The 144,179-nt window shown below is 37.2% G+C and overlaps 1 protein-coding gene, 1 non-coding gene and 1 pseudogene across 3 annotated transcripts; 2 read left to right on the top strand and 1 right to left on the bottom strand.

Moving 5' to 3' along the window:
• Positions 1-44,483: 44,483 nt before the first annotated feature.
• LOC100457077 (small ribosomal subunit protein eS7-like) lies at positions 44,484-45,638 on the top strand (annotated as a pseudogene).
• Positions 44,539-44,677, top strand: LOC112133943 (U4 spliceosomal RNA). The gene has a single exon (XR_002915543.1). It is a non-coding gene; the product is annotated as a U4 spliceosomal RNA (small nuclear RNA).
• A 32,623-nt stretch (positions 45,639-78,261) lies between the features above and the next one.
• FHL5 (four and a half LIM domains 5) lies at positions 78,262-137,447 on the bottom strand. Of its 2 annotated transcripts, none has more exons than XM_054557894.2 (7): positions 137,220-137,447; positions 136,594-136,816; positions 90,284-90,454; positions 89,143-89,317; positions 87,998-88,167; positions 83,329-83,515; positions 78,262-78,498 (listed from the first exon to the last, which is right to left on the bottom strand). In XM_054557894.2, exons 3-7 carry the CDS (start codon positions 90,440-90,442, stop codon positions 78,335-78,337), a joined length of 855 nt encoding a protein of 284 aa, XP_054413869.1. In that variant the 5' UTR covers positions 90,443-90,454; positions 136,594-136,816; positions 137,220-137,447; the 3' UTR covers positions 78,262-78,334. The 2 variants fall into 2 exon arrangements, with proteins under 2 accessions (XP_054413869.1, XP_054413870.1); XM_054557895.1 differs by having other exon boundaries at positions 136,594-136,819; positions 137,220-137,423.
• Between the last annotated feature and the right edge of the window lie 6,732 nt (positions 137,448-144,179).

Raw genomic sequence — 144,179 nt, 5'->3', positions numbered from 1 at the left:
CTCTGGTGCCTCCCTGAATAGCTTAATAACAAACCTCCTGATTTCTTTTTCAGGTAAATCAGGGATTTCTTCTTGATTTGGGGTCATTGCTCATGAGCTAGTGTGATTTTTTGGGGGATATTAACCTTGTTTTATCATATTACCAGAGTTGGTTTTCTGGTTCCTTCTCATTTGGGCAGTCTCTGTCAGAGGGAAGGTCTAGGGCTGAAGGCTGTTGTTCAGATTCTTTTGTCCCACAGGGTATTCCCTTGATGTAGTACTCTCCTCCCTTTTCCTATGGTTGTGGCTTCCTGAGATCTGAGCTGGAGCTGTAGTGATTATTATCTGTCTTCTTGACTAGCCACACAGCAAGTCTACCAGCCTCTGGGCTGGTACTGGGGGTTGTCTGCAGAGTCCTGTGATGTGAACCATCTGTGGGTCTCTCAGCCGTGGACACCATCACCTGTTCTGGTGGAGGTGGCAGCTGCGTGAAATGAACTTGGTGAGGGTTCCCAGCTTTGGCGGTTTAATGCACTATTTTTGTGCTGGTTGGCCTCCTGCCAGGAGGTGGCACTTTCCAGAGAGCATCAGCTGTGGTAGTATGGGGAGGAACAGATGGTGGGTGGGCCCCCAGAACTCCCAAGAGTATATGCCCTTTGTCTTCAGTTACCAGGGTGGGTAGGAAAGGACCATTGGGTGGGGGCAGGGCTGGGCTTGTCTGAGCTCAGACTCTCCTTGGGTGGGTCTTGTTGCGGTTGCTGTGAGGATGGGAGTGAGTTTCCCAGGTCAATGGAGTTATGTTCCTAGGAGGATTATGACTGTTTCTACTGTGTCATGCAGGTTGTCAGGGAAGTGAGGGAAATCCAGGAGTCACAGATCTCACCCGGCTTCCATGCAATCCAAAGGGCCGTTCTCACTCCCACTGTGCCCCCTGACCCAACAGCACTGAGTCTGTTTCCAGGCAGTGGGTAAGCAGGGCTGAGAACTTTCCCCAGGCAATCTGCCTCCCCGCTGTGAAAGCAAATATGGCTTTCCTTCTTCCCCCACCTGTGGAGACTGCACACCGGATTCACGCCCTTCCCTGAGTTCTCGCCAGGAGTCTTCTCAATCAGCTCAAATTGTTACAAAGTTCAGCTGGAGGTTTTCTTCTCCCTGTGGCTTTTCCCAGCACCTCTGGCTGCCCTCCTGAAGGACCCCTGTGAGGCCAGGAAAAAAGACTTGCTAGGAGATCCAGTGAGCTCCCAGGGCTTTTCCTGCTGCTTCTTCTACCCTGTATTTCACTCAGCTCTCTAAATTGACTCAGCTCCAGGTAAGGTCAAAATCTTCTCCTGTAATGTAGGCCTTCAGTTTGCCCAGTGGGGGTGTGTGTTCCAGGGTGGACAATCTCCTTTTCCCACTTCCACAGTATTTGTGTTGTTTCCTGGGTCCTGCAGGAACAATCTGCTTCCTTCAGGGGTGTCTGTGGGTCTTCTCAGGTTTCCTGATTTATTCCTGCAGTCGTTCTGGAGCAAAAGTTCATGATGAGCCCCCACACACTGCTCTGTCCGTCCGAGTCGGAGCTGCAATGTAGTCCTGCCTCCTGTCTGCCATAATCCCCTGGTTGAAAAAGTCAGGGTATGTTCCTTCTATCCCCAGGTTTTTGATGGTTTTTATTATGAAGGGATGTTGAACATTATCAAATGCTTTTTCAGCATCAATTGAAATGATCATATTGTTTTTGTCCTTCATTCTGTTGATATGATGTACTATATTGATCGATTTATGTATGTTGAACCATTCTTGCATCCCTGGGATAAATCCCACTTGCTCATGGTGAATGATCTCTGTAATCTGTTGTTCAATTCAGTTTGCCATTATTTTGTTGAGGATTTTTGCATCAATATTCATTGGTGATATTGGCCTATAGTTTTCTTTCTTTCTTTTTTTTTTTTTTGCTGCATCTTTGTCTGATTTTCATATCAGGGTAATAATGGCCTCATAAAATGAAATTGGAAGTATTCCGTCCTCCTCTATTTTTTAGAATAGTTTGAGTAGGATTGGCATTCTTCTTTAAATGTTTGGTAGAGTTTAGCAGCGAAGCCATTGGGTCCCTAGCTTTTGTTTGCTGTAAGAATTTTTGTTATGTCTTTGATTTCATTATTTGTTATTGGCCTATTCAGGCTTTGGATTTCTTCATGGTTCAATCTGGGTAGTTTGTATGTGTCTAGGAATTTATCCATTTCCTTTAGATTTTTCCAATTTATTGGCATGTAGTTGCTCCTAGTAACCACTAATGATCCTTTGAATATCTGCAGTATTGTTTGTAATGTCTCCCTTTTTATCTCTGATTTTATTTATTTGGGTCTTCCCTCTTTCTTTCTTAGTCTGGCTAAAGGTATGTCAGTTTTGTTTATCTTTTCCAAAAACTAACTTTTTGTTTCATTTGTATTATCTTCTTCATTTCCATTTCATTTATTTCTGCTCTGATCTTTATTATTTCTCTTCTTCTACTAATTTGGGGTTTGGTTTGCTCTTGTTTTTCTAGTTTTGTAAGATGCATAATTTCGTTGTATTTGAGGTTTTTCTACTGTTTTGATGTGGGTGCTTATAGCTATAAACTTTCCTCTTAATACAGCTTTCACAATATCCCATAGGTTTGGCATGTTATATTTTAATTATCATTTGTTTTAAGAAATGTCTAAATTTCCTTCTTAATTTCTTCATTAACTCACTGATAATTTGGGAGCATATTATTTAATTTTCATGTGTTTGTAGGGTTTCCAAAATGTCTCTTGTTATTGATTTCTAGTTTTGTTCCACTGTGATCAGAGAAGATACTTATTATTTCAATATTTTGGAATGTTTTAATACTTGTTTGGTGACCTAACGTATGGTCTATCCTTGACAATCATCCATGTGCTGAGAAGAATGTACATTCTGTAGCCAGTGGATAAAATATTCTGTAAATATCTATTAGGCCAATTTGGTCCATAGTGTGGATTCAGTTCAATGTTTCTTTGTTGATTTTCTGTCCGGAAGATCAATCAATGCTGGAAGTTGAGTGCTGAAGTCTCCGGCTATGATTACACTGGGGTCTATCTGTATCTTTAGCTCTAATAATGTTTGCTTTATATATCTGGGTGCTCCAGTGTTGGGTGCATATATATTTATGATTGTCATATTCTCTTGCGGAATTTATTCCTTTATCATTATATAATGACCTTATTTGTCTCTTCTTATAGTTCTTGTTTTGAAATCTATTTTGTCTGATATAAATATAACTACTCTTGCACTTTTTTGGTTTCCATTGACATAGAATATCGTTTTCTATTCCTTTATTTTCATTCTATCTGCATCTTTATAGGTGAAGTGCGTTTTTTGTAGGCAACAGATTGTTGAGTCTGTTTTTTTTTTTTTTTTTTTTTAAATAATCCATTCAGCCAGCCACTCTATGTCTTTTGATTGGTGAGTTTAGTCCATTTTCATTCAATGTTATTATTATTAAGGACTTCTGCCATTATATTATTTGTTTTCTGGTTATTTTGTGGTCTTCTTTTCCTTCTTTACTTCCTTCTTGTCTTTCTTTTAGTGAAGGTGATTTTCTCTGGAAGTATTATTTCATTTATTGCTTTTTATATATCCTGTGTATGTTTTCTGATGAGACTACCATAAGGCTTGCAAATATTCTTATAACTCATTAGTTAAAGCTGTTAAGAATGTAACACTACTTGCATGAACAAACTAGCAAAAAGAAAATGAATAAAAACTACACTTTAACTTTGTCCCCCTGCTTTTTAACTTTTTGTTGGTTCTATTTATATCTTATTGTATTGTTCATGTCTTGAAAAGTTGTTGTAGTTATGATTTGTGATTGGTTCATCTTGTACTTTCTATTTAGAAAAAGAGTAGTTTATATACCACGGTTACAGTGTTACAATATTCTGTGTTTTTCTATGTAGTTACTATTACCAGTGAGTTTTATACCTTCAGATGGTGTCCTATTACTCACTAACATCCTTTTCTTTCTGATTGAAGTGCTCCCTTTTAGCACTTCTTGTAGGACAGGTCTGGTGTTGGTAAAATCCCTCAGCTTTTGTTTATCTGGGAAAGTCTTTATTTGTCCTTCATGTTTGAAGGATATTTTTATCAGATACGCTATCCTAGGATAAAAGTATTTTTTCTTCAGTAATTTAAATATGTCACGCTACTCTCTTCTGGCCTGTAAGGTTTCCACTGGAACGTCTGCTGCCAGACATGTTGGAGCTCCATTTTATGTTGTTTGCTTCTTTTCTCTTGCTGCTTTTAGGATCCTTTCTTTTTTATTGACCTTTGGGAATTTGATTATTAAATGCCTTGAGGTAATCTCTTTGGGTGAAATCTATTTGGTGTTTATATTGGTCCATTCTCATACTGCTACAAAGAAATACCTGAGACTGGGTAATTTATAAAGAAAAGAGGTTTAATTCGCTCATGGTTCTGCATACTGTACAGAAAGCATAGTGGCTTCTCCTTCTGGGGAGGCCTTAGGGAGCTTTTACTCATGGGAGAAGGCAAAGTGGAAGCAAGCATCTTACATGGCAGAAACAAGACCGAGAGAGTGGGAGAGGTGCCACACACTTTTAAACAACCAGATCTCATGAGAACTCACTCACTACACAGTACCAGGGGGGATGGTGCTAGACCATTCATGAGAACTCTGCTCCCGTGATCCAGTCACCTCCCACTAGGCCCCATCTCTAACACTGGGGATTAAAATTTTACATGAGTTTTGGTGGGGACACAGATCAAAACCATATCAGTTTTTTATAACCTTCTTATTCTTACATAGAATTCTTATTCTTACGTATTATTCTTACATAGGATCAAGGTAGTGGCCGCCGTGGACACTGAGTGAGACCCAGTACTGGACTGTCTTTCTCTAGGTTTGGGAAGTTCTCTGTTATTATCTCTTTGAATAAACTTTCTACCTTTATCTATTTCTCTACCTCCTCTTCAAGGCCAATAACTCTTAAATTTGCCTTTTTGAGGCTATTTTCTAGATCTTGTAGGTGTGCTTCATTGTTTTTTATTCTTTTTACTTTTTTGTTTTCTGACCATGTATTTTCAAATAGCTGTCTTCAGGGTCACTAATTCTTTTTTCTGCTGGATCAATTCTGCTATTAAGAGAACTCTGATGTATTCTTCAGTCTGTTAATTGCATGTGCCAACTCTAGAATCTCTGCTTGATTCCTTTAAATTATTTCAGTCTCTTTGTTAAATTTATCTGATAGAATTCTGAATTTCTTCTATGTGTTATCTGGAATTTCTTTGAGTTTCCTCAAAACAGCTATTTTGAATTATCTGTGTCATCTCTGTTTCTCCAGGATTGGTTCCCAGTTCCTTATTAAGTTTCCTTGCTAAGGTTGTGTTTTCCTGGATGGTCTTGATGCTTGTTGATGTTCACCAGTGTCTGCGCCTTAAAAAGTTAGGTATTTATTATAGTCTTCACTGTCCGGGCTTGTTTGTACCTGTTCTTGGGAAGGCTTTCCGGGTATTCAAAAGGACTTGGGTACTATGATCTAAACTATGTCTGCACTGGGGGCACCACAAGTGCAGTAACGCTGTGCTTCTTGAAGACTCATAGACTTATTGCCTTGGTGGTCTTGGATAGGATCCAGAAGAGTTCTCTGGATTACTAGGAACAGACTCTTCTTCTCTTCCCTTACTTTCTCCAAAACAAAAGTCTGTCTCTCTTTCTATGCTGAGCTGCTTGGGGCTGGGGATATGGTGACATAAGCACCCCTGTGGTCACCACCACTGAGACTGTGCTGGGTCATACCTGAAGCCAGCCCAGTACTGGGTCTCACTCAGTGCCAACGGTGGCCACTACCTGGTGACTGCCTATATTTGCTCAATGCCCTCAATGCCCTAGTGGTTTACAATCAGCAACTGGCAATGCCAGCCAGGCTTATGTCCTTCCCTTCAGGGTACTGACATTCTCCAGGCCCTGGACAGGTCCAGAGATGCTGTCTGAGAGCTAGGGACTAGGGTCAGAAGCCTTATATGTCTACCTGGTATTCTAGTCTACTACGGTTGAACTTGTTCTCAAACCACAAGACCCAGTACTTCTCATTCTTCCCTCCCCTTTCCACAGGCAGAGGAGCCTCTCCTGCCCCAAGCCTATGACAAGCATTGCCTGTCCACCACCAATGTTCCCTTAAGACCTAAGTGTTCTTCAATTGTATTGTGGTAAATGTTACCAGGCCTGGGACTCACCCTTTAGGGCAGTGGGCTCACCTTTGTGGAACTACCACATTTCTGGTAGTTCCACAAATGCCATTCAAGAACCAACGCGTGGAATTGGACCCCAAGAGCCTACTTGTTGCTTTACCCCACTGTGGCCAAGCTGGTACCTAAGGTGAAGTCAAAGTCCCCTTTACTTTGCCCTGTACTGTTCTCAAGCAGAAGGAGTCTCTCACCATAGTCATCATGGCTGGGAATGTGCTGGGTCTCACCTGATACCAGCATGTCTCAGAGTCTCACCCAAGGCCCGTAGTGTACTGCCTGAGTATCGCTGCTTATTATTCAGGGCCCAAGGGCTCTTTAGTCAGCAGGTAATAGATCCTGTGTTGGGTCCTTCTCTTCAAGGTAGCTGGTTCTCTTCTGGCACATGACGTATGTAGAAATGTAATCTGGGAGGTAGGGCCTGGAATGGGAGCTTTACAACTCTGATCAGAACCCTATTCTTCTATGGCTGAGCTGGTATCCAAGTTGCAAGACAAAAGTCCTCTTTACTCTTCCCTCTCCCCTCCTCAAGCAGAAGGAAGGGCCCTCTTTTGGAGCTGTGAGTTTTACTGCCTGGGGTTGGGGGAGGGATGGTGCAAGCATTTTCTTAGCTGCCCTGGCTGGTGTCTCAGTATGTTGTGTGCCCCCAAGTCCACTGGCTCCTAGGTCAGCTTAGCACTAGGACTTGAAGTCCTTGTGGCTCAGACCACCTTCTAAGTTTATTTATGGCTCCAGAGCACTTCAGCCCATGGTGGCAAGGCTTGCTGGAAGTTAAGTTCCAACTGCTGTAATGGGCAACTCCCCTCTGTCTAGGGCTGGTCTGAATGCTTCCTCTATAGGCGGGTGTCAACTGAGCTCAACCTGGTTTTGTTTTCCCCTGTGACAAGGCTGCACTGATTTCCATGCAAAGTGTCCCAGTTGCTGCACTCTCCCTCTCCCAAGTGCAGAGATTTCTCTGTGACATGTGGCCGCTGCAGGAGCATTGGGGTGGTGGTGTTAGCAATTCAATATGGTCTTTTCTACCCTATTCAGTGCCTTTCTGAGCAATATAAAGTTAAAGGCAGGTAGTGTTAGTGCTCATCTGATTTTTGGTTCTTATGAAGTTGCTATTTTTGTCTAGCTAGTTGTTGAATTTGGTTTTCCCATAGTGGGGCACAATCTGGGGCCTTCTATTCTGCCATCTTGCTTCTTGCCTTTCTTCCATTCCAACATATTAATAGTGGTAATCTCTGGGAACTGAAATTGTAAATTACTTTCATTTTCTTTACACTATCTGTATATTTAAATTTTCATTGCAATGATATATATTTCTTATATAAAAAACTATTAAAACACTTTAATAACAATTTATGGGCTTTAAACTAAAAACATTTTGAGAATATATTCTCAGTAGACATGCATTCAACAAGATATTTGTTTCTATTATGTGATGGTATGGTGACAGATATGATAACATCACTGGAAAAGAACAAAGGCAAAAATGACCCGTATCCACACTCTGATGGGACAGACAGAGACATTTGTACATAGGCCAAGTACAATTATATAAGCCAAGTGCCATAGGAGTACAGCAGAAGGGGAAACAGCTGGGGATTTATGAAAGGGTTTTGGAAAAGATGAGTGACACAGACCTTGAGGTATTTCAACAGATGCAGAAGTAAGATGAAAATTAGTCTGAGGAGTAGAACAGCGACAGCTTGAAGTGGTATTACATGTTCACCAACTAGAGTGCCTGTCCCAAAGAACTTGTAGCAGAGCACTATAGGGATAGCAGAAAAAATAGCAGAGCATCCACAAAGACCAGATGGAGAGGCAGCATTTCCCACAGGAAAGTATGCAGCTTGCAGACAAAGAGACTGTATTATTAGTCCATTTTCACACTGCTGATAAAGACATACCTGACTGGGCAATTTACAAAAGAAAGAGGTTTATTGGACTTACAATTCCACATGGCTGGGGAGGCATCACAATCCTGTCAGAAGATGGAAGGCATGTCTCACATGGTGGCAGACAGGAGAAGAGAGCTTGTGCAGGGAAACTCCTCTTTTTTAAACCATCAGATCTTGTGAGACTTATTCACTATCACAAGAAGAGCACAGGAAAGATCTGCTCCCATGATTCAGTTATCTCCCACCAGATCCCTCCCACAACAGGTGGGAATTCAAGATGAGATTTGGGTGAGGACACAGCTAAATCATATCATTTTGCCCTGGTCCCTCCCAAATCTCATGTCCTCACATTTCAAAACCAATATGCCTTCCCAACAGTCTCCCAAAGTCTTAACTCATTTCAGCATTAACTCAAAAGTCCACAGTCCAACGTCTCATCTGAGTCAAGGCAAGTCCCTTCTCTGCCTATGAGCCTGTAAAATCAAAAGCAAGTTAGTTACTTCCTAGATACAATGGGGGTACAGACATTGGGTAAATACAGCCATTCCAAATGGGACAAATTGGCTAAAATAAATGGGGCTACAGGCCCCATGCAAGTCAGAAATCCAGAGGGGCAGTCAAATCTTAAAGCTCCAAAATAATCTTCTTTGACTCTATGTCTCATATCCAGGTCATGCTGATGTAAGAGGTGGTTTCCTATGGTCTTGGGCAGCTCCACCCCTGTGGCTTTGCAGGGTACAGTCTCTCTTCTAGCTGCCTTCATGGGCTGGCATTGAGTGTCTGTGGCTTTTCCAGGTGCATGGTGCAAACTGTCAGTGGCTCTACCATTCTGGAGTCTGGAGGACAGTGGTCTGGAGACAGTTGCTCTACTAGGCAGTTCCCCAGTAGGGACTCTGTGTGGGGGCTCTGAACCCACATTTTCCTTCTGCATTGCCCTAGCAGAGGTTCTCCATGGGAACCTTGCCCCTGAAGCAAACTTCTGCCTGGGCATCCAGGCATTTCTATACATCTTCTATACATCCAGGCATTTCTATACATCTGAAATCTAGGTGGAGGTCCCCAAACCCCAGTTCTTGACTTCTGTGCACTCACAGGCTCAAAACCATGTGAAAGCCACCAATGCCTGAGGCTTACACCCTCTGAAGCCACAGCCTGAGCTCTATGTTTTCCCCTTTCAGCCACAGCTAGAGTGGCTGGGATGCAGGGCACCAAGTCCCTAGGCTGCACACAGTATGGGTACCCTGGGCCCAGCCCATGAAACCACATTTTTCTCCTAGGCCTCTGGGCCTGTGATGTGAGGGGCCGTCATGAAGCCCTCTGACATGTCATGGAGACATTTTCTCCGTTGTCTTGGGGATTAACATTCAGCTCCTCATTACTTATGCAAATTTCTGTGGCTGGCTTGACTTTCTCCTCAGAAAGTGGGATTTTCTTTTCTATCACATTGTCAGGCTGCAAATTTTCTTAACCTTTATGCTCTGCTTTCCTTATAAAATTGAATGCCTTTAACAGTACCCAAGTCACCTTTTGAATACCTTGTTGCTTGGAAATTTCTTCCACCAGGCTGGGTGTGGTGGCTCACACCTATAATCCCAGCACTTTGGTAGGCCAAGGTGAGTGGATCACCTGAGGTCAGGAGTTCAAGACCAGCCTGGCCAACATGGTGAAACCCAATCTCTACTAAAAAATACAAAAATTAGCTGGGTGTGGTAGCAGGCACCTGTAACCCAGCTACTCTGGAGGCTGAGGCAGGAGAATCTCTTGAACCTGGGGGGTGGAGGTTGCAGTGAGCCAGGATTGCACTATTGCACTCCAGCCTGGGAGACAGAGCCAGACTCCATTTCAAAAAAAAAAAAAAAATTTCTTCCACCAGATACCCCAAATCATCTCTTTTAAGTTCAAAGTTCCACAAATCTCTAGGGCAGGGGCAAAATACCGCCAGTCTTTTTGCTAAAACATATGAAGAGTCACCTTTGCTCCAATTCCCAAGTTCCTCACCTCCATCTAAGCCTACCTCAGCCTGGACCTTATTGTTCTTATCACTTTTTTTTTTTTTTGATCAAAAATGGCATTTTTGTCAAAACCATTCAACAAATCTCTAGGAAGTTCCAAACTTTCCCACATTTTCCTGTCTTCTTCTGAGCCCTCCAAACTGTTTCAACCTCTGCCTGTTACCCAGTTCCAGTCACTTCTGCATTTTTGGGTATCTTTTCAGCAGTGCCCCACTCTACCGGTACCAATTTACTGTATTATTACGTTTTCACACTCTGATAAAGACATGCTCAAGACTGGGCAATTTACAAAAGAAAGTGGTTTATTGGACTTACAGTTCCACTTGGCTGGGGAGGCCTCACAATCATGGCAGAAGGTGAAAGGCACATCTCACATGGTGGCAGACAAGAGAAGAGAGTTTGTGCAGGGAAACTCCTCTTTTTAAAACCATCAGATCTTGTGAGACTTATTCACTATCGTGAGAAGAGCACGGGAAAGATCTGCTCCATGATTCAGTTACCTCTCCCTGAGTCCCTCCCACAACAAGTGGGAATTCAAGATGAGATTTGGGTCAGGACACAGCCAAACCATATCAGAGACCATGGTTGACGTCTTGGGGTTGAACTCTCAAAAGATTATCAAGGGAAGAAACTGCAGCCTGGTTCCATCTAAGCACACCACTGCAATCTGAATGGACACTCACAGAAGCACATTTGGGTACTAATGGCCTCAGAAGATACATTCTATGCTGTCACTGATTCACTGCATATTAGCAGTTTGAGAAAACAGAACAGAAAAACACTGACTTGACTATTTCTCTAAACAGCTTAGCAAGTAAGCTTATTTTTCTCTATGTTGTTTACTACCTAAAATCTTCTGAAACCTCATACTTCTGATGATTTATTTAAAAACTCAATAAAGTTAGAGGTCTCCTTTCTTTACCTAACCTTGCCTGACACATTTTTTTCCTTGCGTAAATCAGATGCTGCTTGCCTGACTCCTTCCTAGTGCAGGCCTGCCAACTGGGGCTGAGAGACAATTGCAAGCCATGCAGACTGAGAGGCTGCAGAGCTTGGCAAACCTATCCCCAGAGGGGTCTTTTGGCACCTAATAAATGTCTTATTGGATCCAGGCTCACATTTGGGCAGATCAGACATGTCTATTTTTATTTCTAGGCCTTTCCTCAGTGGAACTTGCAAAACCAAGCCACAATTACATGCAAACTAGGGATACAGATCCAGTAAATGAGAACCTACAAACTGAAGGAAAAAAGTTTAAATTTAGATTCAGATTGCAAATAGCTGAAGGACCTTATATTTGAGATGTCCTGAGCTATTCTATTGAGGAAGATTATTATTTTTCTCTGGGTCAGTCTTTGTCATGGAATCTATAATCTGTAAATGTAGATACCAATCAAGGAAATATTTGGAAAGAAGAGTTTAGTTATTTGAATGATTGAAGTGATCACTGGCACTTGGAATGTGCATTTGAAAAGACTGCAGCATCCCAGCATTCCCAGGCACTTGGTTGGGTATTTTCTAAGCAAGCCTGTGAAATCTCTTTTCCAGCCTTTCCCTGGATATCACATCCTCATCAAAACCAATACTTCTTCCTTCAGCCAGTTCCTGTAGTGCCTAATATCTACAAATTTCTCCTTGATGAATCTTTCCACCAATGCAGTAGATTCTGCAGGAGGTAGATGCAACTAGGGCGGTTCTAATCTCTAGTTGGCTTAAATCACTGTGACTTTATTAATAAAGCAAGAAAAAAAACCCTTTCCCTATTTCTAAAATGGGGTTTCTCAAATTGTGGTTTTCCCCAGAACTGTATGCATTAGAATTTCCTTGGGAATGCTTGTTAAATGTAGACTTCTGTGTCTTGCCAGACACACCATATCTCCAAGGTATGGAGATCTGGAACTACATATTTAGAAAGCACTCTAGGCAGTTTTATCAGGCACAGGTGTTTAAGAACAATTGCTAAGGATTGGGTATGAATCTACCCTATTTTCTCTCTAAGATTGCCTGGTAGTGAGTTCTTTGTCCATCAAAGTTGCCCTTAAAGTGTATGTGAGAGTGGAGAAATGTTTGGGGGCAATTTTAGGGAAGGAGCAAGAAAGTTGGATGAAATAGAAGAAAATTCAAAGTCCCTTTTTCATGATATCCTCAGGCCTTCAACTGACTGGATAAGGCCCATCCACATCATAGAGGACAATCTGCTTTACTCAAAGTCCACTGACTTAAATGTTAATCTCATCTAAAACACCTTTCAAGTTAAAACACAAAATTAAGCGTCACATGAAGATACCATGAAGGAATCTTGAATTTTGTCCTATTTCATCAAACTTTCTTGTTCCTTCTCTGCCAGCAACCTCTGCATGTTCTTATGCCTTCACACATCCTTGAACACACCTTTAAGGGCAACTTTGATGGAGAAAGAATTCATTACAAGGCAATCTGACAGAGAAAATGGTCTCAAACACTGGTGCCTGACAAAATTGCCAAGGATGATTTATTTGTTGTTTATAGAAGAATTATATTTGTTTCAGGTGAAAGTTAGAGTAGAGGTTATTGATTGTATGTGTTGTATATATGCTAGGGAATATCAAGATTATCTGCACACATATAGAACATTAATATTCATTTTATTCACATATGCATTACTTATAAGTTCAGTACTTATCCTGCATGAACATTAGGTGTTCAATGAATAATTTGTGAGTGAATGCATGCTGTTTGTTATGTTTGTCATTTATTTCATGTTGAGTGGTCAATCATGAATATAACTTCCACATATGTTGCTGAATAGATAGTGTGGTATAAAGAAAGGGACTCAAACTTTGTAAACAAATGATTGTGGTTAACATGAAACAAGATAGCTTTTAAAACCACAAAGCACAGTGCTGTGTGCATAATCAATAAAAAATCAAGGTTGGGACCCTTAAGCTTTAGTCTTAAGGAAAAAGAAAAATTCCCATTGCAACATATACTCTTAAAATGCATCTTGTAGAAAGCAGAGAGCTTAGACAGACTGTGATGAGCTGATCAAAATTTATGTGAATTATAGGGCTATTCTGCCAGTTGTACAGATGGCTTGAGACACTGGCCTTTGTCAGTAAGTGTAAGGAAGGAAGACAGATAACCCCAAAGAACCCAGTTTTCATCACTTTAGGGTGCACACAGATGACAAATGATGACAAATGGAACCAAATACACAAGTACTTGGAAAGAATATACACTTCAGAGACTATCTACATAGGTAATTTTTCCTTTTAACTGTTTACCCCAGGTAACAAACAAATCCTTCATTCAAAAATTCTTTTTCCACTGATTCTTGGATAAAGGTCAAAGTAGAAAAACTTTTTAGTAAAGTTATGTAGACAAATTGATAACGAGCATCTAAAAATAATGCTCAAAGAACTTAGACGATTTAATTAGCTGCCTGTTAAGCCTCAGTTCGTATCTGTAAAAATGGGAAGAATAACACTCAAAGGGATTTTGTAACTATTTAGTAAGAAAATGTATATAAAGTATTTAGCACAGAATAAATGCTTAACAAATAGGAGCCATTCATGTTAAATAGAATAATATGGACTGACTAGTGGTAATCAGAAACAAGTTATTAAAATATAGTCCTGAAAGTAAGAACTGAGGGGGAGTTGAGTCAAAATTAAATGGATTTCTTTTGAACAACACTGTAGATATTTCTACCGCAGCATGTGAGACTACCTACTGCGTTTTCCTCCTGCTGGCACATGATATTTTAAACGATGAAGTAGCTTTTCAACATGGTTCAGGGAAATTTGTGAATACTTGGTCATTTTTCTGAAGTTACTGTAACAGTACCCATAAACCCCTCAAGCCAGCACTGTTCTCTGATCTGAGGAAATTGCTTTAGTGAATCATGTAAAAATTCTCAAGAGTAAGCCACACAGAAATTTTGATCAATATATTTTACGGGAGAAATTGCACTTCTGGATAATAAATCTTTTCCACATAGATATACAGTTTGGAACAAAATTTCAGACCATGCTTAGAATTACACAATTGCTGTGAATCAATTAAACTGGCAGAGATGAAGAAATGAGTGGGGTTTTATTTCTTTATTTGTTTCAAATCTTATTGTCTTTGCAAATAAGTTATTAAAATATAAGAACTAGGAAAAACATTTTAAGGTTTTAGAAATTATATACCCTTGTTTGTAATGATTTGAATAGGTTTAATTCAATTAAATTAATCCATGTGTTTATTGGATTGGCTAATATGTAACAATAAGACATAATTCTTGCTCTCAAGGAGCCAGTAACACAGTACAGGAAAGAAATAATAACACAAGCAATATCTTCAGTAACAAATCAAATGAGATGTGCAAAGCACCATATGTGAAATACAAAACATTATGGTGCTGGAGGCAAGACGATGCTTCATTGAGGAGGTATAGTTGACCTGGGCTTTGGAGGTTCAGTAAAATTTGCATGCTAGAAGTGGACATTCCACTTGTCAGAAAAGGCATATGCAAAGACACAGAGAAGGAAACACATGGCAGATTAAGGAAACAAAAAATAGCCAATTTTGGCTAAAGCACAGGGTACAGGGAATCATACATAATAAGTTGAAATGTTAGAGTAGGGCCATATGTGAAGTATCATATCCTTTACGTTGTAGGCAAATGACTCATTGTACTGAGAGGGGATCATGAATAGTGATGAGGACAGCAAATAGGTTGAGAGTAACTGCTCTAGGTAATGGAAAAGGATAGCTTTATTCCACAGAAAGGCTGATTGCTTCTGAGCAGAGGATTGACATGATCAGGGAGTTAGGAGACTATTGTAATTCACTAGACAGAAATAAATGAAGGCCAGTATCTTGTAAAATATGCAAGTTGAACCCATGAATAGAACCTCTGTCCTCTCCTCAAAGCACACTAAAATGACAGTAAAGGGGTACTTCAGAAAGATGACCAAGTATTCACAAATTTCCCTGAGCCATGTTTAAAGTATGAACCAATCATTGTTTATTCTGAGGATTTACACAAGTCTTCAGTTTTTCAACACAGACTGCAGACTATAATTTTTAGAGGAAATAGTCCCCGTTCCCCCACTTTTTGGTTTCTTTGGTGGCAAAAATTAAATTTGGTTGCATCAAAAATTTTTTAAAAATATGAACCAACAAGGACAAGGGAAGTGGAAAGAAACTGATAATAAAGATTTGGAAGCTGTCAAAGTAGGTGGATAAACAAAAAACGATCTGGGATGAATGAAGTGTGAAAAATAATTTGAGTTATATAGCAGAATTCTTGGCACCAAGAACATGGGTGAATTTGAGGCTATAAACAGAAGAATTAATTTAAAGTTTGTTTAGAAAGAAGATGGTCCTCTCTATTCTTTCCTTTATTGCATCCCCCTCTCTTAACCATGGAAAGAACAGAGATTTATTCTCTGAGAATGGTAAAACAGAGGGTCTTTGGAATGGGGAGTGGCAGGCAGATTTGATGACAAGATTACTGGTTGAAATTGGGCCATTAAGTGAAAATTTACTCTGAATCTGAGATGTTCAGCCTTCTTTCTCCTCTCATTTATTATAATGCTGTTAGGGAGGCTTATATCATTCAGGTAAAAACTGGAGATTATTCCCTGATTGGAATGTGACCAGCAAAAAGAAAAATTTTGAAGACATAGATGTCATCAGCTGTTTTCCCCCAAATCTCTTCTGGCCCTCTGGAATTACCCTTTATTCAGACCCCTCACTGACAGTGTCACCTATTCATTCATGGTTTCCAAACTGCCCATTCGGGGGCCATTCTTAAATATCAGCTGACTCAGCACTTTGGGAGTCTGAGGCAGACAAATCACTTGAGGCCAGGAGTTCTTCAAAACCAGCTTGGCCAACATGGCTGAAACACTGTCTCTACTAAAAATACCAAAATTATACGGGTGTTGTGGTGCACACCTGTAGTCCCAGCTACTCAGGTGGCTGAGGCATGATGATCACTTGAACCAAGGAGGCAGAGGTTGGAGTGAAATGAGATTGCACCACTGTATTCCAGCCTCGGCAACAGAGTGAGACGCTGTCTCCAAAAAAAAAAAAAAAAAAAAAAAAAGGATGAGAGATATGGGGCAGCAGCAGCAAAGAAAGAATAGGTAGGACTAGATGAGAGAGATGTGGTAAAATTAAATCAAAATAGGACTGGGCAATTGGTTGGATAAAGAAAGCAGGAAAAAAATGACAGGGGTTTCAGCCAGAGTAGCTAAGAGCACAATGAAGTCACTAACAGAATTAGGAAATCTAAAGAAGACATGTGAGGCGGATGAAGAGAGACAATGGAATATAATAGAAATATAATGGCTCAGAGTGTAAAGATCCAGCTTCCAGGGCTGATTCTGCCACCTTGTCCATGTGGCCTTGAGCAGACCACCTCACCTCTGTGAGCTGCAGTGTCCTTACCTATAGAGCAGGGGAGTCAGGGGAGCACAGTGGTGAAGAACACAGGCTCTGGAACTAGATTTCCCAGGTGCAAATATCAGCCAACACCATTCTCTGGCCCTATTTACTAGCCATGTATGTGGTTTAGACCATTCATCTAACTTTTGTATGCCTCAGTTTCCTCACCTGTAAAATGGAGATAATAGTATCCTATATATCATCATATATTGTTGGGAGAATTAAATGAAAGTGAATTGTATTGTTTAACAATAGAAAACAAATAAAAATAAATAAAACACCTGATCAAGCATGTGTGGACTAAACTTGAAAAATAAGAGGCTGATATGGTTTGGCTGTGTCCCCACCCAAATCTCATCTTGAATTGTAGTTCCCATAATCCCCGCATGTGGTGGGAAGGACTCAGTGGGAGGTAATTGAATCATGGGGGTAGTTTTCACCATGCTATTCTCATGATAGTGAGTAAGTTCTCATGAGAGCTGATGACGAGATCCAGCTCTCATCCTTCTCCTTCCTGCCACCATGTGAAGACGTGTTTGCTTCCCCTTCCACCATGATTGTAAGTTTCCTGAGGCCTCCCCAGCCCTGCAGAACTGTGAGTCAAACCTCTTTCCTTTATAATTTACCCATTCTCAAGCAGTTCTTTATAGCAGTGTGAGAATGGACTAATACAGAGGCCAAGTGGAAGGATCAGTAGAATTTCTCCAGGTAAACACTAGGTGCCATAAACAGATCATGGCAAGAACTTGAGCCTTGAACCTGAACAAATCAGGGGTTGAGTCTTAATTCTCAAGCCTTGTAAACTGGGGAAATTTGTGTCTCCTACCTAGAACCATTCTTCCTTAGCTAGAAAACCCACAACAGTTCTATATAAATTAAAGTACATAATATGCACAATGTGCTCAACACAGTGCATATTATAGAATAGGCATTTGAATGTTCCATTGACTAGAGATGGTTTACACACATAATTGGGGTTGACTATGACCATGAGCCTGTGTACACCTGGAGGTACAGCCATGTCCATGCCATCTGAAAGGTGAGCTGTTTTCCAGGGGTCAATCTCTTTCCTAGGTTTCCTCTTCTATCAGTCAGGTTTTCATCCTCTTAGAGTCCCTGTGCAGCCATAACTTTCTGATAAGTGCCCTTAATCAATGTCTACTCTGTAAGTGAGGTGAACTAATGACCTAGTTCACAGAGCCATGACCAGGTCCAATGTAATATTTATAAAGTAGGCATAGTATTTTGCATCTGCATACTGGGTCAATGCCAGTGCTATCTTTACACTCTCGGGAACATGATTAGATTTGGGAGTCCTTTGGTTTGTTTGTTGGAATAATGAAGGAAACTTAAATCCTGGAGAAAAGTATAAGCTGACTTTCTATAGTTATATCCAGTAACTAAGAAAGCCCAGAAAACAGTCAGTTTTAATAGGCAAGATATGAAATCACCAGGGGTTGGTTGCAAAATTAAAAGGGTAAAAGTAGGAGCTCAACACATTTGTTTCATTGAATGCCCAATCTCTTTACAACCCAAAGCATTGGTCTGTGTGCTGGAAAAAAAGAAAAAAAAGTTTAAATGACAACAAAATAAAACATAGTCCCTGGGTTAGGTTGACAGGCATAACTAACTACAAGTTAGGATCTGACATTAATTAGTATTATGGCAGAGTTGTTGTATCATTGTAATCACTATCTTTTCTATTTGAGTATTTCATGCTTCTTCAAAAAGTGTTATAATATTTTTACATTTTGAAAAATACGTATGCAAGGAATCTAATGCAACTCACAGACTATGAATTATGCCCTCCAAAGTATCTGTGTAATCATAACTTTGGCCTTTGAAATCATGTCTTTGAAGAAATGGAAAAAAAAAAAGGAAAATCCTTCATGTTCTACAGGATGTCACATTAAACAAACCAAACTTAGAGGAAGAGAGATGCAGAAAAAGAGAGGTACTTAAAATTGCTTCACTGTCCACCAAAAGCTAAATTCTGCATTTGTCTGTTTCCGGTAAACCACAGTATAATATGAAGCTGTGGGACTTATGTTCCATTTTATGCTTTAAGTTTCATTCTACTGGTAGGAATTCAGCTGATTCTAGATAAATTGATTAGGGTTAAACCGATTCTCAGTACATACTAATGATCCTTGAGGTTTTATATGTGGAAGAGATGTGGCCCAGCCAAAGTTAGTCAACAGGATCAGAGTGGCCTCCAGTGCTAGGCAATATTTTATGTATAATGCAAAGTTTTCCACAGTAAAAAATGCATTACTTAGATTCAGTAAGACATGTGAGGCATGCGGAAAGAGCATAGAATTGGCAGTGGAGGTAGACAATTCATGATTTGTGACTTAGGCCAACACTTAAAGTATCAGTTCCCTTATGTGTAAAATGAGGATAATATTACTTTGTGGGGCTATTGTGAAGGCTCTATGATTAAACATATAAAATGTACCTGACCCACGGTCTGGCACACAGTTAGAACTCAATAAATTTTAGTTATTTTGTTTATCTCTGAGTGGAAAAGTGAAACTGGTCCTAAATAAAAGGCTGCAAAACTGATTTTGTCAGCCTGAAAGCAGAGAAGGGCTTACCCCCATATACATCAGCTCTTTTCCATTCTATTATGGCCAGAGAAGTGAGCATCCATTGGCACTGCTAGCTTTAATCTTCACAACTGTTTTAGCAGGGGAGGACTGAGAAAGGCAGCCTTGGTAAAATGCCAGACACTCTTGGATGCTCAATTGATATTAATTAATCCTCAGTAGCAGCATTTTGGCAACAGATCTTGACTCGTGTGACCTTTCATGCTGGATGGAATTACAGTCAGATGATTCTTTTTCTCAGCCAAGCCCTTTAGAACCTTCTTAGACTGTTGGCAGAATTCCATGAGCACTACAGTTTCCTGAGAATTCTGCAGTTGGCACCCTAAATGTGTTAGTGCTAAATAAATAGAAGGTGAGACATTATGTATCCAATTTTGGTGGTAGGAGATAGCCAAATAAGTGTTATAAAGATGTAAAAATTCTCTGCTGAGCTCTGGTGATGACCAGGAGGGTGGATTTATAGTAGTCTCCAGCCTCCTGCCATCAATTATTCCCAAGGCCTGTGGTTATTCAGCATGGCCACTCACCATGACAAGGAATATTGCTGGCAAAACAACCCCTTCTCTCAGAGGATAAGCAGCTTAAATTTAGTGCCTTGGGTAGCATCAGATTTACATTTAGTTTTTAGTCCCGCCTTACTTTTTCTCCTGCTGTTTATGAAAGGGCTTCTTATGTGATTTGTATTCTGTGTTTGAAATGAAGGCAGCAGGAGTTAGTCTCAAAGCCGAAACAAGAATTGAAACTTCTCACCCTACCTGGGCCTCTTTGTGCTTGAGATGATAGTGCCCATGGAATCACTGTGCCTATGGACTCCCACCAGGAATTAGTGCAAACTGCTCTAATCATCTTTTACATCCCTGTAACTGTATTTTCTTGTATATGATGTTTAATGTAATGTAAAAATCTACTGTGAAGATGATTCTCAGGAACTTGGTAATAATAGTATTAATTTTGTAATTAGAGATATTGTTACTACTGTTAATTCTATTTCTTTCCTGGAACTACAGCACTTATCATAATATGTTTAAATGGTAAATTTACTTTTCTCTCCTCTCCACCATATTTTAAGATTTTTTTTTTTCGTTGTATCCCCAGCACTTGGAATTATGACTGGTACAGAGTAAACTGTTCAACAAATATTTGTTGCATGAGTGAATGAGGTACTGGAACATGAATGATAGTAATGTAGCCAAGACTTTACAGAGTTAACCTGATTAAAATTAGTATTTTTCACATGTTCCACCCACCTCCAACCTGCTCTTGGCTAACTCCAATTTATCCTTTAGATAAATGAGTTTCTCAGGGAAGCCTTCTTTCATGTTCTTCATCTTGCTGGTAAGCATTATGAGTACAAAGACCATGATGATTTTGTTTAACATAGTATTCTCAGCACTCAATAGAGAATCTGGCACGTTTTAGACACACAAAAAATAATTGTGAAATAATACTCCATGCTCTGATTTCTCCACTTTTCTACCCATACTATCAAATTGTCTTGCATTCATCATATTTCTTTAGAGCATGTCCATTATCTTCTTGTTGGACTTTCTACAGTCACCGTCTCCCTGCTATAATTGGTATTGGACACAGTTGCCAAAATAATTTTCACCAAACTGTGCTCAGGCTAATACTTTCTGTTCCCAAATTGCTTTTAAATTACAGTGATTTATTTATTAAGGTATAAACAAGAACTTGTGCTCCTCATTTTCTTTTGAAATCTCATTCTTCTATAAAAGTTTTTTGTACTATAGCCATGGTCTGAATGTATGTGATCCTCTAAAATTTATATGTTGGAACTTAATTCCCAATGTGACAGAATTGGAAGTGATTAGGCTGTGAGGACAGAGCCCTCATGAATGTTAGGATTAGTGCCCTCACAAAATAGGCTTGAGGGAGACTGCCCTTTTCACCAGCTGAGCACAATAGAAGGTGCCATCTGTGAAGAATGGACCCTCACCAGATGCTGCATCTCCTGGCACCTTGATCATAAACTTTCTAGCCTCCAGAATTGTGAGCAATAGTTGTGTTGTTCATAAATTAACTAGTCTAGTATTTTGTTATAGTAGCCAAAATGGACTCAGACAGCCACTCTACTTTGTCTTTGAATTTATCTATACTTCTGTCTAGCTGTCCCCAGCTTCTCTTGTCTTTCCCTCAGTCATGAAGTTTCAGGTCTGCAGAACCATGTTTATATTGCACATATCATGTGCTTACATGAGTGAAAATGACCCAAGAATGTTTTAGCTCCATGAAAGATGAACTCTCAATATGAAACAGCAAATTGCATGAGAAAATAAACCTAAGAAAGAAACAGAGAGTTTTGAAATTATTGAATAATATGAATGAAACTATAAAATAAATATATGTGTTAGTCTGTTCTCACGCTGCTACAAAGACATACCTGAGACTGGGTAATTTATAAAGAAAAGAGGTTTAGTGGACTCACAGTTCCTCATGGCTGGGGAGGTGTCACAATCATGGCAGAGGGTGAAGGGGAAGCAAGACACATCTTACATGGTGTCAGGCAAGAGAGCGTGTGCAGGGGAACTGCCCTTTATAAAATCATCAGATCTCAGGAGACTTATTCACTATCATGAGAATAGCATGGGAAAGACCCATCTCTGTGATTCAATTACCTCCCACCTTGTCCCTCCCACAATATGTGTGAATCATGGGAGCTACAATTCAAGATGAGATTTTGGTGGAGACACGGTCAAACCATATCAGTATATTTAAGCAGATTATAGAAATAAAGGGCTTCCTGTGACTTCAGCAAGGAAGAGGGAGCTAAGGAGAAATCAGGGGTTGGGGCCCCTACCATGCTGTGTCACTGCTGCTTTGCCGATTCTCTGAGCTGGAATGGGGAGATACAGAGGAGTGAGTCTTGGAGATGAGTGGCAGAACCTTGGAGATGAGTGGCAGTTGGGTGATGGCAGATCAGGATAAACTCGGCAATGTCAGCAGCAGCATCCCTTGGCTACTGGAAGTGAAGGGGCCAGAGCCCGGCGAGAATTAAAACAAAAATCAGAGGCCTATGCTTGAAGTCTGAAGAAATCTGTCAGTCAAAATATTTCACTAGGGCTTGAATGCTATTCAAAATATGTGGTGATATTTGTGGTCTATCTATTATATATCTTAAATTTTTATTTATTTTTTAATTTTTGGCCTTTTTTGAGTATGATGGTTTGCCTTGAAAAACAGCTACTGTTTCTTGGAGAATAGAAGATGGAGAAATACATGGTTTATTTACTAGAGACTATCAGTGTATTGTTGGCCTAAAAAAACCAACTATTCAGACAGTTTTTTCTTCAGAAAGGAAATTATGAATATCAGGAGAACTAATGGATTTTATGATGAATATAAAAGAAGACACACTATTCAATTATGAATAATTTCCAGAGTAACTTTTTACAAGTGTAGGTATCATAGATGAGACATTCCAATATCATGAAATTTTTAATCCTCAAATCTTTACAAATCTATGGAGCAACTTCAACAAATTGTAAGACCAACTTATATACCAGAGCAAACTCTTTTTTGTGATATTTTGTGAATTGTTCCTAGAAAGATGTCTCAGTCTGGGGTGAAAATGATGAGGAATATCTTTTCTATTTAGATCAGAAGTAGCTGCAAAACATTTCCATACAAAAGATTTGAACTTACACAGAAAGCTTTTCAATCGATTAAAGATGTTTATGAATTTCCCCAAACTATTGTGGAGAATTTGATAATTCAGGTGCCATGATAAATGTGAAAGAAATGCTTGTTTCTATTCTTTCTGTATTTTTAAAGTTTCGGGAAAAATAAAGCCAAATTTCAGTAGTTTCATAATACTTGGTGTAATCAAACACCAGGTGATAAACAAAAAGGTCAATTTAACACTGCTTAGTTGGGACTTTTAATACAAAATGTCTAACTTTCATTTTAAGAACTGTGATGTATACTAGTTTTTTTGTGCTCCTTTCCATATTTTTCATTTGATAAATGGCAGTTACTGGTTATCACATGCAAATAAAAGATTTTCTCCATTCTCAAATATAACATTTCTTATCAAATCAAATTGTCTATTCCATTTGTAAACAACTTTATTTTCTGAAAGATTACAGCTGTACTCTCCAAGAGGTAAATATATAATTGGTTTTCTTTCATCTTTAAATTCAGTGCAACTCATTATTAATTCAAAACTCCTTTTTCCCTAGTTTGTGGATGCTTAATACTAATTTGTGTATGTCAAAAGATGCATACATCCTACAAAAACCATGTTGAATTTACTTTTATTCTTTAAAGTTTGTTAAGTTGTATTAGCCCAACATGTGGTCTATCTTAATGACTATTCTATGTGACTTTGAGAAGAATGTGTATTTCGCTGTTTGATGAAGCATTCTATAAATGTTAATTATATCCAGTTGATTGATTTAGTTCAAGTACATCCTCACTGATTTTTTGCCTACTGTATTTGTCAATTATTGATAGACAGATGTGGAAATCCAATTATAATAGTGATTCATCTATTTCTCCTTCGAGTTCTATTATTTTTTGCCTTATGTGTTTTGATGCAGTGTTGTTAGATGCTACACTTTAAGGATAGTTGTGTGTTCTGGAATAATTGATATTTTATCATTATGCAATCCCCCTTCTTATCCCTCATAATTTTCTTCACTCTGGAAGTTTACTTTGTCTGAAATTGATGTAACTATTCCAGCTTTCTCTTGATAAATGTGTAGTAAGGTATCTCTTTCTCCATCCCTTACTTTTTAATCCATGTCTTTGCATTTAAAGTGGTTTTCTTATAGACAACATATAGTTGGATCTTGTTTTTTAAAATCTACTTTTACATAGCCTTTGCCTTTTAATTGGTATATTTACATCATTCACATTTAAAGTGAGTATTGATATAGTTGGTTTAGTATATATCGTATTTGTAACTGTTTTCAATTAGGTGATCTACTCTTTGTTTTTTCATCTTCCAGTCTTTTCCTTTAATCTCCAGTTTTAATTTAGCATTTTATGATTCTATTTTTTTCTCCTGTCTTAGCATATAAATTATAAATTTACAACAAATCTAAGTCCACTTTGAAATAAAACTATAACATTTTATGAGTAATGCATGTACTTCCCTCCATCCCTTATAATATAGTTGTCATTAATTTCATTTATCTTTAAGCTATAATCACTGAATATATTGTTGCTATTGTTATTTTGAGAAAATTTTTATCTGTTAGATCAATTAAGAATAAAAATATTTTATTTTCATTTATTTTTATCTGATACTCTTCCTTTCTTTATGTAGATACAAATTTGACCTGTATAATTTTTCTTCTCTCTGAAGAACTTTTAAGATTTCTTGCAAGGCAGGTGTACTGTCGACAAATTTTCTCAATTTTTGCTTCTCTGAGAAAGTTATTTTTTCTTTACTTTTGAAGGGTAATTTTATAGATTAAATATTCTACGTTAATGATTTTTTCTTTCAACACATTAAATATTTCATTTGCCTCTTTTCTTGCTTGCATGATTTCTGAAGATTAATCTGAAGGTCATTCTTATGTTTATTCCTTTACAGATTAGGTAATTTTCTTCTTCGGGTTCTTTTCTAACATGTTTCTTGATCTTTGGTTGTTGAATTTGAATGTAATATGCTGAGGTGTAGATATTTTTGTATTTATCCTGCTTAGTATTCTCTGAGCTTTCTGGATCTTTAGTTTTTTGCTTGCTGCAAATTTCAGAAAATAATTAGCCATTATTAAACTAGAGAATATCAATGACAGAAAAATATCTTAAAATCAACAAGAGAGAAAAGATAGCTTATATACAAATAGTGACAACTAGAGAGCAACATTTCTTATACGAAATAGGTACTTGAATACAATGTGTTTATTAATGAGCTTGGGCTTAATGGATTACTGGAATAAGATGCAAGGAATAGGAGTGAGTTGAAAATGTTACTGTTACATACAGCTAAGAATCTTTTGGTTCATGGAATTATTGTTCCAGATTTCTCATCCTTCCCTGTATCCATATCTTGTGATATGGGATTTTGTGGTTTCTCAAAATAGAAGTGGAATATATTTCCATGGCCCATTGGATATGTGACTTTCGCCAATAGAATATGGACAAGAATAAAATATGCCCAGTTCCGATGCCAAATCTTAAGAGGCACTGTGTATTTCCACTTACCTTTTTGTGCTTCTATCATTGCCAGGAGAAGATTATGCCCTGTGCAGTCTGTTGGTCCCAGAAAAATGAGAACAACTTGGAACACACTTAAATCAATCCCACAGTCGGGAGCCAAGTATAGATGAGTTTGGAAGAGCCATTTAAGCAGCCCTACAAATGGGTGAACTACATAAAAGATTGTTGTTTGAAGACATTGAGTTAGGATCTTTTTGAAGCATTATTACTATAACAGCTAACTGAAACCAAAGGACTGGACTCTCAGATTAAGGCAAAAGAAAGCATGTTCCTTTTGGCAGATGGAGAAAAAAATTTCTAAAATTTAACAATTATGATGTAGTTCTTAGCAAACTAGGAATAGAAGGGAATTTTCTATAGTTCTGTAAGGGGTACAAAGAGTATCTACAAAATAATAAAAAATAAGACTATAGCACATAAGATACTTAAGGGAGAAAAGTTGTAAGAATCTTTTGTATGGTAATAGATAGCACAGGGACAGACACTCACTACACCACATCTAATCAACATTGAACTACAGGACTGAGTCAAGGGACCCCAAGACCCCTCTCAGGCTTGATGATTCACTAGAAAGAATCACAGAACTCAAAAAAACTGTGGTGTTTACAGTTACTTTGTACTAGGGACAAAGGATACAGGTTAAAATTAGCAAAGGGAAAAAGTAGAAGGAGTGAAGTCCATGAGAAACTCAATTTCTCCCTGGTAGTTCAGTTCAATCATTTCAGCCATTAGGGTAATTCCCCTATTTGTTTATTGCTTCAGTGGCATAAGACATGCTAAATGGCCAGGTAAAATTCTCGGCTTTGACATCAGTGGATTCATTTTTTTGTTTCCAGTGGAACCATTCCCCCCAGACCTGCAGTTCTGATGTTCTGTGTCATATTAGTGAGAAGGTTCACTCTATTTTCACTCGTTGATTCTCGGACCATATATTTTGAATATAGGGGAGAAAACACCATGTAATTGTCTCCTGTAAGACAAAGAGGGTGTGGTCTTCCAACTGAAGCTATTTTTAATAAGCCAATTCATCTTTCTCTGAGTCCAACCACTTCTGGAAGATGAAGTATGTTATATGACCAGTTAATTCCTTGGGCATAAACCCATTGCTGCAGTTCTTTACTGTAGAATAATTTGAAGCAATACTTTGCAGAATGCCATGATGGAGAATAAGGCATTCCGTGAATTCACAGGTGGTGATGTTGGCAGAAACATTGTGGACAGGGAAAGAAAATCCATCTCCAAGATTTTTGTCTATTCCCGTGAGGATGAATCTCTACCTCTTCAAAATAAAAGGGGCCTAATGTAATCAACATGCCATCAAATGGCTGGCTGTTCCTCCCAAGGAAAGATGATATATTGAGGGCTCAGTATTGATCTCTGTCGTTGGATTTAACATTCAACAGCAAATGTAGCCAGGTCACCTTTGGCAAAAATAAGTCCATGTTGTTAAGACCAGGTATAGTGTCTATTTCTTGCAGCGTGGCTACTTTTTTCTTAGGCCTATTAAGCATGCTCTGGGGTATCTGGGGAAAGGAGTGATTGACAGTCACAGAATGTGTTATTTTGTTCACTTAATTACTGATTGCTTCTTTTGCAGTGGATGCCCTTTGGTGAATATTTTTTTAAATGGGACACAGCCATTTTTTCTCTTTGAGGCCATTCTGAGTGGTCTATTCACAAAACATTTTCCCAGACTTTTTGTTATTGATATTCCAACCCTGTTCTTTCAAAGTCTCTGGTTCATCCATTTAAACAATTAGCAACAACTTACGCACCAGTGTAGCTTTTTACTTTTGGCTTTCTTTCAACTCAGTAGACAATCAAATGTCCCACTGAATTTCTATAATTTTTTTTTTATTTTGTCACTGCCCATTAGGTCCAATTCTGTAGTTATCTTTCTCATTTTCAAACCAAGATTGAGTTTTTCTTCCTCAGTCAACTGGTAATAAGAAACTACACATGAGGTTATAGGAGTAGATTGAAGGACAGAAGGCAATGAAGAAGTCAGTGTAAAAGGAGATTGATCCATCACTGCCTGAGCCTAGTCTTTTTATATCATTTTTATTTGATGTAGACTGAAGGCTACAGAAATGTTTGATAAAACATTGACTTGAAGATAAAGTACTTGTAAGAGTCTAGTTAGGAGATTAACATTATGGTAGCAATGATGACAAACAACATTGACCGCAGTGTGTGATAGATTCTATTAGAGTGCACTTGAGTACTTAGAGAAAGAAAATAATCTGGTCTCAAATCACAGTTTGAGAGCCGGAGAATCCCACAGCATTCCTAAAAGATTCCTAATTTCTTGAAGTTACAGGGCAGATACTACTGAAAAATCATCTCTTTCTCCTCAAATTGAGACTTTTCCCTCAGACACCTTCTATTGGCAGAGCCTAGTATCAAATCAGCTGGCAAAGAAATAAAGGAGTTTGCAGAATTTAGATCTAGCACCACAAAGTAAGGAAAAGGCAAGTGGGTTTGGCTCTGAGAGGCAATAAAATATGGGCTTGAGACAACCTTATAGCTGGAACAGATAACCAGTTTGAAACTGAAAGAAGTAAATCCAATTTTAACTGGAAAAATATCATAGATTGCTCTGTGATTCAAAATAAGAAATTTGACGTTTGTGTAGAAAGGGGTGAAAAGAAACTTATGATTTAACTACTTAGCTTTGTAATCATTTTTCTAAGTATAAAAATCATAACCTTAAAATAGTGATAAATGTAGATCACCATCAATTTATGCAATTTCAGAGATGAAAAATATTTTCTTGTTTGTTTGTTTTCTAGTCTATCTTAACTTTGGCATGTCTGGATTACAGAGTATTTATATTAGTCCACCAAATTCAAGCCAAAATCCTTTATTTTGAGATAATGTGCTTACATGAGAGTAGAATAAGGACTTAAGGAGAGGTTGATTAAGTAAAGTCAATTCTGAAAAAATATTTAGCCACAAGCTTGCTGTTTTTTTATTGGGCAAGTGTACTGACTCCTTGAGCTCTTGGTTGTCTTATCAACAAAAATTTTAAGGTCTAGTAACTTTATAACTTCACACCTATGAAAGTACCTCATAGGATTGTCCTCACTTTATACTGGAAATAGAAGAGGCATCTGTCAGAATAATATAATCAGAACCACATTTCCAGTTACTTATCAGTCAAGAGGTAAAGAAGAGAATAACAAAATTGTCTTTTAAGTAACCCTTATTACAAACTTTTAATTCTGAGAATATATAGATGCACCAGTGTTTGTGGGTTTTATAGTAATGTACCAGGTTATCATTTGTAGAGATTTTTCAACTGTCATTTTTAAATGTATGAGAAATGTCACTATAGAAGAATGGGAGCGTATTTAGCTCATTAAAAGGCATAGAATATTTGGACAGTATTTAGCTCATTAAAAGGCAGAAACAGTAAAATACTAAATATCTTTTTAAAAGATTTAACTGTAGCACTTGTGAATTTCTAAGTTTTCAAACTCAATTATTTTCACATCCATATTCGTGATGATGTAGTTTATCTGTAAATGCTACCCACTAGGTTTATTTTGGATGCTCTTGCTAACACCCTGACAAGCACTGAACTTGTAAAGTGGTCTTTACAACTCAGTAATGTGGAACAAAAGATTTGGCATGCGGATGGGGAGAAGGCGAGAAAAAAAATGATACTGAGGGAAAAGATCCAATATTAATGTTCAAGTATCAACAGGAAAAGATTTCAGTGGTCAGACATGAATCAGAAATTTGGGGAAATAAAAATCACAAAAGACACCAGTGATTGGGGCACAAGATATTTAATTCACTGTGTTAAATTACACAATTATTTCAAAGAAGAAAAAAATTTCCAACTGTACTAGAAATATATTTCTCAAAGATTGAGATGTTTCTCAAAAATTGAGATATGGTTCTCAAAGATTATACCTTAAAAGGGTGCATTTGCCTCTTTATTTAAAGAAATGGATATGTCTAAGATCACTGAAGGATTAATAATCACGCCTTTTGACCTAGGACTTTAGTTTTGATTAGTGTATTTTCTCTCATTTCTGTGAAAAGAGAAACATTATGATAGAATGATAAAAATATTAAACACGAAAACTACATTTGGTGACTTTTAGGGCAATCTCTTTAGACACAACTTAATTCAATCAACAGGAAGGCATGGGCAAACCTACTCCACTTATTAATTTAATTTTCTATTTCTCATGTCACCATTTTTTCAGCTTCTTCTTTTCAAAATGCTGACATTTGGGATAGATGTTTGTGTATGTGAAAGAAAGAAGAGAAAGAAAGAATCTGTTTAATGTTTAAAAGCGATCATAACCTGTAAAATAGTTTCTTTTTGCAATTCAATAACATTAGTAAAAAAAAAGTACATTCAAATATGTCTAAAAGTAACAATATCAGTTAACAATTATATATAACAATTATATCACCAATTTGTTTATTAAATTGGGGAAGTGAGAAGTTTGGATTATTCTTCCATTTCATATTACACTTAACAGAATAGATGGCATGTGTAAACTCTTTGTGTTTATTTTTTTTAAGAAGAAAAGTGAATTTTTAAAATGATTAAGAAACAGTTATCACACCAATGTTCATCGTGAAACTGGTCCAATTTTTTCCATAGAACTGAAATTTGAGAAACTTAAATTTGTCTTATCTGAGTTCCTTTCACTGCCAGGTCTCCTGGGTGGTAGTGGGGAACTGAGCCTTTCCAGATCACCACACCAGACAGTGAGATATACCTGCTGCCTGTTAATTGGCTTGTCTTTCTTACCTCTCCCTAATTTCCATTTTCCACATGTGATTACACAGAGATGCTAGATCCCCTCATTTGACCACCTGATGCCTGTTGACTGACTCCTCTTCCTTAACCCTACTGTTTTCCTTCCATGCTATATATTAATAAAGCTCCAACTTTAGTCAGGGGAGAGAGACGGATTAGAGACTGGTCTTCCATCTCTCTGGCTGACATCACACATCATAATGCCTTTGTTCTCTTACAATACTCCTTGTTTCAGTTATTGGCTTTCTGTACAGGAAGTAACAGGACCTAGGCCAAATACCTGGCATTCGGCAGCAATAGCAGCATTATTCACAATAACCAAAAGGTGGGACAGCCCAAATGACCATCAACAGATATATGAATGACAAAATGTGGTTTATACATACAATGATATATCCAGTCATCAAAAAGTATAAAGTTCTGACACATCTTTAGTTTAATTAGGTCCTTTGCAACAAAAATGAAATTGGTAAATGGGACCTAATTAAAGAACTGAAATTTGAGGAACTAACTAATTCCCCAAAAGCATTGCAAAAAAAAAAAAAAAAAAATGAAATTGGCAAATGGGACCTAATTAAATTAAAGAACTGAAATTTCTCATGAATTAGTTAGTTTCTCGCCAACTAGTTTCTCAAATTTCAGTTCTCGATTTAATTAGGTACCATTTGTCAACTGCATTTTTTTGTCATTGTTGCAATTGTTTTTGGAGAATTAGCCAAAAATCCTTTGCCAAGACCAATGTCAAGAGCAGTATTTCCTATGTTTTCACCTAAGATTTTTATAGTTCAAGGTCTTAGATTTAAGTATTTAATCCATCTTGCTTTAATTTTTATATATGGTGAAATATAAGGGTCTAGTTTCATTCTTCTTCATATGGTTAGGCAGCTATCGTAGCACCATTTATTTAATAGGGAATCCTTTCCCCATTGCTTGTTTTTGTTGACTGTGGTGAAGATCAGATGATTGTAGATGTGTGACGTTATTTCTGGGCTCTCTATTTTGTTTCATTGGTCTGTGTCTGTTTTTGTAATAGTACCTTGCTCTTTTGGTTACTGTAGCTTTGTAGTATAGTTTGAAGTTGGGTAATGTGATGCCTCCAGCTTTGCTCTTTTTGCTTAGGATTGCCTTGTCTATTTGAGCTCTTTTTTGGTTCCACATGAATTTTAAAAGTCTTTTCTAATTCTGTGAAGAATTTCATTGGTAGTTTGATAGGAAGAGCATTGAGTCTGTGAAATGCTTTGGGCAGTATGGCCATTTTAATGATATCTACTCTTCCAATCCATGAGCATTGCGTATTTTCCCATTTATTTGTGTCACATGTCAGTTTTTTCAGTAGTGTTTCATAGTTCTCCCTATATGGATCTTTCACCTCCTTAGTTAGCTGTATTCCTAGGTATTTCATTTTGTTTGTGGCTATTGCAAAAGAGACTGTGTTCTGGGCCAGGCGCAGTGGCTCACGCCTGTAATCCCAGCACTTCGGGAGCCCGAGGTGGGCGGATCACGAGGTCAGGAGATCGAAACCATGCTGGCTAACACGGTGAAACCCTATCTCCACTAAAAAATACAAAAAAATTAGCCAGGCGGTGCCTGTAGTCCCAGCTACTTGGGAGGCTGAGGCAGAAGAATGGCGTGAACCTGGGCGGCGGAGCTTGCAGTGAGCCGAGATCGGGCCACTGCACTCCAGCCTGGGAGACAGAGTGAGACTCCATCTCAGAAAGAAAAAAAAAAAGGAAAAAGAGACCATGTTCTGGATTTGACTCTCAGCCTGGATTTTCTCATTCTACAGAAATGCTACTGATTTTTGTCCATTGAGTTTGTATCCTGAAACCTTGCTGAAATAGTTTATCAGTTCTGGTAGCCTTTTGGCAGAGTCTTTGGGGTTTTCTAAGTATAGAATAATGTCATCAGCAAAGAGAGATGGTTTAACTTCTCCTTTTCCTATTTGGATACTTTTTATTTCTTTCTCTTGTCTAATTGTTTTCTCTAGGACTTCCAGTATTGTGATGAATAGGAGTGGTGAAAGTGGGTATCCTTGCCTTGTTCTATTTCTCAAGGGGAATGCTTCTAGGCTTTGCCTTTTCAGTATGATTTTGGCTGAGTTTATCATAGACAGCTCTTATTATTTTGAGGTATGTTCCTTCGATGTCTTGTTTGTTGAGAGTTTTTCTCACGAAGAGATATTGGATTTTACTGAAAGCTTTTTCTGTGTCTGTCGAGATGATCATATGGTTTTTGCTTTTAATTCTGTTTATGTGGTGAATCACATTTATTGATTTGTGTATATCAAACCAACCTTGCATCCCAGGAATAAAGCTTATTTGATCATGGTAAACTAACTTTTTGATGTTCTGCTGGATTTGCTTTTGTTTAGGCAATTTTTAATCTATGTTCCTCAGGGATATTTTCCTGAGGTTTTCTTTCTGTGTTGTGTCTCTGCTAGATTTTGGTATTTAGCTGATGCTGGCTTCAAAGAGGTAGTTAGGGAGGAGTCTCTCCTCAATTTTTTGGGAACAGATTGAGTAGGATTGATAACAGTTATTCTTTGTAAATCTGGTAGAATTAGGCTGTGAATCCATCTGGTCCAGGGTTGTTTTTTTTGTTGGTAGATTCTTTATTACTGATTCAATTTCAGAGCTTGATATTGGTCTATTCAGAGTTTCAGTCTCTTCCTCATTCAATTTTACAAGGTTGTGTGTTTCCAGGAATTTATCCATTTTCTTTAGGTTTTCTAATTTGTGTGCAAAAAGTTGAATAGTATCCTCTGAGGATCTTTTGTATTTCTGAGGGGTCAATTGTAATGTCATTTTTGTCATTTCTTTTTTACTTTTTCTTTTTTTTTTGAAATGGAGTGTCGCTCTGTTGCCCAGGCTGGAGTGCAGTGGCGCAATCTCAGGTCACTGCAAGCTCTGCCTCCCGGGTTCAGGCCATTCTCCTGCCTCGGCCTCCTGAGTAGCCAGGACTACAGGCGCTCATTTTTGTCATTTCTGATTGTACTTATTTGGATCTTCTCTCTTTTTTTTGTTTGTTTGTCTTTGTTAATCCAGCTAGCAGTCTATCAGTCCTGTTTATATTTCTGATGAACCTATTTATGGCTTTATTGATCTTTTTAATTTAAACTTATTTTTTTCTTTTCATAGTGTTGGAGTCTTGCTATGTTGCCCAGGCTGGTCTCAAACTCCTGGTTTTAAGCTATCCTCCCACCTCAGCCACCCAAAGTTCTGGGATTATAGGCATGAGCCACCATACTCGACCTCATAGATCTTTTGTATGGATTTTCCCATCTTAATATCATTATGTTTTTGTCTAATTTTAGTTATTTATTTTCTTATGCTAGCTTTGGGGTTGGTTTTCTCTCTTTTTTTTCTAGTTTGTTTAGGCTAAAAGTTAGTTTGTTAATTTGGGATCTTTCTAACTTCTTGCTGAAAGTCTTCAGGGGTATAAATTTTCCTCCTAACATTGCTTTGGGTGCATCCCAGGGATTTTGTTAAGTTGCATCCCTATTTTCATTAATTTCAAAGAAGTTTTTGATTTCTGACTTAATTTCAATGCTCACACACAAGTTATTTAAATCAAATTGTTTAATTTCTATGTATTTGTGTAGTTTTGAGAAATCTTGATATTGAATTCTATTTTTATTTTACTATGGTCCACAAGTATGCTTGCTATGATTTCAAGTTTTTTGATTTATTGAGATTTTCTTTATGATCAAGCAGGTGGTTGATCTTAGAATACATTCTGTGTGCAGATGAGAACGTATATTCTGTGGTTGTTGGGTGGAGTGTTCTGTAGATGTCTATTAGGTTTAATTAATCAAATGTTGAGTTTAAATACAGAATTTCTTTGTTAGTTTTCTGCCTTGATAATCTATCTGATGCTGTCAATGGGGTGTTGAAGTCTCCCACTATTATTGTATTTTTGGCTAAGCCTTTTTTTTTTTAGGTCAAGAAGAACTTGTTTTATGAATCTGGGTATTCAATTGTTAGGTGCATATATATTTAGGATAGTTAAGGCTTCTTGTTGGATTGTACCCTTTATAATTATGTAATGCCCTTCATTGTCCTTCTTAATTTTTATTGGTTTAAAGCTTGTTTTTTTTTCTGATATAAGAATAGTGACTGCTGCTCTCTTTTGTTTTCCATTTGCATGGTAGACCTTTTTCTATCCTTTTATTTTGAGCATGTGAGTGTCATTATATGTGAGATGAGTCTCTTGAACAACAGATGGCTGAGTCATTTCTGTTTACCAAGACTGCCACTCTGTGTCTTTTAAATGGGATGTTTAGCCAATTTACATTCAAGGTTAACTATTGATATGTATGATTTTGATCCTGTCACCGTGTTGTTAACTGGCTGTTATGTAGACTTGATTGTCTAGTTGCTTTGTAGTGCCTGTGGGCTATGTGCGTAAGTGTATTTTTGTGGTAGCAGGTGTTCTTTTGATTTTATGTTTAGCACTGCCTTCAGAACCTCTTATAAGGCTGGTCTAGTTGAAACATATTCCCTCAGCATTTGCTTATTTGGGAAGGATTTCATTTCTCTTTCACTTATGAAGCTTGGCTTGGCAGGATATGAAATTCTTGGTTGGAATTTCTTTTCTCTAAGGACACTGAAAATAGGCCCCCAATATCTTTTGGCTTGTAAGGTTTCTGCTGGGAGGTCTAGTACTAGCCTAATGGGGCTACCTGTACATAACTTGACCTTTCTCTCTAGCTACCTTTAAGATTTTTTCTTCTGTGTTGACTTCAGTGAATCAGATGACTACGTGCCTTGGGGATTGGTCCTCTTGTATAATATCTAGCTGGGGTTCTCTGTGTATCTTGGATTTGCCTGCCAATCTCTTAGTGAGATGAGGGAAATTTTCATGAACTGTATCCTCAAGTATAATTTCCAAGTTGCTTATTTTCTCTCATTCTTGCTCAGGAATGCTAGTGAGTCATAGATTTGGTCTCCTTACTTAATCTTATATTTCTCAGAGGTTTTGTTTATTCTTCTTATTTCCTTTCTCATTATTTCTCTGAGTTGACTCAAATAACCAGTCTTCAAGCTCTAGATTCTTTCTTCAGCATGTTCTATTCTGTTGTTAATACTTCCAATTGTATTATGAAATTATTATAGTGAGTTTTTCAGCTCTAGAAGTTCAGTTTGGTTCTTTCTTAAGATTATTATTTTATAGCCTGGGTAACATGGCAAAATCCTTTCTCTACAAAAAAATACAAAAAATCAGCCGGGTGCGGTCACGTGTACCTGAGCCTGGCAGGTTGAGGATGCAGTGAGCCCTGATTGTGTGACCACACTCCAGCCTGGGTGACAGAGTCTCACTCTGTCTCAAACAAACAAACAAACAAACAAACAAAAAAAAGATGGCTATTTTGTCTTTCAGCTCTTGGATCATCTTACTGGATTCTGTGGATTCTTTTGATTGGTTTCAACTTTCTCCTGAATCTTGATGACTTTCCTTGCCATCCAGCATTTGAATTTTATGCCTGTCATTTCACCCCTTTTAGAATGGCTAAGAATCATTGCTGGGGAGCTAGTGGACTCATCTGGAGGTAAGGGGACACTCTGGCTTTTTAGATTGTCTGAAATTTCTTGTGCTGATTCTTTCTTATCTGGGAGAATTGGTGTTCCTTTAACTGTGGTTTAAGTTGAGTATATTCAGTTGGCTTCATTTCTGGATGCTTCTAGATGGCCAGGGTTCTGTAAAGGAACTTTATATTTGGGTGAATTCTTGCCCTTGGTTCCACAGGTGTATATGTTAGTGGGATAAATTTTTGGTGTTGTAGGTTGGGCTGGAATCCAGTAGATGGCACTTAAGAATAATGGCCAGTAGCTAAGCTAATACCCAGTCATGTGACTCTTTTGTACTACCTTGTATTCACAGGCATGCTCTGTGGTGGCAGGGGAGAGAGACAGCCCCCTCACCAGTCCACTCTTGGGCCTTGGGGGAGCCCCTCTGATGGCTGGTGCTGTACCCACATTTTTTTGTTAGGTGCTCCATGTGGTGGGGCCCCCTTGGGCAGAGGCTGTGGTAGGGAGATATGAACATAGTCTCTGAAATGGCCTTGAGGAGGAAGGCACACTCTGTTCCCTCTCTGTCCCAGGAACCCATGCATCTCACCCTTCTCAGTGTTCTGAGGATGGGGGCTCCTTCTCCACTTGAGTGCCAGCCACAGATCTTGGCTTTGTACTCTTGAGCTGCCCGCTACAGTCCTGGGGGCACTGGGATGCTGGCTTGGGTCTGGGTTGTTGTAGTGGTGAGGGATCCAGTGTGTTCCAGGGTCCTCAGGAAAGTACTCAGGTTCAGCAACTCACTAAGTGTGTGCTGCAGGGGCTGCACTGTGCACCCACTCCTGCAGGGAAGCTAGGCATAGACCCTATGAGGGAACAGCGGGCAGAAGAGCTTGCAGAGCAGATGCCCCCAGTCCTGTGGTGAAGCTGGCCCCCCTTCTCCTGGCTTAGAGGTCAGCTGGGGCCTGCACCTCCTGGAGGGGAATGGCGAGCCCTGGGGGATGGGCCTCTGTCCTCAATCTCTGCTGGAGAGCCCAGTGTACAAAAGCTCCCAGGCTCCATGCCGTCCAATGGCCTGTCTCTGCATGCTCTCTAGGGAGATCCCCTACTAGAAGTCCATGTCCGTGGAGGATACAGAGTCCCCTGTAGCTAGGATTCCAGAGGTCTGCAGCAAAATTGAGCTGTTCCTCAGTTCCCTCACTCACCCCTTTCTCAGAAGCAACTGGAGCTGGCACTAGCCCTGGCATTCAGGTATCCTACACAGGATTCCCAGCTCCATCCCTCTTCTGCCTTGGTTCCTGCATGACTCCTCCATCCACTCTCAGCATTTTCTCTCTGAAGATCTGCCCAAATTATGGTGGTTTACTCGATAATTCGGTCTTTCTCAGTAGGAGTGGCATTTTTGGGACTGCATCTAGTTGGTCACTTTGTGTTCAATTTGAAGAATGTTTAGGACATATTTTGCTGGACAGCTCTTCAAAGCACACTGCTGAGCATTTCTACTGGGCCCATTTTGAGACTGAAATTGTAGAGGTTTTGAGAAAATAAATGTGGGCTAAAAGCTTGAATAGACATTCTCATTTCAATATTTGTCATTTAAAGTATCCCTCATTATTATCAATATAAAGTGAAAATGCCATACCTACAGTCGTGCTGCCAATCATTTTCCCTACTGAGCTAAAGACTCACAGAAATGGGATTTTTATAGTAGCCTCTAGAGACACTGAAGTTACAGTGCTATCTGCAACCCAAATAGGAATGTATCTACCACTGGCAAAATGAATTAGTATGACTAAAACTCAAATGAATCCCATTTCTACCCCCTCCTCTCTTCCAGAGTACTCATCTAATTTTATTGTTATTGCTTTATAAATTTCCTGCCTTTGACATTGTAAGCTAAGCAAGGGAACAGTCTATATATACATTATTTTACATTGTTTTCACAGTATTTAGTACAATGTCTGGTTCATGGTAAACTGTTAATCAGTATTTGTTGAATGTGTGTGTGAGTGAATAATAAAATGAATCATACCATGATCTCAGTTGCTAAAACAATGCACTATTAAATGGAGGGCAAAAATTTTACACAGAGAACTAAAGCCCGCAATATGAATAATCAAATGATCCACTTTCAAACGATGGTCAATGACTGAGCAAGCAATATTTAACCTATTAGGAAATTTTAAAGTTTAGTAATTAATTAATCATCCTTCAAAAAGCACTTATTGAAGACTAATTATGTACCAGTTCCTGGGATAAGCTCTAGGATAGTAGTTTCTAACAGAAACAGTACTCAACTCCCACTCCCATCCCCGGTTGTGTTTTGCAATTTATTTGACTTTTCTTTTTGCTGTCTATCATGATATTTGGTGGCCAGGAGCCAAACATTCTAGATATCTTACAATTTGTAGGATAGTCCTTCACAATGAAGAATTATTCCAAGTTCCACAGGATTTTGAAATATTTTGCAAGACATTTAAATGCCATATTTCACTCAATATAAGATATCATTGATTTTAAGATGTACTATAATTGTATATATATAACTGAGAAGGAGGAACACTGCAAATTATACTGTGACACAATTCCTTCAGTATAGTTCTGCACAACGCACACATCAGTCTCAACCGCTCTTGCTCTTCTGAAATTTCTTTTAACTATTCTGAGCAACCTACAAATTCTCCTCCTTTTCGTAGAGCCCTCCTCAGATGGATCTACAAATTCTTCTGCCTTCTGTTGCAGTAAATGGCATATGATAGTTAATCTTTGCATATATTTCATTATGAAAATGTAAGACATTTATTCATGGTGTCGTCTTTTTTTAATTAAAAAAATGTGATCGGCCAGGTGTGGCGGCTCACGCCTGTAATCCCAGCACTTTGGGAGGCCAAGGTGGGTGGATCACAAGGTCAGGAGATCGAGACCATCCTGGCTAACACTGTGAAACCCTGTCTCTACTAAAAATACAAAAAAATTAGCCAGTCATGGTGGTGGGTGCCTGTAGTCCCAGCTACTGGAGAGGCTAAAGCAGGAGGATGGCGTGAACCCAGGAGGTGGAGCTTGCAGTGAGCCGAGATCGCGCCACTGCACTCCAGCCTGGGTGACAGAGCAAGACTCCGTCTCAAAAAAAAAAAAAAAAAAATGTGCTCTAGCAGTTCGAGGTTCCTCTGGGAAAAAATATTGAATGATAGTTATTCTCCCAATGACAAATACTTTGTAATATCAAAATGATGTCCACTTTCCTGCTTCCATGCTTGTGAATAATTATTTGTATTGATGCTGCTTCATAATATAATCTCTTTAAATGACATTTTATATAGCAATTAAACTCAACACGTGTAATACCTGCAAAGCAGATAACCCAACTGAAGTGATGAGAATATGAACAACTGATCAAGTTTCCTCATCTTGGCTGCAACCTGATTGATTGAAAGAGACTGTAAGAAGCCATTGACTGTAAGATGAATTTTCTAATTTCAAAAAGATTAAAATGTGTCTACAGACAATAGATGAAAGATTTGTTTTTGTAGTTATTTGAGTCCAGAGTCTAACTCCATTTAACTCAAATATGCTGATTTTTTTCAAGAATGCAAATATACTACGTAAATCGCAATAAGATTACCCTTTGCTTTGTTCAGAACTTACCGAGGTTATTCATCCTTCTGGAAAGGCTATTCGTGATACAGTATTTGAGTCTCTTAGGTCACATACCTATAACTGCATTAGGAGCTACTATATTCAATATGATTCTTCATATAGTTGCAAACATCTGACTAAGACTTGTCTTCATCAATGATTTAGTCTCATTTATTATACATAATTTTCTTATTGCTCTTATATTATACTGAGGGCATTTTATTGGTTTATTTGAGAACAGAATGCTGATTTATTTATAGAAATATATAAAACATATTTCAAAAGACTATAGCTACATTGTATATTGTGATTGATAGTATTTAAATACTGCTATAGTGATATTGTTTATACAACACTTGAAATTCACTCACCTTCTTCACACATGTGTAGGTTTGAAATGCATGCATTTTTTAAGGGTATATAAACTTTCAATCTTGTTATCTTTTTCATACTGCTAGAATTTTTATACATTCTTAATCACATTAATGGTATTGTTTTTCTGAAAAGGTGAGCCTTTTTTACTAAAAGAATTATCCCCAGTGGAAGCTGTTCTTAATGATGCATAGTAACTGATAGGATACTAATGGGGTTTTGACCTAGTTCTTTTTTCATTTGAAGCACAAATAAAAAACTCACCGGGGAAGTCAGACCATCTCCAAAAGACTGATCAAACCCTGAAAACATGCAAAGGCATTTCAGACAAACGTTTCTAATTTTAATAGTTAAATGAATGCTATGACCTTTAATCTGAATATCTTCAGCTTCAACATCACTAATTATCTTAACTTTTTGAATGTTCTGAACTTGTAGAAATGTCTAATTAATTTTCAGTGGCTCAGTGAGATTTAGGTATATATGAGCATCTTCCAAAATATGTACAGTCACTTGGCTTCAGGTCTGTGATGTATGGGATCATGTGATGCTAAAAAGCACCAGGGCCCCACGTTTCCTGACCCCTGGTAAAATTCACTACCCACCATTAAACTGGCAACTGACATGACACCAGAGCGATCAAAGGGAGATTTTTTTGACTTCTAAGCACACTTGATGATTCTTTTGTCATTGTGGTTGGTTTTCATTGTGTCAATAACTTTTGGCAGTTGGTCTACTCCTTAACCTGAATAATCAGGATTAATCTCTTTGCGTTCTGTCTGTAATGTCTCCACTGATGTTTTCCATAAGCTGGTTCCAAATATGCGTCTCCTGGTGGGGAATCTGAGACTGCCCAAAAAGATTTTGAGATCCATTGGCATTCCAGATTTTTACTCCCTTGGAGACAATTACTTAGCATCTGTGGATAAATCGTATATATAACATAGTACCACAGTAACTCCTCCAAACACCTCTGCAGGATACATGTTTGGTTGCCAGCAAAGAAAACTCTTCTTTTCAAGGCACTGCATGCTGAACATGCACAGGGTGTTGGTGAGTCCTCCTTCTGAAGCCAGGGCAGAACGTGCTTGATCTTCTCTGGGTACTGCAGTTGGCCTCAGAGATGCAGCCCTGGCTTCTGGCCCAAGAAGGTGAATGTCAGGAATCTGTGCTACACTCTTGCTGCAAAAGCCATCAGGCCTCTTGATATTTTGAACATGTTTTTATGTAGGATATATTAACTATGGATTTCATTTTAGGAGAGTAAAAGGACTAAATATACTTATAAATAGGAGGGCTTGCTCTGATAAGATTGAGAACCACTGAACATAGATATGCTATTTCTGCTAATAGTTCATTGAAGAGTAGACATAGACAATTGCAGCAAAATGGGAAAAGTGTGGCAATAGTGGTAAGCACACAGTGCTGTAAAAGCACACAGGAGGGCACTTAGGATGGATTGGGGAAGGGCCAGGCAGGGCTCCCTAGGGGAGGTGATTTTTGAGCTGACCTATAGAAAGATTTGGAGTTATCTAGGTAAATGAGGGTTATTCTAGTTAGATGAAAAATGCCTTGGTGGTGTGAGATGGCATAGCATTTATAAAGATCTACAAATGGATGAAGCACTTGAATCAAGGGAAACAGTAGTGTTTTGATTGGATAAGATGCCAGGTTGTTCACAGGCAATTATTTCTCCTGCCTCCTGAGACTCCATTAAAATGAAATAAATCATTTCCCCTTTCCTCTGACTCCCATGTACAGTCGGTGTAAATCCACAGAGAAAAAGGGAATGAGAGAGGGGATGTTGGTAGATGAAAGATTGTTATAGTTTGTGAATTTAGGAAGTTCATAGAAGCAAAAATGTTATTTAAAATGTTTAAAAATAAGTAAGATGCAGGGCCCAAGCAATCAGAAAGAACTGCCTGTTGTCATGCAGAAGAGTTTCCTGGAGACCCTCTGCTGAGCCAGTTGTGTGCTGCACAGTCTCTGTCACCCCTTGGCTTATCTAGATGTACTCTCCACTAAACTTTTAGAGCTGAGAGGACTCCCTTGCTTTTTGACTACCTGATGGTTCAGCTAAAGGAGGCATCAGGGGTATCAGGATCATTATTCTACTGGTTCTTTCCCTGCTGAGCCATGGTTTTGTGTGCCTGCTATCCTCTACCTAGGACCAGTTTCTGTAGGGTAATCCATTCTCTAGCTATAGCTCTGCTTGGCTGCACCAACAGTTTCCTTTCTTGCCTCTTCAGGCTTAGAGGAGGTAATAGCTTTCTAATCTTGATGATTCTGGTGTCTTGTCCCATCCCTTGTTTGTTGGTTTCCCTTAACCCTCTTCGTGCTGCTGTAAATGGTGTCTTCATTAAATCCTTCAATGCTCCCATTTTCTGTGCACCATCTGCTTCCTGTGAAGAGTCCTGTGGGTGCATGTGAAAAGGGGGTTTCCCAGGGAGAGGATGTGGTGGGGGGTGGTGTGTGTGAGGGATTCTGGAGAGGTAGCTGATAACCAAGAAGGACAATAGTATTTCTATTTCATGAACTCTCATGGCTAACCTGGTGAATGTCAGTTAGGTATCAGTTCTGGATAGGATAAAAACTATGTACTTATCAGTGTAGAAGTTTATACAGAAGAAGAAGGGATTTTTTTTGGTCCCCCCAAATGCACAAAGGGTCAGGATGGTATATATTTCAGAATATAGGAAGTAAAGTCCAGAACTAAAAATGGTACAAACAAAGGAATGGCTTACACATCTGAATACAGAACTGGAATCTCAGCTCTTATTTCTATCCAATAACTAGTTGGACCAATAACTAGATGTGTAGCTTTCAGACAAAAGATTGTAGGTTCTTTTTCTATAGGAATTAAATAGTGAATACTTGAAATTAAGGGAAAATTTAGTAATATTGATTGAAGAGCTGCACTCAAGGATGGTTGATCTCTATTCCTTTGTTCCCATCCGGCCTTTGTTGCACATATTCCAATCAGGAGACTGGAGAACTCTTCTGGAAAATAGAATGGCTTCAGGGAAAAGTTCTTCGCATACTGATGTTTAGAAATCGCCAGTGAAAATGTGGTTCCCACAGGGTCAATCCATAGTGAAACATGTGAATTGACATACTTCATCCGTATTAGAAAGCTGCCTGTTAGCTTTTTAAGCTTTCGTTTTTAATATGTACTCAAACCAAAGATCTCTTGGCATAAAAGTAAAGCTAAAGACAAACAAATAAAATAAACATACAGAGAAAGTGCCCACAGCAAAAAAATGCATAAATCAGAATTGACCTCTCCCAAATAAAAATTTTGCAGCTCCAACTAAAACTTTAAGGCTTGTGAGAACATGTTGTAACTATTTAAAAGTCCCAGACAACAACTTTAAAAATTAACATACAGGTAAGTTAAAAAATCAGGTGGCTAGAATTATAAAAAAGAAGGTTTGGAACATAAAGTCAAGAAAATTTCTCAAAATACAATAAAAACAGAGGTGGAGGCCAGGCATGGTGGCTCACACCTGTAATCCTAGCTCTTTGGGAGGCTATGGCGGGCGGATCACCTGAGGTCAGGAGTTTGAGACAAGCCTGGCCAACATGACGAAACCCCATCTCTACTTAAAAAAAAAAAAAAAGTAATTGGGTGTGGTGGTGCACACCTGCAGTCCCAGCTACTCAGGAGGCTGAGGCACGAGAATCATGGAGGTGGAGGTGGAGGTTGCAGTGAGCCGAGATCACACCACTGTACTCCAGCCTGGGTGAAAGAGTGAGACTCTGTCTCAATTAAAAAACAACAAACAAACAAAAAACAGAGGTAGAAGGCTGGGCGCTGTGGCTCACACTTGTAATCTCAGCACTTTGGGAGGCCGAGGCAGGCGGATCATGAGGTCAAGAGATCAAGACCATTCTGGCTAACATGGTGAAACCCTGACTCTACTAAAAATACAAAAAATTATCCAGGCATGGTGGCATGTGCCTGTAGTCCCAGCTACTTGGGAGGCTGAGGTAGGAGAATCACTCGAACTTGGGAGGCAGAGGTTGCAGTGAACTGAGATCATGCCACTGCATGCCAGCCTGGCAACAGAGCGAGACTGTGTCTCAAAAAAGGAAAAATGAATAAATAGAGGTGGAAAATATTAGAAAAAAGAAGATACTTAGAAGATACATATAGGAAGTTCCACATCTGACTAAGCTCCAAAAAGAAAGAAAAAATAATGAAAATGGAAGAAAGGAAATGATAAAAATGAAATACAGTAAAATATCTTAGAATTGAAGTATATTAATATCCAGATGTAGAAGCCTTACCAAGTTGCCAGTGCCAAGAATGGAAACGACCCACACGAGGACACTTCATAGTGAAACTGCAGAGCACAGACATAAAGAAAATTTCAGAACACAGATATAAATACCTTCTGAGTGTTAGAAAAAAAAGACACATGTAAAGGACTAGGAATCAGAATAGCACCAGACATCTCAAAGAAAGTCTAGGAGCAATGAGAGAGTAGAAGATAGTTTTCAAAATTCTGAGGAAAAGCTCACTCCTATCTATCTATCTATCTATCTATCTATCTATCTATCTATCTATCTATCTATGCCTCCATCCATCCCTCTCTCTATATATTAATCCATCCATCAATCCATTTCATTATGTCTGTCTATCTGTCTATCTATCTATCTATCTATCTATCTATCTATCTATCTATCTATCATCTATCCATCCTGCCATCCTCTGTCTGTCTGTCTATTGGTCTATCATCTATCATCTATCTATCTTTATGTATCTTACTGAGAACTTGATACTTAACAATGAAAAGAACAGATGAAGACCTCCTCATGGAACCTTTGTTAAGCGATTAATGGAGGATGTGTTCCAGCAAAATGCGGGAATAAATCAAGTAAGAGGAAAGCATAAGCTTTGCACAGTGGGAGTATGGTAGCCAGTGAGGTTTATTCCAGGTGTGATTATTGCTAATTGATAACGTTTCCCAATATCCCACCATGACAACTTGAAACATAGTCGGTATTGGCAATTTTTGACAGTCTCTAGTGACCAAGATTTAAAAAAAGAAAAAGAAAGAGGCAAACATAGAATCTAGGGAACCATGTCTCTAACAAAGGAGAGTAGCAAAAGAAGTGCCTGGCTGAAAACCATTCAGAAGGCCTAGAGAGCAACCATCCTTGTTCAGAGCAGGAGAATGAAGGCCCCCATGATGCAGAGCTCCATCCAGAAAAAAAGTAGACCCAATGGAATGGATGAAATTGTCGGTGGTAACTTAGAGATGAAGGAAAGTATTAACAACATTTAAATGAAAATTACGCAAGCAAAAAAATAATTTTTTAAAAGGTGACACAATAATGAACAAAAAGCTCTATAAAAAATAATGTATTGATCCTCTTCCTAAGCTGGTGCTCAGCAAGGAAAAGGCCATATTCAGTTCCAGCGCCAAGATTGTGAAGCCCAATGACGAGAAGCCGGACGAGTTCAAGTCCGGCATTTCCCAGGCTCTTCTGGAGCTGGAGATGATCTCAGACCTCAATGCTCAGCTAAGGGAGCTGAATATTACGGCAGCCAAGGAAACTGAAGTTGGTAGTGGTCGGAAAGCTATCATAATCTTTGTTCCCGCTCCTAAACTGAAATCTTTCCAGAAAATCCAAGTCCAGCTAGTAGCGAATTGGAGAAAAAGTTCAGTGGGAAGCATGTTGTCTTTATCACTCAGAGGAGAATTCTGCCTAAGCCAACTTGAAAAAGCTGTACGAAAAATAAGCAAAAGCATCCCAGGAGCCGTGCCCTGACAGCTGTGCAAGACGCAATCCTTGAGGACTTGGTCTTCCCAAGCGAAATTGTGGGCAAGAGAATCTGCATGAAACTGGATGGTGGCCTGCTCGTAAAGGTTCATTTGTACAAAGCACAACAGAACAATGTGGAACACGAAGTTAAAATATTTTCTGGTGTCTATAAGAAGCTCACAGGCAAGGATGTTAATTTTGAACTCCCAGAGTTTCGATTGTAAACAAAAATGACTAAATAAAATATTTCCACAGTAAGAAAAAAAGAAAATAATAATAATGTTGTGATAACTTTTTATTTGCAGCAAGTTACATTTTCTGAATCAGATTATATGGATTCAACTAAAAGTAGCTTTTAACTATATTTAAGAAATAAGAGAGAGGAGGTGAGAGTATAGAAGTTAAATGCACGTGTGTCATATATGGAAATTTAAAGATAAAGTCTGAAGTATTGATAAATCTAGATAGAGAAGTATATACCTATGTAGCAGAGACTTCTAGAGGTCACCCAGAAGCTGTCTCCCCTTGTCCAACAGGAGGATTTGGCACATGGCTGGCCAGTGCAAGCAATACTTCTCCACCCTCCAGGCTGAGATGAAGTTTTGGCTCATGAGTTGTATATACACGTTTCAAGTGACAGCACTTGAAATCCTTCAAGGAACAGCATGTCCATGTGCCCTTTGCCTTTTTGTCTTTATTTTCCCTATCTTGATTTCTAAAACACAGATTCTACCTCAGACCATGAGGACAGAGGCCACATTCTAGTGGCAGTGGAATGTGAACTGGGAGAAGTCTGGCTCTTTATACTGCGAGTCTTTTATGTAAGAGAAAAACTCAAAAACAAAAACCCTGTTTCTCTTATTTGAGGCATGGCTTTGAGCCTGTCAGAGCCAAACCTAAACTCTTTTAGCATAGTATGAGAAATATGAAGGGAACATCAGGAACCAACTGAAATGATAAAAAATGGTTGTCTCTGGAGAGTATATTTGACACTAAAGAGGGACAAAGGAAGGAGCTACTGTTTTTTCCATTATAAATTTCAGTAATAATAAGCCGAATATGAAATTGCTATTTAGTAGACTGAAATTGGTTAAATATCAGTGATTTACTATGCTTCAATCTAATATGTATATTTTAAACCAGGTGCATGTATTGGTATGATTAAAACATCTTTGAATACAAAAGAAAGAAAGAGGAGACTGGGTAAGCAGACAGGAATCTAATCTTGAAAGACCTACTATGTCATAGAGAGGGTCTGTGGTTTAACGTGATCAGATTGGTGTTTTGAAGATGATTCCCAAAGTAAAATGGAGAATATACTTTATAGTATAGCTCCATTATATAGTAGCTATAGTAAATAATTTTAAAAGAAGCCTTTATAAAGCAATCAAGGCAACAAATAATGAAAACTAAACTAAGGCTGTTGCAGAGAGGATGAGGTTAAGAAATATGTTACCAATTAGAGAAAGAGGGCAGGAGATGGAAGAGATCCAGTCTGGCAAAGTGGTTAAGAATCTGAATCTGAAGTCCCTTGGACTGTCTGTTACCCTGTGTGTGGCTTTGGCAAGGTTCTGTAATCATGCTGTGCTTCCCCTTCTCATTTGTAGAATGGGAATAACAATTGTACCTCCTTTTTAGACTTGTGGTGAACATTACATGCAAGAGCACATACGAAAATCATACAGAAGTGGTGAGAGTGCACATTCTTGTCTTTTTCTGCTTCTCAGGGGGAATGCTTCCAGCTTTTCTCATTCAGTATGATGTTGGCTGTGGGCTTGTCATAGATGATTCTTGAGTATACATGGACACAAAGATGAGAACAAGAGACACCGGGGGACTATTAGAGGAGGGAGGGCAGCATGGAGGCAAGGGTTGAAAAACTAACTGCCATGTACTATATTCACTACCTCGGTAATGGGATTATTCATACAACAAACCCCAGTGGCACGCAATTTACCATGTAACAAACCTGCACATGTACCCCCCAAACCTAAAACAGAAGTCGGAAAAAAAGGAAAAGTAACAAACTGCCTGGTGCAGAATAAATACTGAATAAATGCGAGCTACTATTATTACTATAGGTTGCTTCATCCATTGGAGGAAGCTCAGGAGAAGGCACAGCCTGGGCAGTAGGAAGACACTAAACTGTATTCTGGAATGTGGCATTTGAGGTACTGGCTAGATCTAAGAGGATCTGTCTGATAAAGAAGATTGACAGGACAGAAGTTGTGCTACAGATAGGATTCATTGGGACTCAGGTAGAACTTGAAGCTATGGGAATGAATTCGTTCTACATCTAAGAGGAGTATGTAGAGTGAGGAGAGAGAGGAAAAAAAATACAAATACCAATATTTAAGGAAAAGGGAGGCTTCCAAGGAAATCAAGAATAACAAACCAGAGATTTGGGAGAAGGGCAAATGGGGAACATTGGGAAATAACAATTTCCAGGAGTGTTTTGGCATGCCCAAACTGGAACGGGATGTAGACAGGTCCCTTGGCTTTAGCAACTAAGTGGGTGATCACCATGTCGGTGGTCCGAGGAGCTCAGGAGTCAGAGGGCAGAAAGCAGAGGTGCTGCCAAACATGATGAAAGCAAACTGAGCCACTGGGAGCAGACTATTCTTTCTAGAAGCTTGTCTGGGAATGAGAAAACTGGAAGAGATTTGACAGTGTTTGCACATGTAAATAAATAAGACTTCAGAGAGGAAGGAAAAAAACATAAAATAAATAGCACACATGAGAAAGCAGGGACCCTGAGATCTGTTCTTTTTTGATTTTCCATTATGCCTTCTCGGATAAGTAGAATGTGTGACAACAAAAAGACGAATTATTATTCTTGGCACTTAATTATGTAAGATCTGTTTCAAAGCCTCATGGGAGAGTGTTTTGTCCTGTTATATATTCTTTTTCAGTATGCTTTCCTAAAAAGTAATAACAACATGTGCAAAGAAAGAGAGAAATCAATCTGAAATGACATCACATGTCTAGAGATTATTTTCTATGCCCAAACAGAAATAGCTCTTTTTGATAGCTTTTCCTATTAACATGCCACTTTTAGGAAAAATAGGAAAGTGCTGCGCTTCACAGTCAGAAAACTGCTTTCTATTTTGACTCCTTCAAAAAGGTAATGAGTAATTTCATCTGTCTACAAAACTAGATGTGCGTGTATGTGTATGTTTAAAAAGTCCCGGAGGTCAAAATAAGTCTTTATATAATCAGAAATTTTGTGACCTTTCAATAGAAAACAATCACAAATAATGGAATAAAATGAGTTTTTTGATCTCAGGATGTGACAAAAGGCATTTCTTATAGCAAGAAGTAAAGGCAGACAGCCACTGGAAGGTGGCTGCTGTGCTGTGGTCTCTGTTCCTGCAGGCTTGTTTAGTAGCCACTATAAATAGAAACAGTGCGGGCATAGGAGAACAGATGCACTTTTGTACATCAGCATCAGACTGCTCCTAGGAATTGAATGGCCAATGTAGCTGAGCATAAGAACTGAATAATTATTCTTAAATGATTTTCAATGCATATACTGCTCGACATGTAAGGGAATGGTTGTTTACATGTATCACTTTGAGAGAACTGAAGAAAAGCTCAATAAGAAATTTGCCGCAACAGGGATCGAACTGGAGGTCATTATGTTAAGTAAAATAAGCCAAGCTCAGTTTATCTGCATGTTCTCACTCATGTGTGGGAGCTAAAAGAAAGGAATCACATAAAGGTAGAGAGTACAGTGGTGGTTACAGAGGCTGGGAAGGGTAGCACGGATGAAGAACACTTGGTTAAGGGGTACAAAAATACAGTAAGATACAAGAAATAAGTTCTAGTGTTCAATAGCACTGTAGGGAAACTATAGTTAACAAGAATTTATTGTATATTTGAAAATAGATAGAAGAGACAACCTGGAATGTTCCCAACACACACACAAAATAATTGTTTGAGGTGGTGGATATCCCAATTACCCTGATTTGATCTTTATGTATTGTGTGCACATATCTAAAGAAAACCCTCATGTACCTCATAAATACATGTAACTATTACGTATCAATTAAAAAATGATCATCATGATCACCAAGCACGTGTCTTTCTAGGCAAAAATACTGTGATCTGTGTTTCTTGTATGAGTTCTGATTATGCTCCAAGCATTATGCTATGCCCTTTGAAAAGCATTTAACATTTTAAATATTTATGATCCTATGCCATAAATACTAGTATTACCCCATTTAGCAGGGGAATAATTTTAGACTCAGTTAAATGACTTCTTATGTTTTGAGATTTGGTATGTGAGATTTAAAGCTACTACTGGAGAGAGCAGTCTTCCTCTAGTTTGAGAATTGAATGATATTTTGGGGGTAAAACAAGTAAGATATGAAGAAAATATTTAGAGGCACTAGTCACTTATTAAAAGGGAATTCTTATGTCTAAGAAATTTTCATCTTGACTAAAATACTCAGCAAAGTGCTGCTATTCTGACTGTATTTGCAGCCACATATATGCATATATACATATATGTATATATATATATATACTGTTTGACTAAACTCTGTTAGTATTTTTGAAATGTCTTTCATTTTATGAAATTGATGTATGCCTCAAGAGTTGTAGGCTATTTTTTTTTTTTGCTAGTTGTTTATAGCTTTATTTGCAAAGGGTCCTATCTGTAAACATGGGGTAAATAATTGTTTTATATTATCAAAGAGGACAAATGATTATTTCCCAAATAAACACACTTACATTTAACTAGCTGTACAAATAGGGAACTGAGTGTTCCAAATCATGTGACTAAGATACGAACTAAAGAGAGTACTATGGCACATGGTACCACTAGAGATGGGACCACTCTCTGGCAAGAGGGTGGAGCCAGCATGTGCCCAGGGTGTTCACAGCCTAGAGGCATGCAATCTCATGAGCTCTTCTTGCTAAGGATTATTTAGCATAGATTTGTATGATTCCTACTATGTTTCCATGATTCCAAACCTTTTAAAGAATATTTTTATACACTTCCTATGGTCTCCTAAGAAAGTTTAATGACTATATTCTCTTTTATTTCTTACATGTTATTTTTGCATTATTTCAAACTTACAAAAAGATGAGAACAGCACACACAATTTCTGTTATATGTACTTTTACCCAGATACACAAATTGCTTAAATCTTGACCCCATTTACTATCTTATTTTAACTTATGCTTTTTATTTTTTTATTTTATTTATTTTTATTTATTTATTTTTTATTATACTTTAAGTTTTAGGGTACATGTGCACAACGTGCAGGTTTGTTACATATGTATACATGTGCCATGTTGGTGTGCTGCACCCATTAACTTGTCATTTAACATTAGGCATATCTCCTAATGCTATCCCTCCCCACTACCCCCACCCCACAACAGGCCCCAGTGTGCGAATGTTCCCCTTCCTGTGTCCGTGTGTTCTCATTGTTCAGTTCCCACCTATGAGTGAGAACATGTGGTGTTTGGTTTTTTGTCCTTGGGATAGTTTGCTGCGAATAATGGTTTCCAGCTTCATCCATGTCCCTACAAAGGACGTGAACTCATCATTTTTTATGGCTGCATAGTATTCTATGGTGTATATGTGCCACATTTTCTTAATCCAGTCTATCATTGTTGGACACTTGGGTTGGTTCCAAGTCTTTACTATTGTGAATAGTGCCGCAATAAACATATGTGTGCATGTGTCTTTATAGCAGCATGTTTTATAATCCTTTGGGTAAATATCCAGTAATGAGATTGCTGGGTCAAATGGTATTTCTAGCTCTAGATCCCTGAGGAATCGCCACACTGACTTCCACAATGGTTGAACTAGTTTACAGTCCCACCAACAGTGTGAAAGTGTTCCTATTTCTCCACATCCTGTCCAGCACCTGTTGTTTCCTGACTTTTTAATGATTGCCATTCTAACTGGTGTGAGATGGTATCTCATTGTGGTTTTGATTTGCATTTCTCTGATGGCCAGTGATGATGAGCATTTTTTCATGTGTCTTTTGGCTGCATAAATGTCTTCTTTTGAGAAGTGTCTGTTCATATCCTTTGCCCACTTTTTGATGGGGTTGTTTGTTTTTTTCTTGTAAATTTGTTTGAGTTCAATGTAGATTCTGGATATTAGCCCTTTGTCAGATGAGTAGATTGCCAAAATTTTCTTCCATTGTGTAGGTTGCCTGTTCATTCTGATGGTAGTTTCTTTTGCTGTGCAGAAGCTCTTTAGTTTAATTAGATCCCATTTGTCAATTTTGGCTTTTGTTGCCATTGCTTTTGGTGTTTTAGACATGAAGTCCTTGCCCATGCCTATGTCTTGAGTGGTATTGCCTAGGTTTTCTTCTAGGGTTTTTATGGTTTTAGGTCTAACATTTAAGTCTTTAATTCATCTTGAATTAATTTTTGTATAAGGTGTAAGGAAGTAGCTTGATGGGGATGGCATTTAATGTATAAATTACCTTGGGCAGTATGGCCATTTTCATGATATTGATTCTTCCTACCCATGAGCATGGAATGTTCTTCCATTTGTTTGTATCTTTTATTTCATTGAGCAGTGGTTTGTAGTTCTCCTTGAAGAGGTCCTTCACATCCCTTGTAAGTTGGATTCCTAGGTATTTTATTCTCTTTGAAGCAATTGTGAATGGGAGTTCACTCATGATTTGGCTCTCTGTTTGTCTGTTATTGGTGTATAGGAATGCTTGTGATTTTTGCACATTGATTTTGTATCCAGAGACTTTGCTGAAGTTGTCTATCAGCTTAAGGAGATTTTGGGCTGAGATGATGGAGTTTTCTAGATATACAATCATGTCATCTGCAAACAGGGACAATTTGACTTCCTCTTTTCCTAATTGAATACACTTTATTTCCTTCTCCTGCCTGATTGCCCTGGCCAGAACTTCCAACATTATGTTGAATAGGAGTGGTGAGAGAGGGCATCCCTGTCTTGTGCCAGTTTTCAAAGGGAATGCTTCCAGTTTTTGCCCATTCAGTATGATATTGGCTGTAGGTTTGTCATAGATAGCTCTTATTATTTTGAGATACGTCCCATCAATACCTAATTTCTTGAGAGTTTTTAGCATGAAGCATTGTTGAATTTTGTCAAAGGCCTTTTCTGCATCTGTTGAGATAATCATGTGGTTTTTGTCTTTGGTTCTGTTTATATGCTGGATTGTGTTTATTGATTTGCGTATGTTGAGCCAGCCTTGCATCCCAGGAATGAAGCCCACTTAATCATGGTGGATAAGCTCTTTGATGTGCTGCTGGATTCGGTTTGCCAGTATTTTATTGAGGACTTTTGCATCGATGTTCATCAGGGATATTGGTCTAAAATTCTCTTTTTTGGTTGTGTCTCTCTGCCAGGCTTTGGTATCAGGATGATGCTGGCTTCATAAAATGAGTTAGGGAGGATTCCTTCTTTTCCTATTAATTGGAATAGTTTCAGAAGCAATGGTACTAGCTCCTCCTTGTACCTGTGATAGAATCTGGCTGTGAATCCATCTGGTCCTGGACTTTTTGGGGTTGGTAAGCTATTAATTATTGCCTCAATTTCAGAGTCTGTTATTGGTCTATTCAGAGATTCAACTTCTTCCTGGTTTAGTCTTGGGAGGATGTATGTGTTGAGGAATTTATCCATTTCTTCTAGATTTTCTAGTTTATTTGTGTAGAGGTGTCTATAGTATTCTCTGATGGTAGTTTGTATTTCTGTGGGATCGGTAGTGATATCCCCTTTATCATTTTTTATTGTGTCTATTTGATTCTTCTCTCTTTTCTTCTTTATTAGTCTTGCTAGTGGTCTATCAATTTTGTTGATCCTTTCAAAAAACCAGCTCCTAGATTCATTGATTTTTTGAAGGGTTTTTTGTGTCTCTATTTCGTCAGTTCTGCTCTGATCTTCGTTATTTCTTGCCTTCTGCTAGCTTTTGAATGTGTTTGCTCTTGCTTCTCTAGTTCTTTTAATTGTGATGTTAGGGTGTCAATTTTAGATCTTTCCTGCTTTCTCTTGTGGGCATTTAGTGCTATAAATTTCCCTCTGCACACTGCTTTGATTGTGTCCCAGGGATTCTGGTATGTTGTGTTTTTGTTCTCGTTGGTTTCAAAGAACATCTTTATTTCTGCCTTCATTTCGTTATGTACCCAGTAGTCATTCAGGAGCAGGTTGTTCAGTTTCCATGTAGTTGAGCGGTTTTGAGTGAGTTTCTTAATCCTGAGTTCTAGTTTGATTGCACTGTGGTCTGAGAGACAGTTTGTTATAATTTCTGTTCTTTTACATTTGCTGAGGAGAGCTTTACTTCCAACTATGTGGTCAATTTTGGAATAGGTGTGGTGTGGTGCTGAGAAGAATGTATATTCTGTTGATTTGGGGTGGAGAGTTCTGTAGATGTCTATTAGGTCTGCTTGGTGCGGAGCTGAGTTCAGTTCCTGGATGTCCTTGTTGACTTTCTGTCTTGTTGATCTGTCTAATGTTGACAGTGGCGTGTTAAAGTCTCCCATTATTATTGTGTGGGAGTCTAAGTCTCTTTGTAGGTCACTCAGGACTTGCTTTATGAATCTGGGTGCTCCTGTATTGGGTGCATATATATTTAAGATAGTTAGCTCTTCTTGTTGAATTGATCCCTTTACTGTTATGTAATGGTCTTCTTTGTCTCTTTTGATCTTTGTTGATTTAAAGTCTGCTTTATCAGAGACTAGGAGTGCAATCCCTGCCTTTTTTTGTTTTCTATTTGCTTGGTAGATCTTCCTTCATCCCTTTATTTTGAGGCTATGTGTGTCTCTGCACATGAGATGGGTTTCCTGAATACAGAACACTGATGGGTGTTGACTCTTTATCCAATTTGCCAGTCTGTGTCTTTTAATTGGAGCATTAGCCCATTTACATTTAAAGTTAATATTGTTATGTGTGAATTTGATCCTGTCATTATGATGTTAGCTGGTTATTTTGCTTGGTAGTTGAGGCAGTTTCTTCCTAGCCTTGATGGTCTTTACAATTTGGCATGTTTTTGCAGTGGCTGTTACTGGTTGTTCCTTTCCATGTTTAGTGCTTCCTTCAGTAGCTTTTTTACGGCAGGCCTGGTGGTGACAAAATCTCTCAGCATTTGCTTGTCTGTAATTTTATTTCTCCTTCACTTATCAAGCTTAGTTTGGCTGGATATGAAATTCTGGGTTGAAAATTCTTTTCTTTAAGAATGTTGAACATTGGCCCCCACTCTCTTCTGGCTTGTGGAGTTTCTGCTGAGAGATCAGCTGTTAGTCTGATGGGCTTCCATTTGTGGGTAACCCGACCTTTCTCTCTGGCTGCCCTTAACATTTTTTCCTTCATTTCAACTTTGGTGAATCTGACAGTTATGTGTCTTGGAGTTGCTCTTCTCAAGGAGTATCTTTGTGGCATTCTCTGTATTTCCTGAATTTGAATATTGGCCTGCCTTGCTAGATTGGGGAAGTTCTCCTGGATAATATCCTGCAGAGTGTTTTCCAACTTGGTTCCATTCTCCCCATCACTTTCAGGTACACCAATCAGACATAGATTTGGTCTTTTCACATAGTCCCATATTTCTTGGAGGCTTTGTTTGCTTCTTTTTATTCTTTTTTTCTCTAAACTTCTCTTCTCGCTTCATTTCATTCATTTGGTCTTCCATCACTGATACCCTTTCTTCCAGTTGATCGAATCGGCTACTGAGGCTTGTGCATTCTTCATGTAGTTCTCATGCCTTGGTTTTCAGCTCCATCAGGTCCTTCAAGGACTTCTCTGCATTGGTTATTCTAGTTAGCCATTTGTCTAATTTTTTTTTCAAGGTTTTTAACTTCTTTTCCATGGCTTTGAACTTCCTCCTTTAGCTTGGAGTAGTTTGATCGTCTGAAGCCTTCTTCTCTCAACTCATCAAAGCATTCTCCGTCCAGCTTTGTTCCGTTGCTGGTGAGGAGCTGCGTTCCTTTGGAGGAGGAGAGGCACTGATTTTTAGTTTCCAGTTTTTCTGCTCTGTTTTGTCCCCATCTTTGTGGTTTTATCTACCTTTGGTCTTTGACGATGGTGACGTACAGATGGAGTTTTGGTATGGATGTCCTTTCTGTTTGTTAGTTTTCCTTCTAGTAGTCAGGACCCTCAGCTGCAGGTCTGTTGGCATTTGCTGGAGGTCTACTCCAGACCCTGTTTGCCTGGGTATCAGCAGTGGAGGCTGCAGAACAGTAGATACTGGTGAACAGCAAATGTTGCTGCCTGATCGTTCCTCTGGAAGTTTTGTCTCAGAGGAGTACATGGCCGTGTGAGGTGTCAGTCTGCCCCTACTGGGGGGTGCCTCCCAGTTAGGGTGCTCAGGGGTCAGGGACCCACTTGAGGAGGCAATCTGTCCGTTCTCAGATCTCCAGCTGTGTGCTGAACCACTACTCTCTTCAAAGTTGTCAGACAGGGACATTTGTCTGCAGAGGTTTCTGCTGCCTTTTGTTTGGCTAGGCCCTGCCCCCAGAGGTGGAGTCTACAGAGGCAGGCAGGCCTCCTTGAGCTGTCGTGGGCTCCACCCAGTTCGAGATTCCTGGCAGCTTTGTTTACCTACTCAAGCCTTGGCAATGGCGGACACCCCTCCCCCAACCTTGCTGCTGCCTTGCAGTTTGATCTCAGACTGCTGTGCTAGCAATGAGCGAGGCTCCGTGAGCGTAGGACCCTCCAAGACAGGTGTGGGATATAATCTTCTGGTGTGCCATTTGCTAAGACCGTTGGAATAGCACAGTATTAGGGTGGGAGTGACCCGATTTTCCAGGTGCTGTCTGTCACCCCTTTCTTTGACTAGGAAAGGGAATTCCCTGACCCCTTGCACTTCCCAGGTGAGGTGATGCCTCGCCCTGCTTCAGCTCACACTCGGTGCACTGCACCCACTGTCCTTCACCCACTGTCCAACACTCCCCAGTGAGATGAACCTGGTACCTTGGTTGGAAATGCAGAAATCAGCTGTCTTCTGCGTCGCTCACGCTGGGAGCTGTAGACTGGAGCTGTCCCTATTTGGCCATCTTGGCTCCACCCAACTTATGCTTTTTAAATGTATGTTTGTATTTTTCTCTGAAACACTTGAGAGTAAGTTTTCGATATCATGCTCATTTGTACTAAAGTCATCAATGTGTTTTTCCCAGGAACAAGGATATTCTCCTGCATAACCACAATGCAATGATAAAATCAGAAAAGTTAACATTGAAACATTACTATTATCCATGGTCCATATTCAGATTTTATCAATTTTCCCAACGATATTCTGTATAGTTATTTTTTTCCCAGGCCAGGATCCATTCCAGGATCATATACTGAATTTAGTTATATCTTAAAAATTTGGGACTGTTCCCCAGTCTTTCTTTGTGAGTCATATCTTGACATTTTAAAAAAGTACAGGCTAGTTATTTGATAGAGTGCTCCCCAGTTTGGGTTTGTTTGATGTTAACTCATAATTAGAAATTAGATTATGCCTTTTTACCAAGAATGCCAAACAAATGTTGCTGTGTCCTTCTTGGTGGTTTATAGCAGGTGGTTTGAGATTGAGTTAGCTCCGTTACTGATGATCTCAACCTTCATCACTCATTGAAGGTGCTGTCTACCAAATTTTTCTTCTGGAAAGTTACCATTTTTGTCTTTGAATTAATAAACAATCTGTGGGACATTCACTGTTGACTCTTGCCTGGATCAACTATTACTATGATGTTGCAAAATGACAATTTTCTCTTGTTCTTTCTGTAGCTATTAACATTCCATTGCAAAGAAGAACTTTCTTTTCTCCCTCATTGTGCATGTTTGTATGTATTATGTGTTTAGATCAGTTAAGACTCATGAATTTTTTTATTCAATAGGTTGTAATATTTTGCCATCATTACTTATTTTGATGCCAAGTTGCCCCCTTTGTGTTTGAATTTTAAAAAATGGCATTAACCAGCTTTGTCACATACTTTAGTCACATGACCTGCATTTGATAACTTCTGGCTTATTTCAACAAATAATATATTCTCCTGACATGGAATTTCATTCTATTTAATACAGACAAAATGAATAATGAAAAATTAATAATTTTGAAGAGAGCTTTGTTATGACTTCTAAAAAACAATCTACAAGTATTATTTTTTCGTTGTTAGTATTTTATAAAGTTCACTACATCCACAGGATGACTCTGCCTCTTAGATTTTAGGTTTTGGCATATTCACATTTGTTTCATTTTCTGTAAGATTTCTCTGTTTTCTCTGTTTAGACACTCTTTCGACCCAAAGGAAGAACAAGCCTGAGGGGTCAGGAATGGATTAAAATATATGTCAGGAATGGATTAAAATATTATATATATATATATAAGTTACTCCTAATTATTAATTATTGATTAATCTTTTTCTGTGTAGTTTAATTCAATAGTATTATTCATTTGAGTTCTTCATAAGTCTGTTTTGTTTGGGATATCTCTCTTCAAACCCCCACACTATAGTATTTTCAAAATTGGATCATATTTGCACATCAATGAACTTATGCCCCAAAGTGGAACTGTGGCTATAAACTTAAGTGTGAACCTATTGCTTACCATTGCTTCTCATATTGTCATTGAACAAGAATAGCTTGGAAAGGTTTCAATGATATCGTACCCAAAAACTATATGTAGAATTGTTCAGAGACTAAATAAGAAATTTAATAATTGTGAAACTTTCTAGAGAAAAATTACCTGACCTGGAGCAAAATTAGAGTTTGGAAGGACTTCAAATTTAGTTTATAAGTATAGAAAATATGAATGTAGCAACTTTTTGACTAGGCCTCTTTTTGCATTTAGGAAAACAAGTGGAGTTATTTGAATTTGAAAGAGTCTACTGGGTGAGGGTGAGAGGCATTGAAATGGGATTAAGCTATCCATTTATGAGGTTATTTAGGGCTTACGTTAGTTTTGTGGCTAGCACAAGTAAAGCATTCTGCTGCTTGGGGAAGTGTTTTCTCTAAAATATTCTAAGTCCTTATTTTGTTGGTGGCTGCAAGAGTGAAAATATTTGTCAGGTTTTTAGAAAAAGAGACTTCATTCTTCATTACAAGGAGATTTACTTGAATATGCAAGTTGTTATTTTGAATGGTAAAAGCCACATTTATGTAGAACTTCACCATAAATATGATCTTAACTAGCACCTACTCTTAATCATATTTAGATACTTCCAATGAAAAAGGATTTTCTGTTTGATTTAATTTTAGAGGAATGCTACTTGCTTAGCAACAGCCCCATTCAACCTATCTAAAATGTTGGTGTTGAGAACTTGACATTTTATAGTAGACTCACATTTATTTGCTGGAATGGCTGATACAAAAGGTTAAAGATCTCCGTGCTACCTAGAGTAATAAATTGAAAATTAATTCAGATAACCTCCATCTATCTCCAGATTCTATTACTTTCATTCTTCCCACACTGATAAAAACAATGTAAAAAATAAGTCAAATTGCAGTAATTGAAAGCTGATCCTCTGGTCTACAGGGGCAAAATGGCTTTCCTCTTCAGCCCTGCGAAGCTGGCTGGGGCTCAGTGATTACACATCAGCTCCGCAGTAGAGCACTTCAATATGAGGATGCATTGCTCACTGTAATTTTGTTGAAAAGGTCTGTATACTATTGCTGTCATCCTTTTTTCATCAGAAGAATATAAGTATTTACTCACAATTGTTTAGTCAGGAATAAAACATCAGGTAAGAAGAGGCTGTTTTATATTATAAACCACAAGTCAATTATTTCTTCATTTTTAATGACCAATTGATCACTAGTTTCAAGTTAGAAGCAAATGCTGATTGACAATAAAGTCCGTTAAACACTTGCAAATGCTAAATGCAGTATAAAATACATTAAAGCCATGTTTCCTGTCCTCGAATGGCTCATAATTTAAGATGATAAAGTAGTCATATATTCGCCCTTCTGCCGTACTTAAAAATTAGACTCAAAGGAGAGGGGTAATTAGTCTGCCAATAAAACAATGCCTTGCCTAGTCCTTCTTAATTAAGTCAGCTTTTTGTTAAGTAGGTTATATCTGAGAATGTTTTGGGAAGGGGCAATTTATTACCAGTGGGCACAAGGGAACATTTTTGGTGATGGAAGTGTCCTATGTGTTGGCCGTATTGGTGGCTATATGAGTGAACATATTCGTCAAAACACATCAAACTACTATTTAAAATGCATGTATTTTAATATATTTAAATAATACCTTACCTTTAATTTAAAAAGCCATCCGAGAAATGAATATAAAGCCCAACTAACTGATAGAATATTGTTCAAAGGATATGTGCAATCAAGTCAGAGAAAAGGAAACACAGATGGCTCTGAAAAAAAAATATATACACATATATATACACATATGTGTGTGTATATATATATATACATATATAGGTGCTAGATTCCTCTCAAAGCAAATTAAAATAACTTGAGATATATTTTTCATCTATAAATTTGGGGAAAATGATTGATAACAAACACATTGTATGGGAAAATAGATACTCTCATATTTGCCTTGTTGAAGTATAAATTGGTACCATTCCTATGGAGGGCAGTTTGGCAACAATTAACAAAAACAAATGCATATATCTCTTTTGATCCAGTAATCCTGCTTTTGGGGAATTTGTCCAACAGATATACTACATGTGGGCAAAATGACATTTGTATGATCTTATTACCTGTAGAATTGTTAATAATTGCATATGATTCCTTAAGTGTCCAAAAATAGGGGACTGGCTAAATGAATTATGGTACATCCATGTAATGGAATACTGTGTAGCTGTAAAAATGGGAAAGTCTCTATATGTTGACATAGATAACTCTCTTAATTAAGTGAAAAAATAAGGCACAGTTTCCAGGAAGGTAGAGTAGAAGTAATTTTCCCTATTCCTCTCTCTAATTACAAATAAAAATCTTGGACATTATACATGCATTAAAAACAAAACAAAGAAAATGTAAGAAGACTCTGAAAGGTAGAGAGAAGGTAGCAGACCAGCTACAAATCTCAGGACCCAAGAAAAACAAGGTGGTGAGTGCTGTGGGTTTTCTTTCTGCCTTATATACCCAAGACTTGTTGCTAAAAAAGCTGGCATCCTGGAAACACCGATGAGAGCAAATAAAAAACAAAAAACAAAAAACAAACAAAAAACCCTCAACAAAAGCCTACTCTCTCTAGCGAAAGGGCCAGAAAATGGGCAGGCTAGCATGACAGAAAAGTTTTAGACAATAACTACTCCAACAAAATACCACAGAAAAAAATTATGGCCTTATTCCCAACCGTATGAGCAAAGGCTGAGTGTAAAACTAGACTTCCATCCCTCCACTTGCCCCTCCTGGAGCCCTGGTGTCAGAGAACATACACTAAGTAGGAATCTTAAACTTTGATCCACATTCGGGGATAAATTGGACTCAGTCAAAATTTTAAAATTTTCTTTTTGAAAGACCATGTTAGTGGATGAAAAGATAAGCTACAAACTGAAAGAAAATATTTGTAAGCCACATATCCAACAAGGACTAGTATCTAAAATATATACAGTACTCTTAAAAGTCAAGAGTAACAAACAAACAATAACAAAAACAAGCAATCCAAGTAGAAAATAGGAAAAAGACATGGAGACATTTTACCAAAGAGGATATACAGGTGGTAAATAAACAGTTGAAAATTTGTTCAGCATCATTAGCCTTTAGGGAAATGCAAATAAAAACCACAATAAGATATCACTGTACAACTATCAACATAAAATATAAAATCAAAACTAATTAAAACACCAAATGGTGGTAAAAATATGGAGAAACTGAATTACTCAAGCATTGCTCATGGGAATGTTAAATGGTAAAGCTGCTGCAGAAAACATTTTGATATTTTCTCATAAAAGTAAACATCACTATCTTATGACCAAACAATTACATGCCTGGGCATTTATGCCAGGGAAATGAAAACTTACGTTCACCTAGAAACTTGTATCTGAAGGTTTGTGGTGGCTTCATTCATAATAGGCAAAAATTAGAAACCGCCCACTGGGTGAAAACTTAACTGTGGTACATTACGACATTACTATCATAGAATACTACTCAGCAATTAAAAAGTAAGGAGGTATTAACATATGCAACGATGTGAAATAACCTTCACAGAATCATGTTGAGTGATGAAAATCTGTCTCAAAAGATTATATAGTACAGAATTTCATTTATATAATGTTCTTGAAATGACAGAAATTTAGAAATAGCAATACAATTTTGGTTGCCAGGGGTTAGGAGGGAGTGGGAGTGGCTAGAAAGGGGGTGTGGCTATAAAATGAACAGCTTGAGGGATTCTTGCAGTGAAGCCAGAGTGTTATCAATGTTATTATCCTGGTTGTGATATTGTACTATAGTTCTGTAAGCTATTGCCTTTGGGAGAAACTGGTAAAAGATACATGGGATCTGTCTGTATTATTTCTTACAACTACATGTGACTCTACAATTATCTCAAAATAGATTTAATTTTTAAAAGTTGATGTTCAGAATAGCAAAACTTATGACTTTATGTGTGAAATTGTGAGAAAAAATCTGTAATTGTTTTATTCTAAGTGAATAATGGAATGCTGGAAAGATACGCAAGAAATTTAAAACTTAAAAATGTGATCACCTATGGAAGAAGGGATGGAGAAAAATGGGGACAAGAATAGAAAGGAGATCACTGTACACTCTTTTAAACTTTCCAATTTGTGTGTTTTTCCATTTTAGATTGTAAACTCCCATGGATCAAGTATGTGTGTTATTTTGACCATACCTGCACAATGCCCTATGGAATTATTTAGTAATTTGTTTAATGCTTGATAACTAGTCTATAAATATGAAGATTTTCATATGATGATGATTACATGGTTTTCTGGAAGGCAAATGTATTTGGATAAAAATATGGAGCATGGAGAATGGATTAAATGGATACCCCATTTACCACGATGTTTTTAGTATTCATTGCATGCCAGTATCAAAACATCTCATGTACCCTTTGAATATATACACCTACTATGCACCCACAAAAATAAAAACATTAATAAAATAAATAAAACTGGAAGTTTGGTGGTGATATAGAAGACAATAAGAAATATAAGAAAGAAACATACTTGTGACCTCTTAACAAATTTAATTATGTATTTTTTTCACTCTCATTTTATTCATTTGACATTAACTTTTATCATTTTGGAAATGACTTCTTCTGTCAGCTCCAGCTGCTGGGTAACTATAGTTCTTAACTCTTGAATCAGTGTCCATTTTCTCTGTCTGCTTTGTTGACTCAACTTTTATCTCTATTACTGTGTGTGTGGGTGTGTCTGCGTGAGGGGTGGATGGGCAGTAAAGAAGAAGGAAAAAGGACATATTTGTCTTTGGGCTTCTATTTATTTTTCAGTTCAGTTTATATCCCAAAAAGCCCCCACAGTTAAACATTTACATGCCAGGCACTAGGTAAGTGCTTTATACATTAGTTAATCTTTGTAACAATGCTAGGAGGAAAGTTGTATTACTATCATACCTATGATATAGATAAGGAAAATAAAGCTGAGTAAGGTGAAAAGCTTCCCCAAGGTCACATAGCTACTAAGGGATAGAATCAAGATTCAAATCCAGGTCTGTCTGACACCAAAGTCAATGCTCTTTGCTGCTCTCCTTGTTTAAGGAGTTTTAGTATGAACTTTAGGAGAGCAGATGTGGATGCTGTTCACATAGAACATATCTCCGGAGGCGTTAACGGGGAAAGAGCTAAGAAATGGGTCATAAATTGGCCAGATTATAGCGATCAGTATATGAAATGCTGAGAGCTCATAGGTGCTTAGGTCATCTTGAAGAAAATACATGCTTTGCAGGAAGAATGAGGGACTGAGGAGAGGTTGGTCAAAGGCTACAAAATATCAGTTAGAAGGACGAATAAACTCAAGAAATCTATTGTACAACTTAGTGACTATAGTTAAAAGTATGTATTATATACTTGAAAATTCTATATTTTAAGTGTTTTCACCACAAATAAACGGTAAGTATGTGAGATAATGCATATGTTAATTAGCTTTATTTAGCTATGCCAGAATGTATATATATTTATAAACATCATGTTCTATGCTATAAATATATACAATTTTATATGTCAATTAAATAAGAAAAAATACACAAGAATGAGGCAATATCTCTATGGGAATTTCTGTGATAGATCACTGAGATGAAAAATATGTTAAAGGACCCATCTCACAAAATGAAAATTATTTTTTCAAAAAGTTGAATGTGGGAGAAAAGAATGAACAAAGGATTTGATGTTTTGTACTAGGGAAAAGAATATGATTGTACCTATTCATGGGGAAAATGGTAGTAGAGCTATCTTGGTTAAAAAAAAATAAGTGGCAGGTGCAGTGGCTCATGCCTGTAATCCCAACACTTTGGTAGGCCAAAGTGGGTGGATCGCGAGGTCTGGACTTCAAGACCAGCCTGGCCAACATGGTGAAACCCCATCTCTACTAAAAAAATACAAAAATTAGCTGGGTGTGGTGGTAGGCACCTGTAATCCCACCTACTTGGGAGGCTCAGGCAGATAATTGCTTGAACTTGGGAGGCACAGGTTGCAGTAAGCCGAGATTGCGCCACTGCACTCCAGCCTTAGTGACAGAGTGAGACTCTACCTCAGAAAAAAAAAAAAAAAAAAAAAAAAGGCAAAAAAAGCAATACTTCTATCACTGGCTCTGCAAGATGTGATAGGCTGTTATGCAGACATAGAACAAGGAAGGGGAGTGGCTATTGGACAAAAGAGGAGAAGATGTTGGTGTGAAGTATATTGGAAATCATTACTCAAGACAATTAGGATGGCTAAGCCTGTTTTGACAGCATACTTGGAAAGAGAAGGACAGTGTCAGACAAAGATCAGAAAACCAGACTCCTAAATTAAAGAAAAAGAAGAAGTAAAGAGAAAGTTGACCATGAATCAGTTCAATGATAGATTGATGGATTTGAAATAGGTCTTTGAAAGAAGACATCAGATGTGTACTATCAAACTGTGCAACTGTTTAGGATAGAACTTTTCACTGTGCTAAATTAGATCACTGCATAATTTTCAGTTAATTTTTGACTGATGGAAATATCACTTTCACGTGGTCTGCTGTATCTGACTTCTCCTCATGTTTGGATTTCTGCTACTGAAAGTGCACTCCAGGGACCAGAGCTATAACCAAGTGCCAAGCCCCATTCCAATAATAAAATTAACCATTATGGCTTTTTAGGAATCTCCAAGATAGTCTTCAATTTTAAATTACCTCCTTTCCTTTCTGTGCCCCTACACATGGTGAGGCCAGTATTTATGCCTGGCTTTCCCAGATAATTGCTGGGTGGCTGCTAGCCCTAGTTGAGACAATGGTTTAGAAAAAGCCTCTTACTGATTTCAGAAAGTCTACACATACCACAGAAGAAATACTACTTGCTGTGGCCCTTACTTCCAGGACTTCACAGACCAGTTAGCTACAGATTAAAAAACTTTGTCTAGGGAGACAGACTTAATGCTGATCCAATTTTCTTCGAGAGGGAAAGTCCAAGTCCAAGTATCTGTTGTATCTGTTGTCGTGGTTTCCTCCTTTTGAGTGCCCTTCCTCCAAAGTCAGTCTTCCTCCATTGCATTGTCCCCAGTTATGACGAAAGTTTCTTCACAGGTTAAAAATTACCACTCAATCTACAGCCTTTGGGACATAGAGGAAACTTCTGTGGCTTGTTAAATAACTACATATTTATTTCACACAGTATATGCTACTGACATTTAATCAGAAGAAACAACTTTTTTCTAAAACTAAATTGTTAATAAGGAGATTACAACTATTTGACAAGAACAAAACATAGTCTAAAGTTTGGGAAAAGTGCTAGGGGAAAATGGAGTAAACTTTGATGTAGTCATGAGGCCCTTTATACTCTTGTTGATTAAAATTTGCCTGATAAATTACTATCTGGAAATAAAATTTAATTCCTCAATGCCGCTCACACTCCCCAGTGTCAGGGCATTCAATAATAAATGGGATCAGGATAAAATGCATTTTTCAAATGTAATTATTACTTTAAATATCATATAATGATTATCTCTTCTTTAAAAGAGACTTTTACTTTAAGAGATGCATACCAAAATTTTATAGATTAAATAATATGTCTTGGATTTGCTTCAAAATAATGCTTGTGTGAGTAGGAGGGAATATGTGGAAGTATAGCAAAAAGATTGAGTGGGAGATAATAATGTTTGAATCTGGGTGATGGCTACTTGTGTGTGTATTATACCACTCACTCTACTTTTGAATATATTTGAAATTTTCCATCATAAAAAGCTCAAAAGTAATATAATGGTCACCCTTAGAGTCAGTCAGTTCTCATCAACTTTATTACTTTCCTCAAAGGCAAATCACTCAGAACTACATACCAACTGTACATTATACTCACTACTCACCTCTGACCCCCTAGGTCTTCATTTAGCAAGCAATGTTGGCAAAAAGTTTTAACTTTCCAAGGAAAAGCTTCAGGGAATTCAGCTTGACAGGGTGAGTGTAGAAGAATTTATACTAAACTTTTATGTATTTCTGCAGAAGCCCTTCCTGCTGGATCAAGAGACCTATATGTTCATATGGCAGAAAAAAGGTGAGGCTCTAAAAAGGGAGGAGAGCTTATGGACAGAACTTGGTTTTATTAGTCTCTATGAGCCCTGGAGTCAAAATATATGTTAAAAGATGTTTATAAGATTTACTCAATTAGAATTATCTTGAAAATTCTATTAAGTACATTTCTAATACTCTTATTTTTTGCAAAATACCAGAGTTTCTGAGTTCAAGTACAATTTTGCCCAGAAAAACAATAGTACTCCCAAATGTACTGATTGTTTTAGAGTTGGTCTTTGTTACATCACTGTTCACAGATATGTTATGCCAGTTTTTCAACCAGCTCAGCAGCTACAAGATAAATAATAAGGTAGAGACCATTATGGTAAGTGCAGGTATAATTTTAGTTATAGATAGAGAGATGGATATTGTTTATAAGTTGATCAACTATTTATGGGAATTTTGGCATAATGTTATATATTCAGGCTTTACTGGGTCAAATTTCAGTCTTGACTTTCTCTCTTACAGCATAGCCTTGGGCAAGTTATGAAACCTTTCTGTGTCTAGTTTTTCCCTAAGGTCTTTCACTGTGTGTAAATTAACTAAATTTATGTTCATAAAGGATCCAGAACAGAATTAGTTCTTGTGCTTGTGCTTATGAAGCTTATAGTAATAAATATGCTGTTAGACTTCAATCCTAGAATGTTAGAGCTAGAAGAAAAGACTATAATTGCTTAGTCTAATTCTCTTATTTTATAGTTAAAAAGCTTGAAAAAAATGCCAATGTCCAGGTTCCACCACCAGAGAATTGGGCCTGGGGTAGGGCCCCCAGGCAAATCTAATACGCTAAGAGGGATGAAAACCATGACTTACAAGTTACAGGAAACTGTCCTGCTGGAGGCTTTTCAGCTTAACTCTAATATCTGGCATCTGAATAGATCATTCTATGTGGGCTCTCAGCCCTTCTCCCAACATGTCTGTGCATCTGTTCCTTCTATGTTAGAGCAGAGTAACACAAACATATAATTAGTATGCTCATACCTAATATTTATAACTGTGAAACCTCTGATTTTTCTTTCCCAGCTTAAAAATACTGATGTGTTTTAAAATGCCACTTGTGAAAAGGCTAGCATTGCAGGGGTAGAGGTGAAAGCAATTTGCGTAACTTCTGGAGCTTAGAAAGGAGCCTGGACTAATCCAGTAATAGTGCTTTGGACAGTAACAATTTTCTGCCATCTAGTGGATAATTCGAAGAATAAACCATACCTTTACTTTTTTTAAAAAAATCGCATTTTCACGAACCTATGACTTCTAAGTATCCTGCCACTTTTTTTTGTTAGTAAAACAACTACTTTTCCACAGTTCCTCAAATTTATTCTTTCATTGGTTTTATTTATTGATTCTTTTAATGTAAATAAAATTATGCCTCCTTTTAAAATGTTGCTAAAATGGTGGGGCACAGTGGCTCAAACCTGTAATTCCAGCACTTTGGGAGGCCAAGGCAGATGGGTTGCTTGAGCCCAGGAGTTGGAGACAAGTGTGGTCAACATGGTGAAACCCCATCTCTACAAAAAATGCAAAAATTAGCCAGCTGTGGTGGTGCACATCTGTGGTTTGGGCTACTCGGGAGGCTGAGGTAGGAGGATCAAGTGCTTGAACCCGGTTGGCAGAGGTTGCAGCGAGCTGAGATAGCACCACTTCACTCCAGCCTGAGTGACAGGTCCAGACCGTCTCAAAAAAAAGAAGTTGCTAAAAAATGTGGACACACAAAATATAAATCCAGCATGCTCCATTTCTAAATGTTTGCCTACTTAGAGGCCTGTAATACAGATCAATTGTGCTTACATTTGGCTCTTTCTAAAGTTTCTCCTTTCTAATTTTGGAGGTTGTAATGTTGAAAGTTAAGAGCATGGTTTGGCCCTAAAGCCAAACCTCTTACTTAAAACTCTGGCCTTCTTGTAATAACTGTGGGATCTTGGAGAACTTAACTTCTTTGTGCTCCAGTTTTCCTATCTGGTAATGATAGTATATACTGCATAAGGCTACTGGAGGAATGAAATTCATGCAGTCCTTGGTGTTCAGTGTTATTAATGCTTTTATCATTATTGTTTACATGTGTATCAATGTTTACCAGTTTTGAGGAAGAAATTCAGAAGTGACTTGTCCTGTGACTCAATTCAATTTTAAAACTCAACATTTATTTAAGCTTATTTTATACCCAACATTATGGGAAATACAGTGCTGAATGAGACACTGCCCTGTTTTGAATAGATAGTTTCAGATGACTATAGGATAATTAACTATATAATTCAAAGCAAATATAATGAGTATGATATGAGAATTATCATAAAATACATAGGAGGGGGTGAATATTTCCAGCTGGAGAGGTTGACTTGTGAGTGATAAATGGCTAAATTTTAATGTGGAATTAATTGCATAAATGGCGACGATAGGGAGGACTACCCAGGTAGGAGACTATTTTGAGCAAAAGAACCAAGTTGAAGAAAATCCAGTATTTATTTATTTTGGGAGCAATGAGTAATAAGATATGGCTAAAGCAGAATGTTTCTTCATTCTTTCACCCAACACTTATTTCAGCACCTTCTCTGTACTAGGTTTTGTTCTAGGCAATGCATATTTGATGGTGAATAGAATAGACAAAGACTCCATCCTCAAAGGTATCTATTCTAGTGGGGAAAAATGCTGATAGAGTAGCCTACGAAAAGACATGAGGCCAGATTTTGGAGGGGAACTAATGGAGAGCCAGTAAAGGCTGCTGAGCAAGATGAAGCCATAATCAGATGCTAATTAAGAAATATTGATCTGGTGGAGGAAAGGTGTAGGACAGATGAAAGGATGAGGCCATGGAGATACAAAAACATATTTTAATAGGAGATAATTTAAAGCATCCAGATAAGAGGTAATGAAGCTTGAACCATGGCAGTGAAAAGGAGAAAACAGTCTTAAGAGACATTCAACAAGTGAAACAAGACCTGGGACCAGCAGGAAATAGGTATGTGGGAAAGGGGAAATGGTAAAATGGTAACACTAGGCTTTCTGCAGAGAGTGGTGGCACCATGTATTTGTATTATTAGCATCACTGATATCACAGACTCTGGAATCAGATCCATATGTATTGTAATGAGTCAAGCCAATTATTTTCCCTCTTTTAACCTCAAATTCCTCATCAGTACAATGAGAATAAAGTACCAGTTTATTAGATTATTGTAGAAAATGAAGGCAAGTGCATTTCATATTCCTAGGGACATGGAGAGTGCTGGAGGTTCTTACTGGGGGAGGTAAAGAAAGCTAAGACAACATCACCTACACCTGCCTGCATTTGCTTCGGATCTATTTGAAAGGGAGATTGTTGTCACTTTAAGGTAACAATTATTCACAAAGAAGATAACTAGCTGAAGATTTTCAACAATTATTGTACATTATGATTACAAACTAAAGGTCCTTAATATTTCTTTTGAGAATCAAAGCTGTTGTGGGTTTTGATATGACTCTCCTCATAAACTGACAAAAGCCTCATATTGGCAGCTAGAAACATACTTCTTATGAGAGATAATAGAAGATTTTATGAAAAACCTAAGAATGAGAATTAAAGTTTCAATACCCAGAGAGTTTTTATTTCTCCCAGTTTTAATATCTGTCTCTGAACATTTTCTAGCTGTGGACTTGTATTTCTGTTCTTAGAAGATACATACTGAGTTTAATATTGGGGCATCAGGCAAGAAAAGTGTGGGTGCTAGTTAAGGACCAGGTAAATGGATAAAGAAATGCCTAGATGTTTATTTTCTAGAATTCCATCCAAAGTAATTATGTTAATATCCTAAACTTATATCCACTAGGAATTAGTGCACATTAAGAGAAGGAGAACACTGGAACAGGAAAGGTGAAAGTGTCAAAAAAAAAAAAGGAAGCTTAATAGGGAAGAACAAGAGAAATGCTGTACCATGGGAGGATTGAGGCAGCCCATAAATGCTGTTCTGGTATGATAAAATAACTTAATATGTCCAAAGCTACACATACTCAGTGTAGGTTAAAGTAAAATTGGCTGCATTTTTGAGGAACACAGAGAATGCATTTTGCGATTTAAGCAAAGTAAATACAATTGCATTTCTAGCTGTCTGTATGCACATGATACAAAACTTGGACAGATTGACTCCAAATTTGGCAGGCATGTTTAGGATGGTCTGGCTTAACAAAAAGCTATGCAATGCCTAAAACATCTACTTTGAGGGCCCTAGAGGAAACTTCAAATATAGGCAGTTATTCTCCAAAGCACCTGAAAATTAAGTGTCTCCAGACACCCTGTGAATGCTGGTTGAGAAAGGCATATTCTACAGATTAATAGTATATGGACAGAGGAAACAGTGGTATCAAAATCAAAACTTTAATGAAGATACTTGAAACTAGAGGCATTAATTTGCCATCTAGCTGCTTCTTACATGGGCAACTCTATACAACATGATTGAGGCCAATAGCAAAAGGGATTTACATATTAATCATGATTATTGACAACTGACACTAGGAGAATATTATAGCAATAATATTTTCACAACTAGAATTTAATTCAGAAAATATTTATTGGCTGTCTACCAAGTGCCAGACACTTCACTAAGCACTGAGTTTATCAAAGATGAATAAATACGGTAAGGGGTGGAGTAGGGGTAGGAAGGAAGGTGAAGATAATTGACATTTTAATAACTTTATAATATGTTGAATATGTTCCAGGTAGATATAAAGCAGTTTGCATATATTTTATTTCATATTCACATCAAACTTTTTGAGATTTATACTGGAAAATTGAGAAACCAAGGCTCAGAGTTTGGTAATTTAACCAAACGTCACATAACAAGCCCATGGCAGAGCTGGGATCTGAAACCAGCTTTTCTGACTCCAAGAACCATCGTTTAACCAGGTTGCCTATCACTCCTAACTGTAATATAAACCAAGTTGTTTAAACTTTTCACAGAATTATAAAAAAGAAGTTGCAGGAAATGATTACATTTTGCTAAGGGATATTAGTAAAGGTTTCACACAGGAGGCAACTTTGATCTGGGCTTTAGAGGTTGATTAAAATTTTGACAGGCAGGCGAGAGGAAGAGAATCCTAAGCAGAGGAAAGAGCATGGGCGGGAGCACATAAAAATTAAAGTGAATGGTATTTTGGGGAAACAAAATAAGTCTGCAAGGGAAAATGAAAAAATTGTGCTCTTCTTACAGGACTCAGATGTAAGGAATTGGGGAGAGGGAAAATCCAAGATAGATTAAAAAAAAAAACCCCAGCTTTATTGAGCTATAGTTTACATATCATGCAGGTCACTCATTTCAAGTCTATAATTCAATGATTTTTAGTAATTTTATCAAGTGGTGCAATCATTACCATAAATTAGTTTTAGAATATTTTCATTCTTTCCAAAAAGTTTCCTCATGTGCATTTGCAGTTAATTACCATTCATGCCCCTAACCCCAGGAAACCACTAATCGACATTGTCTCTGTAAATTTCCCTGTTCTGAGCATCTTATATACATGGAATCATACAGTATGTGGCCTTTTTGTCTGACTTCTTTCACTTAGCATAATATTTCCAAAGTTCATTCATGTTGTAGCATGTATCAATACTTCATTCCTTTTTATGCTGCATTATATTACATTATATGGCTGTATCATACTTCCTTCATCTATTTGTCAGTTGAACACTTGGATTGTTTCAAGTTTGGGCTATTATGAATAATGCTGCTAAGAACATTTGTGTTGACATATGTTTTCATTTCTCTTGGGTAGATACGAGTGAAATTTCTGGGTTTTATGGTTGTTTGATGTTTAGCTTTTTGAGAAACTATCAAACTGTTTTCCAAAGTAGCTGTATCATTTTCTCTCATTTTCATTACTGCCAGCAATATATGAAAGTTCCTGTCCCTCTACATCCTTAACAATACTTGTTATTGTCTGTCTTACTTATTATAGCCATTCTAGTCTGTGTGAAATGGTATCTCAGTGTGGTTTTAATTTGCATTTCCCTAACGACTACTTTTCATGTGCCCAAGACTTGAATTCAAAAAGCTCTATTTGCTTTTTGATGCATTAACTATGATGAGGAACAGAGGATGATAAGTGGAATTTGGAGGAAGGATAATAAAGTTATTTTTAGGTGTCTGCATGACATTGGTTTGAGATGTCCAAAAGGCAATGAGAAACTTGAGTCTGGAACTCAGAAGAGAATTCAAGGCAGAAGATGTATATTTGGAACTCAGCTATCCAGAGAAAGCAATTGAAATCATGGAATTAGGTAAGTTCACCAATAGAGAAAATATAGAGCAAGGAGGTCAAGAATATTTAGGAATATTTGTTTTTAAGAAATTGATAGAGGATGGTGTGCCAGTGAAGGGGGCAGAGATTTAGGAGACACAGGAGAAAATGGTGTCATGGATGCCACTGGCAGAAAGATTTTGAAGAAGCTTAAGGAAGCCAACAATAGCAAGTGCCTATCTCATAGCAGACAGAAAGTTGAAGAAGCAATCATGGACTTTCGTGGCTACATATTAGTTGGTGGTGTCTAAGAGAGTAATTTCCGTGGAGGGGAGAAGACTGATACTAACTGTAGTCCTCAAGCCCAAAATTTTATCAAACATTTCCTTTTTTTGTTCATGTATTTTGTCTCTTGTAACTATCTTGTAGTTTTGGAAAGTTTTTATTGTATAGGGAAAACAAAAGTTTTAAAATTTTAATTTTTTATTTTTTTTTCAGAAATGTCAAAATTTTTATCACCACACTCTTTTTCTCCATTTTTCCTCTATCCGTACTCCTTCATTCATTTCCTGTTTGAGAGGTTGGGTTGAAGCTCTCAAATAAACAGACTTATCAGTGATGCTACAGAGGCAAACAAGGGATAGGATGTCATTTATTAAAGAAGGAGTAAGCCTTAAGGATTCAGTGTGTGGAATTCCGTGAACATCAAACTTTTTGTTTTTGTGTGTAGCAGGAATAGCATTTAATGTCACTGAGTCACTGGATGAATGTCTGCTGAGCTCATGAATGTTCCTTATTTAGAGAACCCTTTATGGACATCCACTCCATAAGTTTGTTAACATTCGTGGGAAAATATTTGACCCAAATACTCTTTGCTCCTCGGTGACAGGGATCATAATTCTATCATAGCGAGCTGTTCCCTTTCTCAACCACAGTGATATAAAATCCAGTCATTTCAAATACATGTAAACTCTGTTATTTCTTTTATAGACTCCAACTTTGAGTCTGAATCTCGTTTCTTTTCCCTCCTTTTTGATTTCCTCCATATTGAACAGAGTATCTAGTCTAAAGCTTATCAGCTAGAAAAATTCAGAATGGTTATAATTATCATACAAAACTTCTCTAATTCTCTCTGGATGATACATTTTTGGGACCATCTAAGAAGGCACATGGATGACTTGAATGGATGGACTCATTTCTAAATTCTTTTGAGATGGATGGTTCAAATGAAACCTTGATGTCCTCTCTCCTCAATATACTTTTTAAAATGTTGATATAACACAATACAGATTCAGTAAATTCTGAGACGTCGTAAGGCCAAATCTATCCTGGTGATGTATTTTCCCAAGTCTTGACAGGTCTCCTTTACCTCTCCCTGAAAAGAGGACCTCAAAGTTCCCATATATTTTTTAATGATGATCTCATCTCAGTCAGTCCTGCAATGTTTCTGGTAGGATAATGAAGATCTAAAGACTTAATACTCCTGGAAGAAGTAGTTTAGGATAAAGGTAATACCTAACAACTGTAATTTCTAGTGATATTCTGACTCTTTCATTGAAGAGACACTATTCCAAGACATAAAGTTTATGTTTTGGGTCCCCATAAGATCAGTACTTTTCAAAACCATGTGATTTAAAAAGCGAACTAGAAATGTTTGATGAGGGTGTTCTTCCAAATAGTCTTTGTGGAACATCTTTGGATGTTAAAAGAATTCAGCTTCCAAGATTAATTCTGGAGAGTAACTAAATGATACTAATAATGTGGATTAAAGTTTCATGAAGATTTGTGTAATAGACATAAATTTTGCTTTAGATAGAATAAATAAGGGTTTAAAGCCACCAAGAGTTTTAGAAATTCCTTACATATAGAAATAAGAAATTAGCAAAAGACTATCTGCATCAAAGCAGAAAAATTCAATTGAAGTGGGATATTTTTCATAAAATATTTTCAGAATCACAGAAATAATAATTAAAGGGTATTTTTAGTTTAGACTATTTTAATCATTTTATTACTGTAAGAAAGAGCATAGCTATGGATCTCCTAATTTAACAGAAGAGAGATTCTCTTTGGGTCAGACAATTCTGTTTTTTACCTATTAATGCCCTGAAATAGTATCTGAATATATAGTTACAACTTGAATGTTATAAAAACAGATGGGTGATAGAAGGTAAAAGTCATCATGTTTCTTTATGTAATAGAAGTAGAAACACTACAGAATTTATTCCACAACTATTCTGTTTATTAAACAGTTAATGTAAAAAATAAATCTTTAAAAATAATGTGAGTAATATAGACTATGTAAAATGTAAATTTATTCAGTATAAGAGACTTCTAAAAACCAATGTATAAAATTAGCAAAAACTGTATCATTATCATAATAAACATCTATCTATAGGTGCATTACAGACTATGTGCTTGATTAAATATATCTAAAACATACTGTAACAACTATTTTCTTTTTTTTCTTTTTGTTTTGAGACAGAGTCTCGCTCTGTCGCCCAGGCTGGAGTGCAGTGGTGCCATCTCGGCTCAATGCAAGCTCCACGTCCCGGGTTCACTCCATTCTCCTGCCTCAGCCTCCCGAGTATCTGGGACTACAGGCGCCCACCACCCCCGGCCAATTTTTTGTGTTTTTCGTAGAGACGGGGTTTCACCGTGTTAGCCAGGCTGGTCTAGATCTCCTGACCTCGTGATCCACCCGCCTTGGCCTCCCAAAGTTCTGGGATTACAGGCGTGAGCCACCGCGCCCGGCCAAACAACCATTTTCTTATTTAAAACACAGACAATTAACAATATGCCAAGTAGATTAAAAATTATTTTTTTCTTAAATTCAAAAATGGTATTGCTAACATCAAATGTGTTTTTGGATTGACTTTTCATTTGTGATATTAAATTTGGCAGTGTTTTTTTTAACCATTTGTGATTAGTGTTATGCATTTTTCATAATGGTAGGCCAATATTTTACTCCAATGAACAATCTAGTGTTCCTTTTTTTTAAGTTATAGCAACGATGTAAGCTTTGAAGCCTAGATGGTAACATAACCACATTTTACTTAACCAATGGAGCTAGTTTGTCCCAATTTAACACTTTTATAAAGCCAAGTTAAAATCAAACCCTTGGGCATCCTAGTCATTATTATTGAATCAGAAATACATTTTGGCTTCTTTTGTCATCTTTAATCCCCAACATGACAAAATAAAATATTTTGACTTGTTGACTTGCATACTCATCTTTGCCAACAAATATAACTCATGGCCTTCAATGCCTTTTTCCTCTTTCTTTGCACTTTTGTAGCCATTAACCAAACTTATTACTGCAGTAAGAAACTTAATCCTTGGAACCTTGCTTTCTTTGGTTCTATTCCACAAAGAATCAAAAGCATAATTTTCCTCAAACACTGCAATAATTATTTTCTTCCTTTACTTAAGGACAGTTGGTAACTTTCTATGGCCTGTTACATCACTTCTTATCCTAAGACTTAATATTCTCCCTTCCTCTGACTCTTTCTCTTTTAGCAATCTTATTTTCTCCTGCTCTTCGGCACAGTCTCTGCTACTTCCAAGCCATCTGGTTGTTATTGGCACATGGGATTTGCTTTTAACTTCTTTCCTGCCCATGCAGATGTCACCTTTGAGTTACTGGGAGCCCGCTGTTTCCTGAGTCAGTCCATTTCATCTTTGGATAAGTTCATTAAGGAGTTTTTCTCTTTGTTACATAGACCATATAAATCAACTATATAATTTTTACGTTTATCTTTGTGTGTGTTACACAAAGACCTAACGAGGTGTTTTTCTTAGTTGTTTTGCATATGTGTGCTATGTCCACAGTGGTGCTTTGTTTAACCTGCAGGCACGGATCTTTGCGTCAGGCACTTCTGCATTTCCATACCATAATCCATCCTCCTACCACTCCAGAACCTCAACAGTGTAAGCTCTAACTTTTGGCATAGTACATGTTTAATGGATGTTTTATGTGTAGGATACTTTCTAAATGCATAACTATTTGTATGTAAAAGTACATGTATTTATACTTATGAAAGGATAATAAAATCTTTAGGAAATGATTCTGTGAATTTTAATTGTAAAGCTAGAATACAAGTCTGATCATGTGCATACTCACCCCCCCACACACAGTAAAATGCCTAAACATTTCCAATTGTTTAACTAAGAAAACATTACATGTTGTATATGTATCTATAATTGGTTAACAGAGAAGACGTTACATGTTATATATCTAAACCTAAGTGGCATGGTTTTCTCTATGTGTAATGTGCTATTATTTTCTATATCATAGATTTAGTTCTACCTGTGAAATTTCATATAATGCAGAAAAAATATTGATAGTTTTGCCTGTATTTTTCAATGTGAATATGAAAAAATACCTTGGCATTGTTAATCCAAAAATACATTTATAGTTTTCAAGTAGTCTATCTAGCAGAACATTTATTAGTATCTCGAAATTGTTAACATCCCTGAATATTCTTGCATTTTAAACTATTTCAAAAATTATTTCCATAACAATTTTAATTGAATCTCCTGTGATGTTATTTTGGTAATTGTAATCAGCAGTATCTTACAATTAGATTTTAATCAAAACCTTTAATGCTATAATGTGTAATCTGAGAGAAGACACTTATACATCTATGTGGGCTTCTTCTCCTGACCACCCTCTATTCCATGCAAGAGATGCTATAACCAATGTGATAACTGATCATGGAGAGCAGAGGTTGCTTTCCATTTGTCCCCAGTAATGTGGAAAATATCCAGGGGTAGCAACATAGAGTCATGATCAGTTAAAGTCTGGTATAAAGATAAACCTGGTGATGGACTTCTCACTAAGGCTCTTTACTTCCTGTGTGATCAATAAACACTGATTGACTTATAGGACAGTTGCTTAGGGTTAGGAGTGCACCTCCTGGTTATGCAGCAGATTGAAGCTGGGGGCACAATTGGCTTGGGGTAAGGTGGGTGGCACAGGTGTGGGGGAAGAGTGAGGAGGGCTCCCCTACAGCCCACATTACTCTATTGTGCTGCTTTGCAGGTTCTGAATTATCAGCAGTGAATTATTCTTTTTCAGTTTTTATTATTACTAGATTTCTTTAAATCCCACTTTTATGTCTGCCCATTAATCATTTATGTAATTTTAGAAGGCAAAATGCATGAGGCACAGAGCTAATTATGCATTCTATTATGTCTTTAGATATCTGGATGAAAGTCATGTTCCAACACTCAATCCCTTCCCTAAAACTCATTTCCACAAGTGATGGTTTAATGATCTATTTATTTTAAAGGTTTGCCTTTGGGGACAAAGATTATCCTGGTTAGCTCCACTTGAAAGAACAGACTTTTATTTCATGGAATCTGTAAGCGTTTAGAAAAATCACTGTGGACTTTGAAAATACATTTAACACAAAATATGTTGAAACCCATGCTTTGGCTATCCCTAGGTAGAAATGATCCCCTTTATACCTATGCAGATTATGAGAGCCTTAATGTCTTCAATTCTCATATTCCATTGAGTAAACACGGAACTAGCAAGCTGTGGAGGCAGTGTGTATGAGGGCAAATTGTAGCTTTGTTTTTTAATTCTATGTGTGAACAAAAAAAGGATGATTTTTAAATGATAACAATTCTTAAATGTGGTAATTGCTAATGAATTTACTCTGATCAGTTTTGTTCTTTTACCATTCATAGCTAATTTATCACATTACATATAACCAGGAATGCAAACACTAGCCTCATGTATACCTCTCAGTTTGATCTCTTAGTTTTTCTTTTACTCTTCAGGTATGAAAAACCTCATTCTTCAGTAATTACACCCACAGCTCCTAGGTATATGTCATATATTTGATTATGAAGAGATATTTTCCTATGTTTCTAACAGCAGAGTGCAGTATTTTGCAAGGAGAGTTGTCTTTGTGATTTAGCATATATTCATTTCTGTTCTACTGTGCTTTTTGTGCCCTTAGAATATAGTTCGATCAAAATGTGTGCAAAAACTTTTCCACGCTAAACTACATTAATATTTTCTAAAACTTAAGTCAAATATAAGACCGCAACTGAGTTCTGGCTTTAGTGACAATGAAGGCAAAGTGGATTTTAGGTGGGAAAGGACTGTCTCCTAGATGTCAGTGTCCATTCCGGAGCCACATTTTTGGCAGAAGATTTCCTTGTTCTGGGTCAGGAAGCCTTTACCCACCAAGGAGACAGAGCACTTCCCGCAGTTAAAGCATTCGCTATGCCACTGGCTGTCTTGAAAGCAGATAAACTTGGCACCTGTGAGACCTGTAAAGGAATTGGAGACAAAGATTAATCTATCCTTTCAAGGAATAGATTGAGCATTCTAGCAGATGCGTCTCTAGGAACTGGAGTTAGAGCTATGAGCAAGACAACGCAGAGGCAAATAACCCAAAAAAAGAATGCTGCTTCCTGGCCCTGTGTCCATCTGGAACTATCCGCTATAGGAAAGTTACACCTATGCCACCCAACCAGATTCACAGCCAAATTCTGCCATAATCTACAGAAGAAGGCAGAATGCTGATATGCAAGTCAGGTATTTTTGGAAACAGATAAGGTTGTCTAAGCCAGATAAGAAAATACAGTGTAGCATAGTGGAAAGAAGGTATAGGTTGTGAAGTCAGAGATATCTAAGTATGAATACATTTCCCCTTTTTCTCTATATGACTTTAAGTTTTCTTAGCTGCAAAATGAAGATAAAATGAAATAAATGTATGCATCCTAGTCTGATGTCCAATGTTGTAATGACTTTTAGTTTTCTTCTTTCCCCTCATTTTTCTGTGCTTAGTTGTACTTAGAATACGTCCTGGGGTTATATGGTTTGTGACACTATTTCCAGAAAGACTAAATAGAGGATTTTGTCTAATCATTCAGCTATCCTAACGTGATGGCCTTATTACCTTGCTCAGAGACAACTTCAGCTTTTGTTGAATCTGGCCAATGAAGCCACGTTATCCCGTGATTGGTTTCTAAGTGCTTTGTCAGCCTCCTCCACTTTAACTTGGGCCTCACTTGAACCACACTGTTTCTTTAAAAAGTAGTAGAATTTGAATCTTCGGTGAGGGTCTGATCTCTGTCTCCCTAATGTGATTCCAGGGTATAGTTCAAGAAATTGATTTTGAGAGTTACATAAAAGGAGAAAATGTTAGGGTTTGGGAAGAGGCTGAGATGCCCTAGGCTTGGGTATTTATTTATTTTGTGTTTTCTCCCAGTAATCTTAGTGCTATTATTTGCTTATCATCCATGGAGTGAGGCTAAAAGAGTTATACAATTCATGTGTAATTTCCAAATACTCCATTTGGAATGGTGAAGTGAAAGGGTGAATAGCATTCTATTTTAGATACATTCTTTTTAAATAGGATAATGAACTTTTGTTTCCATCCTAACAAACTTATTTGATGTCTTCATATATAATTTAGTAGTTCATAGAGAAATTTGCATCAAATTTCTCTACTTTCCTTGATTAAATTTATAGCTTACTTATCTATGATGCTATCAACATTACTTCCTAATAAATGTAAATTAATTATGTACTACTTAATTCCCTTAATGTTATTCAAAACATTAATAAGCTGACTGCAAGAGTAATGTTCTGTATATACATAAATTATGCTGTTCATAAAACTAATTATTACATGTCTAGCATTTTGATGCTCATGAGTTTTTCTTAATTTTATTAGTAAGCCTTGTACAAGTGGCAAATATAAAAGCAATTCTTCCAGAATTTTACAAATAAGAAAAAGTAGAAGCATCTGGCAGCTTTAAGAAAGGGCTGAACCAACATGTGAGATGTATGTAAAGTGTTCTAAAAGGGATATGTTTACTCCCTTAGGTCATGAGGGTTATTTGCAGTAAGAAAGCCATTCATGAAGCAGGTCTCTGGCACCTGTTTTATCTGGTTTCATAGGTTTCTGACAAGTCAGTAGAATAAGAGCTGGCATTTGTTGAGTGCTTGAATGTGTGCCAATCACTATTCTAAGTCCTTTATGTGTGTTACCTTATACAGCCCTCACCTTACCTTTATGGGGTTAGATATTAGCATCAGCCCCACTTTGCAGACAAAAACTGAGAAATGAGAAGTTTAACCGCTTGCCCCAGGTCACCCAGCTAGTAAGCAGCAGATCTAAGATTTAAGCACAGGCCAGGGCCATCTGTCTTTAGAGTCTCTGCTTTTAACCTCATGAAACTAAGTTTGAGTTTATCTTTGGTAAAGAATATGATCAGGAACATCAGCATCACTCTCTGAAGAAGCCACAACATTTGAAATTCGTTTTCCTTGAAATAAACAGAGATGGAAGAAAGCCAACCTGCTCAACTGCTTGTTTTATAAATAAGGTAAATGAAGGCCTCCCACCCCGGAGGTGAGTTAGTCACCCACAGTGACACAGCAGTGGGGGCAGGGAGGACCAAGTCTTTTGCTCCTCAGTCCAGAGCACTTTTCACTGCATCAAGCAGCTTCATTTATCCCTGATAGTTTAAGAGGTTAATCCTATCTCAAAGGAGGAGAAAATATGGTAGCTATACCTGGAGTTTGTTCAAGTGAAGCAGTTCAATGTGATGGGTTTTAAAAATTACACTTGGTGATTTATAAGTAGATTTCTCAGAACTTTTTAAAAAAATAATTGATTAATCTTAATTGACAAAAATTGTACATATATTATATAACATTTTTGTATATGTATACATTGTGGGATGGCTAAATCAAGGCAATTAACATATCTATTACCTTATCATATACTTTTTTGTGTGTGTGGTGAGAACATTTAAAAATCTATTCTCTTAGCAATTTTCAAGTATATAATACATAGTTGTTAACTATAGTCACTGTGTTGTACAATAGATCTTGAAATTATTTCCCCTGTTTAACTGAAATTTCGTATCCTTTGACCAAGAATACCTAGCTTCTTAAAGTGACATAATAATCAGATGAATGCCAATTTTCCAAAGACATGTGACAATGTCAGAATTCCCAATGGTACATCAGTTCAAATAGCTCCATTTTAAAGAAGCAGTGCTTCAGGGCCTATAGATATTTAACAATTAGATGAAGAAATATTAAAGTGAGTTATAAGTTTTTGCAGGCATTTCAGCCTCTGGTGTCTCAATCACAAAGTTAAAAAAAAGATTAAAATAGTTATTAGACATTTCCTGTGGACTGATGAGTCTAAATTAAATATATAATATTGCATTTAGATTACTTTTGGGTCTGATTATTTGCTCTTGATCATCCTCATGTTTTTGTGCAGAACAACGTTGTTTTTCCATCTCAACTTTAAAAAGCTGGGCCCAGTGATTGATCTGGAACAATCTATGAAAAAATCACTTAGGCACATGAATCTGTGATATATCAGAATTGAAACTCAAGTTCAGGGCTTGTGTAGGCTTTTTGCAGATCAGTATTAGCCATCTGGATCTCCAGAGAATTTTGAAACCTATTTTGAGTTGTTAATTTCCTTATTTTCTCATTGAAGTCCCCCTTTTTTTTTTCTGTCCCGATTCAAGAAAAGTGTTGTTATAAAATAAATGGACTGTGATTGCAGATTTTACTAGGGAGATTCTGGAGCTCCAGGTACTGCTGGGTATCTGAAAGTCCCATTTTCTAACTAAAATCAGTGGAGATCTCTTGGCTGTAGGAATTGCCAAATTTGTAGAAGGCAGGAGAGCAGGGTAGTTAAAAGCAGGGACCCTGGAGCCCAATGGTGTGGGATTGCTAAGGCAAGTTCTTGCAAGGGCCAGGGAGGTGATCTAGCTGAGTGATGCAGACAGGGTGCAAGGGACAGAGAGGGCATGCCCCATGCAATTGGACAGCCACTAATTCCATATGATGGTGACCCTGATGGGGAGTGTGGAGGCAGTCTGCTCACCCAATGGCAGGCTCTTCGTCTACTTTTAGCTGCAGAGATGGATTTTACGTTAGTTATTTCCAAACATGTTCAGGCCAAACATCAAAGGCCTGCTGGCCAGATGTAGCCCATGAGCCAGTGTGAGATCCTGACACAGATGGTGCTCCATATAGACAAATAAGACCATGCTGTTTTTTTCTGGTGACACCCTCCCTCCCCTTGCAAGTCAGTGAAAGCCTGCCAAGGTGGGGTTTGGTTTGCTGTGAAACTTTTTCTTTTGGTTGGAAAGTGCATGAAGACTCAACTTTTATTCTGTTACATATTTGAAGATGAAGAAGGAGGAAAGGGATAAAATGATCTTTAATTCTATGGTATACAAACAACTAAAAATTGAAATATGATCTAAGAATACTAGGAATAGAAATAGATATACAGTTCTGACACATTATTAAGTGACTATAAATTGCCAGAAAGAATAGCTGCTGAGTTTCTCAAGTGTGATGCTAGTTTCAGTTCCTTTATTATAGGATTAGCATTTTAAAAGTGTCTCTGAGGAAAAGATGTATTTCTTTTTACCTGGAAAACCTCTTTAACATGGATCAATTTATCATTATGTTATTTTCAAATCATGTCACATTTTTTTCTTCAGTAAAATACTATCTTGTTTTCTTTCATCTACTCATAAATGCACTTCATAATTGCAAGTGAATAGAGAAAAGAGAGTAATACATTTGTTAGAAGCATCTTAAAATGAAGTTTAATTAATTACTGACCTATGCTACCTTAATTATTACAGCTTCAGATGTTCTATACAATAGTGGAATTTAATTAAAACCTTCCTAACTAAAGGATGCTTGGTCCTACTTTGGAATTAAGCAGGATTCTGATTTATTAGTACTCTTCTCCTCCCACTCAAAACTTAATGAGGCTGCAAGCAGATCTCCTTGTGAAGGTCTGAGTTAACCTCTCAGCTCATCCTGTTCTCCCCCTTCCTTGAATGTTAGAGTCAGTACCATTAAGTTTAGTATGTAGTTACCTTCACAGAATATAGGCACCCAGATTATACTCTTGTACTTTCCTTGAGGAATCCATGTAATATTTATACTTATATATATGCACCCACTTGTGTTTATCTCAAAAGGAAACATAAATAAAAGCTTCCCATTTTTTAATTGCATTTCCTAAATTAACTAGGTAGTGTTTCATAAAGTCATAACTGCCTCATGGCATGATCATATTGAACTGAAGAACTCACCACTAATGGGTTTGGAACAGGCTACACACTTGCTGGCATAAAGATGGTTGTAGCAGTCCACGCAGAATGGATAGTCGTCTCTGGACATGAACTGTTCTTCACAGAGATCTTTCCTACAGCCACTACACAGAAAACACTCTTTATGCCATAACTGGTCACAAAATGTTATCCCACCTGAAGTTATCACCTGCCAAAGACCACAGAAAAGGCAATGACTATGGGAGCCATTACAATTCAGATCATTTCATGATTCTTTTGAGATCCTAGTATCTCTGGGGAGAAAAGGAAGCAAAAAGGAAAAAAAAAAAAGATCATTTCATGTCTTCTATGCCACAACTGGTGCTTTCAGCTACTCTATTTTCACCTTATGTTAGGATGTTCTTTTCCTCAAAAAGTCATTAAAAAATTAATAGTATGAGAAGCCAAAGGCTATAGGAATTAATTAGAAGTAGAAAGAAATGGAAATTATTGTATATTTTTCTCCTACAATGAAATAGAACAGAGCCAGGGCCATATTGGACTCAGGAAGATGGGGGAGAAAAACCACACAGGTTCTTTTTTCACTTCCTCGTACTTCTCTGAATTTTCTTAATTTTGGTTTTTAAAGATCTGCCGTTAGAGCTATTTTCTATACTATGTTCTTATAACTACCTGTCTAACTTTAGGGATGCTTAAAAGAATTCCTCTTTTTCCTGATTGCTTTACACCAGGTCCAAGAATATCCAACAGCAGTAATTCTCAATGGAATTGGTAAGCACCATTATTTGCTAATAACGACTACCATTTCTTAAGTGTTTTTTCAGTCCTTAGCACCGTGCTAAGGATGATCTCTTCTGAATATTCTCAACACCTCTACATACTAGAGACTATTATCTTTCCCTCTTTTAAAATGAGCAACTAGTGAGGATTACAGTCATTAAGTCACTTGCCATGGCCACAGTGAGCTAGGACTCAAACCTGCATGGTCTGACTCCACAGCCTGTGTGCATCACCATTAATGCCATACTGAGTCAAAGTTACCTCGCACAGATAATCAGTTGAAAATCCTTGTTGAATGAATGAATAAATACCAAAGGAAAAAATAGTTGGAAAGCAATTCCAATATTATATCTAGCAGTGGGGTGCTGTGGGAATCAGAACTCAATGGAATAAGCCCTGGTTGTACATTGAGCCTTAAGGTGTGATGTGCAGTGTTTTGCCTGAGATGTAATTAGTTCCGCGTAAGATAATATTTTCTTTCTAACCCAATTTAATCCATGAATTCTACCTTTTAAAAGGCTGAGAAATCTTTATTTAAAATCAGATGGATAAATATTGGGCAATTTTTCTCGTGTAACTATTTTTAAGCCATATCACCTTTTGAATTCACAGCTAATGAGCTCTTAAAATTGCTGTAGATACTGGAATGTGTTTTTGTAAGTGTTTTATAATGACTGAAGCAATGGGGTATCTGAAGTGGTTCCTATAACCTTTGCATCAAATTTAAGTTTAACTAGGTAGTAAAAACTTAGAGCCTATTTTAAGCCACCTCGTTGTTTACAAACTCAAAAATGTTATTTGTCTGTTACATAGACTTGTAAAAAAATTATTCTAAAGATATTTTTAATCTTATAACAAATATCTTAGAAATTAAAGATATTTGATATGAAAGATATTTTCCTAGAGGAAAAAAAGCATACTATTCTGAATAAATAAATGGGAAGCATAATGTTGTGATGGAAGTAAAGCAATTTAAAATATCCCTTACTGACTTCCAATGCCTTACAGCAGACACAGCAGAATTCATGATTCCTTTGATTTGTTTGGTCTGATGATCGCAGGCAATGCTTAAAAGATTTGAAACTTGAAAAATGTATTCACAGCAAAATAAAACTTGATATATACAACAAAGACTGTTTAATTAGAGAGAAGAAATTCTGGAACATTAAAAATAGTTTGCTTGTGATTATATTCCTTTTGAAGAGGTAGGAAGGTTAAGATGAAGTCTGATATCTAAGCCTGGTTTTTGCCACTGATTGATCTCAGGATTTAGAACAAGTTTATTCTCTGAAAAAGTGGAGGAAAAAATGATTTTGCACTCATTACGTGACAGAAGAAAAATCGAAGAAGACGTTTAACTCCTTTTGAACCTTGAGGAGTTTGAATTTGAAGCACTTGTAGTTTAAAATCATTTGCTTTCTGGCAGAAAAGAAATCTTAGTGTAACAAAATAAAATCTATGGATTTTAAAGCTTTAAAGTTCTAAGGGCCTGGTTGTCAAGTAGTTTTTCCTTTTTTTAAGAAAATATTTGGTCTTTGGTTTGGGTTAAAAAAATTGTTTAGATTGGATCATCTTGATGAAAAACAAATCTAGCTTTTTAGAAAAGGACTTGTGGTTTTAAAAACTAAATAAAAAATAATCTGGCATGTCATAATCTGTCTACTACCCAATATAAATATTTTGTAAATTTTTGATGACTTCAAATCATATCCTAAATATAGTTACAGGCTCTAATAACCTGGGAAACATCAGCACTTGGCCCAGACAGTGCTCAGCATGGATGTGCTAAAGAAGTTTGACTCTTGAATTGTTATAGCATTGAAAGAGTCTTCATATTGTGTCTGATAAATGATTTTAGGATAATTCTCACAAATATCATTACTGTTTTAGTCTGTCTTTAAGAAATGAAGCCTAAAATTGGCCAACTCCATTGTCTCTCAAAACAGTGAGATAAACCTATTCATTTTATTTCCAGCAAGATCTTATTTTCTTTAGTTTTTAAGTTTTGTGTATTTTTTAGAGATAGGATCTCACTGTCACCCAGGCTGGAGTACAGTGGCTCAATCATAGCTCACTGCAGCCTTGAATTTCTGGGCTCCAGTGATCCTCCTGGCTCAGCCTCCCAAGTAGCTGGGACTACAGGCACGTGTCACCATACTTGGCTAATTTTTAAACTTTTTTTTTTTTTTTTTTATAGAGACAGGGTGTCACTATGTCGCCCAGGCTGGTCTTGAACTCCTGGCCTCAGGCAATCTTCCCACCTTGGCTTTCCAAAGTGTTGGGAGTACAGACGTGAACCACCGTGCCCAGCTCCTGCATGTTTTTAAATGCTGTCATTGACTCTGGTAATTCTTTGGAGCTTCATATGGCATATGGTCATATGGCTTGATTGCTGCTTGTAAAGTCATCTTCTAACCCAGCGTTTTGGTAGAGTAATGAAGGTCTCAGTCATAAGATTATTTTATGTCATGTGATCAGTTGTAATTCTCAGCCATCAACATAGTGTAACTTAATAATTATAACTTAGCATAGTGTATTGCTGCCTCTTTAAATGCAGTACTGGTATTGGTTATGTATGTTAAACAGTTAACTGCGTGTGTGTGTGTGTATGTGCATGGGTGTTCACATATGTGTGTGTAGAAAGTGGTAGTGTGACTTCCAGCTGTCCAGATATACAAATGGGCTTAAGAGTTCTGCCAAAGTAATGTACAGATAAAAAATACTTTGAAACCACTATACTAATCCAACGTATTTTCATGATTCAGCTTTCTCATGACAATTTATGGTGTCATTTTAAACTTATGATGCCTCACAGGTCAAGTATTTCTTTGAGAACCTCCATATATATTTTATGGAATGCAGACAGGCTTCATCAAGGTGTTAGAGCTACTTTTTCACATAAAAGCTTAGAGGATAAAAAAAGAATTGGATGAAGTTTACTTCAAAAAGATTACTTTTTTTTCTCTTAGAAAATGTTTTTTGAGTGGGAAGCCAAGTCAGAAGGCCCTACATGATCCTGGAACTGGAGTGAAGGAATTTGCTGCTCTTAGTCTTCTTTCTGTCTTTTGTCTACTGAACTTCCCCCATGATCTTGGCACTCTCTTGAGCCAATTGCTCTACTCTTAGGAAATACAAAAGCTTCAAGTCAAGAAGACATTTGCATTGCTGAGAAAGAATGTGAGAAGTTAAACATCCTGTTTAACTTCGTTCCCTTAGTCACTTTGTGAGGCAAATCCATATTTCTCTGAAACAGTTAATACTGAATGGATCAAAAATTATTTTTTAAGAAACATCTGTATTCAAAGAGAGACCTGTGCTTTCTCTCAGAATACATGAGATCTTATATAAAAGCAGTGAATGGGTGAGTGTGGTGGCTCATGCCTGTAATCCCAGCACTTTGGAGGTCAGGAGTTCGAGACCAGCCTAGCCAACATGGTGAAACCCCGTCTCTACTAAAAATACAAAAATTAGCTGGATGCAGTGGCACGCACCTGTAATCCCAGCTACTTGGAAGGCTGAGACGTGAGAATCTCTTGGACCTGGAAGGCAGAGGTTGCAGTAAGCCGAGATTGTACCACTGCACTCCAGCCTGGGTGACAGAGCGAGATTCCGTCTCAAAGAAAAAAAAAAAAAAAAAAAAAAGCAGTGAAATGAACTGGAATACCAAATCACTTGAGCTGTTTGGAATATTAAATTCTTGTTGTAGCTGGAATTTTATGGTTAATAATAAAAAAAAAAGATGGTCGTCCTCATCGTGACAACTAGTGGTTTGGACATGTTGAAAGTCCAAACTACCATGGGTGTGTGATTACAGATATAACATAATAGTATCAGTTCATTCTAAATATATGATACAGCTAAAAAGAAATAGTCTGAGTTTCCACAAGCTTCACCCTCTTTAGAAAATTACCTTCTTACAAAAGTTGCAGTAGTGAGCAAACTCCTTCTCAAAACATGGCACACAATAATTGCCACTCTCTTTGGAGATCAAAGGCTTTGTCCCTATAGGTTGTCGGCAATTCTCACACACAAAACAGGTTTCGTGCCAGTAGTTTCCCTTAAATTCCATTTTGCGGGAACCTGTACTCCAAAAGTAAGGACATGTTAGTATAAGTCAACCATAATTTTATTTTTTAAGCAAATACAGATCAAATTACTTAAAAACATTTTAAGTTAAGATGATAAATGAATTGTCCTTTTAGAAAAATAGTATTTTTTTCAGGTTCAAAAAAACCCATTCATCTGGGAAAAAAAAGGTTAATAAAGTTTAGCCATGATGATGGAGAATCACTCTTAGACTGAAAACTTTTTCAAGCCCTGCATAACCTATAATCTGGAGATGTAAAAGTACTTTGAATGAAGACTCCTAATGGTTTCACATGGTTTGGATAAATTGGGCCATAATAATCATTACAAGGGTATTAAAAATGCCCAGAGCACAATTGCTGAGACTATGCTGTGCAGTTATGGCCTTCTAGAAATTCTCTGAATCCATAATAAGAAAATGAGAGAGCAAGAGTGACAGAGAATGAATTATGTTCTTATGCTGCTGACCATAGAGATTGAGAAGATCAAAATATAAAGAATTAGTCCTTGCCAAAAGTGGAATGACATACATGAACCCTGTCTTCCCTAAGAGAGAATAACAATAACTGATCCTCAAAACAGTTTGTGTCAAGCTACAAAATGGCAGTTGGCCCCAATCGCCTATGATGAATCACTCTTTCTGATGCCATTGATTGTGCCTAGGGCACTGTGTTTAATGTAGTGTTATTGGCATCCAATTTGTCTTTATTTTATGGGTGAGGTTCTGGTTTGAAATGTTTCTATGAATTAGACTTTATGAAAATACACAGAACACTGTAATTTACCTGTTCAAGGATAATGAATGAATAATCTTTTTATTTCTAAAGTACACGGAAGAAGATTGAGAGAGTAAGAAAGATATCTTTCTCAAAACCAGGGTTTTGGGAGCTGCTGCACTCCTCATGTGCTGGGACTTAATGAAAAACATCACAGCTTCAGTTAGAGACAGGAGCCCCCTTGAGACCCTACCAGGCATGATGGTCCTCTTGCAGTGGAAGCACTTGGAGGAGCACTCGTTAGAATAGCACTCCGTGCACAGCAGGCGCTCATCCTTGGCAGCAAAAGGCTTTTCCACCAAAGAGTGATTGCATTTGGTGCACTTGAAGCATCCTTCATGCCAGTGCCGGTCTTTGTAACAAAGATCCTTTGAGGCGGTAAATAAAAGTTAATTAAATGTGATTGTGACAATACAGGCCATATTATAAAACAAAACTGAACACTCCTGGGACTCTCATGTCAGTAGGTTGTGCTAGTAGCTTGAGGGAAAGTTGTTACTGAAACTGTTACCCATAGAGAGGAGACCCTCTGGAGTAATTAAGAGTTAGAGCCCAGGGCTTTCTTGGTGGGTCACTTAAGACAGCTGGGAAAAAACAGATAAATTCTCTGCTATGTCTTCAAAATTTGCCTATATTCTTTTTATAAACTATAATAGAGGTTTTTCATGGAATGATTTTTAAAAATTTTAGGGTACAACGTTCTATTACTCTTTGAGATGTAACTAAACAGACAAAAAATAACATCACCTAAGTAAAACAAAGACAGAAAGAAAGGAAGAAAGAGACAGAGAGAGAGAGAGAAAGAGAGAGGAAGATAATTGGAGGATGGAAGGAAGGAAAGAAGAAAGAAAGAAAGAGAAAGAATAAGCATGTCGGAGGAATGGGTTGTAGGTGTGAGAGGTATCAGTAGGGTTTAGTAAGAAATGAAGCTGATTTTACATCAGAAAACAGATTTTGAATCCTTTCAACTTCAACTATTTATGCATTTATTTATACCCTTGTCATTCCAGAAATAACAAACACACCCAGAGGGTTACTGAGGGCTTGGAAACAGCCGGAAAATTCTAGCTGTGTAACTTTGGACAAATAGCTTAACCTCTTTAATCTTTAGCATTCTCAGCTACCTTATAAGATCACGTGAGGATTAAGCATATATTGTATTTCATAGTGCTAAGTGTAATGGCTGGAGCATGACTGCTGGTAACTTTTAAGATCCTTATATGCCCAGTAGCAGAGAAATAGTATTGAAAGTCAACACTAAATGAAAAGAGGCACTCCAACCCACTTGTTTGCTGTTCATATGCAGTAATTCTGTAAATTGAGGTGAGACTTACCTTAGAATCGGATTCAATTGGTTTTTTGCATTCCTCGCAATAGTTAGAAAATACATGATGATAACACGTAACACAGTACGGACTGTCATCCTTTAGTACATATTTCTTCCCAAGAAGTGATGCTGTGCAGTATTGACAGTAAAAGTGAGCAGTTGTCATTTTGGTTTGATCCTGTGAATGACAAAGTGATTCATGTATATAAAAGCAGAATTTTGTTTATAGGATAAATGATGAAACCTTAATATAATGTGAGTGAAGCATTTGAATGAATTTATATTTTCTTATGCAAAAATCCACCAATTTAGGAAAGTATGCTTATAGTCATGGTGACATTTGGAGTGATTTAGGAAAGATTACTCTCCCATCTTGGCAGTTCCTTGTGTGTTTTGCTAAAAAAATGCATAAAACCTGCAGCTAGATTATGAAAAACATCTTGTGTTTATCATAAGCTAATGTGGAATTCAATGAGAATATGGTATCTGTTGAAACAGGATGGTTTTACCTCAAGGATATAAACTGTTGCTAGGGCTTTTAATAGCTGTCATCACTTACTTTCTTGCTGGAAAATTCTAGAGGCAGATTTTGATGGAAATAACAGTCTTTTTTACTCAAATATAAATTAATAATCAGTACATTGTCATTTTCTAGTTCATTCTTTTACTCCTCAAGTCTTTATTGAATACCTAATAAGGGCTTTGCACATTTACGCTGAGGTCTTCGTGTACCACATCCCGTCCTTGGCTGTGGCTTCCACCATCCCAAATGTGCTGATGACTCCAAAATCTCTGTTTTCTGCTAGCTTTAGATATCTTCATTTAAATGTCTTTACCAAGCTGGCCAAATAAAACTCCTCAGCAGGTAGGATTCTCAGACCAAGTGCTAGGTCTTTGTGACTATTGTGAACAATTGCCCAGATGCAGAAGTGCAGATAAAATCATCAGTGGTAGAAAACAACGATGGGTTCGTTCAGGCTTTAGGGCCAAAGTAACATGTATAGAGCATAAATAATAGCCGCAGCTATTCCATTATAGCTATGGATAAAATAGCTAGAATTTATCTGCAAGGCAAAATTCATTCTGTAAGATGAATAAAAAAGCTGATACGAAACATAAAGCCAGTGATAGATAAGGACTCTGATTGTTTTGTAAATTTGGAAAACCATTAAGAAACGACGCATATAGATTTCCAAAGGTTTTAATTAGGCATTGAACATGAATTCTTTGTTGTTACAAAAAAAAAAATTAGCACTGCTTTTCCTTGAAAAATGAGATTTGTCATCTCAGGATTTACTGGAATATATTAGGAGCTTTGAATATTTTCTAATTCTCCCCCCACAGAATTTTTTTTTTAATTTTAGCAAAATCAGAGGAGCAATTAACGATAACACAAAAGCGTTTTTGATACTAGTTTGTATTGACTACATTTGAACTGTCATTCTCATGCGTTTTGCCTTATTCTAGTGATGAAATTCCCAGCAGAGAGCCTTGCTGAATGCACATGATTATTAATTCTGTACATAGCAGTTTTGCTATATTGTTCTTCACTAACAAGTAGAGAAAAGGCAGAGGATTTGGAATATGTGGGTCTTTTCCCAGGAAAGATGAAATGCAGACTAGAAAGTTCGCAATGGAACATGGCCAAAATTATCTAAAAGGAACACTGAATTCTCCATTTGATTAATTCCACAGAAATGTTCCTTCTTAGTGAATACAAACACACTCAGAGGGTTACCGAAGGCTTGGAAACAGCAGGAAAATAGATCTAATTCCCTTGAAAGGTTTAAAAATATAAGTTTTATTCACATTTACAGCAATCAAGTGTTTATCACTTTATAGAAATAAAATATGTACCTTTAACTCTCTTCAATTACTATGGAAAAAGTCATTTTCATTAATATTTATTTTAGTTTTAGATGTATTTAATAGCATCATGAAACATGGCCCCTCAGGGGTTAGGAACTGCAGTCTACTGCCATTTTGTGAGGCTTTTAGTGTATTATAAAATGAATATACAAAACATATAAAACCACAAAAGGGATTACCAAATTGATAATATTTCAATTGTTTATTTTAAATGACACTTTAAACATGACAACATCAAAATACCTGTAACTTATTTAGTGATCAGATCAGGAGTCTAAATATAAGACAAGATGGTCCTTCTCCCATCCCAGTCCTAACTACAAAACCGGCCTGGATCTACAGAAAATGCCTTACAATATAGACCATATTTCTTAATTTTTTGTTTTGTTTTGTTTTTTGAGACAGAGTCTTGCTCTGTTGCCCAGGCTGGAGTGCTGTGGTGTGATCTCAGCTCACTGCAACCTCTACTTCCTGGGTTCAAGCCATTCTCCTGCCTCAGCCTCCTGAGTAGCTGGGACTACAGGTGCATGCCACCGTGCCTGGCTAATTTTTGTATTTTTAGTAGATATGGGATTTTACCATGTTGGCCAGGATGGTCTCAATCTCCTGACCTCATGATCCGCCCACCTCGGCCTCCCGAAGTGCTGGGATTACAGGCGTGAGCCACTGCGCCTGGCCTCTTGAAAGAAGAAATTCATTTCTTATTCAATTCTGTTTTGTAAAAGCAACATCAGGGAGTTGGGTAGGGTGAGAACATAATCAGTCTAATATCTCAAAACCTTGTGATTTTATACTTGTAGGACTATACAGTGGGAGGAAGCATTTGGTCCAGGTCAACATTTCTTGAATATTTACTCAGTGATTTGAACTCCCTGCCCCCTCAAGGAGTCTGGATTCTCTTAGTTTAGCGCCTATCTTAATAATAGTCAATGTAATTTGAGGTAAGAGAGCAAACTGAATATTTATTCTCTTCTTCTTGGTTAGAAAAAATACACTAAGAAATTCATTCCTCATTTTCATGAAGTCTATCATTTAACTGTTGATCTTTGAACACATCCAAATAGTGTTTCTTAAAAATAGAGGTATTATAACTATATAAATGATACACACTCTATTAGAACCCTATAGAATTCTTAGAGAACTATTATAATAGAAAGGAGAGTGAGGAGAGACCTTCCTAGGAAGATCTTAAGGAAGTTAAGCTGTTGGAAATCTGTTAGGAAGGAAGGAAGGTTGGAAGAAAGGAAGGAAGAAAAGAAGGAAGGAAATAAAGAAACAAGGAAGGAAAGATCAAACTGTTTATTGAGGAAGGGAAAAGAGAAGTGAGAGAATGGCGTAGGAGCTCATTTGAAGTTGTGAAATGTTGAGTCGTGAGAACAAATTTTCACCTGGGTACATTAAGGATGAAGAAGGATCTTGAAACTTTTAAGCTTTTTAACTTTAAAGCTTTTTCTGTTCTCACCCTACCCAACTCCCTGATGTTGCTTTTACAAAACAGAATTGAATAACAAGCTTTTGATTTGAACTTTGAATGCAAGTAGTTCTAACTGGGATGGAGCAGGCAGAAGGTAAGCGTGTGAATTTTTCCAATCTGACCACTTTTTACTATCTTACACTTTTCTAAACATTATTCTTTACTTTTTCCTCTTCTTTGTCACTAACATTAATAGTTTAAAATTCTCAGGGAATAACTCTGTGTCTAGAAGAGCAAGCCAAATAGCTTGTTTTAATCATTCCCTAACAGGTAGAGCTGTAGGAAAGAGGATGAGGACTACGTGATTTTTGTCTCAGGAATCCCCACCTGAGGGCTAATTGTCAAAGATATTGGAAAATTTTTGCTTTCAAAGATTAAAAATTCTTGAGCAAAGCTGTTCTTAATTATGAGCTGTAAGAATTATTAATATAAACATGTACCCCAATTGGTTAGCATTAAACTTTTCTAGGTGTGAACTCAGCAGTGCTAGTCATTCACTTGGAATGTATCACTTAGACATTCTTGTCAAACTTCTTTCAAAGTTATTCAGCAACTAACACAACATTTAAGCCCAGAATTTTTATCTTTGCATATTGGGATTTTAGAAGGTTTATTTAGAGATGCACTGATATATCAAAGAACATAATGAAGACAATGAGTAGAAGACAGATGAGTAGTTCAGAAATTCAATGGCATGAATGGACTTGGCTTTGTTTTTCTAGTTTACTCCTTTAAATTTTAGATTTCTCCCTAAAAAGATGTAAGTTTGGCTGTGCTGTGGCTCACGCCTGTAATCCCAGCACTTTGGGAGGCCGAGGTGGGTGGATCACCTGAGGTTGTGAGTTTGAGAGCAGCCTGACCAACATGGAGAAACCCCTGCTCTACTAAAAATATAAAATTAGCTGGGTGTGGTGGCACATGCCTGTAATTTCAGCTACGAGGGAGGCTGAGGCTGGAGAATCACTTGAACCCGGGAGGTGAAGGTTGCAGTGAGCCTAGATCGCACCATTGCACTCCAGTCTGGGCAACAAGAGCGAAACTCCATCTCAAAAAAAAAAAAAAAAAAAAAAAAAAAGTAAGTTCATTGGTAATAGTTTCTGTAGCTGAGAATGTTATTTCTTAGGTGCTATTTTTTAAACGAGAACAATTTTGTGTCAAGTTGTACTTTATAGTGAGTTATTGATGAAAAGCCTAATGCTATGAGTAATATATCCACTTAACATTTTTACTATGCTGTGCAGAATGAATAGACTCACAAGTGTATTGAGAACATTTCATGTGGGAGAGAGGCAAGGACTAGGTGCCATGCCTGGTATCTTTAATATACTATTATTTGCAAGGCATCACACACCATCTATTTATTAATGCATTTGAAAAACATGTAAAATACATGTCATTTGCAAAGTAACTTGCTACAAGTTGTAAAGGATATAAAAATAGACTCACATACTGTCTGCAGAGAGCTTATGATCTAGCAGGAAGAGTAAGGACATTTCATAAATCACTAAACAAAAGTTAGGAAGTGATGAGAATAAATGAAGGGTTATAAGTTTTAGAGCAGTAGTTCTAAACATTGGGTACACATTAGAATTTTAAAAATGTCCAAGGTGCACCCCTGCTTCAAACCAAATAAATTAGACTTTTTGGGAGTGCACTAAAAAGAAGTATTTTTCAGTTCTCAAGTAGTTCTAATGTCCAGTGTGGGTTGAAAACCACCCCCTTAAAGAAGGAGGAAGGACAAATTACTTTCAGCTAGGAAAAATTCAAGAACAACTTGAAGCAGTGGCATCTCAATGAATTTTGTAACAGATATTATGGATTGGCCTTCCCAAACTTGGCTTTATCCTCCTTCAAGTTGGAGGGATCAAGGAGCTAAAGGCATTTCCTGGATCCTCTTACAGTGTGTGTTCAGGATGCAGATTTGGCTCTGCTACAAACACATGTGAAAATCTGCAGGTGAATATGAAATGAAAGACATGTTCCTGCTGCTGTTGATGGTGGCAGATTGGCTGGCTGAGATGTGAGTGGTTTCTATCCATTCAGAATGCCAGGGTTCAGTTTTCCTAACTAGCGTTTTGGCTGTGAGAAACAGTTGTGGCAGTACTCGTGGTGGCAGCAGCGAGTTGACCTCTAGGTCACCAGCAGAATGGATGTGGAAGTAGGCAAAGGGCAGTCTCTACCACCTTTGGAGTAATTTTAGAAATACTAACCATAATATTTAATACTCCTGTATGTTTCCTGAACACATAGGCTGAGTCCTGTGTCAACTACTGTATGTGGATCTTTTTAAATCTTTGCAATGGTTTCCTGAGGAGGTCTATTATTATTATGCTCATTTGACGGATGAGCAAACCAAAACTTAGGAGGCCAAGATCACTTGGCTGATAAAAATGCTAGGTCTAGTGTGCAAGTCTATACCTTTTAGAAACTGAAGCCCAGGATCTTAGCCAGTGTAAACCTCTCCTTTCCTCGAGATGTGGAGAAGGGCATTTAGATGCAGCAGCAGAACTGGGAAGGGCACTGACACTTGTATATGTGAACACTTGTATATGACACTTGCATGGAAAACAGTAAGTACTGTATTCTAAATGGCTTGCAGAGCATGAGAGGGTAAATATTGGAAGACAGATTTGAAAAGGAAGACTAGAGCAAGGTCATCAATGGCTTAAGTTTCATGCTAGATTTGAACTTTTTTCTTTTTTTTATTATTATTATACTTTAAGTTTTAGGGTACATGTGCACAATGTGCAGGTTAGTTACATATGTATACATGTGCCATGCTGGTGTGCTGCACCCATTCACTCGTCATTTAGCATTAGGTATATCTCCTAAAGCTATCCCTCCCCGCTCCCCCCACCCCACAACAGTCCCCAGAGTGTGATGTTCCCCTTCCTGTGTCCATGTGTTCTCATTGTTTCTATAGAAAAAATATAATCATTGATTACTTAGAACAGGTAAGTGCCATGTTTTGAGCTGAGACTTATGAGAATTAATTTAGAAACAGTGATAGAAGGGATTAAAGGTAGATATACCATAAACAGGAAAATCAATTCGAAACTCGTTTTTCAATATGTGGCCTAATCAACAAATGTCGTGCCTTCTGTACAAAATGTGATTTTTTTTGCATTGGAGGGGAATATGGAGAATCAATGAGCTATTCCCCTAAGGGAAAATTCATTAAATAAACAAATCATAGGAATAAAATATATTAATCAATTTACATGAACAAGTAATTATATATAATGTATAATGTTAAACATGTATATACATATTAAATTATATATTGGTATATATTATATATATAAAGAGAGAGTTGCAGAGACTGTGAGATCAAGTGATAGAAGAATACAACCACGTATGAAGTCTTGGAATTCTGAGAAGCCAAAGACTGAGTCTTGTTTAAGGGGTGAGAATGAAGTTGGAAATGAGGAAAGGATGGAAGCATCTGGGGTATTCATGTTGGAAGTAATGATGGCCTGATTTAGAAAAGAGCATTGAGATCATGTGTGGGAGCAAGGTGCAGTAGGACTTAAAAACGTGAATGCATTTGGGAGGGAGAGAGAGTCATTCTGAAATTTTGTATACGGTTCCTGGTAGAATTAGTATGCCACTAATAGAAGACGGGGGTACAGGAAGAGAAACTAGTTGGAAGACAAGATTAACTCAGGTTTAGTTATATTGAATTTGAGGAACTAAACTAGATAGCCATCAAGCTGTATGTTCAAAATACTAGGCATCAAAATGTCATGTTAGATTAAGAAGTTTAGACTATTTTCCTGGATGAGCTAATTGGTAGTTGAGGAGCTACAATGGTAACTGAAGTTGTGAGACTGAATGAGACCATCAAAGAAACCCTAGTGTAGAAAAGTGAAAAAAAAGATAAAATACAAACTCATGGATAAATGCATGTTATGTGATGGGAAAGAGATGAAGCAGATATAGTGAAGGTCACAGTGTTTTGAAAGACAAAAGAAAGAACTTCAAGAAGAGAATATATATTAATAACATTTAAGGAAAGTGTCAACAAGAAGGCAAATGATGCCTTCAAAAGAATAGTTTGGAGACACTAAATTGTCTGATGTCAGATTTCAGAGTTAAAACGTGAGTGACGAGATGCTCATTGCTGACAGCTTAGAAAACTGCATGTTCAAAAACACACGCCTAAGGAATAAAAAACAAACAAAATAAAATGTGTTGCTGAACTGGCAAGAAAGTAAGGGAAAATCTCAGAGGCTAAAAATAAAAAGAAAGCAGGAAACTAGAAAGGTTAACACTCTCTAAAGGAGCCATTTGTCCTGAGGATGTCTTCTGAGCCATGATGACCTTGTTATCCAAGTATTTACAGCCTGAATTTATACTAACTCTAAGGTCTAAAACCCTTAGGTTTTAGTTTAAAAGGCTTAGTTTAAAATGAAACACAAGAAAATCCTCTATGAAAGAATGTCCCATCATCCTAGGCCTAAAAAATTTCATACATATACATTTTCATTGAGCATGAATTCACAATTAAAATATTTAAAATAAGAATAAGCAATGAAAACAAGCAGTATAAGTAAAAATCCAGAAAAAAAATACTTGGATCACCAAAAAACAATTTCACATGAGAAATAACAGATGCAAAATGGAAAATAATGTTTAACATATTTAAAGACATAACAGAGAGCATTATATAGAAAAATTCAGGAGAATAAAAATGACTAGGTAGATTTGCAACAGAACTGATAGAAATAAAAGAGATAAAAACTTATTATTAAAATTAAAACAGATTACAATGCAGATTAGAATCAGTTGAAGGGAAAATTAATAAATTTGGAGAGAGAACTAAAGATATACTATAAAATACAATGAAGAAAGAAAAAGAGATAGAAAATATATCAGTTAAAAAGAAAGCAGAAGATAGAATAAAAGAATTTGACCTAAGTCTTTACAGAATTTCAAAAGAAGATAACAGAGAAAATGAGAAATATGCAAAGGTTGGAGATAGAATTGAATGTCCAAGAATTAATGACATTAATGTACAGACACAGAAAGTAAAACAAATTTCAGGCATCATAAAAACAAACACATCATAGTAAAGATGTCATACTCCAGAGACAAAGATGATCTTAAAGACATTCAAAGAGAAAAAAAAGTCTAAAACACCAACAATTAGATATGCAGATAACTTCTAAACAGCAACAATAGAAACCAGAAGAAGCTGAAATAATGCTAAGAGAAAATAAGTAAACCCTAGACCTATATACTCAGTGAAACTGAATTTAAAGAATAGGATGGCATAAAAACATATTTAAGTTGACAAAAGCTACGTTTACTACCAAAAAACCCTCACTGAAGGCAATTCTAAAGAATGTGATTTGAAAAAAAGAAAGAAAAAAAGGAAACTCTCTAAAGGAAGGTTTAGGAAAACTGAAGATGAAAGAATAAGGAGCAAAGACCTTGACTAACATGCAGTTACATAAAAATAAACATTGACTGTATGAAAAAACAATAATAATTTGTGGGGTTCAAAAACACATAATAATACTAATGTACTGGGGAAAATAGCAGTTAAGTGAGGAAAGAGTTGATTGTTAATCCTTGTATTGTTGGAAAAGAATACATTAACTGAGTTACATTAAGATTAAGCATTCTCATGTTAAAATTTTAATAATGTCATTAGATTTGTTAAATTTTAATGGAAAACTCTAAACATAGAAATAGAAATAAGTAAAACAAAATTATTTCATAGAAAGTATGTAGGAAAAAGAAAACTAGAAAACTGAGACATCACAAAAGAAGAAGATATATGATACATTTTAAACCCAAATCAAACCAAATGGAGTGGTTAAACTGTCTTGGTTGAAAACCAAAATATTCCAAAGATGATCCAAAAGTAACTGTCCACATCTGCAACCAATCTGAGTTCAAATCCCAGCAAATTCTTGTCAGCTTCAATCAAAGATTAGATGAAAGGGAAATACAGTTTTCTTTAATACTATTTGAAACCACAGATTGGCCTAATTTAATATTTTTGTTAACTGTAACTCAGCACAACACTTGACAGAAACTAAAATTTCTGCCCCTTGACCTAGCCATGTGACAAGAAAGGAGTGCATCCTCTGGGAGTAAAACCAAACGAAACAAAAATTGTACATGTGTATTTTGTTCCAATGTTTGGCAGGCAAAAAATTATAAGACACCTCAAGAAGTAAATACATATATATATATATATATATATATATATATATATATATATATATAAATTCTAATATTTATTGGATCCTTTTCCAGTTCTTTCATTTTTCTGCTGAAATCATTTATACATTCACTCATTCTGTTCATTTCCTTCCAAATATTTAACATAAGTATAATAAAGTCCTTGTGGGCGCTTATGTTTAAAAATATTTGTAATAGAGAATTCAATGGATAAGATTATCAGCAGACTGAAAAAAGCAAAAGTAAAAATCAGCAACCTTGAAATGAAACAAACTAATGCATAAAGAGAAAATTCACTAAATGAAGATAATAGAAATAATTTTTCCCCAAAATAAAATTGTTGAAAGACTTCCATTCCAATAATGGTACTCTGTATAATTCAAACCATGAAGCAGCTGTGAACCACTAGAGAAGCTGGAAAAAATATATACTTAAAAAGTGTACCTTGGAGGCATCAGAGAATTAATATTACAGTGAAGAATTAATAGGAAAGTCCAAAAGAAGGAGAAAAACATAGATGAGCTTGGTATTTGCTTTCCACGGAAGAATATGTACATCCAGAAAGATAAAATGAATAGTATGAGAAGCTGTATGGCACTTCTGACAGCCTTGAAAGGCTAAGGGGACAAAGATTGAGGTCAGTGGACCTTCAATGTAGCAGGCCCGGTAAGCTTATCATTGTGTAGGTGAGATTTCCAAAGAGCTATGCCCTCGGAGTAACGTAAATTAGAAGTAAACTAGTATTTCAGAGACAGAGCCCAGCTTTGAATTACCTCAGTTTCTAAAATTATATTAAGATAACCTTGGAATTCTGGTATCCCTAGGTGAACACCAGAATAAATACACATCCTGTCTGAAGGAAGAAAACATCATCTTAGACCTCAATTACTTCTACACCAATGTCTAGCACTAAACAAAAATGACCATGTTCAGAAGAAGACAAGGGAATATAAAGAATAGAAACTACATTCAGGAAGCCATAGATTTTGGAGTTATAAGACAGAACATAAAACTATCCTTAATATGTTCAATGGGGTAAATAAAACAAGGAGCAAAAATTTTGCAGAGAATTAAAAACAATGAAAAAGAATGAAATGTAAATTATAGTACAGAAATAAACAATGATTTAAATTAGGGACATAATGGGAAATTTTAGAAAAGATTGTATGAAATGAAAAAGATGATAAAATAGAAAATAAAATTAAGCATGATGATAAAAGGTATGAAAAGTACAATTAAGAAAGTAAGAAACATAGATGATAGAATGAGAATGAGAAAAGAGAAAAATATACAAGTTGTATTTGAAGAAACAATGGCCAGTCTTCCAAAACTGACAAAATACATGCCCCAAATTTTAAAAACCAAGAAAACATGAACTTCAACTGACCTGAAAAACACACTTGGACACATCAGGGTACAATTACTAAAAACCAAAGACAAGTAACATATCAAAAATAGATTATAAAATGTTGCGGGAAGTCAGGGACCCCGAATGGAGGGACTGGCTGAAGCCATGGTGGAAGAACATAAATTGTGAAGATTTCATGGACATTTATTAGATCCCCAAATTAATACTTTTATAATTTCTTATGCCTGCCTTTACTGCAATCCCTAAACATAAATTGTGAAGATTTCATGGACACTTAACCACTTCCCCAGTCAATATACCCTTGTGATTTCTTATGCCTGTTTTCACTTTAATCTCTTAATCCTGTCATCTCGTAAACTGAGGAGGCTGTATGTTGCCTCCTCAGGACCCTGTGATGATTGTGTTAACTGCACAAATTGTAGAGCATGTGTGTTTGAACAATATGAAATCTGGGCACCTTGAAATAAGAACAGGATAACAGCAATGTTCAAGGAAATAAGAGAGATAACCTTAAACTCTGACTGCCAGTGAGCTGGGTGGAATAGAGCCATATTTCTCTTCTTTCAGAAGCAAATGGGAGAAATATCGCTGAATTCTTTTCCTCAGCAAGGAACATCCCTGAGAAAGAGAATGCGCCCCTGAGGGTAGGCCTCTAAAATGACCCCCTTGGGTGTGGCCGTCTTCTATGGTCAAGACTGTAGGGATGAAATAAGCCCCAGTCTCCCATAGCGCTCCCAGGCTTATTAGGATGAGGAAATTCCCGCCTAATAAATTTTGGTCAGACCGGTTGCTCTCAAACCCTGTCTCCTGATAAGATATTATCAATGACAGTGGTGCCCGAAACTTCATTAGTAATTTTAATTTTGCCCCGGTCCTGTGGTCCTGTGATCTTGCCCTGCCTCCATTTGCCTTGTGATATTCTATTACCTTGTGAAGTACATGATCTCTGTGACCCACACCCTATTCATACACTCCCTCCCCTTTGAAAATCACTAATAAAAACTTGCTGGTTTTATGGCTTAGGGGGCATCACAGAACCTACCGACACGTGATGTCTCCCCCAGACGCCCAGCTTTAAAATTTCTCTCTTTTGCACGCTGTCCCTTTATTTCTCAAACTGACCGACACTTAGGGAAAATAGAAAAGAACCTACGTGAAATATCGGGGGTGAATTTTGCCCAATATCTGGCTGAATTTCCCCCGATAATAAAATATTACTTTCAGATTAACAACAAATTGAGAAGATACCTACTTCTCAACAGAAAAAAAAAGGAAGCTAGACAATGGAGAGATTATTCAAATTGCTGAAAAAAATTAGCAGCCAACCTAGAAGTCCATGCCCAGGTAAAAGATCTTTTGACAATGAAGGTAAAAGCATTTTCAGGCCATCAGAAACTAAATTTATTAATCATACACCCACGTTAAAATAAATACCAAAGAGTGTTCTTTGGGCAAAAGTACACATTGGAGCTCACAGGTGCAGAAAAGAGTAGGGAAAAAATAAAAACTGTAAACATCTAGATGAATCTATGTAAATATGACTATGTACAACAACCCTGTGTCAAAGAATTAGAAAATTTAGGTAAAATGGAAAAATCTAAAATAAATAAAACCATTAAAATTGACACAAGAAGAAATAAAAAATTATGACAACTATTAGATAAGTTGAATTTGTAATTAAAAAGGCTACATACAGAGTGAAATAAAGCCTAAGTGGCTTCACCAGTGAATTTTGCCAAGCTTTAAAGAAGAAATAACAGCCATCTCACACAAACTAAATCAAGTAAGTACAAACAGAGAACGTGCTCTGGTTAATTCTGAACTCATTAACACTTTGGTATCAAAATCTAAAATCATTATGAGAAAGGAAAACTACAGGTCCATAATACTTCTGGCAATAAATACAAAACCCAACCCCAAATAACAAGCAACTAAATCCAGTGATATATGAAGAGATTAGTATATTGTGATCAAGTTGATTTCATTTTAGGAATGCCAAGTTCAGTTTAAAATTCAAGAGAATCACTGTGTTTCAATAATTTTACCAAGTAAAAGGGAAAGCTGTAAAATTACCTCAGCAGCTGCAGAAAAGGCATTTGATAAAATCTTACTTCAATTTATGATTAAAAACTCTTAACAAACTAAAAATAAAAGAAACTTCTTCAATGTGGTTTGAAAAAACCTGTAGTGAACATTATGCTTAATGATAAATGTTGATAGCTTTTACTCAGATTATAAATAGGAAAAGAATATCCACAATCACCACTTCTATTCAGCTTTCTACTGGAAGCCATAGATTTTGCAGTAAGGTGAGGGAAAAAAGTACAAGAGATAAAAGGAAACAAACTTATTATTTGCTGATCTAATTGTGGAGAAAATAAAAAAAATTCTATAATACCTGATTAGAATTTACAAGTTAGTTATTAGAGTTGCTCAATAAAATGTCTATATATAAAAATCAATTGTATTCCTATTTAACAATAGCAAACAGAAAGTAAAATGAAAAAAAATCATTTATGATATTTAAATTCCCTGAAAAACCTAATAAAAATGTGTGAGATCTCTACATAGAAAACTATAAAACTTTGAAAGAATAAACAGAAAACCAAAATAAATACATGGAAGGATAATACCATGCTCTCAGACTTGAAGACTTACTATTGTAAAGGTATTATTTCCCCTTCATTTGCCCTATAGATGCAAAATAAAATTCTATCAGGTTATTTTTGTTACAAGCTAATTCCGTAACTTATGAAGAAATGCAGAGGGCCAGGAATAGTGTAATCACCTTTGAACAAGAACAAGATTGGAAGACTTGCTAAGTCAGATATCAAGACATTATAAAGCTACTGTAGTGGATGGTATGGTATAAACATAGGATTAAATACTTAGATCACCAGAACAGAATAGAGAGCTCAAAAGCAAATCTATACATATATAACACATAACCTAAAGGACAGTGAGGAATAACGAAGAATAGGAATGGTCTTTTTAGTAAATGGCGTTGGGTCAATTGTATTTATTTCCATATGAAAAAGAATGAAACTAGATTACTACTTCACATGACATATAAAGATTATTTACAGGTGAACCATAGATCTCAGTGTTAGGACAAAGCAATAATCCTTTGAGAATATAAAAGAATGTCATTCTAAACTTGTAATGTGAGAGGTTTCAGAAATAAGCCAGAAAATGTGCTGGCCATATAGAGAAAATTTAATACACTAGACTAAATTAAACTTAAGAACTTCTGTTTCTCAAAAAACACAAATAAGAGTAAAGAGAGAGCCAAAGAAGGTATTGCAATTCATTAATTAACAAAGAAGTCATATCCAAAACATGTGAAGAAGTCCTACAAATCAATAAGAAAAAAAAGGATCACCCAATAAAAGTACAAAAGACTTGAACAGATACACAGAGGAGGATAACTAGCTGGCTAATAAACATGAAAATGTTCTCAACCTCATTAACAACCACTGAAAGATAATTTAGCAAGTTCCTTGATACAAGGTCAATATAAAAAATCAGCAAAATTCCTACACATCAGAAATACAATGTTAAAAAAATACAACATTCAAAAGCAATGGAAATTGTACTTGTCTTAAATGTAACAAGATGTATCTAAAACTTTAATATAGTGGAAGAATTTATTGTAAACAATATAAGAACTTGTCATCATTAAGGCAGTGTAGTATTAAAACAGGATAAACCAAAGACCAATGGAGGAGAGGAGAGAATCAAATCAGATCTATGCATATATGAAAATGTGATATATCAAAAATGGTAGTTTAGTGGGGGAAATAATTATTTAAGAAATGATACTGAAATAATTGGTTATTTACATGGGAAAAATTAAATTGAATCCATACCTCATACCGTACTCAAAACAATAACATCATCAATATGAAAGGCAAGTCTTTAAAATATGGAAGTAAATTTCTATGATCTTATGATCGTATGTTAGGAAAATTTTTAAAAAAAATATGAAAAACACAAACCATAAATGAAAAGGTTGTTAGTTTTTTTAAAAGAATTGCTCATTAAGAGACACTATTTAAAGAGGGAAAAGACAAGCCACAATATAACAGATGATATTTGCCACACAAGTAACTGAAAGAGAGTTAGAATACAAAATATATAAAACATTCCTATGAATCAATAAGTGAATTAAAAACAAGCTAATGGAGAGTGTTTTTCCATTAGCTTGTTTTTAATTCACTTATTGTGAGCAAATGTTTTCTTTTGTAACTGGAAAATATTTATTTTAAAGAAAGCACAACCTACTCTTAATCAGTGAAATTTAAATTGATCTGTTCAACAAACCAAAATGAACTGCATTTATACTCACAAAATATGAAAAGAATGCTGACAATATCAAATGTTGGTGAGGATAAAGTAGTAACGGGAGGCCAGACACGGTGGCTGATGCCTGTAATCCCAGCACTTGGGAGGTCGAGGCAGGTGGATCACCCGAGGTCAGGACCAGCCTGACCAACATGGTGAAACCCCATCTCTACTGAAAATACAAAATTAGCCGGGCGTGGTGGTGCATGCCTGTAATCCCAGCCACTTGGGAGGCTGAGGCAGGAGAATTGCTTGAACCTAGGAGGTGGAGGTTGCAGTGAGCCAAGATTGTGCCATCACACTCCAGCCTGGGCAATAGAGTGACACTTCATCTCAAAAAAAAAAGAAAGAAAGAAATAACGGGAACTCTTACATGTTGAAAATAAGAATGCAAAAATGAATGGATAAAATCACTTTGAAAAACAATTTTTCATTACATTGTAAAATTGAACATATACCTTTCATGTAACTCAACAATTTCACCCCTAAGTGTGTAAATTTGAGAGAAACTTTCAGCGATGATGTGGAACAATGCTCACAGCCACATAGTTTATACTAGCCATAGCAAAAAAGTCTGAATGTCCATCAAGGGAAAAATGGATAAATAAATAGACGAGAGGTCACACAACATATTGTCATATGGCCACAAAAACAGATGACTTACAGGTACCCTCCTTAATGCAGAAGAACTTTACAATATTGAGTAAACAAGCAAGTTGTAGAGAGTAAATATACCAGAATGACATTTATATAAAGTTTAGAACAGCCAAACTTTATTTAGGAATTACGAATATGTGCTGTTATTTTTAAAAAGCATGGTGATGATTAACACAAAATTCAGGATGCAATATAAGATTATCTAATTTTCATAGTTATAAAAATGAATTGGGATGTTGCACAATGGGTTTCAAATATAAAGGGGATGTTTTGTTTGTTAAGCCAATTTGTTATTTCTTACAGTTTGTGTATATGTTATGAATACTCTTTTCAATATAAGGAGACTTCAAAAAGTTAACAGAAATGGAATTAAGAGATAAAAATTAAAAATATAAATTTTATTTCTCAACATAAGCTCCATCAAGTTTGACACTTTTGTAAGTGATGATATCAGCCATATAATCCATTCCTAAAGAACTGAGAATCCTGGGAATTTAACCATGTCAATGTAGTCTTTTTACATAATTAACTGAAGAAAAACAGGTGCCCTTTAAGGACTTTTTTAAGATTAGGAAACAAAAATAAGTCAGAAGGAGCCAAGTTAGGACCATAAGATGGATGCCTAATAATTTTCCATAGAAATTCTCACAAAATTGCTCTTGTTTGATGAGAGAAATGAGCAGGGGCATTGTGAAGAATTCTCTGGTGAAGTTCTCTTGTGCGTTTTTCAGCTAAAGCTTTGGCTAACTTTCTCCAAACACTCTGATAATAAGCAGATGTTATTGTTCTTTGGCCCTCCAGAAAGTCAACAAGCAAAATGCACTGAGCATCCCAAAAAGCTGTTGCCATGACCTTTGCTCTTGAATGTTCTCCTTTGGCTTTGATTGGACCACTTCCGTCTCTTGGAGTCCATTCCTTTGACTGTGCTTTGTCTTCAGGATCAGACTGGCAAAGCCATGTTTCATCTCTTGTCACAGTTCTTCAAATAAATGCTTCAAGATCTTGATCTCACTTGTCTAAAATTTCCATTGAAAGCTCTACTCTTGTCTGCAGCTGATCTGTGCAATAGTTTTGGCACACAAGTGTTAAGTTTGCTCACCTTATTTTTTTTTTTTTTAGTCAGAATTGTGTAAGCTGAACCAATTGAGATGTCTATGGTGTTGGCTATTGTTTCTGCTGTTAATTGTCAGTCCTCTCCAATTAAGGCACAAGGGATTAATTTTTTCCTTGCAGATTTATGTGAATGGTCTGCTGCTGCAGGCTTCATTTTTAACATAATCTCATCCTTTCTTAAGACAAGTTATCCATTTGTAAACTGCTAATTTCTTTGGGGCATTGTCCCTACTATCTTTCCATAAAGTATAAATTATTTCAGCTTTCTTCCTCCCAAGCTTCACTGTAAATTTGATGTTTGCTCATGCTTCAATTTTAGGAGAATTTATGTTGCTCTATAGAGACTCCTCAAACTGATGTCTTATCCTTCTTGGTGCCTCAAACTAGATCTTTTTCAGACATGTTATAACAAATGAGTATGAGTTTATTTTGGTGTAAAAAATTTTTAAACACATGCTTAGTTTTTAAATAATATGTATTTTCCATGAACTCTTTGAAGTCCTCTCACAGATTCAATGTTTTTTAAAAAATGAATGGATCATGGATAAGTAATAGTATGTATTAAACCAGCCTTTATATTTCTACATCCATTTGGATTATTTTTAATAAAACAAGAAAGGGCTTTGTGTGCTCATAGTGGTCATGGAAGTTGTGCTCACGAAGAGCTGGGATGCTTGTGAACTGAGCAGATGAGTGAATTGTGAGGAAGACCATTGTAGACGCAAGAGAGGGAAGAGGAAGACAATGAAGTTATTTATTTTTTTTCCTTTCTTCCCTCTCCCCTCTCATTTCTCTTCCCTTTCTCAATACTCAGCTACCATGGAACTGTGCAAAGCAAGAATATGTTTACAATATGCACAAGTTTCAGTTAACACAGCATTGTGCAAATAAATATCCTACTTATATGTGTCTTATTACTTTCCTGCTATACATTACATGTTTTTAAAGAGGGCTTTTACTTTCTTATGGTAAAGTTGAAGTGCAGTAGGACATATTTACGGTGTTCTGGTTTCCAATAATGACTCTCTGTTCATGCGTTTTTGAGGAATTTTACTTTTGTGCTATAATTTGAGGGAGGTGAATTACCATATATTCTTATTCTAAATACCAATTAGAAGTTACTGCATTGATTTGATTGCAGCTTTTTGTTCCCCATGGAGATAGGTAACACCATATAAAATAATCACATTGATATGTGTCTTAAAATACAGGATATACAGTAGGGTTTTTTTTTAAGATTACTTTTTTCTCTAATATATGATCTGTAAATTTTACTAAATAAATGCAAATAGCACCATAATTATTACTTTTGCATATACGCAAAAGTGCACTACCCTTTAATGTAAAGTCTGCTGGGCTTTCTGGTTTAATTTTCATCTGGTTATTCAAAGTAGTTTTACCTGTATAAATATATCTATGCTCAGCTGGGATTGCCGCATGCTTATCCCAATTGCCTATTCAGGTCTTTATTTGATTCTGTAAAGTAGATTTTTTCTTTTTTCTTTAGGGAATTACTTGGAAGAATTTAAATTTAAATGGTGTAAAGAATATTAAAATGCTCTTGGGAAGAGCTAATGCAAACTGTTGAAGTCTTTGAAACTTGTGTGATTGACATACAAAACTTGAATAGAGAGAGAAACTGGATGAAGAATCTAAGTTTAATCTACAATTAACTGTATTTACCTGTGGTCGTTTTCTTGTTCAGGGTTTTAATTTGAATCATTGCTCTTAAGGGCCAAAGGTGACTGATGGGCAGTCAGTAGGATTTTTGAAGCCTGATTGAGCAAGGTATACTGCTCTATTCTCTATAAAGGGTTGTAGAAAACATCTGCAGTGCATAGTTATACAATACACCTAGTCTCCTAAGGCAAATGTTTCATTATCTTTTCCTCCCTACACTCCCCACACATTTATGGGTTACCACATCTTATTGATTCTACCTCAGAAGCATTATTTAAATATTAGTTTAAGCTTTCCTCACATATCTGGTGGACCATATTGGCTTACATTGAACTGAAAATATTACATATTTCTTTATTTAGAGGAACTAAGCACATGTCTACTACAAGACTTTGTTCTCTAATGATAAATTCAATTTTCCTGGGGAATTCCAGAACATCCTCCATGATGCTTGATAAAAATCGCGCGCAGCCTCATCTGATCATCTTTCTCTGGTGAAAAACTTCCAACAGCTCTTCTTCGACTATAAAATCTAAACTCAACTACTTAGCATAGAGATCTTTGATTATCTTCTCATTTCTACTTGTCTCACTATCTCCAGCCCTTTCCCAGCCCCAGACTTTCCAACACACACACACACACACACACACACACACACACACACATGCACATACACATCCCACCTGTGCTTCAGCCACTTCCAGTGACTCCCTATTCTTCAAATACACTCTGTTCCGTTATGCCTTTCAGTTATCACACATGACTCTTCTATTTCTAATGCACTTCTCTTTGCTCCCCATCTACCTCATCCATCCAACCTGATGACTATCCTCATTGGTCAAGGTCCAGTGAAAAATCCTTCTCTCTGTAGCATTTTCGTATATTTCAGGGCAGAGTGGTTGTTCTCATTAGTTCATATTTATGTCTATCTTTTTTTTGCCACATTTTGTAACAGTTGTTTTGTCCTATGTATGTCTTTCTCACACCACTATTAGCTCCTCAAGGCTAAGGATGCTGCTTACTTTATCTCTGTATCTCAGGAGGTGTAGCATGATCTCAGTAAATGTTTTAGGACTGAATAATTGAACAAATAGAAACTTCTTGTTCTCTAAGAACTTGGAATCCAAAGCAAGCACTAATGAAAACACATATACAAAGAGAATTCTATCAATAGAATAAAGGATAAAAACTTGAGTATAAAACAGTTAAGAATTTGCATGTTATATATTTACTTGAATTGTGAATTAATTCATATCTGTTATACGTATAGCAAATATGTCAAAGGACGGAGCATAACAGCTAGGGAACAAAAGTTAAAGCCCTAAGGTCCTGCCATGGCAGGGAGAGTTTTTTACTTTTTCTGTGAGGGTGACCGAAGAAGGCAGCCTTTGATATTCAATTGCCCTTTGAATATCAGCCAAGGAAGATATCAAAGAAACAGCAAAAGTAGGTGGTTAATCTGTAGACAAGATTAAAGGGCTTTTCTCTAAACTTGGGGCACCAATGAGCTTCCACTAACAGTTTAAACTGTTCGATCAGACACTTCAGTTCTCTGTTGGGAGCTGCATGAGCCTTTCTGGTCTATGTGTAAAACTTTGGACACTACTGTATCGTGACAGGACTGCAAAGTCATTGTCCATTGACATCTATGATGTTAACTGAAATGTTGGTGCAATGAGTGGCTGAATTTGACAAAATTTAGGGGAGTTAAATTAGTTTTATGAGAAAAATAAATCCTCTACATTTATTATTAGTCTGTGTAAACTAGGCCACATGGGATACGTGCACATTCTACAGTAGAAAAATTTAAAATTCACATATTTTAAAACTACGAAAAAGTTAGAATAATTAGTAAATAGGCTCTACTTTTAGAATTTCATTTTATTTTTTTCCACTTGCTTCTAAGGGTCAAGTAGAACAGATCTGTGTGTACTTCCTTATTTGTTTTTTGCTTGAAACCAAAGACATAAATACCAAGAAGAGCATTGGGTTAAAAATCAAAAGCTACAGATTCTCGTGCTGGTTGTTTTAGCCCTAGCATACAGTTTGTCCACAGTTATGAAAGCCATGTAACTTTTCTGGCCCTTTCTTTACCTCTGAAATGAGAATTATATTAATTGCTTATGATCCCACTCAAGGATCAAGTGAGATGTAAGAATGGAAAAGTCATGGGTAAGTCGGTTGTAGGTGTACTTGGCTTGATGGAAAATGTGCAATTAAATTATAACTGTAATTTGCATTTTGAAGAAGGAGGCTCTTTCCATTCCCCCTCCCAAATGCTACTTAAAAAAACTCAACAAACAATCTTAAAAATAACTTAAGCCATAACTTCAGGCCATCAATCAAAAATAACCTAAAACAAGCATCATACAATTGTGGTGGAATGTTTGATATTAGTCTCTAGGGACATATTTGCAAGCACAGTTTGTTGGAAGCTGAATGTCTTGTGTGGAAAGGTTGAAAACAAATTCTCCAGAGAGCTGATGAACTACTCTCCCATGAAACAAAACAGCTGACTAGAGCTTTCCATTTGGCTAATTTGTTCTGTGAACACTAACAAAGAAAAAAAAAGTGCTTTGTATGGTTTTCTTGGAGAGTTTACATTTAGAATCATGTAATTATGGTAGCTATTACTGAAATAGAAGTAAAATACAGTATATAATAGCATATAACAATGTTTTATCAAACATTCTTTTTTAATTTTATGATTATTATACTTTAAGTTTTAGGGTACATGTGCACAATGTACAGATTAGTTACATATGTATACATGTGCCATGCTGGTGTGCTGCACCCATTAACTCATCATTTAGCATTAGGTATATCTCCTAATGCTATCCCTCCCCACTCTTCCCACCCCACAACAGTCCCCAGAGTATGATGTTCCCCTTCCTGTGTCCATGTGTTCTCATTGTTCAGTTCCCACCTGAGTGTGAACATGCAGTGTTTGGTTTTTTGTCCTTGCGATAGTTTACTGAGAATGATGATTTCCAATTTCATCCATGTCCCTACAAAGGACATGAACTCATCATTTTTATGGCTGCATAGTATTCCATGGTGTATATGTACCACATTTTCTTAATCCAGTCTATCATTGTTGGACACTTGGGTTGGTTCCAAGTCTTTGCTATTGTGAATAGTGCCACAATAAACATACGTGTGCATGTGTCCTTATAGCAGCATGATTTCTAGTCCTTTGGGTATATACCCAGTAATGGGATGGCTGAGTCAAATGGAATTTCTAGTTCTAGATCCCTGAGGAATCGCCACACTGACTTCCACAATGGTTGAACTAGTTTACAGTCCCACCAACAGTGTAAAAGTGTTCCTATTTCTCCACATCCTCTCCAGCACCTGTTGTTTCCTGACTTTTTAATGATTGCCATTCTAACTGGTGTGAGATGGTATCTCATTGTGGTTTTGATTTGCATTTCTCTGATGGCCAGTGATGGTGAGCATTTTTTCATGTGTTTTTTGGCTGCATAAATGTCTTCTTTTGAGAAGTGTCTGTACATCTCGTCTGCCCACTTTTTGATGGGGTTGATTGTTTTTTTCTTGTAAATTTGTTTGCATTCATTGTAGATTCTGGATATTAACCCTTTGTCAGGTGAGTAGGTTGTGAAAATTTTCTCCCATTTTGTAGGTTGCCTGTTCACTCTGATGGTAGTTTCTTTTGCTGTGCAGAAGCTCTTTAGTTTAATTAGATCCCATTTGTCAATTTTGGCTTTTGTTGCCATTGCCTTTGGTGTTTTAGACATGAAGTCCTTGCCCATGCCTATGTCCTGAATGGTAACGTCTAGGTTTTCTTCTAGGGTTTTTATGGTTTTAGGTCTAACATTTAAGTCTTTAATCCATCTTGAATTGATTTTTGTATAAGGTGTAAGGAAGGAATCCAGTTTCAGCTTTCTGCATATGGCTAGCCAGTTTTCCCAGCACCATTTATTAAATAGGGAATTCTTTCCCCATTGCCTGTTTTTCTCAGGTTTGTCAAAGATCAGATAGTTGTAGATATGCAGCATTATTTCTGAGGGCTCTGTTCTGTTCCATTGATCTATGTCTCTGTTTTGGTACCAGTACCATGCTGTTTTAGTTACTGTAGCCTTGTAGTATAGTTTGAAGTCAGGTAGCATGATGCCTCCAGCTTTGTTCTTTTGGCTTAGGATTGACTTGGCGATGCGGGCTCTTTTTTGGTTCCATATGAACTTTAAAGTAGTTTTTTCCAATTCTGTGAAGAAAGTCATTGGTAGCTTGATGGGGATGGCATTGAATCTATAAATTACCTTGGGCAGTATGGCCATTTTCACGATATTGATTCTTCCTACCCATGAGCATGGAATGTTCTTCCATTTGTTTGTATTCTCTTTTATTTCCTTGAGCAGTGGTTTGTAGTACTCCTGGAAGAGGTCCTTCACATCCCTTGTAAGTTGGATTCCTAGGTATTTTATTCTCTTTGAAGCAATTGTGAATGGGAGTTCACTCATGATTTGGCTCTCTGTTTGTCTGTCATTGTTGTATGAGAATGCTTGTGATTTTTGTACGTTGATTTTGTATCCTGAGACTTTGCTGAAGTTGCTTATCAGCTTAAGGAGATTTTGGGCTGAGACAATGGGGTTTTCTAGATGTGCAATCATGTCATCTGCAAACAGGGACAATCTGATTTCCTCTTTTCCTAATTGAATACCCTTTATTTCCTTCTCCTGCCTGATTGCCCTGGCCAGAACTTCCAACACTATGTTGAATAGGAGTGGTGAGAGAGGGCATCCCTGTCTTGTGTTAGTTTTCAAAGGGAATGCTTCCAGTTTTTGCCCATTCAGTATGATATTGGCTGTGGGTTTGTCATAGATAGCTCTTATTATTTTGAGATACGTCCCATCAATACCTAATTTATTGAGAGTTTTTAGCATGAAGAGTTGTTGAATTTTGTCAAAGGCCTTTTCTGCATCTATTGAGATAATCATGTGGTTTTTGTCTTTTGTTCTATTTATATGCTGGATTACATTTATTGATTTGCGTATATTGAACCAGCCTTGCATCCCAGGGATGAAGCCCACTTGATCATGGTGGATAAGCTTTTTGATGTGTTGCTGGATTTGGTTTGCCAGTATTTTATTGAGGATTTTTGCATCAATGTTCATCAAGGATATTGGTCTAAAATTCTCTTTTTTGATTGTGTCTCTTCCCTGCTTTGGTATCAGGATGATGCTGGTGTCATAAAATGAGTTAGGGAGGATTCCCTCTTTTCTATTGATTGGAATAGTTTCAGAAGGAATGGTACCAGTTCCTCCTTGTACCTCTGGTAGAATTAGGCTGTGAATCCATCTGGTCCTGGACTCTTTTTGGTTGGTAAGCTATTGATTATTGCCACAATTTCAGAGCCTGTTATTGGTCTATTCAGAGATTCAACTTCTTCCTGGTTTAGTCTTGGGAGGATGTATGTGTCGAGAAATTTTTGTCACCACCAGGCCTGCCCTAAAAGAGCTCTTGAGGGAAGCAGTAAACATCGAAAGGAACAACCAGTACCAGCCACTGCAAAATCATGCAAAATTGTAAAGACCATCGAGGCTAGGAAGAAATTGCATCAACTAATGAGCAAAATAACCAGCTAACATCATAATGACAGGATCAGATTCATACATAACAATATTAACTTTAAATGTAAATTGACTAAATGCTCCAATTAAAAGACACAGACTGGCAAATTGGATAAAGAGTCAAGACCCATCAGTGTGCTGTATTCAGGAAACCCATCTCACGTGCAGAGACACACATAGGCTCAAAATAAAAGGATGGAGGAAGATCTACCAAGCAAATGGAAAACAAAAAAGGCAGGGGTTGCAATCCTAGTCTCTGATAAAACAGACTTTAAACAAACAAAGATCAAAAGAGACAAAGAAGGCCATTACATAATGGTAAAGGGATCAATTCAACAAGAAGAGCTAACTATCCTAAATATATATGCACCCAATACAGGAGCACCCAGATTCATAAAGCAAGTCCTGAGTGACCTACAAAGAGACTTAGACTCCCACACAATAATAATGGGAGACTTTAACACCCCACTGTCAACATTAGACAGATCGACGAGACAGAAAGTTAACAAGGATACCCAGGAATTGAACTCAGCTCTGCACCAAGTGGACCTAATAGACATCTACAGAACTCTCCACCCCAAATCAACAGAATATACATTTTTTTCAGCACCACACCACACCTATTCCAAAATTGACCACATACTTGGAAGTAAAGCTCTCCTCAGCAAATGTGAAAGAACAGAAATTATAACAAACTGTCTCTCAGACCACAGTGCAATCAAACTAGAACTCAGGATTAAGAAACTCACTCAAAACCAGTTGTACATGGAACCTGAACAACCTGCTCCTGAATGACTACTGGGTACATAATGAAATGAAGGCAGAAATAAAGATGTTCTTTGAAACCAACGAGAACAAAGACACAACATAGCAGAATCTCTGGGGCACATTCAATGCAGTGTGTAGAGGGAAATTTATAGCACTAAATGCCCACAAGAGAAAGCAGGAAAGATCCAAAATTGACACCCTAACATCACAATTAAAAGAACTTGAAAAGCAAGAGCAAACACATTCAAAAGCTAGCAGAAGGCAAGAAATAACTAAAATCAGAGCAGAACTGAAGGAAATAGAGACACAAAAAACCCTTCAAAAAATTAATGAATCCAGGTGCTGGTTTTTTGAAAGGATCAACAAAATTGATAGACCGCTAGCAAGACTAATAAAGAAAAAAAGAGAGAAGAATCAAATAGATGCAATAAAAAATGATAAAGGGGATATTACCACCGATCCCACAGAAATACAAACTACCATCAGAGAATACTACAAACACCTCTACACAAATAAACTAGAAAATCTAGAAGAAATGGATGAATTCCTCGACACAAACATTCTTTAAGAAATAAAAATGAAGGGCTTTTTAAACATACGTAGGTTTAATATCACCCTTTTTTTTCCTCACTGGGATATAAGAAAATTTTCAAGACCATAAGAGTATTGCCTTTGAAGATAAAATTGGATTGTCTAGGACTCTGTCTATCCAGAGCCCATCCTTGTGCTTTTAAATCTATCATTAGTCTTGCTTCTGCAATGTTAATTCCAAAGAAACCGCAATCATTTCAGCAGATATAAGTCTTCCCTTCTACTCCCTTCAAACTTGCTCTGTTATTCATTTTAAAGATGTTCTGGAAGAGCAAATATAGTTGCTGGGTTGCCTCAGGGTCTCCTCAAAGGTTTGTTTGAGGATCTGATTTAGTGACAAGGTTTAGTACAGATAAGGACAAGACTAAAAATACAATCTATCTAAAAGTATTTAGCATAGGCTCAGCACATGGTTGGGGCAGGGTGTTTCTTGTATATGAATCCTCAAATCAACACTGTTTCCTGGAGATTGAGTCTGTAGATGGATGCTATAGATCTAATATAAATCAGCAAGTGTTCCCCTCCACCTCTTCATGCTCCTTAGAAAATTCAACAAGTATTCTATAACATTTTTTTAAGGCTATTAATTGTGCCAGGGTTTTAAAAAAATGTTTTACTTTCATTTGCTTTTCTATTTGAAGATCACCTTCATTATCCTCTGAATTCTGGTAGCTGTTTTTAGTAGTGCAGAGAGGGTCCCTCATTGATTCACCTACTTAATATTGTTTCTACCAGCTTTCACTTGCCATTTGATGGGGAAGTGCTTCCTGTTGCATGAAATGGCAAGTGCAAGCTTACCTAGTAAGAAGTATAATCTGCCATTGCAGAAACTAAGTCTCCTGAGGAAGGATGAAACCTGTAACACAGGCCCCATCTGTAACACACATTGATCAGCTGAATAACTCCCACAGAGCCAAGTATTTAGGTGGCATAAGATAACATAAACATTTGGCCATGGTCTGGAAGAGTGTGTTTTATCAGAAAGAAAGAACAATGGCTTTTGCATCTTTTATTTTCCATTCATGTGTTTAATATCATGATTTATGAAAAGATTGTTAATCGGTTACGATGAAGCCAAGATGGCTATTTTATTTCCCTAGATGTTATAAATTTTAATTTCTGTCAATAATGAGTGATGAGAAAAATAAATCCTTATTCAATCAAGTCACCTTAAATGGAGGACAAATATATTGAATTTAATTCAATGGCTTCAGGGAAGTTTCAGTTAATAACCCTGGATCCAGGAATTTAGAGGAACTCTAATCACCACAGCTAGTCAGTTCATCTTGACCCTATATAATGTTGAAAAACTTATACTCCCTATAATATAGGAGAATCAAGAAATTATTTTCTATGATTTTCTTTAAAACAGATATGTTTTCAAATATAAGCAATCAACAGTTTCTCTTCTAGTAGTACATGCATAGTGTTGGAAACTGTCCAATAAAATGAAGAGTGTACTTTATTTGGAAGGTGGCCAATACAAAATGATAGATGGGGTTATATATTCTTTATCTAATAGAGCCTATAAAGCAGTTTAAAAAAATCTATGATTTACCTAAATAGCAACTCCAGTTAAACAAATTAGTTAGGAAGAGCTTTCAGCTATTCAACTAAGAGCAATAAATAAGATTTCAAAATCAATCACATAATTCTTTTCTGAGATTATGCCAAGATTAACCATATAATATATTGGCTTTCATTTATCCTGACATTAATGTGTATTATAGATTCTGTTGGTTTGTGATCTCCTTAAAATGTATAAAGCATAGTGATAAAAGGAGAGTTAATTTCTGGGTCTTTTTAAAGAACAGCCTGTCAACATGTTCTGTTCCACTTCTGGCTTAAACCTTTTTCAATTCTGAGGTTCATAAGGGCACATTTATAAGTTGTATTATTGTGATATGTTTAATGAAAGCCCTTTGTGTTTCTATTAGATACTTTTTATATTCTACCTTCTCATATAAATGTTATGGAGCTTGTTGTATCCCTTCTAACTGAATTGTAAACTCATTCAGAGCAACCATTATGTCTTACTCATTTCTATACTTCAATTAGAGCCAAGCAATAGCCATCATATACTGGGTGATCTCTAAAAAGGTCTTGGATAAAACTGATGATAATTTGTAAAGGATTTCTACTTAATTGAAAGTAATGATGGCTCAAGGCCAAGAAAATATGCTGCAGCACGAGGTAGAGCTTTCTTTTGGGAGACATCATTATGATTCCATAGTAACTACAAGCAGTCTAGGTAAGGGTGTGGTAAGCATCCTTTCTTTGATTTATAAGGAGAAATCTCCAGATAATATCCAGTTTCTTTTCCTCTGAACTGGTGGGCCAAGTTGAAGGATACAAGTATCCTATCTCTTTGTAAGTCTACCAGCAGTTTCACTGGTGGGTGCCTCTTTAAACCTTTTTATTCCGTTTTCAGAAATAGTGGTCCCTGTAGACTTTAGACTCTCAGTGAGTCTGCAGAAGGCTGGGGAGGGAAGGGCTAGACTTTGATAACAGGAGTCCTATCTGTCCTTTCACAGACCTGGGGAGACCTCAACCCCAGACACTTTTGTAGAGCCCAGCAGCCTGTCACTAAGAGTTTGTCATAAAGCATAATGTATCCCTTGTCATATACACGAAGTTTCAAATTTACCTCCCAATTCTTAACTACCAGTTGACAATTTTCATGACTTTTTGGGCATAGGTCACAGTAACAGTTCATAAAACCACTCCATTATTAGCATTGTATTAGGCATTATGGCAATATCAAAATACACACATGGTACATGGCAAAATCATGACATTTATAATCTACCTTGCAAGGTCGAATGTTGGAAATTATATACACAGATGGTACCTTACAGCAAATTAGATAGTACATATTGAAATGTCTTTAAAACTATTGTGAATTATACAAATGTCAACAAAATGTATAGGAAATAATGATAGCTAGAATATACAAAAATATATTATTAAATTTGTTGTATATATAATTTGTTATCATAATGGTACTATAACATTTGATACTGATCAAAACCAAATGTGGCTTCCTATCAACTGACATCAAAAGTAAAAATACCAAGAGGCATTCTTGAAGAAAGTGTATGAAACAGTGTGATAAACAGACAATTAAGGGAGGTAGCAAAATTCATTTTTTTCATGATACAGAATTTGTACCTTTGGAATTTTGTACCAAATGAATGAGTTGCCTATTTCAAATATTAAATAAAACCTTCACAAGAAGACTGAACTTATTCCACTTGAGTCTCCCGTTCTTTATCATAGAATGCAAGAAGTAGAAGAAAAGGTTAGTTTCAAGTCCTCCTTTTACAGATTTGAAAACTAAGCTCCAAAGAAAGTACTAATACAGCCAGTCTCTCTTTTCAGAAAAATTAGAAAAAATGAAATACATCTACAAAATAAAATTTTGCAAATACTTAGTAGAAAATACCCACATAACTAATCCAAATCAATTTTTATTTTATTTTTGTTTTTATTTTCTTGAGACAGGGTCTCACTCTGTGGCTGAGGCTGAAGTGCAGTGGTGCAATCTCGGCTCACTGCAACCTCTGCCTCCCAGGTTCAAGCGATTCTTGTGTCTCAGCCTCCGGAGTAGCTGGGACTACAGGTGCATGCCACTACACCTGGCTTATTTTTGTATTTTTTGTAGAGATGGGGTTTCCACATGTTGGCCAGGGTAGTCTTGAACTCCTGACCTCAAGTGATTCTCCCACCTCGACCCCCCAAAGTGCTGGGATTACAGGCGTGAGCCACTGCGCCCAGTGCCAAATCAATTTTAACAAGTTTCTTTTTAGACTAGATTGCCAGTTTGCAATGATTGACTTATTTAGGACCACGTTGTTAACAGAAGTAAAAGAGAAGATCAGCCAAAATTAGATGCCAGTTTAGTGACTCATTTAAAGACAACTTACATTTATCATTTTGATTATTTTGTACAATTTATCTCTCAGCTTTGCTCTTTATGACCTTGTTTTCTTAAGAAGAAAATTGCAGTAAATTAATTGTGCAAGCAATGAGTCTTTTCTGTAATAGTTTACTAAAAATCAAATCTCAATCATTGGAACAAGAATAATGAGAAGTATGGAGAAAGAGGAAAGGAGGGGAAGAGCAGAGAGGAGAATTGTAGGAAAACTCACAAAAAAGAAATGCCTCATTGGTATGGTGTAAGATATTTAAAGATAAAGCCTCTTAATGCTGCAGTCATTTTGTTATACTTCCTACACTTCTGATCCAAGTCCATTTTCACAGAACCACTAAATCTAACAGCTGGGAGGGATTTTGAAATTCTCTAGTTTCATTTATTATTCTAATCTAACAAATGAGAAAAACTGAGTTCAGAGAGGTGAATTGACTTTTTTTTTTTTTTTTTTTTTTTTTTAAAGAAAAAGCTGACAAACTAGTAAAAAAGCTTCAACCAGAATTCAGGTTTCCAGGCTTCTCACAGAAGCCATTTGTTTTGCTTTTCCATATAGAAGTTGGTAAAAAGCTTGTTTAAAATGACAGCTTTAGTTAGGCTGTAATTTTTCAAAACATAGAAAAAGATGAAAACTTTCTCTCCTTTTTTGCATCTGTCCTTCTAAGTTTTAATTGTTGACCAGGTAACAGCCTCATAAGCATGAACAGAGAAGTTTATTCCATGCCTAAAACTGTATCCGGAATTGGTGGGTTCTTGGTCTCACTGACTTCAAGAATGAAGCCGCGGACCCTCGCGGTGAGTGTTACAGCTCTTAAGGTGGCGCGTCTGGAGTTTGTTCCTTCTGATGTTCAGATGTGTTCGGAGTTTCTTCCTTCTGGTGGGTTTGTAGTCTCGCTGGCTCAGGAGTGAAGCTGCAGACCTTCGCGGTGAGTGTTACAGCTCTTAAGGCAGTGCGTCTGGAGTTGTTCTTTCCTCCCGGTGGGCTCGTGGTCTCGCTGGGTTCAGGAGTGAAGCTGAAGATCTTCGGGTGTTACAGCTCATAAAAGCAGCGTGGACCCAAAGAGTGAGCAGTAGCAAGATTTATTGAGAAGAGCGAAAGAACAAAGCTTCCACAGTGTGGAAGGGGACCCCAGTGGTTGCCACTGCTGGCTCCGGCAGCCTGCTTTTATTCTCTTATCTGGCCCCACCCACATCCTGCTGATTGGTAGAGCCGAGTGGCCTGTTTTGACAGGGTGCTGATTGGTGCGTTTACAATCCCTGAGCTAGATACAAAGGTTCTCCATGTCCCCATCAGATTAGTTAGATACAGAGTTTGGACATACGGGTTCTCCAAGGCCCCACCAGAGCAGCTAGATACAGTGTGGAGTGGTGCACTCACAAACCTTGAGCTAAACACAGGGTGATGACTGGTGTGTTTACAAACCTTGAGCTAGATACAGAGTGCCGACTGGTGTATTTACAATCCCTGAGCTAGACATAAAGGTTATCCAAGGCCCCACCAGAGCAGCTAGCTACAGAGTGTCGATTGGTGCACTCACAAACCTTGAGCTAAACACAGGGTGCTGATTGGTGTGTTTACAAACACAGAGTGCCGATTGGTGTGTTTACAGTCCCTGAGCTAGATATAAAGGTTCTCCAAGGTGCCACCAGAGCAGCTAGATACAGAGTGTCGATTGGTGCACTCACAACCCTTGAGCTAAGTACAGAGTGCTGATTGCTGTGTTTACAATCCCTGAGCTAGATATAAAGACTCTCCATGTCCTCACCAGACTCAGGAGCCCAGCTGGCTTCACCTAGTGGATCCCGCAGGGGGGCTGCAGGTGGAGCTGCCTGCCAGTCCCGCCCCATGCGCTCGCACTCCTCAGCCCTTGGGTGGTCGATGGGACTGGGCGCTGTGGAGCAGGGGGCGGCGCTCGTCGGGGAGGCTCGGGCTGCACAGGAACCCACAGAGGTGGGGGAAGGCTCAGGCATGGTGGGCTGCAGTCCCGAGGCCTGCCCAGCAAGAAGGCAGCTAAGGCCCGGCGCAGGCGCAGGCGCAGGTGCAGCGCCGGTGGGCTGGCACTGCTGGGGGACCCAGTACACCCTCCGCAGCCGCTGGCCCGGGTGCTAAGTCCCTCATTGCCCGGGCCGGCAGGGCCGGCCGGCTGCTCCGAGTGCGGGGGCCCGCCAAGCTCACACCCACCCGGAACTCCAGCTGGCCCGCAAGCGCCGCATGCAACCCCAGTTCCCGCTCGCGCCTCTCCCTCCACACCTCCCTGCAAACTGAGGGAGTGGGCTCCAGCCTTGGCCAGCCCAGAAAGGGGCTCCCACAGTGCAGCGGTGGGCTGAAGGGCTCCTCAAGTGCCGCCAAAGTGGTAGCCCAGACAGAGGAGGCGCCGAGAGGGAGCGAGGGCTATGAGGACTGCCAGAACGCTGTCACCTCTCAAAACCAAGCTGCTTCTAGCTGTACAAAATGAAATAGCTATCTTCAAAAGGAAGTACAAATCCCCTGTAACATTCGGAGCAACCCAAGTTATTATTGGATCACTGTGAAAGTTGGAAAGATAAGCCCAAAATCATATTTGGGTTTATTTTCTGCATTCTCATCTGATAAAATGAGGTTAGTGATGTGTGTACATGTGTGGTATATGGGTATGTATTTGTGAGAATGTGTGTTGTGTGGGATGTGTGTATCTGTGTGTATGTATTTGTGAGAATGTGTGTGTGTATGTGTGTTGGGAGGGTGTTTGAGTCGGGGTTGAGGCGTGGAGGTTGATATTAACTAGTTTTTCCAGTATCTATACCTGAAGCAAAATAATCTGCCTCTTGCCAGAATGTGATTTTAAAAGGTACAAGGCAAAGCTGTATCCTGTGCTTTGGTGATAACACTAATCAATAATTACGAGCTATTCTTTTGACAGTTTAAAATGTGTTGATGATGTTGGTGGTGGGGGTTAGCCATTTGATATTTAAAGCCAGCTTTAATTTAATTTAATTTTTATCTGTTCTCCCTCTCAGAGATTTAGGCAAAGTTGATTCTCAGCATCCATCAAAGGAAAATGATTATAGCCAAAATACTTTGAGCTTTCACTCAGCAGTTGTATGTTTGAGGCTTTGGAAACACAACATGTTGATCTCAGGTTTTTATGCTAATTCTGTATGTAAGGAAAGGGGGAAAATCTGTTACCATGCCCTTGGAAACCAAAGTGTTCACAGTATTAGTAGCTAAATATTGGTTACAATTTAGTGTTAATTTTCATCCTAAACATCACTTAATATGTGAATTCTTAAGGCATGCCGATGCATCACACAGAGCAGAGACCTTTCCTGATCTGTTTAGGGTTGTGTTCATGGCACCTACAAGACAGCCGGGCATAAATACATGCTGAATGAATGCAGAAAAGAAGAAGTCAGATGTTTGGTTCTAGAATCCTGTCTGTCTTTTTCACTTTATACCCTATGGTTTCAAACAGCTCCCTGAATATATATACTTTAGTTCTGTAGGTTTCATAAAAAGTTCTTGAGGGCCAACTCTGGGCCATCCATGGTGTTTGGCAGTCAAGTAAAGGTCTTTACCTATGAAAAGCTGACGTGGTGGCCTGGGAGAGAGACATTCAAATATTCTCTTTACTCCATCACTCTTCTACAAGATAAGGACTTGGCTGCGTGTGTTCGTATGGTTCTTGGTACTTTACTACCCATAGTATGCTTTATCTCTGGCTAATTGTGTTTCCTGCTCAACAGAAAAGACAGGGAAGATACTATGTTTGCCAGCAGACTCCTGGTGTCTAGTTTATTACCAGCATATGCTGAAGGCTCAGTAAATATTTGCAGATGGAAGAGAGTGAGAGAAGAATGAGAGAGGTCCTGTGGAAAAGTGTGAAGGTATGCACAGGGTACTCTGGGTATTTTAGGAAGTTTCTGGAAAACTTCAGGTAAAGCTTTTTTAGAGCTGTGCCTTGAAGGTTGAATAAAAGGTAGTCTCTAAGATAAAGTAGGAGGAGGTTCCTAAGCTGAGGGCCGTCCACACAGTTGTGGAGGTGGTGACTTAGCATGATCAGGGGAGTGGTCTGCAAGCTCACAAGCACCACTAGAACTGGAGGGTGGTATCCATACTTGGATAACAAAAAGGTCACGTATAAAGCTAGTTCTTTTTACATGTCAGAGCTTTAAAAACTTAACTACACATTGCTATGGATTTATTCGGCCCACTGTTTTCTTTTTGGCCAACTAAAGACCATACTGAAAAGGTAGATCTATGATGTATTCTGTTAACTAAAAGTCTCTCTTGGCATTTCAACAATTTTCACTGACATCCTAAATTTAAAATAGATCAAGAATTTTTTTTGAGTTAAAGATCGTAAGAGAGAACTTCTCATTCCCCCTGGTTTCTGTGCTTGCCCTTTAAAGGAGTTTCTCTCTTTTGAAAGTATTCACTCATTCTATGCCACTTGAGGAGTGACTTAACTGATAAATAACTGGGGAAAGGGGCACTTCATGTGGAGCCACATTCTTTCCCTTACTCCATTGGAAGTTGCCAATGCATGGGCCTGTGTTCTCTCTCTGCAGTGAGTTCACTCCAACTGCTCAGTCCCAGCTCATGAGGGAGCACTGTAAGATCCAGGCTCTCCACTCCCTCTGGGAAGAAGCTCAATTCAGGCTGGGAAGGGAAGGGCTTGGTCTCTCATGCATGTTTTGTTTTCTACTCCCGCATTAACAATAATGAGGTTGATAATATATTGATCCATACGTGATTTCTGTATCTATTTCTCATTTGCTTTAGAACTCTGAAAGGAGACATACGTGATTAAGTGGAACTTTACAATCTAAACAAATGTTACAATAAAGCTAGTTTTATTCTTGGCCTGTTTGTTGTATGTATGTGTATGTGTATTGAGATACAGGGAGAGGACAGGAATGAGAGAGACATACATATATTAACTTTTGTTAACCAGATGTTAAATTAGGCAGCAGGACTTATTCTCTGATGATGCTAGTTATTATAGTTTAAATGAAAATAATCTCTTGGCTCAGCTTAAAATTCAAAAGCAATAAATATTCCAACTACCTTCACTGAAATAACCATTACTTGCAATTTTAAGTGTTTTTGAAAATTTAACTTGTCACCTATTTTCTCTTTAAAGTTTATTAGCTTTTTGGATTCTGAATATTATTTTCCCAGGTGGAATTCTGATAATAACATAAATTTATTTCTACTAATCAATCTTTTTCAGATCATTTGGTATCTAAGTGAAGAATATTATAAGTGAAGTACTAGTATATATTTTAGTAAGAAATTATGGTTTATAAAGTGACTTTATATATATTATTTAGAATAGTGATTCTTAACCACTTTATATTTAATAACTATTTAGCATATAATAAAAGCTATTTACCTCTTCTTAAAAATATATATGAATGCATATGTTCACAGAAATTTCTCAAACCCTGGGAAGGCAGGGTTCTTGAATCAGGCTCCACAGTAGAGATCTGCCACTATATATAGCTCAAGGGCCAGATGTAGCCACTGCCTGTTTTTGTATGGTCTGAAACCTAAGCATCGCTTTTACATTTTTAAATGATAAATAAATACCAAAAGAGGAATATTTTTGACATACGAAATTTAAATATCAATGTTCATAAGTAAAGTTTTATTGGAACACAGCCACACTCATTCATTATCATACTATCTATGGCTCCTTTCCAGGTACAACAGTAGAGCTGAGTAATTTTGAAGACTAAAGTATTATCTGGCTCTTTGTAGAAAACATTTTGCTGATCCCTAATCTCAAGTTTCAAAGTACGTTTTCTGCTTTTAATTGTATTTTGCTGGGTGTTTGTTGAAGTATGCTTAAGTTTAATTAGGATTTGAAAAGAACTTTCTGTACACTACTTTAAAGAATATATATTTACTAAATGGTTTAAAAAATAATATTAGAAGTCATTAACATGGTGTTTGGAAGAGTATTTAATGGCATGGTGAAATGCTTATAATTCTCTAAGTGGGAAAAAAGTGTGAAATAGAATAATCAGTATGACCTCAATTATATAATTTTTTTTAAAGTAGAAACAAGTTTAGAAGAAAATATACTCAGATGTTAAGCCTTTTAATTGAAGTTAAGGAGTATTTAAAATTTTACTTTTCAGTACCTTTCAAATTGTATACTGTAATCTATCACTTTGGTAATAATGAAACATAAGAAAAATATTGAAAAAAATGGGAGTATAATTGTTTAATTAAAAAAAATTATAGGTCAAAAATTAGAATATTTTGGGCTGGGCACGGTGGCTCATGCCTGTAATCCCAGCACTTTGGGAGGCTGAGTTGGGCGGATCATGAGGTCAGGAGATCGAGACCAGCCTGGCTAACATGGTGAAACCCCGTCTCTACTAAAAATACAAAAAATTCGTTGGGTGTGTTGGCGGGCACCTGTAGTCCCAGCTACTAGGGAGGCTGAGGCAGGAGAAGGGCGTGAACCCGGGAGGTGGAGCTTGCAGTGAGCCGAGATTGTGCCACTGCACTCCAGCCTGGGCCTCCGTCTCAAAAAAAAAAAAAAAAAATTAGAATATTTTGTGATAGTATAACTATCAAAATGTCAAAATGTTCAAGGGAACAAATGAATAGACTGAATATAATTACAACACTAGAAATCATTTTTATAAATGAAATCTTAATTTAGATAGCATGACAGCTTGGTGTCAGATTTTTTTCAAATGCAAATTATACCCATGAATCTACTAAGGAAGTGTTGATCTTTATGTGACAAAAAAGCTTAAAGAAAATTGGAAGCATTTTAGTTCTATACTAAGAGGCATTTGGTCAAAATTGATGATAGACAGTTCCTTGTCAATAGGATCCTCTTTAATGTTCATTAGCACAATAGAGAGTTTCATGATATAAAGAAAATTGAACACCTTGACTTTTTCAGTAGGTTTATACTGGCTTGATCTAACTGATCAATAAATGAATGAAAATATGAATGAATGAATTACATGGATGTATGACTTTGGTACTGTCAAAAATAATAAATAGTTTGATACCTTGATCAGGAGAACTGTTAATCTTCTTTTAAAAGTATTAAGGGTCAGAGAGGTAGCAGCAAGATAGCCAACTAGAAGCCCCTGGTGCTTATGCCTCTGTCAAAGACAGCCAGAACAATGGAAAAGCAGCTGCATTTTAAAACTAATAGAAACCTGGTTGAGCACAAAAACTCAGGATGCCTACATAGAGAATAAGGAAATGCCAGGCCTTCACCGTCCCTTCCCCAAGTGGGATCAGCTGGGAGCCAGGAGGAACTTCTTATGGTGAGGAGGTAAGCAGGATGACTCCAACAATCTCCATCAACACCTTGGACACCAACAGACCTTCCCACTGGTGTTCTCTGCAGTCTTCTCAGGCACCAAGCCCAACTGGTGAAGCTGCCTGGAGTCTATATAGCTGTGCTTAGCCAGAGAAGGAGTTGACACTGTGCCCCACCTGCTGTGGCCCATGTGACTATTGGCTATGGCATCTTGGAACAGGAACTACAGCTAGACTGAGCCTTACTCAAGGAGTAAGTAGTCATGGCTCCCCTTCATCCCTGAGACTAAACCACCCCTGAACCACCCCATCCCCAGAGCCCCACATCCCCAATATGTGCTGTTAGCAGCTGTTAACACTTTTTCCTGTGGGGTCAAGTGGAAGTGGAATTGCTCTACCAACTCCTCCCCCTTCCCCTGCTGAAGCAGCACCCTGTCTCTTGGGAAAACAGTACCTTGGCTATTCAGAGCAGTCATGTCTCCCTGGTGTCTAAGTTGAAGTGGTGCCCTGCATCCTAGGAAATGGTGCCTTGGCCATCCACAGCAGTCATGCACTCCATTACTTAAGCTTAACTGATGCCCTGCATCCCAAGAAAACAGTGCTTGTGCAGCCCAGAACAGTCACATCCTTCAAGCCTGAGCTGAAGTGGCACGTTGTCCCTTGGGGAGTTAGTGCTCTGGCTGAGCTGAGCAGAAACTGAGCTGAGACAGCCTGCTCTATAAACTGAACAACTTTAGACTTTGATTCCCTGGAGCTGGCCTAGCTCTCTAGAGTCGCAGATGCAGAAGTACCCCTCTATCTAGGGAGTGGAGTCATTGCTGTGTTTTTTCTTACCCACCTGTCATCCAGGGAACAAACAACAGCTGTCCTCCATCATTCTGGAGTACTGAAAGCAAATACACTTGGCCCCACACATTCTGGGATACTGCTGAGCACCACCATCCCAGGGTCTACAATCACTACTACCCAGTGTCTCATCCCTTGGAACCTGAGTTGCCACTGAGCCCTATTGACTCAGGTTCCTGAATTGCAGCCATACTGTGCTCCCAAGGCCAAATTTCCAGAGCACTCCTTATTTCCTGGAGTCAGGCCAGTGCTGTGCCCTGCCCCCAGGGGTAGAATCACAGCTACAACCTGGCACCCTGAGCCTGAGCTGCTAGGGGGTGCCTCAGAATCATAGATCCTGGCTCTGTGGGTAACCTACATCCAACCCTGCCACAAGGGGTGAAGCTGCACCCCAAGCCCAGTTGCCTCAATAGCTTTATGAGATACTGAGCTGAAAACTCCTACTGCACATAGAATCCTGATCACTGCATGTAGAACCCATGCCACTGCAGCTGCTTGTAGGCCATGTCAGACTTGAAGCCAAATGGGATGCACTCAGCTAAGTCTCCTTATTTTAGAGAAAACCAGAATAGGAGGATCCCAGAAGCCCTTAACACAAAGAACATTAAAAACCTATGTTGCCAATGCCATTGCCACAAACCTCTAAGCATAGGCTATGAGACACCCACAGTTATTCCTGACCTTGAATACAACTGAAGAAGCTGCACAGAGACTATATCTCTATACCTATCTGGAAACATAGTCACTACACCTTTTCTAACTGCACAGTAAAACTCAACTGCAGGATGAAAGACTTTCTTTATGAAAATCACTCCACAAAGTTTGAAAAAGGTGATTATTTCACTAGATACATAGACATCAATGCAGAGACACAAGAAACATGAAAAAGCAAGGAAATAAGAGACCAACAAAGGAATATAATAACTCTCTAGTAACAGACCCCAATGAAAAGGAAATCAATTAATTGCCAAAAAAAGAAATGTAAAATAATGATTGTAAGGAAACTCAATTAGATACAAGAAAATACAGATACACAATTAAATAAGAAAAACAATTCACAATATAAGTGAAAAATTCAATAAAGAGATAAAAATCATAAAAAGAACAAAACAAGAATCCTGCAGTTGAATAATTCAATGAATAAAATATAAAATACGATAGAGAGCTTCAGCAGCAGACTTGATCAAGCAGGGAAAAGAATCTCTGAACTTAAAGCTAGGTCTTTTGAAATTACCCAGTCAGAGAAAAGAAAAAAAGAAATAAGAATGAAAATGAGTGAAGAAATCCTGTAAGACTTATTGGAAAACATTAAACAAACAGATATTTGTATTATGGGATTTCCAGAAGGAGAAGATAAGGAAAAAGTATAGAAAGCCTGTTTAATAAAATGATAACTGAAAACTTCCCAATTTAGTGGTGGGGGTTGTGGAGGAGGGATATTTGAACATCCAGCTCCAGGAAACTCAAATTTCCCCAAATAGATTCAATCCCAAAAAGGTCCTCTTAGAGGTACATTATAGGCAAATTGCCACAAGTCAAAGACAGAGAGTTCCAAAAACAGCAAGAGAAAATTGTCAAGTCACATAAGAGAACTGCATTAGACTAATAAATTTTGCTACAGAAACCTCACAGGCGAGGAGAGAATAGAGTTATAAACTCAAATTGATGAAAGAAGAAAAAAAAAATTGCTAGCTAAGAATACTATACCCAGCAAAGTTATCCTTCAGAAATTAGGAAGAAATAAAGCCTTCTCGAGGCAACCCAAAACTGAAGGTATTCACCACCACTCACCTGGCCTTACCAGAAATGCTTAAGTGATTTCCACTTACATCTGGAAGTGAAAATCACTGTCATGAAAGCACACAAAAAGTATAAAGCTCTTGGTAAAGCAGATATATGAGGAGAAAGAGAAAAGAATCAAACCTTGTCACTACAGAAAACCACCAAACCACAATGATTAACTATAAGAGAAAAAGAAAGGAACAAAAGATATACAAGACAACAGGAAAACAACAAAATGGTGGGTGTAAGTCCTCACTTATCAATAATAACCTTGACTGTAAACAGACTAAATTCCCAACTGAAAAGATATAGACTAGCTGAATGAATTAAAAAAAAGAGACCTAACTATATGCTGCCTAAAAGAAACTCACCTCACTTAAAAAGACACATATAGAATAAAAATAAGGGATGGAAAAAGAAATCCATACAAATGGAAACCAAAAGCAAGGGAGAATAGCTATACTTGTTTCAGATAAAGCAGACTTTAAACAAAAAGCCATAAAAAGAGACAAGGTTATTGTCACTTCAGCAAGAAGATGTAACAATTGTAAACATACACACCCAATACCAAAACATCCAGATTTATAAAGCAAATAATTAAACCCAAAGGAGAAATAGATTTCAGTACAATAATTGTTGGGGACTTCAACACCACTCAGCATTGGACAGATCATTCAGGCAGAAAATTAACAAAGAAACATTTAATTTAAACCGCACTTTAGACCAAATGAACCTACCAGACATTTACAGAACATTTCATTCAACAGCTGCAAAATACATATTCTTTTCATTAGAAAATGAAACATTCTTTAGGATAGACCACATGTCAGACCACAAAACAAATCTTAACAAATTTAATAGAAATCATATCAATTTTTGACCACAATATAATAAAACTAGAAATCAAAATAACAAGAGGAACTTTAAAAATTGTACAAATACATAGAAATTATACAACATGTTCCTGAATAACAAATTAGTCAATGAAGAAATTAAGAGGAAGATTTTTAAATATCTTCAAACAAATGAAAATAGAAACACAAAATACCAAAACATCTGGGGTATAGCAAAAGCAGTATTAGAAGATAAGTGTGCAGCAACAAACACCTATATCAAAAAAGTAGAAAGATATCAAATAAACAAGCTCATGATGCACTTCAAGAAACTAGAAAAGGAAGAGTAAGCCAAGCCCAAAATTAGAAGGAAAGAAAGAAAAGCATACATAAATAAAATTAAGACTAAAAAATACAAAATATCAACAAAATGGAAAGTTGAGTTTTTTTGAAAAGATAAACAAAATCAACATTCCATTGGCTTGACTACCCAAGAAAAACATAAAGGTCCCAATAAAATCAGGAATGAAAAGGAGACATTACAACTAATACCATAGAAATACAAAAAATTATCAGAGACTATTATAAACAGCTATATACCAAAAACTTTAGAAGACCTGGCAGAAATGGGTAAATTCCTGCACACAAACAATCTATCAAAAGTGAACCAACAAGAAAGAGAACACCTGAACACACCAATTACAAGTAATGGCATTAAGTCTGTAATAAAAAGTCTCATCAAAAAGAAGCTCAGAATATGACAGCTTCACTCTGGAATTCTACCAAAGATTTATAGAAGAACTAATACAAATTATCCTCAAATTCTTCCAGAAATTGAAGATAAGGGAATTCTTTAAAACTCATTCTACGAGGCCAGTGTTACCTTGATACCAAAACTAGTCAAGGATGCAATAACAACAAAAGAAAACAATAAGCCAATAAACATGATAAGCATAGATGCAAAAATCCTCAATAGAATACTTGGGAACCAATCTGGCAGCACATTAAAGAGATTATTCACCATGTAGGTAAGATTTATCCCAGGGATGTAATATACAAATGAATAAATGTGATACATTACATCAACAAAATGAAGGGCAAAAACCATTTGATCTTCTCAAAAGATACAGAAAATGTATTTGAGAAAAATTCAACATGCCCTCATGATAAAAATTCTCAGCAAGTTAGGTATAGAAGGAATGTACTTCCACATAATTAAAGCCATGTGTGACAAACCCACAGCCAATATCACACTGAATGGTAAAAAGTTTAAAGCTTTTCTTCTAAGATTTGGAACAAGACAATGATCTCACTTTCATCACTTTTATTCAAAATAGTACTGGAAGCCCTAGACAGAGCACTTAGGCTAGAGAAAGAGATAAGGAGCATCTAAATTGAAAAGGAAGTCAAATTGTCCTTATTTGCAAATAACAAGAGCTTTTATATAGAAAATCATAAAAGCTCCACCAAAAATCTCAGAACTGTTAAACAGATTCAGTAAAGTTGGAGGATACAAAAAAAAAAATACAAAAACCAGTAGCTTTTCTATACACCAAAAACAAACTAGTGAAAAAAAATCAAGAAACAAATTGCATTTATAATAGCTACAAAAAAAGCCATGTAGGAATAAATTTAACCAAGGAGGTGAAAGATCTCTACAATTAAAACTGCAAAACACTGATGAAAAAAATTGAAGACACAAAAAATGGAAAGATATCTCATGTTCATGAATTGTAGACATTAATATTGTAAAAAGACAATACTACTAAAAGTGATCTACCAATTCAATGCAATGCTATCAAAATACCAATGATGTTCTTCACAGAAACAGAAAAAAATCTCCTACAATTTATATGAAAGCACAAAAGACCCTGAATAGCCAAAGCAATCCTAAGCAAAATGAACAAAGCCAGAGAAATCATATTGTTGAACTTCAAAATATATTTCAAAACTATAGTAACCCAGATAGCATGATATTGGCATATAAATAGAGACATAGAACAATGGAACATAATAGAGAACCCAGAAATAAATTCACATATTTACAGCCAAATGATTTTCAACAAAGCTGCCAAGAACATTTAATGGGGAAGGAACAGTCTCTTTGAAAAATGATGCTGGGAAAACTGAATATTCATATGCAGGAAAATGAAACTGTATTTCTACCTCACATAACATGTAAAAATCAACTCAAAATGGATTAAAAACTTAAATATAAGACCTGAATATATGAAGCAACTAGAAGCAAACATAGGGGAAATACTTAAGGATATTGGTGTGAGCAAAGATTTCATGGATAAGACCTCAATAGCACAGACAACCAAAGCAAAAATAGACAAATGAAATTATGTCAAACTAAAGAGCTTGTGCACAGCAAAGGAAACAGTCAACAGAGTAAAAAGACAACCTGCAGGATAGGAGAAAGTATTTGCAAACTATTCATCTGACAAGAGTTTAATATTCGTAATATAAAATGAGCTCAATAGCAAATAAAAAATCACATTAGAAAGCAGACAAATAAGCTGAATAGACATCTCTCTAAAGAAGACATGCAAATGGCCAACAGGTAGGTACGAAAAATGGTCAATGTCATTAATCATCAGGGTAATGCAAATCAAAACCACAAGAAAATGTAATCTCACCCCAGTTAGAATGGCTATTACCAAAGAGACAAAAAAAAAAAAAAAATGCTGACAAGGATTTGGTGAAAAGCAAACTCTTATATGTTATTTGGAATATATACATATATATGCCCATTATGGAAAACAGTATGAAGGTTCCTCAAAAAATTAAAAATAGAACTACCATATGATCCAACAATCCCACTACTGGGTATATATCCAAAGGAAAGGAAATCAGTATGTTAAAGAGATATCTGTATTCCCATGTTTATTGCAGCACTACTCACAACACATAGCCAAGATATGAAATTACCTAAGTTTCCATCAATAGGTGAATGGATTAAAAAAAGTGCTATATATCCCAATGGAATATTATTTAGTTGTAAAAAAGAACAAATTTCTGTCATTCACGGCAACATGAATGAGCTTGGAGGACATTATTGTAAGTGAAATAAGCTAGACACAGAAAGATAAATACTGCATGTCCTCATGAATATGAAGAAGCTAAAAAAAAGTCAATCTCATAGAAGGAGAGAGCAGAATAGTGCTTACTGGAAGCAGAAAAGGGTAGGGGGAAGAAAGAGATAGCCAAAGGTAGGCTAAGAAATACAAAATACAGCTAGATAGGAGGAATAAGTTTGAGTGTTCTATAGCACTATAGGGTAACTATAATTAGCAATTTATTGTATATTTTTAAATAGCTAGAAGAGTGGATTTTAAATGTTCCCAACATAAAGAAATGAAAAATAAGGTAATAAATATGCTAATTACCCTGATTTGATCATTTGTTGTATACATGTATACAAATATCACATTGTACCTGATGGATATGTACAGTTATATGTCTATAGTAATAATAATAAAAGCAAAAAAGAAAAAATTTAAGAAGAAAAAAATCTGAGAAGTCATGTGACTTATGACATGTTACTTAAATTGTTTTATGAACTATTGTAAGAGATAATTAAACAAAATCAAGCTGAAGAACAAGCCCGAGAAGCATATTTCTCCACTCCACTTCCACACCACCATCTTTAGAGCATTATAATTGCAATGATATTGGAAAAATACAAAAAGGTATATTTTTAAATGTGAGGAGACAACCTGAATATATCAAAATAATCTACTCAGGATCCATTTGGTGAGTATTCCTTTGGCAAAATGAATATGCAATGGAATAGCTCAAAGCTTTGCTAAAAATCAAGTGAGATAAATTTAAGGTCCATTGGTGCTGGAAGTATAACCGAAGAATTTGAGAAGACAAAAAATAAAAATGACTACTGTTATTATTATTCTAATATAAAATTCTATAACACAGCTGTTTTAATTATATCTTTGAGGTAGGGAGGCAAACTCACTTGCCCTCATTCATAGAAAACTCAGTATGAATGACACTTCAAAACCTTGACTCTCGTCTCCACATCACACTATTGTTTTCAAACAGACTCTCTAGCTTTATTTATATAATGAACGTAAACCTTGTTGTTGACATATCCTAGTATGTTCTAATCAGGGTAATTAGCCCATGTGAAAGTTTAGACATATGGTGAGGATAAGGTAAATCCAAACCCATAAGAATGCTTTACTAGTTCATATAAAATACTAGGGTATGTCATCAATAAGCTTATTATTTATTTTTATTTTAAATGGAGTCTCCCTATGTTGCCCCGGCTGGTCTTGAACTCTGGGCTCAAGTGATCCCCACGACCTTGGCCTCCCAAAGCTAGGATTACAGAAGTGAACCACCATGCCTGGCCTTAAGCTGATTATTTTGCAGGGATTTGAGGCATGTTGGGCAAAAAGGAGTCCTCCTTCTCCTCCTCTTCCTCTACCTCTTTCTTCTCTTCCTCTCCTTCAATGAGCTTTCAGGGTACCAAAAAGTAACCAAGAAAAATGATGGTAATTGGAGAGGAAAAAGATAATTACAAGAACAAGGAAATGCAAGCTGGTTTAACTAATATCTGATTCAGAGCTTCCCATGCGAACCGAAGTATTCAGCTTTCATTTCTAAAGAGATCATGTTCCCTCGATTGAGAAAATAAAAACAGAGAAATTAAATATCTGTCTCTAAATATTCTCTAAATCTCTAAATATTCTAAACTCTTATTTGTAATATTATAGTAGAAAAGTGTACCCAGTCTTATGTAAGAAACACTAATTAATTTAGCTTTACTTAAAATGTTGGTAAGTGTAATAAAAATAAGAGGTAAATTTGTCAGTGAGGTGGTGTTATATTAAAACACAAATCTACTACTCTTGCTTAGGTAGAACAGTCCCAGATTTGGCAACTAATAATAATGTGAGAATAAATAGAACAAGTGTAGAAAACAGGCACTAGAGTTTACCTTCCCCTTAAAGCAATGTGTATTATGGCTTTAAGCATATATCATAACACATATGCTAAGAAATATCTTGTATGATACATATGTTTGCGATACTTATGTTAAATTTTAATCCATATGCTTTGCTAATAAAAATGCTAGTATTTACACATGATGGTATTGTGGATATAAAATGAGGGCTAAAATGGCTCAAGGATTTCCTTACATTTTATGTATGAGAGCTATGCATTTGTTAATAATTCTTTTTAGTTTCCAATTTTCTAAAGTCTGAAATGACAGCTGAGGAGCTGCATTTGGTTTTCAAATGAATGATAGGTACCAAAGAGGATATGACTAAAATAGTGAGAGAGAAAGCATTAACACATATGGGATGTATGCTTTTTGCCTGAATAACACTACCTCTGTTTCAAGAAGTAGCACTTTAGATTGATAGAGTCTATTATATATTTCTGTGGGCTGGAAACACAGATATTTTAATTTAACCTTAGAAAATTAAAGATTATGAATTTTTGTATGCCCACTTCTGGAAAGTAGGCAGATTTTTCTTGAAAATAGCAGGAATCTCATTAACTCCGTTTACTTAAAACCTGTAAGTGACTTCAAAATGTGCTCTTGAAATATAAATCTAGTCATAAAATATGCTCAGTGATAATGTTATTCATTCAAATAAATTAAGCCAAATAAAATCTCAAGAGCCCTCCTCTTCTTCCTCTTTTTACAACAATAAAGCTATACCCCACATTAAGACCATTAGAAAAACTCAAGAGGCAATTCCAAGGCGTTATCTGGCCCCTATGTTACCTCCACATGCAAGTTATAAGAATGAGAAATCTGAAAAGCTCAGCATATAAAATTTGATAACCTTTAGCTAAAATGGCTAAGAAACTTCAAAAGGCATACACTTTTGCCAAGCAAAAGTTTTCTTTTAAGCAGTTACTGGAAAGTTTATAAAAATTTCTCATCCTTAAAAAAAAATTAGAGAAGTCAAAATACCACAAAACAAAACAAAGGAAACAATTGGGGGAAAGAACTCACTTTGTCTTAAAGCCGTTTCTTCCTGTGATTTAAACAGTACGAAAGGAGAATATATGTTGATTATTTTTCCTCCAATCCACATGCGTGTCAACTCCAAAAGGAACAGAAAGTCACCAGCACCATCTGAAGATCCCTTCCAACTGCAGGCAGCTTTTTCAACTTTGCAGGAGAAAACAGAAGGGTCCCTGCATTTCCTCCAAGTCTTACACCATGTACATGACTCCTACTGGGATGAAAAAGCACTATTTGTCAATTTTTACTTAAAACTATGAGTAACAAATTCTCTGTAGGACATCCTTAAAGGGAAATTCTGCCAGGATTAGCATTCGAAGTATCTGGCTAAGCTCCAAAAAGTTTAAAATACACAATGTTCACACAGATGCATACACACTTGAGAAATTTCCACTAACTAGGCTAAATTAAGGGCATATTTATAAAAATAATACTCTAAAAGGATGATGTATTTTCTGTTTCCTCAATCTGTTTTTGGCTTTGTTTTCTGGTGGTGATCAGAACCCTTCTTTTAGGTTAGAAATGTCTGAACTGCTGAGCTTTTCTTTTGGACTTTGTCTCTTAGAATCTCCATTTGAGGCCATCTGGAAAGGGATGAGGTCCCACGCTCTTACCTGCAAAGCTATTGGTACCTTGAGGGATGGCCCCCTGGATTGTGGCCTCTATCACTCCCTTCTTGGGAAACTGGGGAACTCTGAGACATAAGTTTGAGTAGAATACTCAAGGTAGTTCCCTGCTCTCTGGACTTGCAGTGTGGACGCAGCCTTCCCTGCTCTGCCTGCTTCCTGGTGAGCTGGCCACAATTGTGATGTCACATCCATGGCTCTATGACTTCATAAAGCATAAACTCATTGAGTCTTTTGAAATCTTCAAAACACAAAAAGTAGACAGAGATGTCAAGAGTTGGATCTGAAGAAATTTTTGGATATTAAACCAATCCACAGTAGGTATCCTCAGTGGGGCACACTGATTCATAAAGCAAGTGACATTTTCTCTTAGAATCTCCATTTGAGGCCATTTCTTCAGTTTGGAAGGCAGGGTGAGAGAAGAAATTCTGCCTTAATTCCAGACTAAACTTAAACTGTCCTTGTTCTAACTGCTAAAGGAATGAAATGTTAATATCTTCTAAGGTCAAACTTGGGTATATACAGTCAAAGAACTTGAGCTAGAGAAATGCAGAGCCAGTTAACTGTATGTTTTGTTATTCACTTGACTTTAATGATTAAGACATTATGAAAATGAACATATGGCGACTAACAACAATAAATTTGGATTCAGCAAAAGGACACAAGTATATTTCATTAGTAATAGATTTTAATCCTTAGGACACCATTGCTAAACAGGTACTATCTGTATTTTCCTTGTTTTATGGGCAAGGAAAGCAGTCCTTGAGATGTAAAAGTGCCTGGGACCATCACCCTCTTTATTTGTTCCCATGCTTCCTGAGAGGGTAATCTACATCCACCAAGTCATTCCAAACCTACTAAATTCTGAGCCTCCTCCTGCCTCCCAACTTATTGCAATCTGTCTTTCACTTGAACCACTCCAAAAAAGCTTCATTAAGATCATATACAACCTTGATTAGCAACCCAAAGAGTATGGTCTTCAGTCTTACCAAAAAATTCTCATCCTCTGGCCATGTCTATTTCTTTCTGAAATTATCTTCCCTTGGTTTTGCTATGTTACACTCTTCTGATTTTCTGTTTGCTCTTAGCACCCTCACTTTCTCTCTATTCACCTCACTCTTCCCTAGAGCTTTATCTTCTGTTCAATATGCTTCTCTGCAGGCTTTCCATCATGTTCTTCATCAAAACAATGAACAATTATACAACATGACTTCCAAATGTATACTTTCATCTGATACCACTCTTCAAGGTTCCAGACCTGTATCCCGCTATCTATTAGAAAACCTTGTCTAGGGGTCCCCAGCCATCTCAAACTCAACAGTCCCAAATATCCTTATTGTCTTCTCCCCATTCCAAACTTGTTAGTTTGCTGTATTTCCTACTTCAGGGAATGGCACAATCATCCACCCCTTATGTTAGAGTATTCCCTTTCCTCATCTATTCTCCACCATCCCCATCATTGTCCACCATCTGTAGGTTCTAATTTGTTAAATGATCTTTCTCAAATTTATCCTCATCCCTGCATTCCATGTCTCACATGTCTCACTCAGATTATTCTGTCAGCCATAAAATAACTGGCATCTGCCTCAGCCTGATCCCTTTCTATCCTTCTCTATAGAACAAAATTATTTTTAAAAAAGTTTATCAAATTATAAAATACATGCTTCTTGTAGATAATCTGGAACAGAAACTGAAAAACATATAAAGAAAATGTAAAATGTAAAATGATTTGCAATCCAAGACAGCCCAGACCAAATCTTTGTGTACCTCTTTAGACTTTGTATCATTCATATATTAATGATACAGAGAAATGCTAACATTTTTTGTAAATATATTGCATAACATAGTTATGCAATAACTATTTTCTAACTATAATATATTTAGTTAGAAAACCAAGACCACTTGTAGAAAGTGCGAGATATTTTTCTTTTCCATTGCTAGGTTTATGGTTGAGGCCCCTATAACAAAAGGCAAATTAATAAAAGTATATAAATTATTTAATGTAAGTTTTTATGGGACATGGGAGCCTTTCAGAAATGAAGACTCAAAGCAAGAGATAAACGTGTGTATTTTTATGCTTAGATTTGATGAAGAGTGGATAGTCATGGAAAAGTATGACTGGACAAAGGGGATATAGTCTAATGATTATACACTTGGGGGAACTTAGCAAGGCCTGCTTGTTTAGACTCTTCTTTGTGTTCCTTTCTTCCAGGCATAGTGAGGCCTCTTGAATGAGGGTCTTATGACCTGCCTCGGGACAGAAGGGTAAAGGGAAGGTGGGAATGACCTTCCTGCTTCTGGAGTTTTCTCAAACACCAACGTGCCATATTTTAGCATAGTGCATCCTGAACCCCATTATAGATCTGTATCCTTGTTTTCACTTAATATACTGTAATTTTCCAAGCCAATAAAATATTTTTTATTTTATTATTATACTTCAAGTTCTGGGGTACATGTGCACAACATAAAGGTTTGTTACATATGTATACATGTACCATGTTGGTTTGCTGCACCCATCAACTCGTCATTTACATTAGATATTTCTCCTAATACTATCCCTCCTCCAGCCCCTCACCCTCCAACAGGCCCCAGTATGTGATGTTCCCCTCCCTGTGTCCATGTGTTCTCATTGTTCAACTCCCATTTAGCAGTGAGAACATGTGGTGTTTGGTTTTCTCTTCTTGTGTTACTTTGCTGAGAATGATGGTTTCCAGCTTCATCCATGTCCCTGCAAAGGACACAAACTCATCCTTTTTTATGGCTGCATAGTATTCCATGGTGTAGATGTGCCACATTTTCTTTATCCAGTCTATCACTGATGGGCAAGCCAAAAAAATATTTTTAAAGTGGCTATAACAAATAGTTGCGATATAATAAAATACATAATGGAATAGCTCTCCTTTTTTTTCTCTCTGTTTTCAACACCAAAAGATACACTCAGCATTTATAACATACAAATCACAGGACTGAGATTAAGATTGAAAAGAGGAAAGAAGAAAAATCTAGAACATTGACTTTAAGTACATTTACATTTATTAGGTTGTATTTAAACAACTATATGTTCTATGTGTCATGTCTTCAAGTTCTTACCCAACTCTGAAGGCTGTATGATAGAATTAGGTTAAAGACTGCATTTTAGATGAGTAAAGACAGGCTCAGTAGTAAAACAGTTTGACAAAGCACTTTTACTTCTTTACATTGAATAACACAAAACATGAGACAACCTTTGAGACTTTTGTCTTAGGTTGACTAATCAGATCAAAGTTTTTCTTTGGCAGACTAGTATCTGAATAGACTACTTCAGAGCCAAGATTGGCCTGTTTCTGTGCAAGATAAGGTGTCCATGTTCCTCTCTACTAGAGGCTGGGAAAAAAGACTCATATACATTTTTTAGTCATTTTAACTTCTCAGAAAAGGAAGACATTAATTTCACAAATAATATGTACATTTTAAATAATTTTGGTAAATTGCCAAATTGCTTTCCAGAACATAATTTTTTTTAGAAGACAAATCTAATTACTCAATTTCCCTGGTTAGTTGAATCTTTTAAAGGCTTCCGTGTTTTTGAGATAGTGGTTGAACTTTGTAGCTTAGTGTTTAAGGCATTTCACAATCCCCCTATTCTCTCTACTTTATCTTACACTACTTCCCCAGATCAGTTATCATATTTCTCAGACTTCTTGGCTCCCCACATCTCATTATTTCATTCTAATTAGCATCATAGTACTTCTGTACCTCCTTTTCTCTGCTTCAGTATGCTCTTCTTCCCTTCTCTCATTTTCACCAAGGCTAATCCTTCTTTTTTTCTCTCTGGACTCTTGGTTCAGTTGTCATTTCCAGCCTCCCCATTGTGCAACAGAGTCTAAATTTCTTGTCACAACACCCTCTGTGTACCTCTACCAAGACACTATATTTAACTGTAATTATTGACTCGTTATTTCTTTGAAAGTAAAATATACCTTTAAAGTTGATATGTGCCTTCCTAGTATTTAGCTGTCATACACGATCCAGTAAATTAGGCCAAGTCCATAAATTCACCATGTTCTCCGTTTCTTCCATTTCACCATCAATGTAATCCTCTTTCCTGCTCCTTAAAACAAACACCCAGATTGTCTTACTACTAATCACTTAAGAGAAATAGAGATGCAACTAGGGGCAAGTTTGATAAAACAAATAATACAACACTGGGAACTTATAAACATTGAATACATGTTTACGGTGGTTATTCCTTCTTTTTTATGATGTAAGTGGAATACAAATTGTTTTTCTGAAAGCCTGAAAGTCAGTTTCATTCTTAGATGGTTTGAAAGAAGTCTCTTCTGGATCTGTTTATTCTGTTGTACGCTTAGTAGGGTCCTCAAGATAGAGCAACTTGTGTGAATTTGCAGGTCATTTAAATAGCCACTTGAAGAGCGCTCCCAGATTTGTGTGGAAAATGTACACCCCGGGGGAGTTTTTTTGTGTGCTTTTATTACATCTCCCATGTATTGGGGGAAATTCTTCATTGGTCTTAGTGAAAGAAAGTAAATCTTCCATCCTCCTACTCCCTCCCAACTCACATCAGTTAGTTCTTGATAGAAAAAATCCCATTTGTCTCTGTGAAATGGTTTGGCTGTGCCTCCACCCAAATCTCATCTTGAATTGGAACTCCCACATTTCCCATGTGTCATGAGAGGAACCTGGTGGGAGGCGATTGAAATATGGGGGCAGGTCTTTTCTGTGCTGTTCCCGTGATAGTGAATGAGTTTCACGAGATCTGATGGTTTTAAAAAGGGGCGTTTCCCTGCACAAATTCTCTTGTCTGCCGCCATGTGAGATGTGCCTTTCACCTTCTGCCATGATTGTGAGGCCTCCCGAGCCATGTGGAACTGTAAGTCCAATAAACCTCTTTCTTTTGTAAATTGCCCAGTCTTGGGTATGTCTTTATCAGCAGCATGAAAATGGTAAATTAGTACCAGTAGAGTTGGGTGCAGCTGAAAAAATACCTGAAAATGTGGAAGTGACTTTGGAACTGGGTAGCAGGCAGAGGTTGGAACAGTTTGGAGGGCTCAGAAGAAGACAGGAAAATGTGGGAAAGTTTGAAACTTCGTAGAGACTTGAATAGCTTTGCCCAAAATGCTGAGAGCAATATGGACAATAAAGTCCAGGTTGAGGTGATCTCAGATGGAGATAAGGAACTTGTTGGGAACTGGAGCAAAGGTGACTCTTGTTATGTTTTAGCAAAGAAACTGGCGGCATTTCTCCCCTGCCCTAGAGATCTGTGCAACTTTGAACTTGAGAGAGATGATTTAGGGTATCTGGTGGAAGAAATTTCTAAGCAGCAAGGCATTCAAGGTGACTTGGGTGCTATTAAAGACATTCAGTTTTATAAGGGAAGCAGAGCATAAAGGTTTGGAAAATTTGCAGCCTGACAATGTGATAGAAAAGAAAAACCCATTTTCTGAGGAGAAACTCAAGCCAGCTGCAGAAATTTGCATAAGTAACAGGGAACCAAATGTTAAATCACCAAGACAATGGGGGAAAATGTCTCCATGGCGTATCAGAGATCTTCACGGCAGCCTCTCCCATCTCAGGCCCAGAGGCCTAGGAGAAAATGGTTTCGTGGGCCAGGTCCACGTGCTGTGTGCAGCCTAGGGACTTGGTGCCCTGCATCCCAACCACTCCAATCGTGGCTTCAGAGGTTGCAAGCCCAAGCCTTGGCAGCTTCCACGTGGTGTTGAGTCTGCGAGTGCACGGAAGTCAAGAATTGAGGTTTGGAAACCTCTGCCTGTATTTCAGAAGATGTATGGAAACATCTGGATGCCCCTGCAGACGTTTGCTGCAGGATCCTCATGGAGAACCTCTGCTAGAGCAGTGCAGAAGGGAAATGTGGGGTGGGAGCCCCCACACAGAGTCCCTACTGGGGCACTGTCTAGTGGAGCTCTGAGAAGAGGGCCTCTGTCCTCCAGACCCCAGAATGGTAGATCCACTGACAGCTTGCACCATGTGCCTGGAAATGCTGCACTCAATGCCAGCCCATGAAGGCAGCCAGGAGGAGACTGTACCCTGCAACGCCACAGAGGGGGAGCTGCCCAAGACCATGGGAACTCACCTCTAGCATCAGTGTGACTCAGATGCAAAACATGGAGTCAAAGGGAGCATTAAGATTTGACTGCCTGCTGGACTTTGACATAGGGATTGTAGCCCCTTTGTTTTGGCCAATTTATCCCATTTGGAATGGCTGTATTTACCCAATGCCTGTACCCCCATTGTATTTAGGAAGTAACTAACTTGCTTTTGATTTTATAGCTTCATGGGAGGAAGAGACTTAACTTGTCTCAGATGAGACATTGGACTGTGGACTTTTGAGTTAATGCTAAAATGAATTAAGATTTTGGGGACTGTCGGGAAGGCATGATTGACTGGTTTTGAAATGTGAGGACATGAGATTTGGGAGGGGCCAGGGATGGAACGATATGTTTTGGCTGTGTCCCCATTCAAATCTCATCTTGAATTCTGACTCCCACAATTTCTACGTGTCATGGGCAGGGTGGGAGGTGATTGATTGAATTATGGGGGCAGGTCTTTCCTGCTCTGTTCTCGTGATAGTGAATGAGTCTCATGAGATCTGATGAATTTAAAAGGGGGAGTTTCCCTGCACAAGCTCCTCTTCCCTTGTCTGGCATCATGTGAGACATTGCCTTTCACCTTCTGCCATGATTGTGAGGCCTCTCCAGCCACATGGAAATTTAAGTCCAATAAACCTCTTTCTTTTGTAAGTTGCCCAGTCTCAGGTATGTTTTTATTAGCAGCATGAAAACGGACTAATACCCTCTGGTTCTAGTGGCATTTCTGAGGAAGGAATGAACTATTCCTTTTCAATCTGATTCCAGCTTCAGATCACCATTGCACCCTGACCTTATCCATGGTGCTTTTTGGTCTAACTAAAGCATTTCTCTAATAAAAGTT

The sequence above is a fragment of the Pongo abelii genome, chromosome 5, assembly GCF_028885655.2.
Source record: "Pongo abelii isolate AG06213 chromosome 5, NHGRI_mPonAbe1-v2.0_pri, whole genome shotgun sequence".
Taxonomy (NCBI): domain Eukaryota; kingdom Metazoa; phylum Chordata; class Mammalia; order Primates; family Hominidae; genus Pongo; species Pongo abelii.
The sequence above is the reverse complement of the archived record's forward strand: the minus strand, read 5'-3'. Positions and strand labels throughout refer to the sequence as shown.

Coding starts and splice junctions, on each gene's coding strand:
- FHL5 (XM_054557894.2), bottom strand. CDS start 90,442: ATGACAACTGCTCACTTTTACTGTCAATACTGCACAGCATCACTTCTT. Junction 88,168..89,142: donor CAAGAGGACCATCATGCCTG/GTAGGGTCTCAA, acceptor TTTGGAGTACAG/GTTCCCGCAAAATGGAATTT. Junction 78,499..83,328: donor CTGTTCCAAACCCATTAGTG/GTGAGTTCTTCA, acceptor ATTCCTTTACAG/GTCTCACAGGTGCCAAGTTT.